At 37.0% G+C, this 144,179-nt stretch overlaps 1 protein-coding gene across 1 annotated transcript; it reads left to right on the top strand.

The window, feature by feature from the left end:
• The first annotated feature begins 25,478 nt into the window (after positions 1–25,478).
• Positions 25,479–133,039, top strand: ofcc1 (orofacial cleft 1 candidate 1). The gene is made up of 23 exons (XM_038286732.1): positions 25,479–25,513; positions 29,621–29,687; positions 30,075–30,254; positions 34,122–34,226; positions 34,863–34,946; positions 39,048–39,242; positions 39,580–39,677; positions 40,989–41,075; positions 43,217–43,287; positions 44,529–44,637; positions 55,679–55,918; positions 60,438–60,586; positions 60,814–60,928; positions 61,601–61,904; positions 68,459–68,550; positions 70,347–70,492; positions 86,109–86,360; positions 89,843–90,095; positions 90,510–90,673; positions 98,913–99,072; positions 124,310–124,510; positions 132,052–132,178; positions 132,347–133,039. Exons 1-23 carry the CDS (start codon positions 25,496–25,498, stop codon positions 132,418–132,420), a joined length of 3,291 nt encoding a protein of 1,096 aa, XP_038142660.1. The 5' UTR covers positions 25,479–25,495; the 3' UTR covers positions 132,421–133,039.
• Positions 133,040–144,179: the final 11,140 nt, after the last annotated feature.

Below are 144,179 nucleotides of genomic sequence, written 5' to 3'. Positions count from 1 at the left end.
CCTAAAAATTCTGCATCAGTTCTCTGTGCAGGCTGCTCTTCTCAAAAACTTGGCTATGTAACTTGAAAGGGTTGAAGCCTTTATTGAATGAGTCATGTGACCCAATACGCCACTTTATGGCAGGTTGAGCACCTCTTAAACATGAGAGCTAACTATGCTAAACGTTGTTGAGAAACTAAACAGATATGACCCTTACCTGATCAACATATTTTTGGTTATCTGATGTGGGGTTTATTCTAGAGGGGTGAATGTGGCCTTGACTTCACAAGTTTTCTGGTCCAGGTGGTTTACTAACCCATTCCAGAACACCTGTTTTATTTTGCATTAGTGCAATGCTGCTAATTGTTTAAGGGGTGCTACACTCACCTGCACAAAGCAATGATACCCATCAAGTGTTGCATATTGACCTGAGAAATCATACACATTTTCTTTAATTTTAGCTAATATTTGGGTCAAAAATTACACATTGTTGCATAAAAGCCATGAGGAGTTTACTGAGTATTTGTATTATTTTTCCTTAGTTCTGCAAATTTGGGTCAAAAATTATTTTATGAAAGAATCTAGTTGGTTTTTCACAGCGAGGGAGCTAGCTTGGACCCATGTTATTGCAGCTCTACAAACAACTAAAGGGTTCATATCTGATTTTTTCCCAATTGTATTCTATTATTTTTATGGACAACACTAGATATAGATAGTTGAACTTTACAATTCAACGATTTTTATTAAGGAAATAATATTTGCTTTTTCTGTTTAAAAGGATATGGCTGTCCGATGTATACTCTTCCTCTTAGAATCACTTCAGATGAAATAAACATATTTAGAATTTTTTGCCTATTCTCTTTTCTGGTTATTCATTTTTAGCCAAAATAAGTGCACATATGTCGCTGATGTGTGGTAGTGGGGATTGTGAAAATCACTTTCTATTTAAATCAATGTTTATTTAAAGTAGAGAATAAGAATCAGGATTACTTTATTAATCCCTTGTGAGAAATTCTTTTCTTGCATTTGCAATCTGTTACAAAAGTTCAACAGAGCAATCTAAAATATTATATAATAATACAGAATAAAATAAGTCAAATTACAACCCACACAGTAAAATTACACCCTTCCCATATAAACAGCGTAAAATAAGATATAGAAATAAAATAGCGATAAGAATAAATATGTATGAGTGTTGTTTAACTAGTTCACATTTCTGGACTTTATTGTGGCCTGCTAATCAAAGGGTTTCTTTTGTCCAAAAAAGTTTTTAATCAGTTGCTATTATAAAGTGAAACGGACTAAGTTGTTATGAGTTGGATCACATAAGAATGTATGACTTAATTTTTTATTTTATTTAAAAAATGTTAATGTATTTTTGTTATTTTAAACAATTTGTTCTTAAAATATATTAGACTAATCAGATTATATACTTCTGAAAACGAAGTGGACCTGTTGTCATGTGTAGTGCCTTGAAGTAGCACTTGCTGTGAATTTGTGCCAGTTTGAATTTGTATGGACTGATCTTCATGCAATCAAGGGGGAATCAACACATTAGTTAAGTCTCCCTCTTTCGTCAGCCTAACATGAAGCTAAGGCGGAAATTCAACTGAGGAAACTCTGATTACTTCCATTCAATCTGAAGCTGATCCGCCTCCGACGCAGCCAACCCGCTTCAAGCCACTTTCCTTGATGCCCAATCATCTTCCAGCACTCTACTTAAAGCCACTCCAAATCATCTCTAGGCCTGCTCTTCAACAAGCGCAAGATCCATCGCTCCTATGTCGGACTTTGATTCAGACAACCCACCTCCATCCCCTTCCCCACCATTGTAGCAAGCTCATCCGACTCCTCCTCGATGCTCCTTCAACCTCACCTCCAGTGTGTACTCCCTCCAGACTTTCATGGAGTTCCCTGTCACTTTAAACGGTCCGGCAGAAGACCGCCACGTTGAGCCTGGTTCTGCCAGAGATTTCTTCCCAAAGGGGAGTTTTTTCTCTCCACAGTCGCTTCATGCTTGCTCTTCATGGACAGTTTATGCAAACTTTGTTCATTCAGTGACATCTAACTCAAGCATCACCCTGTATACCAGCCTCTATGGATTAACCAAACTTCACCTATCTAAACTCCACCACCAGTTTCAGGCCCGGGGGGAATATCCTTATTCTCATACATCAGTTTATCTGCATTAAAGTATAAACCAGCGTTTACGTTTCCTGCCGAGGCCTGAGCGCCAAAGTTCAAACTATTGTATCAATAAACTCTTCTAATTGCATCTTTCTCTCTCTGTGAGTTTTTCAGATTGAAATGCTCTTCTGCCACAACAGCATAGTGACTCTGGTTGTGACTGTCATTTTTTTATTTTTTTTTTACAGCACTGGGAATAAGAAATGTCCCACAGCAGAAATACAAAACCCTTGTTTGATACTGTTGGAGGGGACTTCCAGGGAGGCCAGGCTCTGGGGGCAGACTTCCAACCTCTTCACAGGGAGGGTGACCTGCAAAGGAAAAGGGGAGCAATAAGACCTTCAAAGGAAGGTTAATGGGAAGGATAGACATGACCCCCACCAAAACTACACTAATTCCCAAGTCATGAATAGAACCCAAGTACAACCTTTGCTATACTAGAGCATTGAGGTGTTAATTTTGTACAGAGTTGAATGGAAATTAAGCAAGGAGACTTTATAAAGTTCTATGACAGAAAAAAAAAAAAAACATACCCCACTCTTCAATTTTTTTCAGGGCCTTCCACATCGAAAGTTTCTGCTTGCTTATCTGCAATGGTCTCTTGGCTACAGGGCTTATGGGATACCCCTACTTCTTGGCAGTCATTTCTAACAAGCTGAAAAAACAGGCTCTGAGTTTGTGCATGTGTGTGCATTCCTTTGCTTCTGAGTCACGCTGTGTGTTTTGTTTTTACATGAGTGGGTGCGTGTTTATCTGCAACTCATTCCTGCTCATTTTTTTATTGTTTTGTAATTGTGTGTCTTGAGTGTGTTAAATGTGTGTGCCCACATGTTCACGCCATTTGCATGCGTGAGACACAAATAGATATATAATTGAATGGAATAAAGAAGCTTAAACAAGTGCTATGTAAGGGCAAGTCAATCGATGGAAGCATAGGAAAAGAAAGATTAAAAACCTCTTGATATTCATGGTTACTCAAAAGAGAATCAACCCTCCCTTGACTTTTTATTCATGCAGCAAAAAGATTTCACAATGTCTTTTTTGTTGCTGCTTAATCTTTAATTACAATGAAATATAAATTCTACTTTTGTATGTGAGTCTGGTGACAGAATTGGAAAATATAAATTTAAGAAGTATTCATTTCTTTTATAATATTTGAGCTAAATCGCCTCAGGGGCAGGGAAGTATGTTAACATTTTATGCCAGGTTATTCAGATGTATTCTGTAAATTCTAGTACAATATATTTCTTATTGCAATAATTCAAATTCTTTTCTTTGTGTTAGGACTTTTTATTGGAGTTATTTTAATCTTGGCTAAAATATTAGGATATAACAGAATTTATTCCTAAACATTAATATGATTTAAGAAATAACTGATATTTTGAGCTAAGGTACAGCACTGACAGATTTGTATCTCACGTTTTATGAACACATGCTCTTCTAACTGCTGCTTTTACTGCCTCCTGTCTGGGCTCTCAGGTCACCTTTAACTACCTCCATTCTACTAGCGCTGGCTCTGTTTACCCATTTATTCATTTATCCCTCTTTTAGCTTTTCATAGGTAAACCTATGTGCTGCAACCAAAGAAAGAAAGCCTTTTATTTTGATAGCACTGATGCATTTTTTTGTTTGTTTCCTTCCATGGTTATCGATAAATAATGAAGCCGCTATAGTTGGTTTCTTTGTGTGGTTTGATCCTTACATTAAAAAACTAAAATCAGAGAAAAGGTTGGTTACAGAACATCAGCAAATTTGTGACAGATTATATTTGACAACTTTACTGTACACTTTATTTGACATTTTAATATATCATTAACATCTGAAGGTAGTAGATTTTACATATCTAACTTATTAATTTAATAAATACATATAAAACAAACTAGATTGATCTATTAGATGCAAAAATATATATATTTTTGTAAATCTCGATGATTATAGCTGACAGCTGGTGAAAACCCATGTAATCTAAAGTGTGAGAGAAAACTAAAATAAGGATTTTGAAAACAGAAATGTTGGTGCATTGAAAGTGTGTCAATGGTAAAGGGACAGTAGGTTTTAAAAGGTTCTAACGGAAACTGATGGGAAATATTGACTTTTTTTTTACTACACTTATATATAGACATAAGGCAAGCATGCTAGAAAACAGAATGAAAGAAGGAAGCAAGAAATATTCAAAAACAGGGGGGTTAAATACTGACTGTTTCTATTCTTTTCCTTTGAAATTTTTTCTTTTAGCTAACTTTTAAATAAAAAAAATAACCACACAATGCACGGCATAATGTCTTAAATTTCCTCAGGTTGAGTTTGGCTGTAAGGAAAAGGCAGTAGAGGAGCTAAGGTAGCACAGACCCCAGGTCAGTAATGGACCAAGGTTTAAACCGGGGGTTAGCAACCTTTTTTAAGGCTGAGCGTTACTTCATGCGTACTGAGTCATAGGAAGGGCCATCAATACTAACCTATAGAAGGGGTCAGCATTCACCTAAACTTCATACATAATAAACATATTTTAACATTTCTTTTATCATATCTATAAATGATAATAGAAAATAAGAGCAACAGAATAAAGTACAATTTCAAACTTAGCCCATTTGTGTATTGTTCTGTTTTCAGAAGACCCCTTACTAACGCATTGGTGGCACCTGGTTTAATGAATGTGTTGCTATTGGGCAAGTGGTACTGACTTCATCATGTCAGCTAGTGCAGTATTAGCAATGTTCTGTAACATTAAGAGATGACTCTAATGCTTGCATTCAATGTAGGATGCTTGCAGTAGAAACAGCTGATCAGTCATCTGGGCTGAATGTTTGCTATTTCAGAACGTATTTAACAAATGTGTTTCCATCCTCTTTAGGGAATTTACTCTTTTCAAAAAGCTAAAAACCCACCTTAAGAGTCTGTTTAAACTTTTTTTTTGCGAAAATTAGTAAGGTAATTTGTTGTTTTTATTCAAACTCTTCTCTTTAACTCTTCACAATTATGTTATTCTTATACATTTTTCTAAAGTCCATATTTGTGTGACCATTATCTTTTGCAGCTGTAAACACCAGAACTTCCCCATTGTTGGACAATAATGAATTTTCTATTCTATTTTATTCTATTCTATTCTAATGCAATACTTTAAAATCTAAAATAAAAACATTGATGGAAATATGTATACTGAGGAGAAGTGAAGAGTGGCATTGTAACCAGGTGATTTAATGCAGACAAAACACAGAAATAGGCAACATGAGGATTAGAGAAATGTCTCATTCCGATGCGTCTTACTGTTAGCTGTTGATTAAGTGGTGACTCACCCAGAGAGTATCCCAGCTTTCATCCAATGGCTGCCAGAGATCCTGTGGGGATAAGCAGGTACTGTACAGAGAATGGATGAAAGGTTACTGAAATAATGTAAGTACAATTTTTAATAATGCTGCATTTATCTATTTGCACCCTATATGTGGATGCATTTTCAACATGATGTGAAGCCATAGCAGGGAGTAATCATTTCCATCCATTTTTCATCATACTTATCCCAAGCGGGGTTGCGAGGGGTGTTGGTGCTCAATTTTTAAACATTTACTAATTTTCACAAGGAATTAAAACATCTCATCACTCTTTCATTACTGTTAATTTGCTCATTCCCACTACCTGGTCTACTCATCTTTATTATCCTGTTCAAGAATTATACTATCATTACATTATTCCAAAATTACCATTATAACTTTTAATCTAATTATATTATCAATAAGTACAACTAAAAATCCATTTCACCTACTGGTTTTCTTGGTTAATATCTCACAATGCACTGAATCGTAAATACATTTACGTAAAATTTCTTACATAACAACTATTTGGCTATGTGAATATTTTCTCTCTTTAAGTTTAATTTACACAAATAAATGTCTATTGCTGTACCTACCAAAATGTGTAGTTTTATTTCCAGTGTGATTAAATATCTTCACTGTACAGGCTGGTAGCTTTGAAAAGGGAAGAAAAGACTAAGGTAGTGTGTCAACCTTTCTGGTAGCCAGGCAGCCAGAGAGCTAACAATGCTTGGAGGCAAATACAAAAGATTCTTGACCTGCATGACATTCCTACTGCCTCAGCTGGTGCTCAGCAAGTGAATGTGTGTGCACTTGTATGTACATTACCTTAGACATGTTTAAGTGATTGGAGGAAAAGAAATCAGCACATGTAGAATAAAAAAATATATCTAAAAAATAAGTCAATCCTCAACCTTTAGACACAGCTTTACTGCAGCTACCAATGGAAATATTTAGCTTTTTATTTTTTTTTTCCTTTACCCATTTTGCTAGACTAGGCAGCATTCATAATCCATATCTTGCATGATAACCAATAATAACCATGTGGCCAGATGACCTATTGGAGTGCTTATCTGTGTGCTCAAAAAGCATGCCGAACTAAGCTGGGTGTATGAATCATAAAGAGAGGATACAATATGGATTTTAAAACATCATCCCAGACACCTGAGTCATTGTTAGCGCTTCAGTGTTGTCTGTTGGCAAGGATTAAAGTAGAAATGAATGTAAAATGTCTTTATCCCAAAAAGAAAAGGCAGCAAACAGAACATAGATGTCATATATTTACTTTCCTGTGTCTAAAGCTTAATGGGGTATTTTCTATTGCAAACATCTAATGTCAATGACTATTCCCAGGCTTAGTTTGATCTAAACTAAATACAGGGCCACGTGAAAGTATTCATATGGCACTTTTCAAAAATATTTAGTGTAATCTATTAGGATTTTATCAAACAGCAGAGAGATGGCGCGAAGTGATGTTAAAAATAACGGGCATGTCTAGTTCTCCAGTAACAGAAAACTGGTGAACCCCTGCCCCCCAAAGAATAAAAGAAAAAATGTAGTTTTCATTCCCTATCAAATGAATATATTAGAAAAACATTCAAGTGTTTATTTATTTCAGTAACTCAGTTCCAGATTGAAACACATAGATAAATTAAACACAGATCTTTATATATGCCTTGAATCCTGTCCTTACATCAATTTAAAAACCCTTTATCATTTAAATATTATCTCTGAAATTTTTAAAGTGTTAAATACAAAAATGTGGGATTAATGGTAATAAAAGTGTATTAAATACCTGATTAAAGGTTATTTTCAAATGCTCAATTGAATCTTAAAAATTAGCCTGAACACATTTTCTAATTTATTAAATATGATTGTATATTCAGCATAGCTTTTCCTGACTCTTTCATATAAAACACCATGCAAGCAGAATTAACTTGATTAGTAAATAGAGGCTCCCTGTGCAGAGACCAGGTGCACAAATCCGACAAGATGTTTGTAACGCAAATACAGACTTAATGGCAGAGTGACAAGAAGAATGTTACGGTATTGTTAAAAGAGCCAAAAATAAGTATATATTTTGGACATAAAAGTGTAGGTGGAACAGGAAATACAAGCCTGAGGGTATTCAGATGGGACCAAAGTTAAACTTCACATCATCCTTTACTTACCTTTATAAACTTTAATACATGGCGGTGATATCATCACACTATGGGGATGTTTTTCCAGAGGAGGATCATGGACGCTGCAAGTGATTGGAAGATGGGTGCAGCCAAATACAGAGCAGTCTGTAAAGCACACCAAACAATTATTTTGATTGAAAAAAAAAGGTTAATCTTCCACCAAGACAGAGACCCTAAGCATACAGCTAGAGCGACAATTGAATAGTTATGTCGAAGAATATTAACTTCCTTGAATGGCCCAGTCAAAGTCTTGACGAAATTACAAATGGGTATTTTTGGAAACACTTTAATGTTCACAGATGCTCTCTATTCAGTCTGAATGAACTGAAATTGTTTAGCAAAAAAAGAAGTGGGTACGAGCTTTAGTCTCTAAATGTGCATTCAGAGGCAAAGCCCATTCAACCGATTGGCAATTGTAGCTTCAGAAAAAGGTGGGTTCTACAAGATTTAATTCAGGAAAGCTGATTACAAACATTTTGGACCTTTCACAGTGTTTGTCCATTTAATCTCAGAACAATGTATGTTTTTTCTGGGGTTCATAACGATGTGCTACATGTTGTGGACCTATCACATGAAATCGTAATAAAATACTCTGGTTGTAACGTGAAAGTGGAAAAGTTCATTGGATGTGAACACTTTTGCAAAGCACTGTCTTGGTCATTATTCATATTCATATCCTAGAGCAATGAAGTGTGATTTTGGGGTAAAAAGTGGAATAATTATAGCGAACACTCCTCTGCTGTGTTGTCCTCCTTCCCTTTTAATAGAACAGGTTAGTCTGAAAATCTCCTTGACTCAAGTTGTTTAATGACCATAGCTAATGCCGCTGTGCTCACCCCTCTCTTTGTCTTGTCTGTGTAGCCTGCCTAATCACTGCTGACAGTCAGCTTTGCTCTTTTATTAGCTCTGCGTCGCTTACAATCAGTGACAGTGAAGTCAGGCAGCAGGAAGGGCTTGTGTGAACTCAACACCCACTCTGGCCCAATGATCAGACTTACAGACACACACGGAACCGTGCAAATAATATGTGCACTTTCACAAAAATCCCTTAGCGATCAACAACTGAACAACCAATAATGTGTTTATTTTTTAAATTTACATGCATACATGCACAACGAATACAGATGCATTTAATCTCATGTTTATGTCCATAGATTTACAAATGCATAGCAAATTTCCTCAAATAAAGACAGCAACTATTCAGGCTTCACTATGCGGGTAGTGGTGTTCCTGTATGTGGGTCAGGCTCATGCAAAGCTGTATTGATTTTTTGGCAGTGTGTCTGACTGTGTGCACCCATGTTCAAAACACTGACGGCTAATATGAGCAGTATCTCTTGCTTTTTCTTGTCAGAGTCCCACGAATTGGCAGACAATAGACTTGCTTGATAAGAAGGAGGGCTGACATTCGAATGGGCAATTTGTGAGCGACAGGGCGGGAGACGGGGATGGGGGTGGGGAGGGTGGGTTAGGAATTTGCTTCAGTCCCTTTAAAGAATGTAGCATCACCCATATGTCCGTCTGCCCTGGTGCAAACTCGATGGACTGGAAGGGCAGGGATGTGAGAGTGCTCTCTTTTTCTTCCTCTATTTCCAGTCTATTTTGCAGAGCTGACAAGCATTTCTGCACACTAGGGATGCGGAGCAAATGCCTAATGCTGTTTTGTCCGTTGCATTAAACCATGTAGTGGCCATTTAGGCCACTATGTAGGCCAGAGTAATGACTGAGATGGCATTTAAACCTGCAGTTGTGGTCAAAGCAGAATACAGTGAAATTATTTTTAACCTCTAAAATACAGAGAACTTTGTATTTCTGCATTGCTTTTGCTGTTTTCCTAAATTTGTGTGTGTGTTTGAAAGATATATTTTCAATCTGCCTTACTTTAGGCTGACAGAATATATTTACCAGAGCTGACCTTTTGACCTTAGCCACAGGCTAACATTTATTGTTGTAGATTAGTTAATTTGGAAAATGGCAGACTTTAAGAGTGAAGACCACTTAGGACTAATGGCGAACTCATCTACATGCTTACAAGAGGGCAAGAACAGGGCAGCAGTGGCACTAGTCCATGCAGAAATGCACTGTATTTGCAAAATTAAGCCATCTAAAATAAGCCAGACATCAGTCCCTCTCGCATCAATATGAATAGCTATGACTTTCCCTACTTTCATTAACTGGCCATTTGTTTTCCATGTATGCTGTAGGCATTCCTCAATTACAGACATTGATGGCTTTTGTAGTAATTACATTAAACTCGAGTTAGTTACCTGTGAGGTGTGTTTTACTGTAAATTAATTTGGAAGTTTCTGTCCTGCTTCAATTTCATTTGAAAGTAATGGGCTCCTCTTTTTCTTTTGCAAGACAACCAGAGGGCTGAATGAATTTGGAGGCAGGGAACTGACCTCATAAGAGGAGGTATAGACTTCCAGGAGTTCATGGCAATTTCACTTAAGGGTGACATAGAGTGGCATCTGGAAGAAAATATGTAATTCTAGACAACTTTACTTAGCAGAGCAGGTAGATACAGAAAAAAGGTAAGATCATTGAAAAATATTCTAAATAGTTCCTACAGTAAAAAAGAGGGTCAGACAGTAACAAAAGAAAAAGATTATGTGTCTGGTTTCAGATGTATATACGGAAAAACTGAGAATACAGATTTATTGCCATATTTACGTCCTCTGCTTTCACTAATTTGCGTGTTTAATGTTTTACTATCTCGGCTACCTTCAGCATATTTAGCCAGCCCTTCATTTGCACTCGTCGTTTAGGCTAACAGCTTATTCAGCCTGTTTATGGATGGCCCCTCAGAGCTAAATTAATAGAGGAGGCTTTGGGGACCAGAGAGGAAAGTCATAAGCAAGACTGTAATGCTCATTTGCAACGTAGAAGCTAATTACCAATTTGCCACTCTCCAATCTTGTTTCATAATATGTTCACGACTCAACTTCTTTTGTGTTTCGGTGCCTGCAAGCAATATATGACTTTTATACAACAGAGAATGCTTGCTCCTGTCTTCTTCACAGTTTTTTGTGTGCAGGGGATATTGACTACTTAGAATGTGCCCCATATAGTCTCACATTTAGCATTTGGCCATGTCGGAGGGAAGCTGGGATTTCCTTTATCTTAAGTGTTCTCTTTAGTCTCTTTCACTGCATGGATAAAAAAGAAAGGGTTCAGTTGAATCTAATGTTCCAATATGCCTTCTGTGCTTAAACCAATTACTTTTCCCTGAACACTGGAACTACCTAACCTGGCAAATAAAGTGATATTGTAGAAACAAAAACTATTCAAATTAAAAGTACCTTCAATTTGATCATGATTAATCTAAAATCTCTGTATTGAAAAATTAATTTTCATCTTTCTGATACATCAATCAAATTTATAGATATCTATATACACTATATTGCCAAAAGTATTTGCTCACCTGCCTTGACTCACATATGAGCTTAAGTGACATCCCGTTCCTAATCCATAGGGTTCAATATGACGCCGGTCCACCCTTTGCAGCTAGAACAGCTTCAACTCTTCTGGGAAGGCTGTCCACAAGGTTTAGGAGTGTGTTTATGGGAATTTTTGACCATTCTTCCAGAAGCGCATTTGTGAGGTCGCACACTGATGTTGGACGAGAAGGCCTGGCTCTCAGTCTCCGCTCTAATTCATCCCAAAGGTGTTCTATCGGGTTGAGGTCAGGACTCTGTGCAGGCCAGTCAAGTTCATCCACACCAGACTCTGTCATCCATGTCTTTATGGACCTTGCTTTGTGCACTGGTGCACAGTCATGTTGGAAGAGGAAGGGGCCAGCTCCAAACTGTTCCCACAAAGTTGGGAGCATGGAATTGTCCAAAATGTCTTGGTATGCTGAAGCATTCAGAGTTCCTTTCACTGGAACTAAGGGGCCAAGCCCAGCTCCTGAAAAACAACCCCACACCATAATCCCCCCTCCACCAAACTTTACACTTGGCACAATGCAGTCAGACAAGTACCGTTCTCCTGGCAACCGCCAAACCCAGACCCGTCCATCAGATTGCCAGATGGAGAAGCGCGATTCGTCACTCCAGAGAACGCGTCTCCACTGCTCTAGAGTCCAGTGGCGGCGTGCTTTACACCACCGCATCCGACGCTTTGCATTGCACTTGGTGATGTATGGCTTGGATGCAGCTGCTCGACCATGGAAACCCATTCCATGAAGCTCTCTGCGCACTGTTCTTGAGCTAATCTGAAGGCCACATGAAGTTTGGAGGTCTGTAGTGATTGACTCTGCAGAAAGTTGGCGACCTCTTCGCACTATGCGCGTCAGCATCCGCTGACCCCGCTCCGTCAGTTTACGTGGCCTACCACTTCGTGGCTGAGTTGCTGTCATTCCCAAACACTTCCATTTTCTTATAATACAGCTGACAGTTGACTGTGGAATATTTAGGAGCGAGGAAATTTCACGACTGGATTTGTTGCACAGGTGGCATCCTATCACAGTTCCACGCTGGAATTCACTGAGCTCCTGAGAGCGACCCATTCTTTCACAAATGTTTGTAAAAACAGTCTGCATGCCTAGGTGCTTGAATTTATACACCTGTGGCCATGGAAGTGATTGGAACACCTGATTCCAATAATTTGGATGGGTGAGCAAATACTTTTGGCAATATAGTGTATTTTGTTTGCTTTGTTTTTTTAGGCCGTAAGCAGTAAATTATTATAGTTACAGGGAAATAAAAGCATGGAAGCATCAGTCACTGTCTACCTCAATTGTATAGGGTGTTTAAATTTACTACATTGAGTTACTGAAAATGTCTTTAACAGATAAATTAAATGAATAAAATTATAAATATTGTTTTCTGTTTAATTCTATTTTATGGAATATAATTGTAGACTGGATAGAGTTTGTGTACAAGTTTGTACAGTTTTAAAAAGCAAAATATAGAATATGAATGATCCCATATATTTTCTACAGAATGCCTGTCTTCTGTACAGCTATAAACTTATAATATAATAATAAATGAATAGTAATACATAAATTATGTCAATATGAACAAGAGTAAAGTGTCTTTCCTTGACATTAAAAAGTGTGGCACCAGGAAGATTTTAACAGCAATGCAGAATAACTTTCCTTGGCCAAAACACCTGACAAAAGAAAAAAAAAATGTATATTTGAGCTACCTACAGACTGTATTTACCTTAGCTTTTAATGTGCTTTTAACCTTTGGTTAAACAACATTTGCACAGTAACTTTTAATGCTGACTATCTCAATGCAAACAAAACAAAGTATGGGGATTACCAGACTTTGAAAACACTGTCATTCAAAATCAGTGAGTTGAGGCACTGAACTTTTAAATAGTGCGTCAGAAATACAAATTATGAGTCAACAATTCTGTTAAGAGATAATTACTAAGAATTAGTTTTAGAAGAGTTGTCAACTATGGTTATAACTATTTACTATGGTAAATAGTATGCATGATGATAGATTACGGTAATTGTTTTTCTAAAAAAAATTAAAAATTAAAAATATATAAGAACACATAAAATCACAAATTATTTCATTTGAGAAAACTGTGATGAGGTAAAAAATATTTTGTACAAATTCATAATAAGTAAAAAATAATGCTCACTTTGCCTGGTATGAAATGTGTTTGTTTTGTTTGGGCTGCACAATGACAGTTGCTGGCAATGAGACCTTGTATGAATAAAGTTCTGGAGTCCACTGGCAGCTTGCATCTTCTTCCCTGTGCATGCTTGAGTTATCTTAACTTCCTTTTTTTTCAAAGCAAACTGAAAACACAATAGTCATCTTGTTTTATTTGCTTTGCATTAGAAGGACCTTTCCAAGTCTCTTAGAAAAAAAATGAGCAATGGCTAGATGTTTGATATACTGTATATATGGAATCTCTGCAGATAATAGGTGGTCAATTTGACAGGAATGAGAGCTGGTCAATAATTGTATGCAGGAACGTTGATAAAAGCTGTTCTTCCCAGTAAAAGATCAAATTTAATTTAAATACAAATAACCTAAAATAAAGAACAGTCCCCAGTGATAATCCTTTCTTTTAGTATAACAAAGAGGGATCTCTGGTATTTCTATACAATTTAGCCATAAGTGCAAAGACTGGCTAAAAAGAAATACAAAACATCTTTATGATGAAGTGCAGTCATTAATTAATATAGTGTTCAGTGTAGTGTAAAGAAGACATACATCTGTATTTTAAAACTGTAAACTTGTCTGGTTATATATTTTAATATGCTTAATCTATTAAGTTCAGTAATGACGAGAGTCAGGTTTTACCTCATTTAACTTCTAAGTTTAGAAGTGTCCTTGCTTCACTTATGTGTTAAACAGTGCATACACACAGTAGTAAACTGAGTGTTGAATCATTAACTGTAGGAAATAGATCATTAAAAGTTCAAACAGGATCTGGGTTAAACTCACAGAGTGAACATTATACCCCTTAAAAACTTAAAAGGTAAGAAGCAGAGGACACTAAGTCTATGAATACTCTAATGAGTTGCTACTGCCTTTAGGGTCAGTGTAGCATGTCGACTAAAAGAAAGTTGAATGCTGGCCATTGGACATTTACACTTCAAAGATTTGCTTACATGTTTAGACAGCAATCTCAGTTAGCTACCAACTTCTGATATTATAAGTTAACTCATTCCAGCAATCAGCTGTGGTTTTACCAGGAGCTTCCTTTTGACTAATTCCTGGTACAGTTGTAAATTCAGGAAATAAGCTACAGGCTTGAAGATGCTGCTGAACTACCGAGGTGCCAGTCTGTTCATTAAACAATGTTTTAGTCAGAAAGGATTCAAAAAGAAGGCTATTTTTAAAATATTTTTCATTAAAAACTTATGTCTCTAAGAATTAGTAAATATGAATTATATTACAAGACTGTGATGTTATTTTTATGTTTCCCACAGTAATTTAGTTCATGATAAGTATGTAATTGTTGACATTGATAACCATTTGTCATTGGCTGATATTTTACAATCTATTAATATCTTTTGTTTTTAAAGAAATTCACAACTGAAAGTTCTGTATTTTAAATATTTATCCTGGAACTTGGCAGAGAGCAGAGAGTATTCCTGTATGGTTTTAAAAGTGTAGTTTTGGTTCAGTTAGATGTCTGAAACCCTAATAGTTGACTTGGAAAAAGAGTATTTGACATTTTATCTGAAAGATTTATTACTCTGCAATGATGTGACATAATTTCATACTCTTAGCTTAAAAGAAAATGAAAGCTAGCTTTACTCTCCCACTCATTTCAGAATAATGAACTTTATATTGTCATTACATCACCACTATAAGATATCAAAATGCCAATTGATACAATAGCTTGATCTTTAACCTAATTGATAAAATTCCATCCATCCATCCATCCATCCATCCATCCATCCATCCATCCATCCATCCATCCATCCATCCATCCATCCATCCATCCATCCATCCATCCATCAGATTCAGTTTATTTATATAGGGCCAATTCACAACACATGTTATCTCAAGCCACTTTACAGTTCACCAGATCATACAGTCAAATTGATTCAAAGTTTTCTAGCTAAGGAAAACCAGTTGATTGCATCAACTAGAAGGCAATCCCTCACACTAAGCATGCTTGTAGCGATGGTGGAGAGGAAAAACTCCCTTTTAACAGGAAAAAACCTCCAGTAGAACCAGGCTCAGTGTGAGCGGCCATCTGCCAAGTAGACTTAAGCAAACATGCATCCATACATTATCATAACCACTTATTCCCTAATATGGTCGCTAGTTGGACTGAAGCCTATCCCAGTAGTCAATGGGCGAGAGGCGGGGTACACCATGGATGGTCTGCCAGGCCATCGCAGAGAGTCACAAAAACAAACAACCATGCAAACCCACAAATACTCCTAAGGGCAATTTGGAATGTCCAATCAACCTAATGCAGGTTTTTGGACTGTGGCAGGAAGCCAGATAACCTGGAGAGAATCCCCGCAGACAGGGAGAATATGCAAACTCCACACAGAAAGGTCCTGGTTCCCCCAGGGATAAAATTTCATGGAGTTTTAAATGCTTTTTTTGTTTACACAAGAATATTGCTAGGGTGCAGTTTCTCCAAAAAGAGTAAATATTAATGCCATTAAATATGTCTGCATTGAATCTATGTTGCATCTTGTTCATAACCTTGGAGCCACTGATAAAGCACTGCCTCTGGTCTTTAAAAGTTCATAAGACCTTTATCACACAATGACATCACGCCATCTTGGACTGAATGACAAAGAAACAAGTGTATTTATAGCGTAAAATTTAAATACAATTGTCTAATATCCCCAAGCCTTTTATGGCTGAACTTTCAGTTAGCGTGCTCATCAACACAGAAGACTCACTGTCTGTCAAAGGCCCATGAAAAGTCCTTGTCATCAAGAGTCAGTGGCATGCAAAACAGCTCAAGTTGGTCAGGGAGATGTTTCTCAAACACTTCCCCGTACTCTCAGTTTCTCTGAAATCATGTCCTAATGATGACCCAAGGCCCACTTTTAATCACTCTTTGCATTGCCCTTTTTAACAATCATTCCACTTTGCTGCACAATTTTAACAGGGGAGTCATGAGATCCGGTGAAATTCTTTGTAAACACAATAATTTGCATTGGTGTTCATTTTTTTTTTCTTTTGAATAGTTTTGGATGAAATCATGCATAATTTTAACTGTCCCTTAAATGACTTTCCCCTACTTTTCTGTATAATACAAAAGAAGTTTATTTCTACAACATCTGTTACCAAGTATGATGAAAGAAAAGTTCAGGCTTCACACATAAACCCTTGGAAGAAAAAAGAAAGGGCACTCATTCCCGCTGTTACAAGGCCTTACCAGATCTGTAGTCGAGGAGAAAGCAAAGCAAAATTAGTCCAGAAATAACAATGAATGACAAGTAGATACATACATTTCTTGACAAAAGTAAACTTACATTTCATCCATCATCTTTTTTCTGCGCTCAGATTTGCCAGTTCAGGGCCACTGATAAAGGCTAGATAGAGGTGGTGTACACTCTAGTTAAATGACCTTGTACACATTTTATTGCCATTCTAAAATATACTTTCTAAAGTGATGTCCTGGGTCACTTAGTTCCATAGAATACTTAACTAGTCTGTTATTGTGAATTGATTAGTTTTGATAATAATAAACACAAATTTGCATAATATTAGCTGTTTTTAAAATGATTTCTGTTCATAGTAATGTCTATATAAAAAGAGAAATTGGTGTTAGCATATGAAGTAAGAGGGAGATTTTTCATTAGTCAGATATAAAGATAAGTGCCTCAGCCTTGTTTTGTCATCTTTACTATTTAGGTTTACATTTTTAACCAAGAAAGTAAGTAGACTTTTTCAAAACTGAAATGATCAGCATTGGACAGGATAATTATTGCAAACAAATAAATAACCAAGACAACGAGATTCTCCCTAAATAATTCAATTCAGATTGGGCTAATTATCTCCATGGACAAACAGATCTCCAAAGATCTCCAAAGACCAGCAGATCTAAATGATATAAAGTAATAAATAAAATCAAGTAAATCCAATCATAGATAGGTTCACATTTAGTTACCTGCAGTTATCCTTGTTTAATTTACAATCCAGTCAATTTCAATTTATTGAAAATGATTACTTTTGCAGATGACTACCATTTATATTACCAGTCTGTTAGTGGCTAGGCATTTTAATTTATAACTTGACATGATAATGTATCTGGTCTTTAGCTCGCAGATATAAATATTACTTTGATTAAAAGTAACCATTCCTTCCTCATTCTAATTGGTCAGACACACAGAAACCATAAAAATGTGACTTAGAATGACTTAGAATAGAATTTAACTTTATGTCATTACACTGTCACAAGTACAAAGCAATGAAATTAATTCTCTGCATTTAACCCATCCCCTTGGGGAGCAGTGGGCTGCCATTGTGCGGCGCCTGGGGAGCAGTGTGGGGTTAAGGGTCTTGCACAGGGACCCAGAGTGGCAGTCTGTGGGAGTGGGGCTTGAACTCAGAACCCCTGGGATCCAAGCAGAATGCCCTAACCACTAGGCCACCACTCTTCTCATCCCCCTCAGAGACTTCATCTCTCTGTCATCTTTACATTGCTATTTTATCACGTCAAACAATGATTAGCATATTTAAAGTGAGGGAAAATTATTTTGTTATTATATTTAGTGTTATAATGAAACTTACTTTGTTTTTACTGGATAATACTGAAATAAAAACAAATATTTGCAAAAATGATGCTAATCGGCATATCTAACTATCACTTTGGCAACAAGTCACTGACTTTGCAGTAAACGCTCCTCCTAAACACAATTTTAGAGACAGAAAAAAAATTGTTTTAAACAGAAGAATTATTCTAACAAATATAAAGCATTGTAATGCTTTGATGGTCTTAGGTGTGGACCAAACACAATAAGTAGACACTGTGGTAACAGCCCCTCATTGCTAATGCTACTCTTTATTATCTTGTGTTGCATATTGAATTTTATATTAGATCCATATATGCTTATGAAAAAAATCATTATTTAGCATAATGCATTTTCTTAAAGGGACACTGTGGAACTTTTGGCCACTAGGAGCGCTATCTTTTAACTCAACGCTCTTAGCGTTGATAGTTTCAAGCATATATTGAGCTGAGGAATCATTTAAAATAACTAATATGTGTCAACTCTTTAGGTTACAAATTCCAAGGTGTGCTTTTATTAAATGTGATTAAGACTTTTATACTGAGGTCCAAAAGTAGGCTTCTACTGAATGCAATGATGTTTGATTAATCTAAATGTGAATAATAAAGTAGTAGTTTTAAATACAGGATAAAATATCTTGAGTCCACATAGGAGGAGAACGAGGGGCAGCCACATAGAAATTTGTCATTTGACAGTCTAATAAGTTAGCTTCAAACATTTCTTAGTGGCTCTAATATTACCATGAGTGAGTCCATCTGTATGTGTTTAGAGATAATGTTAAGAGGATCAATTATCTTTTTTTTTAAACCATCAAGAATAATTCTTATTTTTACTGACCTTGTGAGAGAAGACTAAAACTGAAGCAATCGATCGTTATCCTCTGGAGATATTGTAATTTGGAGGGAAAAACAAATGGAAACAAAGCCAGATGAACAGCTGTATTGAGATAAACTGTCACCCCATATGCTGAGGAAAAACAATCTCTGCACATTATGGAGGCTGAAGATGTAAAAAAAATGCTTAATCAACTAACATTGATATTACTTCTGGCAATTAGGAGCATGCTGGTAATGATATGAGTTTTCAGCTGTAAATAATTATGCTGCCTGCGGGCCATGCTTTAATTCTCGCTGTATCTATAAACAATAATCATACCAACAGCGGCAGGGCTAAAAGTTGCAGATTTGTGATTTGCAGAGAAGAGGTTGAGGAACAGCTTATTAGAGCCCTGTGGTGATGCCAGTAGTCGGGGTCACCTTTGGGTGCTCTCTCATCTGAACACCTCCAAGCTAATGCAGAGTTCAATTGATCAACCTGGATTTGTCAATGTAAAACACACATATGCATACACAGGTGCTCACAAAACCCTCGACATAATACATGTTTGAAACACATATTGTTGTGCATGTCAAGATTCATTTATATTTAATGATTTATTAATTATGAAGTTTAAATGTAAGTATAATAGTGTAAATATAGAGACTTTTAACAAAACACAAAACAGTCATTTTATAATTTGTTTTTTTTTTAAATAGTGGAATGTTTAATAAAAGTCTTTACAATGTTGATGTACCAGTGATTGTGTATATATATATATATATATATATATATATATATATATATATATATATATATATATATATATATATATATATATATATATATATATGGACTTAGATGAAGTGCATAATTAAAGAAACAGATGAAAGCCAACAGGGCCTGAGATTAATTACCTAGATGTCAATATCCTCATCAATATCCGATTTAGCAATGACACATGGCCCAATGAAGGCTATTGATCTTCTCCAAGTTTACAGCGTTAATAGGTTGAGGCCAAGAGTTAGTCACAGAACCGATGGCATAAAACTTTGAGGATTGTAGAATGTCGTCCCCATAGTCACACCACAATAATCAGGTGGTGCAGAAACATGGGAATCCATTTATTGCTGTGGCCACCACTGCTGAACTTACTCAGCTTTGCTAGAATTCCCATCCTGAAACTGATAATTAAAAATGACCCCAAAGGATCGTTCTCTCCAAAAAAGACTCAATCTAGATTAATGGTGGTGGAATGGCCAACATAGGTTAGTCCCTTTATGATAATGATTATAATGATGATAATGAACGCTTGGATGAAGGATGAACAATCCCCTGTCCTGGAGTTGAATCCCTATACAGGTTAATTAGGTAAGATAACATCATTAGCCACCCTCATGCCTTCACTGGAAATTAATTGGATAAGATAGAGATTTAGGTTTCTGTCTGAATCACATAAGTGATCAACGACAGCTTTGGCACAAATTGCAAGGTCCAAATCAGTTAAAATCTTATTTAGATTACATTAAACTAGCTTATTGAAAAAAAAAAAAAGTATCCCAATGATTTGTTAATAAATGTGCTGCGAGGGCCCTTCAGGATGCAACGATGAGATTAAAATGTGCATTAATGATGTATTGTTGTGGCTTGTTCAGTCCTGATTGCTTTCAGTTTAGTTTGATAATCAGAAGAGATTGTGACATGGGTCACTAATCAAAAGCTAAGCAGTCTGATATATAAAAGGAAAAAAAATCCATAGTTCTTTGTCAATACAGCACCTTTCAATAGCGTCTACCCACTAATTGTTTGTTTCTCTAGAGCCCATAGAAATAATTCATGATTTTAATAATTTCTTACTAAGAAACAAAACATTTTCAACTCTGACACCCAAAATAATTCCCTTGCCCTTGATTGCCTTTAAATTTCCAGTTAGATGGCCTCAGAGGTTTGTTAGACAACATTTAAACACCAAGAAACACACAAGGAAGGTCAACGATGAAATAGTTAAGAAGTATAAAGTAATGTTAAACACTGTGACAATTTCCAAAATGTTAAATACATTAAAGAGCACCAATTGATGTACTATCTTTAGTGAGTCTGGTTTCACTATACAAACATATAGATATATACATCATACAAAAAAAGAAAAAAAAAAAAAAAAAAAAAAAAAAAAAACAGAGAGAGTCGTACAGATGAGAGAGGAGATACAGAAACTCAAGCTTAGGTGAGAGAATCTGCTGACAGAATAACTAGTCAGTCCTTCCACAAATTTTGCTTATATGGCAGGAAGCAACGGAATCACAGAAAGAAAACCATAAAAAATCTCACTCCTAGTTTGCCATAAACATTGTTGCTAAGACACGTGTAGAATTAAATTATTTTGGCTAATATGGAAAATGCTTTATGACACAATTTATTTCCTGAAAGTTGGAGCTTGTAACAAAAGCTTTCTTACATTATTTAGTTGTGGTCCATCTAATGAAATAATTTAAAATACATAAAGGTTTGTAGATTTCACATAATATAATATAGAAGAGTTCAAGATATATGTGAATACATTTGCAATGCACTGTCATAAGAACAATCTCTCTTCCTTGGTTGAAAAGGCCACCAATGGCCTGATGGCTTTGAAGTCATAAATAAGGCAGTGAAATGTTTGTTTTAAGGGAACAGGTAGCTACTTTTTTAAATTATTATTATTTAATTTTTTTGAGGGGACATTGGTATTATTAGTGCAGGGCCAATCCACTGGGTATTCTTTAACTATTCCTCACAGCAGCCACAGAGCTTGGCTGCCTATGGCCTGGAAATATGTTTGCGTGTATTTCCCCATAAATAATGCATGGTACTACTTCTGTGTAAACTGTCATATGCTACATAATAGATGTTAAAAAGGCAGTTTATGCAGTTAACTTTAGTTTTGGGAAGTTCATTATAATGGAGATGACAAAACAATCAGTTATACCTCCAGTGTCTGTGTTCCAGTGAAACACTAAATAAACATCTGGTTAAAGAAGAAGCATCCTGCCACAGTTCCTATGAATAATTCACTATTACAAAGAACAGAAATATTGTTTCAGTAATGCCATCTGGTAGGGTAAAGTTGATCTTAACAACTAAAATGTTGCTGCTAAAGCTTTTTTGTTGTTGTTGTTTTGTTTATCGTCAAATGGTTATTCTCAAAATAAGAAATCAAATGAAACTAATTTCCAGTCCTTCCCATTCAAATTTACTACCATATATATCTGTGCACAATAAATTCAAGACTTTTTTGTGCACTCGTATTTCTGTCAGTGAGAGTGAATGGGAGGAGGTCATCTGACACCATGTGTGTTGTGTGTCGTTAAGGAAACACCCCACTGTTGGCCTGACACTGAAGAGAAGCGTGAAAGTGGACTTATGACTTCATAAGGTAATGTTCTGATTAATCCAAAAAGATATTTGTATACAGTAAGCAATATAATTTACTGTTCTTTTTTCTTTCACTCTAAGCTGTTTTTTTTTTTATTAAGTGTGATCAAAGTTCATACTTTGGAAAGAAGCAGTTTAAGAAAAGCATCATGCAAGTTTCAGCTTAAAATACTTAAATGAATCATCTTAATGATACATAAATCAAACACAACATAGATTTTTAATGGTTAACGTGAGTGCTGTTCATTTCTATTTATTTTAAAATTTAGAGTTGAATCTGTTTTAGAACAAAACTTTAATCCTTAAAATGTGTAATTGGGTTGTTAATGTATGTAAACTGTTACTGTATGTAATGTATGGAAACTGCTGTGGAAGTAGGAAATGCAACCCTTCATGTCTGAACCCTGATGCAAGGTGGATTAGCTGCTGTTGTGCCTAAAGAATAGGCCTGTGTCCACTGGCCAATATTGCAACTATTGAATTACATCCCTAAACAATGTGTGCAAAAAAGAAAAAAATGAATGTCAAGTAAGGATTTCAGATCACACTATGTGATTAAAAAACAGGAAGTCTTTCGTCTGTAGCTGGAAAGATCCTTTTTTGGATTAGGGTGGATTAAGTTAATCTCAAAACCTGACAGCAGATACTCTTGTACACATATAGATTTTGCAATCAAAAAATGGTGTGTTATAAACAAAGGTCTGCTGAAAGTCATTGAGTGGAAATTCTAGAAGGAAATACATTTTAAGATGTAAAATTCAAAACAGCAATTAACTGAATAAAGGGTCAGATTGTTAAACTCTTAGCAGAGCTCTTTTGTTTCAGATCTGTGGAAACCTGCAGAAAAAACAAAAAAACATGTACAGGTCAAAAAGAAATGCACTGGCAGAAAACTCTGTATGTATAATTTAGTTAGACACACATTTAATAATTCAGCACTTCACTGAACTCATACATGTTAATCTGCCTATCTGATCCTAACTCAGCTTTAGCGAGTGCTTAATTCTCAGGTTTTTTCAACATCGTTGTTGTGTTCGCATATGGCTTTTGACAGAAAACATGAACCTTTAACACAAAAGCGGATCAGTCATTTATATGGTTAAGAACAGTGTTGGCAAACTCTCTGTTTAAAGCGTCAGGGTTTGGCAGGAGGCATGCAGTTTTTACAATTAAAAGACCACTCACAGCATCACAATTTTACAACCTGTGTAAAACATTTACACATGCAAAGGCACACTCGACTCTTTAAACAGCCAAGAAAAAACAGTTAGGCAAATCAAAAGCAGGAATGTAAAGGTGTCCAATTTAATATAATACATATGTATAGGAAATGTTACAAAGCACCTCTGTATTTTAATGTATTATCTCTCTTCTGGTGATAAGTGCCATTGGATACAAATAGAGACAGCTGGAAGTATGGCTAAGGAGTTTTATACTCCACATTTGTTTACATAATCAGCTTTTTTTCAGGCCATGATAAGGCTGCATGGATATCCTGTGGTCTTTGCCTGGTTAATGTGAACGGACCGCACACTGGCTCTGCTTTCACTGAGTTATTACGTCGAGTGTAATTTGAAACAATTACAAAAACACTAGCCCACTTGTTACAACACTCATTTTCCCCTCACATATACAAACCACGGATTCAATAGCTTTACATGTTTTTCAATCACACCCAGTGGAGCAGTGTTCAGTGTGAAAAAGTGTAGCATTTCATCCTAGCTCGCATGGTATGGGATAATCTTTCACATTTTGCCCGGGGTTTGTTTTGCTATTTCAGCAGAAACTTGCACGAGCCATGTGAATTACCACAGGAAAAGATGATAAAAACACCAATGATATTGTATCAGATGTAAATGAACAAACAATTTGAATAATCAGGGCAAATAATTTGTTATCTCCGAAAATAAAGGCAGTTTATTATCCTTTCTTCTCAAAGATGTATTGAGGAGATAATAGTTTTAAACATGCAAGCAGGATAGAGATAATGTAAGACTGCTTGGAAGGAGCTACTTTGCTCTGCACATGAAGTTTCTGATAATACAGAAGGGAAAATAAGTATTGAAACATAATTTTTCAATAAATAAAATTATATAAGGCTGACGGAATTATGGAATGTTAGTAAAACCTGAAAATGGTGAAATCTGTAAAAAGAAATATTCATGCGGTAATCATAAGATTTATATGTTGCGGAAAAACCACTCACATACATTGATCCTATATATTAGCCACATGCTCTAGATCAAATCTTGGATGTTCCGTAAGCCTGATGTATTTCTAAAAGGCTTAGTATTGCACTGATTTCAGATGACTTACTTGGCTTTCTAGCAGCTTTATTTTCCTTTTTTCTGAAGCCAACCAGTCTGTCATTGACTGTGTTTCTTTTTATAAACCTCAGTAATTCAACAAAGAACCCCAAACTTTGTGGGGTGATGTGCAATGTTGTTTCTCTTCTTGTCATGACATTTCTATTGACATCTAAAAGAGTTTTGGTGTCATCTGAGCAATTTTATTCCTCAGCATTTCTTTATATTCTGCTACTAGTTTCAAAGACAGATATTTATGCCTTTTCTTTATCAGTAAAGATTTGTGCACCATGTGGCCATTGGTCTTAAAGAATTGTGAATGATTTTATTAGGAAAACTTTACATGCGAGCTGTAGCTATCCCAACGGCTACCAAAAGGCCAACTGTGCAACTTGAACTTTAGAAAACTCCATTGCTTCCTCTCTGTGCCAGGAGCACCTGATAGGGCCGGTTTATGGTGAAATAATGTGCTCTCCCCCTTTCAGAATATGGCTTCAATTATGCTCATTGTAACCAAATCTATAAGCCTTTATAGGAAGAAATAAAAATCAGAAGTGATCTTTGAGTGAGCATTTTGCTACAACTCGTTATGAAATGCTTCTTCTGCTATACGCCAGTAATAAAAAACTTTCCTGAGGCCTGTTGCAACCTATACTAAATATTTTTATTAAGATGTTTTCTAAATACCTAAAGCCAACAACTGTTTTGTCATCTCCTTTCTTCATATGTTAAAGAAATACTGTCTGTAACACTCCACTTAAGATAATTTTTGGACATGTCTGTTCTGATCTTTTGTATCTGTTTATAATTTTGCTTTAGCTTTGGCAAAGTTCATCAAAACATGTTTTCATTGACATATATATGGAAAATATAAAATATAAATATAGTATAAAGAAAAAAATAAATTGTTAATACTTTTCACTTTTTGTAACACCTTTGCAATTTCATTGACAATACAAACACAAACTTTAGAAGAACAAGTCGTATTTAATTTAAGTATTTTACTCAGGTTCATAGTTTATATACAATTGTTTCTTTGGTTTATCTTATTTTAATGAAATTATTACTCTCATTTTGCTGTTGCAGAGATATCCAAGCCAGTCAGTATTGGTCATTTGTGGAGATGGACACCTTTGGCAATGTGAGTGCATTTTCAGCTCTTTTCCTTATAATAATATAGCTGAACTTGAGGAGGCCATACCTCATACCTCAGACTCTCCCTCTCTCTAAAGGTGCTGGTGCAGCCTGACCATTGACATTTAACATTCCTTTGCGCTGCCTCTGCATTCTCAATGGGAAATTGAGGAGTGCAGAGGCCAGTGCCCAGTTCTCAGGGGCAAAAACAAAAAGGCCCTTGAAAATCCCAAAGAGTTCCCATGATCCAAAGAAAGACCTTCATCCGACCTGTGTTAGATTTCTATTCCATGGATTAGGGCACACAAAAAAGAACATATTTAGCTGATTTAGTTTGTTCCTAGACCTCGATTCTAGACAAGGCAATGTGTTTTACTGGCTGGCATTAAATTATATGGCATGGTAATTTGGCTAAAATAAAGAATCATTGAAGCTCTCTCTGCCAACAAAGCTTTCATAGCCTTTACTGAAATAAAGTCACTGCAAAGGCTTGTAGTGACATTTAATGGTGGAAAGTTTTCAAAGTCATTTTTCAAGGTTTTCCCACTAACATACATAATCTGTTAGCATCAAAGGAGCACACATGCATAAATAATTGACTAATTCACTTAAAGGGGGCCAGCGTAGATTAATTAAGCTTGAATACTAATTATGTTTTTCTGTCTACACCAACTGACGCAGTTGTTGTTTAGAAGAAACCGTTTGGTGGGTCACAATTACCGTGCTCATATAAGTCTGCTCTATAAATTAAGAAGCTTTCACATTTTAATGGCAGAGCTGGCTTTGTCTTTGAAAGGAAATGCTAACCTTATCTTTAGTAACATTAATCAGGAGGGCTTTGTAGGGGTTTTAACTGTTCTTATGACATTTTATTGATACTTCTTTTTGTTATTGTGACAGCAAAAAAAGACTTATCCCAAATATTAAACATAACCATCCTTTAGGCCTTCCTAGTTTGTTTCAAGCTTTTTTTCAAGTTGTGTCTGTTCCTTGTATGCTTTTTAGTATGTTTAAAAAGTTTAATTTATGTGGGGAAAAAGCAACACATCTGTCATGTATTTCACTTCAGTGCAAGAAGATGTTTGAAATTCTTTCATATACCATATAGGCCTACATTATGACAGCCTTAAAAAAATATCTCAAATTAAAGACAGAGACAAAACATATGCATGGACAGAAATGTCAAGGTTTTGAAAACTTCTATCACTCCCAGGACCCTCACGCCCCTCAACTCCTATACGGCTAGTATTCGGAGCTTTTTTTCTGGAAATGGTAGCTCTAAGTGTCCTAGGGAGGACGAGCTCCTGCTGTCGACTCTCCCCTGGCAAGCAGCATGTGCAGGCACAGAGGAAGACAGCTCAAAGCTGGAGCCTTGTTTACAGCTGTGCGCGGAAGAAAACAGGCAGACGTAAATGAGGGTTGACGGTTTCATGAAGCACAATTGGTTGATGGCAGATTCAATGTGACTGGGCTGAACTGGGCGATGATCCGTACAGTATGCAAAATTCACTTTCTAGCTGGTCTGTGCCCACCAGCCCCTAGCAGCAAGCGGTCTTCCCCAAGCCCTTCTAGCTATGCCTTTGAATACAACAAGAACTGAACAAGGCATTGTTGTGCTCTATTCCTTTTGACAACTATCACATTTAAAAAGGAAAGAAAGGGAAATAAGTTAGGAATTCCTTTTGACACCACGATTAATGATTTTTCTTTTTGTTGAATACAAAACATCAATTATTGGTGAGAAATAAGGAGGTGATTAAAGATGTAAATATACCCCATATACGCATAACTCTCTTAATCAAACATAAATTGTAATAGAGCAAGAACTCTTGACTTGCATTGGGAACATGTAGAACTGAGCGAAACAGGTGCTTTGGACCCACCGTTTCATTCCTGGAAATGCAGCATATGTTTTACACCCATCCATCCATACATCCATTTTCCGTAACGCTTATCCCTGCTGTGGTCGTGAGGGGTGCTGGTCCGTATCTTCAGATGTCTACGAACGAGAGGCGGGGTCCACCCTGGACAGGTCACCAGTCTATCTCAAGGCAACACAGAGACAAACAGGACAAACAACCATTTAAACAGACACTCAGAGCTAAGGAGAATTTAGAAAAGCCAGTTAACCTAACATTCATGTTTTTGGACTGTGGGAGGAAGCTGGAGTACCTGGAGAGAACCCATGCATGCTCAGGGAGAACATGCAAACTCCATGCAAAAAGACCCTGTGCTGGGAATCAAACCCGGAACCTTCCTGTGGGAAGGCAGCAGTACTACCCACTGTGACACTGAGCAGCTCCGTTTTACACCCAGGTAGAACATATAAAGCAACACTTCCTGCATGATCAGAGGATTTTTAGAGTCCCAAGTAGTTCCTCTTGCAATAGTTTTAAAGACAGTAAGGCTAAGGCGTACATGTGTTGTTTTAGCTTTGCAATAATCACCGCTTTAAGTTTCTTAGTTTTGAAGAATACCAAGAATACTTTTTAAGTAGATAAGTAAATTCCAAACAGTTATCTGTGTAGGCTTTTACAGGATCTTAATTTTCCATAAGGTTCCAAAATATCCAAATCCAGCAATCTTCAATGACAGTTCTAATATTATAAAGAAAACAATCATCTTAACGTGAAAATAATAAAGGCTTCCCATTATTTGAAGAAGATTTCTCTCTCTCTCTCTTTAAGCGGCAGCCTGAGCAACTAGTCACTATGTCAATGTTGACAAAACACTTTTCAAACACTGACTGACACTGGAAATAGCAAACCTTCTATTTGGCCATCCACGTCAAAGTGTGTTAGTTGCATTTAGGTGTCTTGCTTTTTCTGATCATGAAAGATAAGATTTATTGGGTTTTGACTGGCTGATCACAAGTCTAATTAAGTCAAAATACACATTTGTTTATTCTGGCAACTGGAAAATGTCTTTGTAAAATTCTGATAAAAATTAATAAAAAAAACTGAGCTAAGGAAAGAGTAAAGTAAAGAATAGAACATAGGGAGAAAGTCATAACTAATGCCAAATTTGTCGCTCATCTTTGGTACGACACAGTATGTACAAGTCACAGAAGATGATTGGTACCCAGTCGAAAAGAAAATGGTTTTTAAATAAGTTACAATTAGATAAGCATTAATCTCAGTGGTATAAATGAATGTCTTGCTGTAGGGCTTGTCGAATGTAAAAACAGATTTACAAAACCCCTCTTTCCAGATTGGTCTGGAAGTCATCCTCTGCTATTTTAATTGCTCTGTCATTTAAAACTAAAAAAAAGCCCCCACCCCCAACAACAGTCTGCCCCTTGATTTTGCCTTTGAAATTAAATATTGTATACAAATACATGCTGTTCATGGGTATGAGCACCGTTCATCACTGGAATCTGCATAAAATAATGCTTAAAGAGCTCCATACGCTTTAAGCAACAGAACTCTTTCATATGGTGCATTCACATGTAAACATATCAGTAACACAAAAACACAGCTACTTAGGTCCTCTCCTTTTGCTTTTGCATTGTTCTTCTGCTCCACGGAAATGAGAGAAATGTTCCAATGTGCCTTGTTTCACATGTTCGTGATTTCAAAGAAACCCTGTGCTTCCTTTTGGATATTCTTTTTGTCTATTTTAGACAAATGAAGACCACCTACAATGTTACATTAAAGTTAGCATGGATGCACAGATATTTGAAGATAATTCGTGCAAATGCAGCTTGCTTGTCTTACGTTTTTTTTTTCTTGCTGGAATCCAAGTTTAAGAGCCTTGAGGTTGATATAAGGTGTAGAAAAGAAAAGTGCAAACTGTGTCTGTGCACCAAGCTTGTGTACTCTGAAAAAATGCACAATTTTCCAGCTGATAGTGGTGTTGCCTGTTCATTTTAGAAATGTGAAGGAAGTATTTTAATGTGACCTTCATTACACATTCATGTCAACTTTTCTTATCTATTTATGATTAAATTCTTTTCCACTCCTGTTGTTCAATTAGTGCTTGACCCCTTTAGCGGCGATGTAAATTAAATGACATTTCAGTGTCGTCCCATATTTAAAATACTGCATTAGTTGCGGATCATAAATGATGATCTTCATTCTGCAGCTAATTTATTCATTTAACAATTTCCCTCCAGAAGTTACAGCAGAAGGCTCTGCAGCAACCTAAGCAGAAGAAATCCAAGTCGGCTGAATTTCTGATGGGTAAGTCCTGCTTGATGAGTTATTGCTCATAATTTGTGTAAGGATTAATTAACTAATTACAGACAAATGGCTTTGGGCTAAATTTTGCTCTTGCTTGTCAGGGCGCAATTTGTAATTATTTTAATCATTTCTTCTTCTCCTCTTTTTTTATCCTCCTCCTGCAAGATTCTGATTTAATTTTAACCTAATTGTGTTTTAGAACCATTTGAGAAGGATGCGCTTGAAAATTTTAGGGGTATTGAAATAACCATTAGAATTTCCCTTTAAAATGAATATTTCTAATATTTAAGAAAATATTGTTTTCTGTGGTGAGTCATTGACCTACACCTGATGTTTTTGGCCTATGTGTCAGTGCCTTTCAATTTAGCCTTCTGCTTATTTTATCAGGGAGCGAGGAGAGAGCTGCTGTTGTGGGCATAGAAAATCTTTCCTTCAATGGAGAAGGAACCAACGCGCTTTCCAATTCTACGAGTTGGCTCGGGAGAAAAATGCGAGGTGACAGGCCAGATAGCACCCTTGCAGCTCACCAAAAGAAATTGGAGCTGCAAGCCCCTGCCAGAGAAAGAGGTGAAGCTTCATTCTTCATTAGCCTCAAATCTGTTGACAGTAGATGTGTTCCTGATCTAACCTTTCTCTCGCTTCCTCCTTCTTTCTCTCCTGCTTTCTCTCAATTCGAGGGGCCCTTGGTCCTGGCATTCCAAAGCAAGCATGTCCAAACAAGCGCGGTCTTATAAGTTCTTCTTCCGCTGGAGATCGCTCTACAGTAGTGGGTGTTCTATCTCTATCTAGAAGTACCCTCGACACAATCAGCCTTGACTCCCACTCTCGGCTACATGCCTTGTGGTGGGCTGGAGTCATAGGAGAGTGCATTTACATATGCTACTATGTTACCAAGCCGATCCGCTGTCTGTGTGGTGTACTCACAACACCCCCGAAACACGGCTTTAGGCCAATCAGGCATACGAATATGCCCCCTTATAATTCAGTATGTCAGGGAGAACTCTTGAGGAATGGGATGGTAAATTAGAATGCGTTCAAGGTTGCAAGCGTGCCAGTTTTCTCAGGGATGAGTCACATTTTTGATTTTTGATTTAATGTGGCTTATTTTGCTCTGGCACAGAATGGTTACTAATTATTTTACACTTATCGTCATCATTATTAATGCAGTGAAAATAGAATCACATTTCAACCATAAGAGTCTCACACAGAGAAAAGGTGCGATTAGAAGTTTCGTTCAATTAAGTTCCATTTATTTGTATAGCACCAATCCACAACACATGCCACCCCAAGGCACTCCACAGAGACCTCCCAACCAACTAACACAGTCAGATTGGACAGCATTTTTCTATCTAAATGAAACCTTGATTGCATGGACTGATTGACTCTCTGCAATCACTCACATAGAGCATGCATGTTGTGAAAGTAGAGAGAAAAAACTTGCTTTCAACAGGAAGAAACCTCCAGCTGAATCAGGCTCAGTGTGAGCGGCCATCTGTTGAGGCCGACAGGGGTTCCAGGAGACAGAAGCAGATATGCAGATATTCAGATAAATGAAATAAGTTCCTTTTACGCTCGAGTCCCAGCAGAAGACTTTGATGCTGAGAATCGACATTCACTTGGATGAGTAACCTAGAAAAGGATTAGAGTAGACTTCCCCCTGGGGCCCGGACACTGGTGGTGGATAAGCCAGAGGGTGAGCGGGACTGAGAATAATCTGAGAGTGAGGGAGGAGATGGTATAGAGGTGGGTGAATGTTTGCCCACTTGAGAGATGGAGATGCTAGGAAGGAGCTAAATAAAGGGGGTCTTTGGGAAGAAATATTTATTTCTAAGCTACTTTTTAAAAACATAAAAACTGAGACTAATCTTTGGAATTGTAGAACAATAGAAAATATGTTTTGCAAAGATTGGTTTAATTGTTAATTCAGTAATCACATAAAAAAACTACAAATGACACCTTAATAAGTACTCCGGTGGTAAAACTGTATTAAATAGAAATGTTACTTCTGCAATTTTTTATTTTTTTTATATAACTATAACTCAGTTTGTTTGTTGAACAAGCGATGAAGACTTGTAGAGTATCTTGAAACTACTGCCGGCAACATTTTGAATTTACCTAAATTTACATTGCATCTTGCCATTTTCCACTTAGAAACGACTATGGTCCCCCCAATCAAAACAGAGTGATTAAAGAAATGGATGCATTGGAAGATGTAGTCACATGGTCATTTTATATATATATACATATATCAGAAGATTCAGTTATATGTAGCTATGTTGAAAAAATTGGAATTACAAAAAAGGAATATATATATATATATATATATATATATATATATATATATATATATATATATATATATATATATATATATATATATATATATATATATATATATATATATGGTATTTTAAAAGCAATGTAAAACTCTGCTGAATAACAAATTATATTCAATTAAAAGTTTCTAATAGTGTACTACATTTCAAACAACATCCAACCAGCAATATGAAACCATTATAAATGGAAAATTTGCATCTATAATAAACTAGAAAAAACAACGATTTAAAATAATTATAAAGCAAGAAGTTTCTTATGTTATCAGTTCACAATGACATCAAAGGAAAATGAACGTAACATACCAATTAAAAACTACATGAAAGTAAATTTTTGTACATAATCAACAATAACAAACTACTTTTCTTTATATATATATAATTCATTTTATATTATATTATTTATATATTTGTATTTTAAAGATCAATTTCAAATGACAAAGTATGTAAAAGGAAAAATATTAAACTACGGTAATTAGGAGGAAGGATTTTGTTTTGACCATGCTAACAAATTACAAAGTATTTTAATGGAAGAAAAAAAAACAGAACAGATTTAAAAAAGAGAAAATTTATACTTTAGAATCAACACTTTTTAATACTAATTTTTAACATAACTCTTTGTCTACTTTTTACTACTACAACTTCTAATGTTAAAAAATATATCTCTTAGTTACACAATAGGAGATAATAAGAAGTAATAGTTTTAAAATCACCATACCAGCATTGTATTTTGACCAAAATAAATGTCACTTTTTAAACTAAATATAGATTTGCCTATCAGCTTGACAAATTCTGAAAGATCTGAAATTTTGTGTTGTACTTTTGTGATAAAAGAAAATACCTATCTCCTCTCATTTAACAGTGTCTACTGCTTACACGAAGTGCTGGTTTCAGATTATGTGCATATAGGAACAGATAATTGAAATTTTCATTAGAGGGATGAATTGGAGGGCAGCCAGACTATTTAGGTAAATCACAGCTATGACTCAAAAAGCGATTCATGAAGCTACTGCCATTATGCAAATTTGTATTTGAAAAAAGGGTTTCATAACCTTAGAGCTATTTGCAGAGAAATTGTTCAAACTTGTTGCTAACAGTGTAGAGGGATTTAACATTTCACAGTCAATTTATGGTGCCATTGAAAAGTCATACTGCGGCTCCTCGGTTAATAAGTATTTTGGTCTGAATGTTTAACTTAGAGTACGGACAGGGTGTGAAAAACCTCACACAGATATTTTAGATGAGCTTGAAAGGATCTCTGTGAATTATTTTTGGATGGAGGCCCTAGCCAGTTACTAAAACGCTTAAGTAACCAAGCCTCGATACATTTAGGTTTTCATAAAGAAAGACCTTGTCTTGAATACATAACATTACTCAATGCATCAGGCGTCTTTTTGCCCCAAAACCTAAAAAATGCAAGTGAAGCAATTTTAAATTGGAGTGCAACATTCAAGTCTTGTAAATGGGAATAATTTGAGGTTAAGAAAGCTGCTCAGCAGTGTGTACTCTTAATGGAACGACCCTGGAGACATTTGATTCCCATAAACTATAGGGCACAGACTTGATACCAATAGTTCCGTAATTGCTAATACGATGTCACTGAGACAAGGGCTTGGGTTACTTTCCTTGGGATCAGCTCCTCCAAACTTGGTTGGTCCTCTAGGCCGCTGACCTTTCCGTATTTAGAAGGTATTGTCTTTGAAATTCCAGGTACTTTAAGGCTTGCAGACTTTCTCAGTTTCTTTTGAACATGGCAAACATATGGGAGTTGTATTTAAGAGATTGCCTACTTTGACCTTTCACGGCATGCTAATTAGGCCCCAGAGCACTGCAGGCCATAGAGAGGTGCTCTGAGAAGCCCAGCGGTCTTTTTCCCACTTCACTCTCTCTCTCCCTCTGAACTTGTCTCATCTTGGAGCGGCCTTATCTGCTACCCACCACTGCCACTGCCCTTCGACAGGGTTTCAAAATTAAAATTTTGCTTCATGTGCTTCTAATAACCACTAACCTGAACCTGTACTACTCCCTCCTTCCCTTATCATATCCCCCTTCTCCAAACCCTTCCCTTTGCTCATTCATTCTCCTTCCTTTCTTTCCAAAGGAAATGAACGTGTTCGAAATTACTTTGACCCGCCGTCGCCAGAACAGACAGACCCAAGGCAATACGGGATGGCTAGGGTCAGCGCCGAAGATGAGCTGGAATTAAGTATGCCATTCTCTGTCATAATGGTTCTCCTCGGTTCATTAAAGAGGGGTGAGAGAGATCACTGGTAGCAGGCTGCCATTTGTGGCAGCGGGACATTTTATGTAAATACACCAAACGATGGCATTACTAGATTGGCTACCCAACTCGTTGTCATTGATGAAGGTCACAAATCATTGGTCAGTTTTCATTTCAGCGAAGAGTTTTTTTCTCCCTAGTCAAAAAGACACATGCAGAGTCATATCAATAGTTTGCAGCCTCCTGCTAAAGTGGGCCTATTAAAAAGAAGCTCTTGGGAGCCAACCAATATGCATGTTATAATGAAACCTGGCTATTAATGGAGCAGCTATTTCACCTGTATCTTTTGGATATCACAGCCTTGTAATATCAAAGGATTCACCGAATCAAATCTCATCACATGATGACAGGCCAGCTAACAGGCATGTTAATGCTCCTATTTCATTATCCCCATCTGCATGGACTTCATTTTCATCCTTCCCCGCTGCAGCTAATGCCTCCAGTTTGCAGGTTAAGATGTGGTTTAGATTAACTTGTCTGATAAGTAGAAGGTAATTTTGAAGCTAATAAATGTGTTTTTCACTGAAGGTAAAGTCATTTTCTCAATGCTTTGGTTTCTAGAAATACCAAATTCAGATGAAAACAGACTGTATGAAAAAATGACTGCACTACTGGATGAAAACGAAACATTTCTTGACCTACCTGGTATGTATCTCTGTAATCTTGTAATAGTTATCTTTTATGTTACCTGCATAGTTTTATGATACGTTGTAAATTTCTTTGGATGAAAGTATCTGCCAATGCAAAACAATAAACAAGAGCTTTAGTCATCTGGAGGTTAACAGCTGTGGAAACATTCACATTTTAGAACTCAGGTTTACAATGGCTTGGAAAAGTATTGAGACGATTGTATACCCTTCTGATTTTGTCAGAATGTGACCATGAACCGCAGTGTATTTTATCACACACCTTGGTTATAGACCCAGAGACATGAGTGCGTACTTGTAGAGTTATTTTTTTTTTTACTAAATTGTGAAAATCTCAAAAGCATGGCAAGTAATTTTAACCAGTGTTTTATTCTGATAAGCTAAAATGAAATCATATTTACACAATAGCCGTCTGAAGTCACAAACTTCGTTGGCAAAGTGTTTTGTTTGTTTTTGCACTATTGTAAACCTAAAATACATTGCCTTTCTCCTAATCTGAGGAGCCAGATAACAAGAACATTAATAACAAGAGTAGACACGAGCACCATGGTAGTTCTGGAGGAGCTAAAGCACTACAGGTATCCACAATTCTATCGAAAGTACAACTATTTCTTATTGTCTCTACAAACCCACTGTGTATAGCAGGTTGGCAATGCAGGGCAAGGAAAACCCAGGCAAGTTCATTTGTTTACAATCCAGTAAAATGACAACTCAACGTGTTTTACATGAATGAAACACTATTTGAAGTTTGGCAAAAGTATTTACAGCAGTGGTTTTCAAACTCTGTCCTGGGGACTCTATGGCTACGTTCACACTGCAGCCTGAAGTGACCCAATTCCGATTTTTTTGCCCATATGTGACCTGTATCAGATCTTTTTATGACAGTCTGAACGACACAGATCGGATTTTTTCAAATGCGACCCATGCCACTTGGATATGTGGTCCTGAATCCGATACGGATCTGATCTTTTCAAATGCGACCTGTGTCTGTACGGCCAGGTCGCATTCATCCGACCTACACGTCATTGATACTTGACAAATGTTACTAAACGTTACTAATCTGCGTCCTACTAAGCGGAGGCGGGAAAAACTAACAACCATTGCGGAAGATAACACAGAGAGCAGTCAATGGAGAGAAAGTGAGGTTGCTGACTTAATTCATATTTGGAAAGATAGCTCGATTCAGATCAAACTCGAAGGGTCTTACCGGAACCTGGCTCTCTTTCTTTTTGATCTTCTTAAAAAGATTTCGTTCGTAATGTGCCTGCTCCTGTTGGAGAAGAACTTAAAGAACGCAATATACGCTGCGGTATTACGAGTCATGTTTACTTCCGCAAACACTGAGGACGCTTGCTACATGTGACGTCATCGCGTCCTCGAGTGCGCATGCGGGACACTTCGGTTGAACGCTTTCAGTTCACACAGTAGATAACATACAAGTCGCATATACTTGGAAGTGTGAACGGACATGCAAAAAAATCCGATTTCACAAAAAAATCGGAATTGAGCATTAAGGCCTGCAGTGTGAACGTAGCCTAAGTCCTGCATGTTTTAGGTATTTCCCAGCCTCTGCACACCTGACTTAAATAAATGGGTGATTAGCAGGCCGCTCGAGCCTGTGGTCGCTGCTGAGTGGGGAGTGCACTTATTTGATGCAGGTGTGCTGGAGCAGAGACACATCTAAAAAATAGAGGACAGGGAGTCCAGACAGAGTCTGAAAACCACTAATAGAGAGCTATTAGTGGAGGGCACTAGAGGGCACAGCACTCTGGACAAATAAAGCACTCTGGTCAACATTTCACACCTGCATTGAAATCCAGTACTGTGTGAAGCAGAAACTCATATTTTGTGGTGGTGGTGACATCATGCTAGATGACTGGATACGAATGTACTCCATGCTTTAAGATTTGTATCTTTTCAGAAGTCTAAAACCTTAATATTCATTATCATCCAGTTCTCACATCACATCAAGTACCAATAAAAATTATAGCAAAAACATCAGAATGCTTAAAGGTCCTGATCACTTTAACAGGATGCTGTACATTTATAAATCATAGTGAATGCAAAAATGTTTGATACTGAAAATAAAATAATCAAGGTAAGGGTGTACATCAAAAGCGGGACTATAACGAGAAATAAACTAAAACTTGTGCTTTCCATGTACAGTATAGCATTGTTTCATCCAGGCGTGCCTTTCCCCAATAGCTGACTTTTATTTCTACGCTGTGCCCACCAAGGCAACACTGAGATGGTTAAATCTTGGCATTGTTCAGTGAAGACAGTTATACTAGATCTTTCTGCCATGTCGTGCTCCACCCTTGTAATTCCTGCACACGAGTGATGGGTTTAGGCCCGATTCAGCATGGGAGAATTTAGAAGACTTGCATTATTTGCCACTGTTTTGGATTTAGCTGTACCACCAAGATTAGTGGCCTAATTCATTGTCTTGGGATGTTCGTAAAAATCCCACCAGAGAATGTAAAGAGGATCTTGGATTAACAGTTCCACTCAATAGGCTGAGGCAGAGAGGAAGAGCTTGTCCTCCTGTGCTAAACTGAAACTGTAGTGACTGCCAGTTAGCACTTTACTAGCAAACAAAAGACTTCAAAACAATTAACTTATGTAGTTGTACGGTTTCATCCCTCTGGTACAGGCTGGAAGTGTTCAATGTGGCAATAGGGCAGCATTTTATAGTTGATCTCAGTATTAAATGACTGGCACAGGCTTTGGTATATGATTTTCCTGTCTGCCACAAAGAACTATGGAATTTAGAAGCAACAGTATGAATAAGACAAAGCTTTAATAAAATGGAGGAAGGCCAGTTTTGCAGATGTTTTCATCAAAGATCCTTGAGATAAAAACTCTGTTTTTATCTTGATAAATTCTGTTGTTTTTGCTTAGAGAGCTAAAACAGTAAAACTGGCTGACTGTTGATTCCTGTTTTTGCAAGGCACAAGGCATTGATATCAACCTCTGTACAAAAAGCATGAGGCAAAAACAAGAGCTTTGGCTCCTACACATGTTGGATGGCACACGTTGAATACATTTTATTCGCTAAAAGAATCAACATGATTTATTTTAGGGAGTACAACAGATATGAAAAGATAAACATTTAAAATAACTTGATACACTTAATATTTGATGCTATTTATCTAAATTTTGAAAGAGTTTTCTTCCAAGGTATAGAGCTTACATTTGAGCATTAAGCCTCGCAAAAGTATTTAAATGTATTAACATGGTGACACCAGAAATGTTTTTTATTCTGGGTTTGTTTTGATTTTTAGTGACATACCAACAGAAAATATTTACAAGTCAAAAGTAAAACCAGTGATATATTTAACATTTTCTTACAAATAAAAATTGGTGAGGCAGCTTTTACAGATCAGCAATTTTATTTTGAGTTACACATATGGATTCTACATGTAAATAGGTTAACTTCCTAACGCAATGATTTGTTCTGAATTTGAGGGTGTCATAGTAAGTTGGGCTACTCACAAATAAATGCAATAACTTTCAGGTTATTATTTAATAAAAATTTTCCAATCAGTATATTTTAGAGTATGCACTACTTTATATTGATCATTAACAGAGGTGTTAAAACACTTTGCCTACCAAACAAAAGTTGAAAAGTTCAAAGTAATAGTAGGTTAAAAAATATACAAATCGATGAATGATAAATTTAAAACTGAGGCTCACCACATCTGAAAGTGGGAATTGAATTTTTTTTTGTTTATATCTGAAAAGTCCCTTGCATAATGTCAAATATTGGTAAAACAATTTCAAAATTGTTATCTCTATCAGAGACTGTCTTTGTAGTCTAAACATATGCCTTTATTAAATTGGGATTTTGAGCCAATCAGATCAGCACCCGTGTGATTTTGTGTTTTATCTTAAATAGATAACAGTCCATTTCAATGCTTTCTGTGCAGAAATGTACATCTGTTTGTGTGTGTGAGTATGTGTTTCTGCTAAGTATGCTCATCCATCAGCATGTGAATGCATGTGCTGATGTTTATGAATGCCCATTCGGCTGTGTGTCTGTGAGTGTCTGTTTGTGGGTGTGTGTCTGTGCGTATTCACCGATGCGTTATCTCTCCAGGTACGACGCAAGCCTCAAGGGATGAGGAGGTGTTTGAGGTGAAGGCGGGTGATCTGGTGCTTCAGCGGCGACTGCTGCTCCAGAGTGGTGGTGGCGGTGATGCCTCGGGCTCTGAGCCCTCCCAGGCCCATACCATTGCCAAAGCACTGGCAGAGAGTAGTGCTTGGATGGGAGGAGAGGCTGGACTCCAATCAGGTAGGATGATAGCAGCCAAAGAAAAAGCTGTAAAAAAAATAATGCTATACTTTTATTTGTTTCAGTAGTTTATTGATTGTGTAATGATATAGGTCTTTTTTTAGTATAAAAAAATCAAGCATTCATTTACAAAATTCTATGTAGAGCACATTTTAGGGTGATAAAAGTTACAGACCATTTAAACAAAGATCCATATTGTGCAGATTAAGTTAGTAAATAAACTTAATTCACATTGCTTGCATAATAACCCAGTCTGGGAAAAAAATAAAAGTAAAATATATCTATATGTCTGTATTTTTCATTTTTTTTTTTAAATGCCATGAGCTATTTCTTGCAGCTAGTGCAGCTGAGGAAGTGATCCCCTGCTACGCCCAGCAGCTGAGGGAGCGCGTGCGGCCTGACATGATCACGCTTGGCAGCCTTTCACTGCAGCAGGTCAGTGCTACAAAGAGGAATATCTGTGTCATCATCCCAAATTCACCAGCACATCAGCCGTGTCCATTATGCTGTGTATCAGAGGTTTGGTTAATGGACACAGAGTGTGTGCGTGTGTCTGCTTTTGTCTGTCTGTTTGTATACTGTATGTCTAACTTGCTTTAGTGAATTCATGTTTCCCATTCCACCCTGGTGTCTGTGCTTTCTGCTTTCTCGTTCTATAATCTTAATTTTTTCTTTTTACATTTGTTTTCACAGATTTTACAAAATCTCAGCTGTGAAATTTCTTTTCTCAAACAGACATTCAAGGTTTTTGAGAGGTTATATTGCTCATTCATCTTAAGCTCAAAATTGGTGCATGGATTTCAGCTCTATCCTCTATAGCACATGAAATATTCTCACCTAATTAATTTATTCTGTCTTTCAACTTGTTTGTGTGCTATGATGCCTATTTGTCTCCAAGAGAAGCTGCATTTGCTTGCTTCTTTACCAGCCTTATGATCTTTTCACCAAAAAATGGAGCATGACAACATATTATTTTACAACAGGGGATTTTGCAAACTACCATCAGAAGCCTCTTTGAGTAAAAAAAAAAAAAAAAGTGTTTGCATGTTTATACTCCCCCAGTCAAAAGAGGAATGGGAGCAGATAGAAGAATGCCGGGGTTATATTGTCTTGGGAAATCCAGATTGCCAGGCGTTACAGACATTGATGCATATGTAAACTGGTAGCAGAACTTCTATTCACTGTATTTTTAGTTTTAATCTCATTGGAAAAGACAGAGGGAATATTGCGTGAATAGAGAGCAAATGTAATATGGAAACAAATGCACAACAGTGTTTCAGTGTCATTTGGAAGTCATTGCAACAGTTGACTCATCTTCATATAAGTGGATAATCAGTGCCATCCACTTTATCAGGGCTGGGATAAGTGTTATCTTATTCTGGTATAATATGTACATTCTCTGTCACTGTTTCCACACCCACCTTCAATGAAAGTACATTATCCACCCAAGATTTCACATCTATTTGAAAATTATAGCCTTTTTCTTCTCTTTCTTCCTCTGCAAGATGCCGTCACTTAGCAATGTCAATGTGTCTGAATGGGGAGTGTGAATATGCTGACTGAATGTAAAACTGGCTGAAACACTCATCAAATGCTCCATGTCTTTAGGGTCTGGCTCAGTATTGATTGCCTGCAGATTGCATTACAGTTACTTCTTGGGCTTAATTCTGCTATTATGGTGCACAGTATTGCTTTATAAGGCGGTATCCATAGAAAGTGTGTCTCTGTATTTACATATATTTTTAGCAACCAGATCAGAAGGGAACCCAGGAATGGAGTGAGTGGGCAAAGAGGAAAAAAAGACTAATAGCCTTCTTCACTGGCAATGTCGAGGTAAATCAGCATGTATTGTATACAGACTGAGTAACATGTATTTATTTTTTCAGCCAAGGGAAAAAAAACAGCCATTTATTATATTTTTTACCCTACATTGCATTTCAATTATTTATTTCGGTATTATACAAAATGTAAATTTTTAAAACTTTTCACCATAGCTTTGCCTTTGGCAATCTCCTATTTAGTGCCTTACAAAAACATCAAGACTCCCTGTTCTGTTGCATAACAACCAAAAATATTATATGTCACTTACAGTATATAGATTTATTGTCAATAATAAACTGAAACTTTCATATTCTTGAAAAATAAGAATCCCAAATGAATGACTTACTTTTAGCTCCCTTTACACCCTAGTCCCTAAACAAATCGTGCAATTACCTTCAGAAGTCATGTAATTAGTACATACAGTCCAGTAGTAGATGCAGCTGCTTTGTAAAGACTTTCAGGGTTCGTCAGAAAACTCTAGAAAATAAACACTGTGAAGAACAGCTACGAAGTTGGAAAGAATTTTGAAGCACATTCAAAGGTATAGTGGAGGATTTCCGCAAATTTTCTCTCCTTAAAAAAAAATAATGCACATGGACAACCCTGGACCCGCTCCCGAGAAGGAACGCTTATAAAACATGTGCAAGAGCATGCAAAGTCCATTTCTCCTCGGGTAGGCGCATTGATGTAACGATAAGAGATCTCATGTCACCAATATTTATATATTAAACACTTCCCCACAAATAAGACTACACTTACATTAAAAAAATCATTACATGCTTGTATATGTGTGTGTGTTGCAGTGGAAATTTGGACATGTTTGCGGGGTAAATAAGGATCTGTGACCACCGTATAACTACTAACGATGCAAATTACAAAATAAATAAACTTATCTTCCCTGGCAAGTTACAAGATAGTTGTAGATAACTTTTACTAGCAGTGATATGAAATATATTTCTCCATAAAGCATGCCAAAATTTATGTGTCAAGTAGAAACTTTTCAACCAAGGCATCAGTGGGAAGCCCTACCTGTACATTGTACGCCATCACGTGAAAGAAGCTCCCAAAAAACACTCTGGTTTTGTTTCTCTCTTCTGAGGCTTTTCTTTTCTTCACATACACTTTGTCCCTCACAACCCTTGGCCATTTTCAAAGAACCATGGTGAGAAAGACGAGCTTCAATTACTGGCTGAAGTTTCATGGTTTACCATAGCTAACCATACCTGAAAGTGCGCATGCACGGAAAAAGATAGCTGCCTGGCGACAAGTACTGTACGTAGAACGGCCTTACTTAAACATGTCACCGGAATGATTAGGAGAAGCACTTATTTTGATGATCTACCCGAAAAAAAAAAATCTTCCACTACACTTTTAAGATCTTGAATATTTAAGCTTTAAATGTATCAGCAAGAACATATCCCCATAAAAAGGAAAGACAATGGCATACCTGCAACCCCACCAACAAAAATCAAAGAAAGGGCAGCAATGCCCCAGTGCTGCAATATTAGTATGACATCTTGTTTCAGACACTCAAACATGTAAACAATAGCTTCTGCAGTTTAAATCATGCATAGGATATAATCTCTGTCTTAAGCTTGAACAGAGATTTTTCAGAACTGACCTCAAGATAGAGCTAATTATTTGGCAATTGTGGAGTAAAACCTTAGCCTAGTAAACTAGCCCAACCCGCCAGCGGCCAAAATCATTTTTGCCTGCGAGTTTAAAATGAGATAAATTACACATTTAATCTCACATTTAGTCTGATTTATCAGGCTAGTAAAACCTAGATTTCGGACAAAATGTTTATTTATAACTTGAGCTGAGGTTCACAGGTCCATGACTTTGGACACTCAGCCAAAGCATCAGCAGACTCATTTAGCACAAAGCATATCCATGTGTTAGAATGACCCAGTTAAAGTCCAGACAGAAAATCCTACATAAAATCCACTTTGATAGTTAGAAATTAATATGATATGCAATCCATCTAAATACATTTACTTTATGCCTGTTGTTTGGCAAAAATGTACCATGGATGAAAATACTTGTGAAAAAGCATTATTAAATACATTTATAAATAAAGACAGGCAACACATTATTTTGATAATCCTTGAGGAGAAAATCATTTAATTTATCCGAATACATATTTTTTGAAGGAACCCAGATCACACAGAGTCTGTGATGAAGAATTAAGACCCCAGCCCAGGCTGAACACATTGTTTGAATGGTAAGTACCGCTCCTTTTATATTCCTCCCCATATGTAAAACTGATGTCACATGACTGTAACCATTAATTGTGTAAAAAAGCATTTGTATTCCCACTGACATTCCAGATTCATATGTCCTCTGCAAGCCTTCTGCTGTCAGCCAGCATTGCATTGTGGGTAATATTGCTCAGGGGCACAGAAATCTGTCCATGTCATTGGGCTCGGAGGTGCATCAATTTTTGCTCCATCCACTTTGGTCAGACTTCACATCTTGTGGTGAGAGCCCTGCAGGCAATCAGCTTAGCATGTTTAAGTTTCCAGTAATTACGGTATACCATGCTGGCTGAGATGATAAAAATCAAGAAACTAGTATATGCGTCAGAGTCACGGCTTGTGCTGGCCTGTGTTATGGGTGGGTGGGAAGTCGGACACCAGCCCTGTCAGATGAATGTGATTTGGAGTTTAGTGAGATGACCTCCTCCAGACAGCCTTGAACCCTGTAAATTCTTGCTGATATCAATAGTGGGTGGCTATTAGACATGGGAGACTTTCTACGCATCACCCAGGGCTACATCTTCCTGAAATGGAAAGAGAAATTATTTCACTTTTCTCTCCCTACATCTTTTAGAGAAAAAGAAAAGAGAAAAAATTAGAACAGACACAAAGCTGACTTGTATTTTTCTATCAAATGTGTAATTCATTTGTTTCCACCATTTCTGATTTAATGGAGGTTGAGTAATTGCATTAGGAAGCACATTGTACCATGTTGTGAACTGATGAAAGCATGTGTAATACTTTTGATAGGCAAACAGAGGGGAGCGAGAGAAAGAGAGAAAAGAAAGAAAGATCCAGTGCCTCTCTTTGATGCAGAGCGTTTATTTGCTGAATTATCCTTCCTTTAACAAGCATCTTATCCCCAGTCACAGGCAGGCCGGGGCCCCTGTGATATTGCTTTATTTTGAGGAATTAAGAGAGGTGGCGAGGAGACGAGCGAAGCAAGCGCTTATTACATTACAACTGATAAGATTGAAAGGCAGAGAAAGGCAGGGAGAGAGAGAGCCACAGAGAGAAGAGAAAAAACACAGAGATGGAGAGAAAGCGAGAGGGACCCAATGGAAAGTGTTTTGTTGTGCTGTTATTAGATTGAGCTGCTGTTGGCTGCAGAGTAGAACAACAGAGGGTCCAAAATGCAGGTGGCTGTTAACAGAGTTAGCACCTCGTGTTGGTGTGTGTTACATATGTATGTTTGTGCGCACTGCAGCAAAAACCTTGACAGCCTGTCAATCAGAGCGCTTGGGGAAGGCCGAGAAGAAGCAGCAGCCAAAGGGCCTCCACAGTCCACCTCTTCAGCATCACAGCCCTTGTGGCAGGTAAGGTGATGGTTGATACATTTCATGGAACAAAAAAAGGCATAAAAACAGGAAGCAACACAATTCTTGATTTCTTTTTTTTTTTGTGAGAATTTTTTTTTTAACCAGTGAGATAATGCTTGCAGTGGTTGCAATGATGGTGTCAAGCTACATTGTAGCCATAGCTGCCCTGGGGCACACTGATAGTAGCAAAGCTGCTGTACACAGGCACCACTAGGCTCTCTGACCACCATCAGTAGGCAATGCAGGTGAAGTGTCTCCCCCAAGGGAACTCCTTCTATTACAGGTCAACCTACTGCATCTGATGCCACTGTTGCCCCCTGTCTTATGTATTTTATGGTACGCAGGTTTCTTAAAGGTCCTAAACATTTTAAGTTTCAGCAGCTCAAACTTAGAACATCAAATATTCATTCTATTCTAATTTTTCAAAAAAGTTTGATCACAAACTAGATTTTAGTTGAAGCTGAAATTTCTGTTAGTTTAAATGTTGTGTCTTCCTCTACCTACTTGTAAATGATTGAACTTCAATTTCAAAGTCAGTCAGTTAATCAAACTTTCTTTAAACTGGAAAAAAGAGAAACAAAAATTAAAAATTATCAAACTAATTAAAGCAATATAATAATAGAAAAAAATGTGAATTCTCAAACTAATGAAAATACATCTTGCCAGAAGCCATCAGGTGCAATAGCCCCAATACAGAAATGTTTCTGACCAATGCAATGTAGTAATATCTATGATGTCAACCAGAGGCGGAACACTGAGGCAAAACAAACACACCTCTTCCGGTTTTAGCTGGAATACTCTCATTTTGAAAAAGGAAGTAATTTTTGCTTTTATGGACTGGAAAGATGTTTGTTTCTTCCTCCGACCTGATTTGGTAAGAGTTTGATCTATCAGTTAAGAAATAAAGAATGTGGTATGTTGCAGCTGCTACTGCTGCTGTTACTGGCTAAAGACTCGACATGGTAGGCGGGAAGCCATTCAACTTGAAGAATTGTACTCGATGTGTCAGGCTCAGAACAATGGGACCCAGTATTCGAGATGGACAAACAGTAAGATTTCTCAAAACATTTATTAGAAACCAAACTGCTTTGGCATCCAAGGCAGGAACCTCTGCATAAGGAGAAAATAGGTTAGTGACCGTGTCTATCCGGAGGTGAGGTGGACAATAACAAATGTGTGAGTAACTAGCCTGGTCTTAAAGTTCTGGTCGAGCCAAGGGGATGAGGCTGCCAACCAAAAACAGTGGGCTCATCCCAAAGACTCCCAGAAGCTGATGTCTCGGAGGTCAGAGGACAGGCAGGAGATCAGAACCGAGCAGACAAAGGAAGGCAGGATAATTGAGAGGGCGGAGACAAAGCTGGTGTCGAAGATGTGCTTGGTAGTCAGAGCCAGGAGATCAGAGGTCCAAAGAGGTGCCAAAGGGAAATCCAGAGCAGAGTTGGAGAACAGTTCCAGGTGCGGTTCAAAGACAGAAATCTGGCAGGAGTCCGAGGACAGGTCAGGCAAACGGATCAGAACGGGAACATGCAGGCTCGGAGGTCCAGACTCACCTGCAGAACTCACCTGCAGGCAGACAGAAAGTGTTGCTACCTGTGTAACTCTTTAGCTATTGTATTATAGATACGGAAACAATGCTATATGAACCATGGTAGGCTGCTAATGTTGAAAACACTACATCCACATGAACAGATACTTACAGAGTCAAATTCTCTAGCATTCTTATTGTGAATATAAAAAATTGTGCTCTGATAAGCTAAATTTTCTACTTAAGATGATAAAATATGTAATTAAGGATGATTTCAGACCTTTCCAAAATACTAAATTTTAATGAATTTAAAATAATTCAATCACCATACTTGAGACTATCAAATTTATTTATCTTTTTATAGGCCCAATTTAGACCAAAGAGCTGCACCATATAGCTGTATTAAAAGTGGAATGAAAATCACGAATGTAAAAGTGCATCGCATCAATCTATGTGTCCAACACATGCTTCCACTGTGAATAATCTTAGTGAAAGTTTTAAAAAGTTTGCCTGTCCTGTACCTTTGATAATTGGCTACCTATACTGTAACTATTTTAAAATTGTGTTGTAGCTGTTGCTCATATTAGCTGCCGACAGATGCCATTTTTAACCCAGTTCTCCAATTTAGGCATTTTATTATCATCAGGTATATTTAAACTGTTAGTGTTTTTTTTTTTATACATATTTTAATATTTTATTAATTTTTCCATTTTAATAAAGACAAACACACATTAACATAACAATACACCGGCTCAAAAAGAAAAAAAAAAAAAAGTAAATATATATATAAATTACCCTTATTATTTATATATATTTAAATATATATAAATTTTTATATATAAACTGTTAGTGTTAAAATTACCATCAAGTATATTTTTATGACAGCATCAATATTTTAAGGAACTGGGGCAAAGGAAAATAGTGGGACATAGGTAAGCCAATGAGCCTTTAAAGTACTGTTGCACTAAACTGGTTCTTTAGATGTGGAAAACAAAGCCTGTGTCTTTAAGAACAGAAAAATGGTATACTGGAAAAAAAAAATGTAAAATCACGGTAAAGAAATTGATCCTGACATGTTTACAAATATTATTAAGAAAATAGCACTGTTTATCAAAAGTTTGCATAAAATGTTTTTAATTTTGTGTATTTTAATAGGATAGGACCTTTGAAAGAACGACACAATTAAAACTGTTTCATATGAGCATAACCCTAGACAGACACAAACTGTCATGTTGAATAAATGAAAATATGATTGAAAATATAATTTATTTAACTGACTTTAATCACTTAGTGAAACAGTGTGGATACATTATTTATAAACAGATTAATGTTTTATTTCCTTTATTAATGTTAATTTTAAGGATTTATGCTTACAGCTATTAAAAACATGAACTTTATAGTTCCATAATTACATCAGAACTAAAAACATAGAAAAAAAACTATATCAGAGAAGGATTGGGGTTAATTCAAATTAGTGTTTAATTCCTGCTTAATGTTTGTTCATTTCATGACAAACAAGTCTCATCAGAATATATATTTACATTTTTTATATATGGCTGTTTCCAGGCTCTATATACAACATTGAGCTAAGGAGAAATACCCTATACACTAAACTTACTATTCAGGACTATTTTCCTATTTAAACGCCTAAAGATTTGTTTTCTATTTTTATGTCAGTAGTGTCTTTATTTTAAGGAAAAATTAGCCGGTGGAAGATCTATCTTTAAAGATGAAATGCAAGCAGTGAAGAGAGAGACAAAAAAAGAGGGAACCAATCAAGAAAAAGCGAGAAAGAGACTGCAGCTTTAGCATAGCATTGCCAGCTGTGGGAGTGAGTGTACTGTTGTGTTGCAGCTGGGGATGAGCCTGCCATGCCACCTTGCTGGCTTAAAGATGTAATGAATCTTCAGTCGGGGGCTTTCCTTCCAGGGTGACAACTGGCTTTGAGGAAGGTTGTAAATGCAGGGGAGATTGTGGTATAATTCCTCAGACTGGCGTTTGTGCCCCCCAGTCACCATTCGATTATCTCCCAAATTGCTGTGTTTCACTGAGATAAAGATTTTTTATGGCTTGCTGACTTGAAACAACTAGTGCAGGCAGAATAAGGGGGGAACGCAGAGAGAGGCAAAAAGAAAAAAAGATGGAAAGAAAGAAGCAATGGCCAAACCTGCCACGCATAGTAATTTCTTTTGGTAAATGACAAAATCTTTGTTTATATGACATTTCTTGAAAATTACTGCAGTGAGATGAATCTGAAATCTAAAATGTCACATTTGGCATGTAAAACTATGAAAATATATTTCTGTGCAAAATTCATGCAGGCATTTAATTTAGAACGTGTTTAATAACTATGGCAGCCTGCATCAGTAATCCTGCCCGGAGGTCCAAAAAAGATTGTCATATTTATTCTCTCTTTTCTTCACCCCCTTCTTCATTCCAAAGCCAAAATATTTTAAGGGTAAATGTTCATTGTTAATTAAGATTTACTAATTAAAATGAAAATAATTAAGAAGAAAGCTTAATCTCTGAATATTAGCCCATACTTAGAAAGAAAGGAAGTTTTTGTATGTGGCATTTCCTGTCTCCATTAAGGGTGCATTTTGTATGATCAGTCAATGTGTGGAAATCCCTGAAAAGATCTTTCAGTGATGGGACGGCTGCTTGCCAGAAAAACCACGGAGGATCCCGCACTAGAGCCTTTGATCTCATCTGTAGGAGTGCTGTAATGTTATGGCACTTTAGGCACAACTCAGGCTTGGGGCAAACAAACCACCTCTGATATGGAAAATTGGCTCACTTCACCTTTTACCTCCACCTTTCTGTCTTAGCTATTTCCTCTTATGCCTATGCAATCATTTAAGCCAGACAATAACAATACTTCTGCATCACTCTCTGAAAATTAGACACAGGTGTGATATTATTTCCTTGCTTCTTTATTCTCTTCCCACCTTCCTCCTCCTTCTCCATCTATTCAGTTTCAGTCAACATGCATACATCTTTGTTAATGTAGAGCTTGGAGGCCTTCCCCACCTCCTCCTAAATGTAGGACGTATGGTATGAACCGCTTTTCCACCATTTATACTAATTTTACTTCTCCCTATAATTTCTTTAGTTGTTTTGGTATCCAAAGAAACTCACAATGGTAAGATTGAGAAGATATTGCTTCAAGGAACGGCAGACGCCTTACCCCTTAACTGATTGGCATGGTCATGGGTATTATCACCATTTAATAGCTACAATGGTTTGTAATGTTTTTAAAAAAACACACATTAGGTTTAGGTATGTGTTGGATCGGGGTTAGACAATAAAAATTACTACAATCTAAATGAAAGTCAGTAGAAAGTCCCTACAAAGATAGTTTGACATGGTGTGTGTGTAGCCATCTGATTTTATCATTGAATAAAATAGAGGGCATACTTGCTGGACACCCAAAATATGCCCTCAGAACATTGTTAACATACTGTTTGTATAAACTCAAACAATAAATGGGAATTATGTGGTGTAAATAACAGTGGAGGTTATGACTGTCCTGGATAGGATAGGATATATTACAGTACAATATGATGCAATATGCCATACAGTATAGGACATAATTAAGCTGTGAGTTACAATACATTATAGTACAATGGAATGGGAGAGGATTAGAAACAGAAGAGTAGTGTAGGATAGGATTTGCTTGAATGTGATATGAATACTAAATTAATTTTAAGATATATTCTTCACAATAGTGAATATGAACCACTTGCTGTTGTAAGAGGATTAAATCATAATAAAAAAATATAGAGACCCCCTTAAAATAAAAATAACTTTAGTTGAAGACTATAATTATTATTAGTATCAGCTGACATGCATTGAAAAACAATCTAGAATTAAGTAAAAATGATCTAAATTAAGTATATTTATCCTTAATGTAAGTAGGTAAATAAGGTTATTTGCCAATGCAATGAGTATTTTTACTTTTAAAATAAGGTAATTAGATAATATACGCTTGAAATAAGACAATGCAATTAATTTTTTTCTTATTTTAAATGGAAATTGTCTTGTTCCATTAGCAAAGTGTCTCACTTACCTCCTCAATTCAAGAAATATTGCACTTGTTTTAAGAAAAAAAATGACTTATTTTTTGCAGTGTGGTGGGTCTTTGGACCTGTACAGAAAAAAAAGCAAAAATAGCAAAAAATGAAACAATTCATTAAAAAAAGGTCCAAACTTTGCTTTGGATATTATTCAGTCAAGTTCTGTGTAGATTTTACATACGTAAGATAAGATATACTCATTATCTGTCTTTTTAATATTTTATTATATAGGATTTTTTCTATTACCTATCCATAAAACAAGGCACATACAAGCAATGAAAAAAGGTCCTTGAAAAATCATTACATCACCACAAGGCTTGCATTTTGAAGACTTAATCTGGATGGGCAATCTAAGTTTGACAGCAGTTAATGCTTAAGTGCCTTGAAAGAGATTTACAGGCCATAACTCCTGAACATAACAATGAAGCTCAAAATATGAAGGATATTAGTTGTAGAGTAATTTTTATAAATATACATCTTTTTAGTATCAAGACCTCCTGTTACATTTCACGAGTAAGTTTAAGTTTAAACAGATCAATCATTTCTGACTGGTTCAAACTTTATAATTATAGTGTCAAAGTTATTACATATTTTTCAAAAATTAATGAAAGATCAAAATGAAGTCATTACTTTCCTGAAACCCCTTTGGCAGCAATTAATGCATCTCGAGTAAGTCTTTAAAACCCATTTACACCTGGATTTGGGCCGTTTATCCAAATCTTCCTGGCAGATCCTCTCAAGCTTAGATGTGCTTGATGCTTTTCAGGATATCTCAGCAGATATTGGGGTTCAACCGTGGCCACGATTTGGTCCACTTAAAAGAACCTGATCTTTATTTTCTTTGTGAGCTGTATTTTAAGCTTCTAGTTGAGAATCTCTGGAGGAATAACTGATTTTTGTGAAAACTCTGCTTTTGGCAGGGTAGGATCATTACCAATTTTTAAACCCTTAAGTGTTTTCTTCCACCTTTCTCGAGACTGGGTCGTGGGGGCAGCAATTTCAGCAGCAAATCCCAAATATCCCTCTCCTTAGACACCTCCTCCAGCTCTGTAGGAGGTTAGTCTCAGGAACTCCCAGGCCATCCAAGAGGCAAAAGCCCCATTTACACTACCCTCTGAAAACCGTTCCGTACCAAGCTTGGATCAGTTAGCAGAGCCGAGCTCGATTCCTTACAACCATTTACACACCACGCTAATATTGGTTCCTTGCCTCCTTGTGACGTACTAGGGCTCTGTAGAGGTAAACAAGCAAATCAACATGGCAGTGCCTGTAAGATTCAGGAAGTTTGCAGAGAGTCAGATAAGAAAGCAGCCTTTGGTGAATTTACTTCACAGAGTCCGCTTTTAGGATGTGGATAAGGCAAACGATAGTCTAATCAGGGCTTAAAGACACAGGAAACAATGACAGTGTGATGAATCTGCTATGCAGGTTCATCACACTGCTATGCAGAATCATCACTGGAAATCGTGAGGCAAGGTAGGGAAGCTTGTATTTTTATGAATGTCTGAAATTTCATGATTAATGCAGCTGACTGTAAGGAGATGATGTGGTCTGCTCATGCGCTCTTTGTTATCTGAGAACCGAGCCAGAACTGAACTGCGCCAAGCCCTACTGATGAACTAGTGCCATGTTAGCGTGGTTCGGTTGTATCTGCTGCTGTCCGGTTCAGTTGTGCGTGCCATTTACACTCAAATGTTATCTTGGTTACTGATCTCGGCACGTTTTCAAAAGGGTAGAGTAAATGGGGATATAGTCCATTCATCATGTTCTGGGTTGCCCCATAGGCCTCCTCCAACTGAGGCGTGCCTGGAACACCTTCTGAGGGAGGCATCCAGGGGACATCGGAAAAAGATGTCCGAGCCAACTCAGCTGACTCCTCCTGATGCGTTGGAGAAGTCTCTACTACTCTCTGCTCTACTAAGCCTCCCCTGGGTGACTGAGCTTCTAACCCTATCTCTAAAGGCTGGTTGATACTCAGAAACCAGGCCATCTGCATGTGCGTTGCAGTGAACGCAAATGTTCCCCTGCCCCTTCCGCAGACGCTCTGGTGCACCTCTCCAAAATTGTACATCCACTCTACACTATGGGCCGGATTTATCAAGATCCAATTTTGCGTGCAGTAAGTTGCGCTCGCAAACTGGAATTTTGCGCAAGGGGCTGAACCATGGTTTGCGGGTGATTTAACAAGAGTGATTGCGTAACTGGTGGCAGGTGCAAAACTGATGGAGACGCCCTATTTAAATTATGGTTTTGCGCCTTTTGTGGTTTGCGGCAAAGTAGTTTGTAGTTTGTACAAACTAGTGCATTAAGAAATTTAAATCTTACAGTGACCCCCAACAAATATATATATATATATATATATATATATATATAAAAAGAAAAAACTTTGGCAACCTTTATTCCCTAAGGTGGTGGCTGAATTTCTACTTCACTGCAGTAAAAAAAAACAAAAAACTGGTGTTTTGTATTGGCCTGTAGAAAAATGGACATACCAAATGGCTCACAAGAAGTGACTGTGGATGAGATTACTGCGCGCACGCATCCCCGCAGCATTGGCATGTTGCTCCACAGGCGCAGGGGGGAGGTCTGGTTTCTCCGTCAGGGCGACATGGCATTTAGAACGTCAGACAGCACTTCTGAAAAACTAGATTGGGAGATCAAATGTTGCAAGGAGTTTTGTGATATCTGGTATTGCGTGGGTCCTCCTTGTGGCTGGCTCCAAATCCATTCGGAGTTCCCCCAACAGCTCCAAAATGGCAATGCTGGATAAACGATATGTTTTGATGATCGTTTCCTCGTTCATTCCAAAAATATTCACATGGAGTGAAAAAATGCGTTCTCTGCGTCTCCTTGCTTCATTTCGATGTCTCCTTCTTGCAACAATAACCGCTGCCATGTGTGCGCAATTACGCATACAGACCATTTGCACCTTCTTTTGAAACGTGTTAAATATAGAGTCAGATACCGTTAGCAAAATTGCTTTCAGTTTTAATAAATCACTTTGCGAGTGCTAAATTAATATATTTACATGTTCTCCTCCCACAAGACGCACTTTTGCGTGTAAACGCCCCATAATGCATATTCATTGCAGAAAAAGTACTAAATGGATAAGAGGCGCTATTTAGCACGTTTTAAAGACCAAATCCTTTTAGCACGCTGTTGATAGATCAGTTTGTACATTTTTTAGCGTGCGCAGTGAAATAGCTCACGTTTTTATACACGCAAACCATTGATTGATCCGGCCCTATGCGTATTTCCTGTTTGGTACCTTACCGGCTTGTTTTGTTTGTATGACCCCCATTGCGGAAAACCACACGTGAAGTTGGACCAGCTAGAAGAGCGAGGTGTACGAGAACGCTGGGACCCTTTTTTCACCTGGATCCACTCTCTTATTCACCATCATTTCTCTCCATTGTCGCAAAACCTTGCCCCCACTTGCGCACCGCCTCCGTCGCATCTAGACCCACAGCTATTTCGTGATTGTCCCTCTTGTGTTGTGGTGTGGAATAACAGCGCAGACCACGCTTCAATATTGGGCATAAATCAAAAATATTTGCAGCAAGCTCTCTGCAGCACACTGCTGCAGCAGTATAATCAGCTCTTAAGGGCGCACCAAGCCACAATGAAGAGAAAGATCATTGTTGCAGTCATGATCCAGATTTTATGTCCATAGGTAAGGGTAGGTATGTAGATCAACTGCTAAATCGAGAACATTGCCATTTTTCCCTGTGCTCTCTTCACCACAACAGACAGTGCAGTGCCCCCATTATAGCCAGCTGCACCAATCCTACTATTGATCTCCTGCTCCATTCTTCCCTCACTCGTCAACAGGACCCCAAGATACTTGAAGTGGGAACTTTCCTCCAATCTGAAGGGGATAAGCCACCATCAAGAACCATGACCTAAGACTTAGAAGAGCTGGTTCTAATCCCAGCCGCTTCCCACTTCCCACAACTGCCCCAATACTTGCTGTAGATCTCAGCAGGAGGGGGGCGGCAGAACCACATTAGCTCCAAAAAGCAGGGACAAGATCCGCTGGTTCCTCAAACCAGACCAGGCCATTGACTGTCCCTTAAAATCCTTTCCATAAAGTTTATGATCAGGACCAGTGACAGAGGGGAGCCCTGTTGGAGTCCAATATACACTAGGAACAGGTCTAACTTAATGCCGGCAATGCAAATCAAACTCCTAGTACCCTTGTGCAAAGAACGGGTGGCCCCCAGTAAAGGGCGTCTGACTCCATACTCCTGGAGTGCCCACAACAGGGCACTAAATGGGATGCGGTCAAATGCCTTCTCCAGGTCCACAATACACATGTAAACTCCAAAGCAACCCTCAAGCACCATGCAGATAGTGTTATAGTGGGTCCACTATTCCACAACCAGGATGAAAACCACAGTGCTCCTCATGAAGCTGAGGTTTGGATAATCAACCAGACATTCTTCTCAAGAAGGTTACTACAATGTCCATATGAGTTTTTGATTATTTATCTTATAGCTTATTGTTATAGTTATAGTTTATCAAGTGCAGAACACTTCAGGAAAGACGTTTATTTCTCAATAAGAGCTTTTATTTATTTTTTTATTCTTTTCTTTGAGAGTTGTGAAAGGGTAATCTTACCTCTTGTCTAAGATGTTAAGCTAAACATTGTATGGCACTCTCCTCTTTAAGGAGTTTGTACATCCCACTAGGGACACCTGTGTGAACACAGTCTGCACTATAGATTAAAGGGTAATGAACAATATTGTGAAGAGTGTAAAGAAAGACTAAATAAAAAGAATGCTATGTTTATTAGGATGAAATGATCCTGACTGAGGTAAAAAAGACCAGCTTACCTCCCGAGTGAAACAAGCTTTGAGTGGCTATATGCTATGAGAATCAAAAGAGCATGTTTATATGAGTAATGTTTTATCCGATCTGCCTTTTTATTCCAATTACTTATCTCCATGTAATGGTAAAACTCCAATATATCTTTATATGGTCGTCAAATTTTGTGCATAGCTATTTTTGTTAAAAACTGCTGACAAAAACACATCCTTATGGCATGCTGCAGATGTAGATGGCTTAGGGCCATAGACCGCTCATTAAAAATACCTTAAACAGGACACAATACATGATAAAAAATGAATAGTGTTTAGAAATTTGAATTATAAACCATATTGAGTCTTTCATCTTGTTCATACCAATTTACACCATGTCCATTAGAGATTTTACTAGGCCAATAAATACTTTAACTGTGGTTGTAATCCAATGGTTAGATATTAGTGCTTAAGCCTTTAACCTGTTTTATTGATGTTGTTAACTGTAGAGGAAAATATGATGTCCAGTAAAATATTGGGAAAGAACACAAAATCTGTAGCCTATTTTGAAATAAAAGAATAAAGCTCATTTAACATGAAATTAAAATCTAAACATTATGTTCTATAATCTCTCATAGGACGACCAGGCAGCTCTTGCCCAACATATAGAAGTGTATGTGTGCTGTCTCAGAGCCACAAGAGACAAGCTCCCAAAAGGTCTCTACTCTGTCAGCGTGGGACTTCAGAGTCATCTAGGGGGTGCTCCTCTGCCCTTGTACACTTTGAAAAAGCCAACTTTGGTAGCTTCTACTGAGCCAATGGAGCACCAGGGCCGCTTCTATGAAAATGACCTGCACATAAACCAGAGCATCTTCATGGTACATGAAATTTATCTATTTTAAAACTATTTAATAATGAAAGTGTATTGTGATATGTGGTAAAGGTTATTAGCATCTAAATGTACGTAATGCAATAAACTAAAGTAGATCTATTTTTCATTGGCAAAGACCCTCACTATTTAAAAATGAAAGCTGAGGATTTGTGACGTTCTCAGTTTCATTGTCAAATAAAAACATGTTTCATGCCATTGAAAGTTGGTGTGTTTTTCGATTAGAACTGTTGCAGTAATCCAGCGGTTAATCTTTGCCTTTCGACAAGAGCTTTCTTTTTATCGCTCTTCTTTAAAGGCCAGATTTGAGGGTGCATAACTACTAGTCCTGATATGTCTGGTCTGTTCCATGGTCTTCAAAATGCTATTGTTTACTATAGTTCTCTTAAAAACCTTTGAGGTCTTCATAAAACAACTAGATTTTTTTAGATAAGGGTATATTTTACTCACTTGTTGTATGGTGCCTGTGAGCAAATTGTTGCACTGAAACAGTATTTTATTTGAGTCAAAAAGGCTGAACACAAATGTACACCTCATCTTTTGAATTTGTAATTTTTGTCACATTCCCTTTACCTCTTCCACAAGAATGCAAATATGGTTGTTTGGTATTTATTGTGTTAGAAAATCTCAACATCATTCACTTTTTTATAGTAGAAGAATCAGACTTTTTTTATTTTGGGTCTTTTAAACAAGAATCGCAGCAGATTATATTACATCCGATATGAACAGATTGCAAGCACTTGCTCAGCCATCCTCAGTATCTAAGTAACACTAATCTTAAAAATCCAGGCTTATTCCAGATGGTTGATAATGACCAGTGGATAAGGATGGTTCTGCTCATTCATTGATTTTATGTGTACAGGACAAAAGATTCATATGCAAAACAGCCCTTAAAACCAATGCCTCTAAATTCAGTGTCCCTCCTGATCCCATATAGTAGTATTTATATACTTTAGGCTCTGTTTACTGATGGCATCTGTTGAAGGCCTATGTGGTGTATTCAACACATGCGGACACTTTCAATGTGTTTGTGGGTGTATTCACTGTGCTCAAGCGTCATGATAATATTGTCTCTAGCTTCCACCAAACATAAAGCATTGGGTAAAAGCTGGCATGAACTGAATGCAGACCTGAGATCTGATTCAGAGGTAAGAGAAGCAAACAAAAGATTTAAGTACAGCATAGTAAATGCCTTGTGTCACTCTCCTTCCACTCCTTTCCTTTCCAAACTGTGAGCTGTGCTTTATAGACACACCAGCTGTTGTTATTCCCATTGACAGCAGTGGAAATGCTGATCAGATTTGCATGAGACCACTAGCTTAACTGTTTTTTTTCTTCCTTTCCTCTGCTTGCCCACACTATAGCGTGTGATTTCAGAAGAACATACAGTTCTCTCTAAGAGGAAATGAGGAATTAGTGATGGTAGAGGGAGGCCAGGAGCTTATTTTTCCTCTCCCCCACTCTATCTTTCTTTCTCTCCCCCACTTTTTTTTTTAATTCACCACTTGTTTTGGCTGTCTGGGCCGGATTAAGCCAGAAACGGTGGAGGAAACTGGAGTGTCAAGCAATTGCAGGTGAGTGGGAATGTATTGGTAGAGTTGATAGTCTGTTTGAACTCAATAAAGCTACATTAGAAGGCTGTGTATCCGGTTTTAGTATTGGAATAAATTAGTAGCAAATAAACAGGAGATCTATTTTTTTTTTTCTTTTTTAGGGCATATCAAAGACATACTTTAGCAAGTGAATGATATACCTACTCGTTGGGGAATTGGTTATTCTGATTATTTTTTCCATATTATATAACAAACAGCATTATGAAGACCAAGGAACACAATGGATAGATTGGGGTTATAGTTAAAAAGAATTTTAGACTATTAAACTAGCAGCCATTCAAAATGGCCCTTCCCAGTCAAAAGCCAGCTGAATGGCATCCCACTTCCCTGTCACTCCCAGCAGAATCCCCTCCAACTTCCAGCCACTGGAGTGATCCCCCTACCTCTAAGGAGCGTGCATATTTTTTTTTCCCTCTCATTCCACCCTTTCACTGAATTACAGTGTCTGACCAGGAGATGACATTTCTCTTTAGATCTTAATGTCCACAAATCATGACAGAAAAAATATTTGACTACAAAGATTGATGTTTGAAAAGGAATTGTAGGGGACCAGCAAAGTACCAACCAAGGGCCCATCAAACAAAGTGGGGAAATTTTTATTTGGCTGCTACTATATATAAGTCGATATACAAAGCTTTAAACATCTTACAGGGGCACTGTTTAATCAATAATCTGGAAAATCAAATGAGTATGTTGCCCTGAATTACAGGTCATTTACCAAGGGCAGACGTGAGGAGTAATAATCAGAAGTATAGCCAAGAGTCCAAAGTAAATTACGAAGTCCACAGCTGAACCATGAGAAAATTTAAAAAGAAAATAAAGTGATCAAATTATGTGATCAACAAATGTGACTTTAGAACAGAGTGCCAAGAAGAAACCATTGTTGAACAAAAGCCTTGCTAAGTCTTATTTACAGATTGTTCATAAATTCGGAGGGAGACACAATTGTGGAAGAAGCTGCTCCCCTCAAATGTGGCCAAAATGTGTTTACATATAAAACACTTCAACCCTGACCATCCCACCACTAATGTATTTCACCAGAATAGGGAAACACATTAATGACATCATGCAACTGTAAGGTTGACCACAAAACAGGCTTATATTTGAAGTCAACCAGATCTTTGCCTTGTTTGTTTAAGATTTTTTAAAACTTATTCAAGAGATTTTGTAAATGTAAGTCTATGGAGTTGACGAAGACTCCTGGATAGGTGTCGAAATGTCTTCAAAGAACTGTACGAAAGTCAGGTTACCTTCCAATTTAAGCTCGTTTTGTGGTTGGCCTCAATTAATATGAATTTACACTGGCACACTGTCAGGTTGCTATCCTTGGCAAGGACGGGAAGTTTGGTCAGATTTTATGATAAAACAGGTAGAGATAGTATACAGGACATACTTAGAAAACAGATTTGCAAATGCTAAATATTTAAGTAGGTCAATAACACTAAGCATTTAGCCAAACATAATATTTGAATGCATTCACAGCATTTTAAATGTGTTTACTGGTCCAGTCACACTCTAGACTAAAATCCAATTAAGAATCTGGGGCAAAGTTTGGAAAGTGCTGTTAGATTTGCAGCAAGTCATGAAAATTGCACTATTTTGCAGATATGAAATGTTAAAACATATTGATATAAACATTACAAAAGCTGGAATCCTGAAGGCTCTTGGAAAGGTGATTTAAGCAAAACGTAGAATTGATCTCATGAAACACCTTAACACCCTTCACAGTAAATCCTAACAAACAAATCTGGCTGCGCCAAGCTCACAAAAACCTTAAGGAAGCACAGAATATCACACACATTTAAATAACTCTTCTTGTCTAAAAGCAGGTACTTCAAAAACATACACACCCACAGACAGACAGAGCACTTCTAGTGGAGGTCATATTCCCAACAGTAAATGAATTATATAAATATCCTCAATATCTATAATCCGTGATATTGTTCCATAAATTTATGTCTTGATTCCCACACACTACCCATCATTTCACCAGTGTGTCCCAGATTTGGTAGAGGATACACATGATTTATGTGTTAAAACAAGTCCCCTGCATTTTCCATTACAACTAATAAAGGGATAAAATATTTCCTTCTCAGTGATGGATGAAGTGGGGCACACCTCACTGTCAGTTCATTTTTTAAGCAAACCCCTACCGTTCTCTGGGTAAATAAGCATGCATGTATTTGCCGTTGACTGCTAACCACCAACACTTTTTGCTTCACGCAAGAAACTGGTAATATTATCAATTTGATTTATGATGGCCTTTCTGAATCTCTAATTCAGTGGCTGTCAGTTTATAGTATCACGGTAATCTGAAGCTCCCCTTCGCGTGCAGAAAATACGTGTGCAACATATGTGTTTTGGCAATTTGTAGAAATAGATGGGTAAAGATTCCATCTAAGGAGGTCCTTATAAAGTTAGTCCATGTAAATGTCTGTCATCCTTTCAGTATATATTTGCTGGCTCTTGAGGGTCTATGCATTTAGCACACCACAGAGCTGTATGTAAGCCCATCCCTTTGATTGCATTCACCCAGTGCCCAGCAAAGAGTTTCAAACCTGTTAAGACTCATTTAAAAAAATATATATAACCAGAAAAATCTATATAATTTTAAGGTATTTGAAATAAACAAGGGTTTTTGAAGGAAGTTTGTGGCATTGGATTTTATTTGGATGCCCAACAGTAATTTAGGGTTGAGGTGGGCAAACATTTTCATTTTAATTTGTGAAAAATTAAAAATTATGTTAATGTTTTCAATGATATTTTCTTTTCACATCAGAGTCATTATCTGTTTTGTGCAATTATCAGTTATTTATAAATGTGATATAATGCACTAAAAACTGTTGATGCAACCTGACAAAACTGAACTGACTGAAAGTTTTTCTGTTTCTGTAGAGCTTACCTTCTACCTCTGACATCACCCCCTCCATGGTTTTGGTATTCCAACTGAACAGCCTATCTGGGCATGGAGGCCATTTTAGTTCTGTGCTGGCCTGGGGAGTGTTTCCTGTATGTGGCCTGAGCCTAAGTCTGGTCCATGGCAGGTGAGTTTATAGATCATTTGATATTTTCACTTTATTTGACTTAATATGTTTGTATGGAATCAGTAAAATCACCTCTAAAGAGAGACTGTATCAGTTTACCTTAAAAACAGCACCAACACTTTTTTTTAAAAAGAAAGACGTCATCTTTTTTTTTTCTATCTGCTTGCTTCCATCTGCTTGAATCCTCAAAGCTTTTGGTTGCCAGTAATGATGTGTCATTCCCTCAGATTTAAAACTCCTCTGATCAGGGGGGAGCCCAGCCCACAACTGGACCAGTTTAAGAAAATTGAGACTATCATCTCCTCCGATCTAGACCACTGGCTGTGCAACCTGTATTTTCAGGTTAGTGTTAAGATCCCAGTTTTTTTTTTTTCTTTTTTCATTGCATTTATTTTACTGCACGTCAGGCATTCGGGGGCTACAGGAAAGCATATGCATGAGGCTTAACAATACGATCCCCGTTTCATTATTTAAGATGTGGAAAGTCCAGCAGTGTCGGACGTCTGGATGTTTTCTATGAGAAAAGGGAGTTAAGGAGAAATTGGAAATTGTCCCCAGAGAGAAAACAAAATCCACATCTTTACCCAATAATTCCGGATGCATTTGAGCTGATGCATTGATTAGATTAGTAAACATCTTAATCAAATTATAAAACAAAAAAAAACAAAAAAACAGAACAATGGTCTCCCTCTTCTGTATTTGCTTCTTTATCCCTTTGACTCTGACATGCTGTTTGTATTACTCTATCATTACTGTGGTCTACTGTTGCTTTAATTCCTGGAGGATATTTTTGCTTTTCTTTGCTAATGCAGGGAACAAAAAGAAAAAAAAAATGTCAGCTTAAAGACTTAATAGTTACGTGACACACAGTCAAAAACAATAACAATACAACATACAGTGATTATGAAGTACAGAAAAATACGGACTGATGATGTGATATTCAGGTTCATTAAAATGATATTGTTCTAACAGTCTGATCATGCTGTGATTTAATAATTCTTGTGTTTGTGTTAGGTAAAGAAACTTCCACCTGCAACATCTGAAGAGACAGAGCTAAATACTGCCCCATCTATACCCCCCTCTAACCCTAAAATCTTAAAACCTGAGGATCATCATGACCTAACCCTTTGCCAGCCCCTCCAGCCTAGATGCTTATCCCATTCTCAGCTTTGTCCTCGACCTCCTCTTCTCCAATCTCAGCAGCATTTACATGTTGGCCCCAGCAGCAGAGTAGGAGAGTCCACTATGGTACACTCTTACCAGTGTTCGCCTTTGCACCTATATGCTGATTCGGCTTGCTCTTCTTCATCTCTGCCAGGTAGGAGTCCAAGGCTAAAAGCCCCCAAGTATGTCACAGTGGGGAGAAAATGTCAGTCTAATGTTTTGAGCTGGGGGAAAAGAACAGCAGTTCTCACCAACATCAACTCTCTACTGAGGTAAAGTGCTTCAGGGCAAAGTTAAATAAAGCTTGGCAGCAGTGCTTGCATAAACAAAAGTTAATGTTTTCTTTATTTGATTTTATATATAAAAAAAAAAAAACTGTAGAGGTCTAATTAGTAGTTACTGAAAACCTACAGGAGATAACCCTAGTCAGGCAGGTAAAATTTAAAAATAAATAAGAACAAACAAAACGCAAAAGTAATGTACAGTGAAACAAAAATTACAGATTTAATTAAACACATAAAATGGTTTAACAATTTGCACATCTTATTTTGTTACACAAAAATTTTAAAATAAAAAAATAATTGGACAAAATCTATACAATTCCTTTAAATATTTTGGCACAAAACACAGAATGAAATTGTAAATGCATTTTTAAAAGATGGCTTTTGAGCATTCTTTGTGTATAATACAGCTAAAATGTGCTACATGTTGTTACAGAAGCACAGCTCTATAAAACGAATGTGGTCTTTATCGAATGATAAGCAGATTGCTGTGTCCTAAATGCACAAAGGTGCGTTATCTCAGGTCCTTCCTCCCAACAGGTGTTAGCCTTCCTATCCTCCCCCACTATTCCCAAATAACTTAATGAGTGTTTGTTTCCTATACTGTGTGTTTGCATCCCTACTGTTACTCGGTAGTTAAGTTTTTTTTTTTATCTACATTTATTTTTATTTATTTTTTATAGCTGTACGTTAATTTTTGGTATGTTGTGAATTTTCCCTTACATTATTTTAATCTTTTTTTTGTTTGTTTTTATATATTTTGCCATGGTGTATATCTACATGCCTTCATTTGCATTTCAGTTTTCTGCTGGGACACCTTAATTTCACCACTGTGGGACAATAAAGATATTTTCATTCGATACTGTTCAACTTTAGCATTTGTGCTCTGCCAGGCTAGGTTGATCTGAATATAGCTGAAAACATCACACACATTTTATATATATATATATATATATATATATATATATATATATATATATATATATATATATATAACAATAAAATCTAAAGTACAGGTATTTGCATTGCTCTACTCAGCAAGATGCCAAAAACTGCAAGTGATAGTAAGATTATACAAAAAAAAATTATTGGATTTAAATTGGATGAAATTAAACCTGAAAATGTTAATTCTTTTTGTATTTTCTTGATTTTATTGATATGTACTCTTTCTTTCTTTCTTTCTTTCTTTCTTTCTTTCTTTCTTTCTTTCTTTCTTTCTTTCTTTCTTTCTTTCTTTCTTTCTTTCTTTCTTTCTTTCTTTCTTTCTTTCTTTCTTTCTTTCTTTCTTTCTTTCTTTCTTTCTTTCTTTCTTTCTTTCTTTCTTTCGGTCCTCTTGCACATGCAGCTCATCTTTATTTAACAGTTCTCAAAAGTTTCTGGGGTGCTCTGCTTTAAACATCACACAGGCTTTTTAATTACAAATGAGTTGTGACAGGTCTGCTGGGTAGCACCCTGGCCCATTTTAAACGTGATGCCGGCTGACAGCTTGGCAGTGTTCTCCCAGCGCTGAAACATGTGGAAGAAATTGGTCTTTTACATTTCACAGCTTGTCGCTTCCTCCGCTAGCTGACCTGTGACCCCCCACAGAGATCCTAACGCCCACAAGGGAAGTGTCCCCAACGAACTGACTGCCTTTCCAAAGAGAGAGACGGAGAGCGAGACATTCACTTACTATGTAAAGAGTTATGTTCTACTACATAAGGCAAGATTCAGCAGATCTGTTCGCTTCAGAAGACTGTAAGTTCTTGCATGCACAGGCATGCATGAAGAGACACACTCTCCCAAACACACACAAAACTTTTTGCAGGTGAGAAGGTTGCTGGAGACGTGAACTTGATCCGGCGAGTGAAATAATGGATCAAAAGGTGTCCCACACTACACCTCATATGTGCCGCTCCCTAAACCAATCCGACATTTGGGCCTCATTTGCATACAGATCAGTTCAGGTTGCATTACCTCTGGAGTGAATTACGGTGCTCAGATGGGACGATATGTCAAGGCTAAGAAGGCCGATTGGATGGACAACTTTAACCTAGCAAAAAATGGAAATCCAATTCTGTCAGGAAAAAGAAAAACGAATTATCCCCCAGCTCTCTCAGTTTCAGTCAAATCAGAGGGGTTTCAGATGTTTCCTTTCTAGTTCATGCTTACCTGTTTCTGATGCTGATTTGTGCTGTGGTTGGATCACCTTTTCTGTGCATGCAATGCCTCAATTTTTCTTAATACCCATTGCTTACAGAGTAGTGACAAGAACATAGAGACCTCTTGTCGTTTACAATATACAAAAGACTTGACAGTGAAACATTAGGGTTTGCAATCCTCAGGCTTTAAGTTAATTAATCTCTCTATTAAAAAGAGAACCGCTATACTTGTCATGTGTCAACAAAACCAAACTTGACATGCCCATCTGAAGTAATACCTCTGACAAGTGGTGATTGGAGTATCAAAGGATTGCAGCAGACGCTGTTGTATCAGAATTCATCATTCGATAATTTAGTCAAATTTGGAGTTCCATGACAATATTCTGATTTACCTTAGAGGACTTCCTTAAGGTTAATTAAGTGTAGTTAGTATTTTAGTGACTAGCTAGAGGCACACTGGGTGAAGTGACCTTTCACATTAACAGACTGATCTAGTTGCAACAGATTGTTTGAACCCAAATGACAAATTAGGTCAGTGTCTCATTTCATAATGCATGCAGAGAGCAAAGTATTGTTAGCTGTTTCATTTTTCTTTGTTGCTTTTTACAATTGAAATTTCTTTAAATCCAAACCTAAACCTAGTAATCTCTCTCCAGTACTCCCAGTTCTCATTTTTTTCAACCCACACTGTTGTGCTAAAACTCGTATCAATCAATTGTTTTATATGAACTGTGCAAATATGGTTTGGCATTGTACAAATTAAATAAAAAAAGGTTTGAAAGACTATTTCTGAGTACCAAAGGCAGACAAAGAGGATGTGATATTAGAAAAACACAATTGAGAGGTAAAAAAAAAGTAGAAACAAAATAAGGGGTTAGGAATGAAGAAAGTCTTTGAAAATTTCTCATGGGGCAAGTAATGACCATTTGAACTCCAAAGTAGCATTAGAAACCCCATGAGATGGACTTTCTTGTTCATACTTTGTTTCTTCTCAATTGGCTCAATACTGGAGCAACACTGCCCCCGAAACAATCAATTGCAACTACAAGACATTGTTTGGTCAGGACGGTGAATTTCTGTCGGACCTAAAATTTCTGTTCCGACTCAAGGTGGGAATTTTCTCTCTTTCATTATACGCCTGGACTGAGATTTGGACCAGATATCAGACCACCAGTGGGAATTCATCATATTTTCTGCATTTGTTTTTTTTATATATATATTTTTTCATTTTATAACCACAAGCTCAGTGTATATTATATGGGTTTAATGAAATATACAATTACAAATTAACTCAAATCTACGTCATTCTGTCAATTGGAAAGAATATGATACATATATTTTTTTCCATTCTTTTGTTTTACAAATAACCATATAAACAGTGTGCTATTCATTTCTTTTCACCCTTATTTTGGATGACATTAACATAAAAAGCTAGTGCAGTTACTGGTCACAATCTTATTAGTAAAATTAAATCTATTGATTAAATTAATTGGTCATTAAGTTGTCCCTGGTAGTTTTATATATACTGTAAAGAGTGCAAATACAGCAGGAAACACCACGTAGGTCAGTGGACATGTTTTAAGCACACTTATGTTATGAAACAATGGATGATTGACAATAAAATCCATCAAAGAAAGAAATCCGCAACTATTTTAGTTCAAAGCTTGTAAATGCTAATAAACATGTGAGAAAAGGTCACTTGACAAGGTAAGGCAAAAACGTAACACTATCCACATAAAATGTTGAATAGGAAATTGCATCCAGTCTGACCAAGTTTATGCTTTTTTTTATTGTCTAGGTGATGTGGGCAAAATATTTTGCCCTAGAGATGTGCAAAGTTGATCAAATCATACCTTATTAAACTTAAATCTTTAACTGCAGGAATATTTTACAAAATGTTGACTTAGTGGAGCCAAATATAGTCACACACAATTTTAAAGTTTTACTTGCAAAAAGAAGAATTTTAGTTGTATCATTATTGAAATGTACTATCTAAACTACTGTGTGTTTGCCAAAAGGAAACATGTCTACATAAGATAAGGGAATCTAAAGATAATTGTTTTTATTTTAAAGTATTTCAAAATGAAACAAATATATTCCTCTGCTTCACAATTACTTACTATTTTGTGTGTGTCCACCAGTTTGTGGTTGATACACGTAAAATTGTTAAAATGGAATAAATACTTTTTCAAGGCAGTGGATAAACACCAGTATTTATTTTGTGTTTGTTACTTTAATTAAAATGAGGTAGATTAAAGTAAAAGCACTGTTGCTTAAAGCAACACTAAGCCCTTTTAGCTTGAGATTCTTCTCTGGACTCAGGGGTAATTTGCAAGTTGATAACCTTTGATTCTTTAGCAAATCTTGGCCAGTCATCATGCAATTGTGGGCCTAGATGAGCAACAACTTGCATCTCATCTCTGGTTCAATCTCACAGTTAACACAGTAATAGGGCCTCCACAGTGGTGCAGCCTTCAGGCTTTATCTTTACTCAACCTGACTTTGTTTGTAAGTCCTACACTCTTATGTTTTCTACCCTCGAAAATGTTTGTGCATATATGCAAGTGTCTACATTGATGTCTCTGCCTTTTGGTGTGTGGGTGCGTCGTAGTTTGTGTGTGTTATGGATGAGCATGTGTACAGGTCTTAACATAGCTCAGAGCACTGGGGGAGAACAAGGAGTTTTTTTTTGGCCTTGGGTGCCCAGAGAGGCTGGAGTTGTGGCAGCTCAAGCGCTCCAAGTTCATGGACATAGCCCTTAGCTGTCAGAGTAGTCGATGCTGCCTCCGCACCGGTTTCGGTTCCACAGCATCTGACCATTAGCAAGCGAGGCCCCGGTGTAATGAGTGTATATGTTCAGTTGCATGGCTTTAGACAGCATTCAAATCCACGGGGGTCCAAGTCTATGAGTATACATGATTGTTGATGCTGCTCATGGTGGCTAAGTTTTGTGTGTGTGTAAGAGTGTGTGTGTTTGTATGGGTTTATGCAAAGGAAAGGTGGCGTTGGGTTGCATCACTCTTTCTCAGGTTGGCTACACTCACACTGAGACATTGCTGAATCTGATGAAGCATGAACTCTAAAATAAGCAAACAAAATTCACCACATTTTACTTAACACAAAATCTTCTGGTCTTCTAGCATAAGGATTCATAACACAACGTATCTTATTAAATTAACAGTTTTTTTCTAAATGTGTTTCCCTTTTATAGTTTATTTCACCACATTGCTGGATCTTTAAAGATGTGTTAATAAATATTACATAACATAAAGGCATGCCAACTGAGACTACGGCAATGATATGGAAAATGTTAACATAAAGTTTAGATATTCAAATTTAGATAAGCAATGCAAAAAAAAAAAAGAAATGGTAACCTTGCAAATTAAATAACAAAATTATATATATATTTCTCTGATATGTGATTTAAGATTCCCTTTGAAGTAACATTTAGGCTTTATTACCATTTGCATGTACAACGTTTTAGCTGTCAGAAAGATATATTTTATGTTGAAGTTATTATTACTGATATTTTTAATCCTGTGGCAAGAGAAGAAATTATATCTTGCCCAAGTTTTTCATATGCATTATATAGATGTGATTGGTTCCATGATGGGGGCAAAAGTTTCACAGAGTGAGATTTTTACACATATCAAGCTAAGGTTTACTTAATTACAACCTCCAGGCAAAACAGGAACCCCTTTTGAAATTCTGTGAATGTTAATATGCTAAATAATGCAGATCCTCGACTCTTCAAGCATGAGACACACATCTGGTGGCTTACCATTTAAATTACAGCTAGAAAAGGGGAGACAGATATAGAGAAAGGGGAAAAAATGGTCGATGAAATATACTGCAGATGTAATTTTGCAAAAAAACGGGGAAGGATAAAGGTTTGACAACACTGTTAATTTTTTTTAAGATCTTTCATTACTTCTTTCTGCATTTTTTTAGCTTGTACTTTGAAACTTTTCTTTCATTTGAAATTTCTTGCAGTAAAAGAAAATACAAGACAGATGTTTGTTTAGAAAAGCTGAGATTGTTTGTACATTTTTCTTTATTAAATATTTTAGTTTTACACACTTTTTTAACTGAGACATTTTAATTACAAGTATTTCATTTAAAAATAATATTTTTATTCTGATATTATTTTTGTTCCCCTTGTATGTCTGTCAGCAGTTAACAAGATCTCTATGAATAATTTAGCATAAACTGTGTTATTTCAGCTCTTTCATCTTAGTTTAATCTTTGTAAAAATAACATAAAGTTCTTTTCTTTTTGGGATGCAGGGAAGAATGATTCTGCAGAAGTAATTTCAGGAAGTGCAATGGAGAAGACTTATCCAAGTCGGGAGAAAGTAGAAGGTGGCTTCCAGTACAAGGTAACCCTATGAGAATTTCGACCCTTTAAAATAAGCTGCTTCCCCCTTTATTTATTATCCATATTCCTTCCTCCTCTTGTTCCACTCTCCACTCTTACTTGCACCTCCCCAGCTTATTAACTGAGATTTGTCAAAATACATTTCACACTAACAGGTATTTTTCAGCCTTCAAAGCCAGTTTTGATCTGCTTGACAAGCCAGAGCAGCCCAAATTCTGTGAAATCAGCAATGGCAGCCAGTCCTCCTTCTTTTCTTTTTTCCTTTTCTCCAAAACCTTTCTTAACCCGCCTCTTCCTGTTCAACAGAAGACTTAAGCTAAATTAATCAAAGTCTGCATGTTACCTGGCCTACTTTGAAGTGATAATTGCAAAATTACCTCGTGTGCTGATCCGGCGTTGCAGCCTCTCAGTCCGCCCCTACCATTGTGCCTCGGCACCAGGCCTTTTGTTGTTGCCATGTTATTTTCGGGGCAGTTAGAAGTCTGTGACCAACCTCAAGCCTGCCTTTCTCTCTTTCTCTCTCTGGATCCTCATGCAGGTTTTCCTGTCCTTGCTCCCTCCTCCGTCGCCTACAAGTCTTTATTGTTTCTAACCTATTTTGGCCGATCTACCAGAGGCCCCTAAGAAGACCATTAATCAGCAGTGTCCAGATAAATAAATGAGTTTGTTTATATGAGGTTTTTATTTCTTTGCGACCTCTGTCCACCATTGTTTTTCTACCATATTGTGGCCCATCTTTAAAACCTTGCTAAGTCTGTCAGACGATGTGGTGGGGAACCCAGTTGTGTAATGATTAAGTGGAATGATCTCCAACCTGCCCAAGCCTGGGAGCACTAGGGATCAGATTTCAGCCCTTCAACCTGCAGTGCAGGCCTAATTAAAATGAATTTTCTCCAGGCAAACCCTTTGCCCATGGGGCAGGAATCCAGCTCTATACTGAATCTACTCTTAAGGTATTGCATTAAATTTATTGTGGGGAGACACTGGAGAACATTGTGGTTTATATATCTCCTGCCTTTTTTTTGTCTCTTCTCTCTACTGTATATTGTGATCATCACTCTGGAATTCAAGCTTGCCTTGGCAAAGATTGCCCTATGAAAACGGATCGAGCTTTTATGGGATTCTGCCCATTTACTACTTCCTGGGCCTAGTGTACAGAATGAGGGAAAGAAAAAAGGAGGGCAGAAAAAATATGAAATAGGGAAAGGTGGAATGAGGGAGGGGTGTTAGCAAATAAAAGAGGTTGCTTCTTCCAACTGTGGATCTCATTAACATACATCGGTGTGTATGTCACAACTTCAAGCAGAAAGGCACTAAGCCCACCCAAGGGCAACACAGTCAAGGCTGACAGGACCAGGGAAAGCAAGCCGCTAACATGTTGGCGGCTTAACAAATAATATCTGCTCCCAAGTACCTTGGTGAAAAATTTTAAGTCCCACTTCCAGACTTCGTTTTACTGTGTTTATGATGATGACAGTAAACGACTTGTGTGCAGGAAAAAAAAAAAAAAACAGTGCCAGCTGCTCCAACATCACATATTTAACGCTAGCGTCACTGTGCACACACTTCCCGAATGAACCCGAATTGAAGGATGGCGTGCCATATGCGATTTCGCCGTCACTTTTGTCTCGCATCAGTTGAAGTGCGGGAAGAGATATAGAAGAAGCCCCCCGAAATGCCACACACACACTGTCACAGTCGCCGTGTGCATCCTCCAAGATAAATTCAAAGGCCTGTTTCCTGCTTTGATTACAAATGACATCCGTATGTGTTCTCCCTGATTTCTGCTCCTCACAGAAGAAGCCAATCAAGAAGACAAATAGCTGCGGCCCCAGCATGAGCGGCAGAAGTGCGCCGCCTCAGCAGACAGGCAAACCGAAAATGCAGCCTACAGTGGAGAACCTCTCCATGGAGGAGATGGAGGGATATAGTTTCTTTTTACAGTGAGTATCATGTGTTATCCATCCTCATGCTTGCAAAATTTAGATAACATCAATCAGACTTGAGAGAAAGAGAACCCCCCTTAACGTGAATTAGATCACTACTTACAAAAAAAGGTTTTAACAAAACCAGAGGTTTCAACAGTTTTCCACCTTCCAAGACTACTTTAAAAGTACGATAACTGATCAGAGGGTGTAAAAAATTATATTACATCATATTAACCCTTGATGGCCTGTTTCTGTTGGGTGTTAATGCAATGCGGCACATTTTAGCCGGGCAACTCTATATTACAGGAACGACATGAGAACTTTTTATTTTAGTAAGGTTGAAATAAAAGAGTGAAAACTAAGAACATGAAATGAGCAAGAAGCTGAGGTAGACTAAAAAAATATGTATTATCTCATTATTAGGAAAACTGTATCACAGAGGTTCACTGATCGTTATTCGATGATAATTGTATAAGCTACCAAAAATTAGAATCAGAAGTGATGCAAGAGAAAGGCTTTCTCCTCCAGTCACAGGTGTAAGTATCTTCACATTGTTGATATTTTTGTAATTGAAAAAAATGAACCTGAATTGACCAGTTGGCAGCAGAATGATTGTTATCAACTTTGTTGAAATTCAAACCTGTCCGGGTGATGTATTATACCTGTTTTGACAATCTAAAATATCCAGTGCATCTCTTTAAGGATTTTTGTATGACTCCGAGAAATGCTTTTCACCAATAGTAGGGATTTTAGAATTAGCCTAATCGTCATATTAAATCAGAACTAGATAATCCAAAATAGAAATACAACCATCCTAAATGAAAATATATGACATAGGTGTAAATTAGATATAGATTACAATTAGATAAAGAATACCTGAGATGTATGCATTGTTATGACCATTTATTAGTGTAATTCATAAATGCTAGTAACTTGGTATTGTTTGTTTATTGCTACATAATGGGAACGGGAAGGGAGGAAATGGTAAATTAGGCAGAGAGGGAAAAAATGATTTGGTGTTATTTGGTAAAAACAAATGTGACTTTAACTGGAACTGCATACTTTGGTCAGAAAGAAGAAGCAAACACCAAATGCTTCAGGTACATTCAAATCAGACCCATTATATAAATATGTGCAGAGTTATTCCATAGCTAAGTTTGAGGGATTATCCAGGATTCTCTGGTTTAGAGTTTGTTTAAAAGAAAATTGAACATTTTTTAGACTGCATGTATCATTAATCTGAACTTACTTTGTGTAGTGATGATATTTAGGAGCTTCACCATTTGACAACTACAGCATCGTCTTTGGAAATTATTTCAGGCTTTTGACACCTCTTAACTAGTGATCCAATAGATGAGCAGACACTGCGAATCTGCAGTTTTTAGGCAATTCTGGATTAACAAAAGTGGAAGGAAAGCAAATCATGGTCCATATCTAGTTTGAAGGTTTGTGGGAATTTTGATCAATCATTTATATATCTTATTTTTTGTGGATTAGAATTTGTTTAAAGAGAAAGTGTCAATGTTTACTTTTTGTTTATTTTAGTATAGGGCCAAACAAAGAAAACACCCTGTTAAAACTCCATTAAAATATTTTTTTATGTTATTTTTTTTTTTTACCATTTTCAAATCCTCATGAAATATAAAGTACAAGAAAGTAGGTTTGAAAATAAAGTGGTTTGTCCTCAGTTTGGCTTTTAGCATTTAGTCTTAATTTAGAAAACCCAATTTATAAAAAAAAATAAATAGACCTTAGAATTTCAAGTAACTTTGGTCGTATTCATTTGAAGAAACAAGGTGGGACATCAAAACAGCCTAAAAGTGAAATAACCTATTTCAACTCAAAAGTCACAGGTATTTGTTTTCTATTTGAACTGCTACTAAATTAAGGGGAGGAGAGGGGAGACTCTGTATGTGCAAGTGGAACGTAAAACAAATTCTCCCTGGAGATTTGAAAGTACCCTTGTTTCCTCATTTCTGGGAGTTTGTAATTTATAGCTGCTGGTCACATATTAAACAAGATCAGAGAATACTCCCTGACATCTTTTGAACACACTTAGGGAATTCAAATGATTACCAGCGTATCCTGCCAACAAATGACGACACAGGGACTGTCTTGGGGGGCGGCGGAGAGTGAATACAAAACGAGCACTGAAGCCGGGCAGCCTGCACACAAAGGGACACAATTAAATGGTTTTCGAGATTATTCATAGTGCTTCTTTTTACCTCTGAGCAGTCGTCTGCTGGGTGAGATGAGACATTTCTGTCAGTTACACACACACACACACACACACAGACGAGTTGTATTGAGTAAGAACTTCAGCATTTCCCTTGATGCCCTGTGAAGGTGCTACAGCTATTGATTTCATCTTTGCACGCACTTACTTTACAGTATCTCTGAGCTAAAGGCTCCTTATTGCTCTTCACCCAATCAGACTATTAGGAAAGTATAGTGTAAGTGTTAAATTTGACAACCAAGCCAAAGGTAGTTCGAAACTAGAACCTTCAACTGAATTTTCTTGTGTTGCGTGAAATGCTCTGGGCTTCTACGGTATGCTACTGTAAGTCTCACAGATATCGGTATAAAGGGATTTTTTTTTATATGTATTTATTTGCAATCATCTCATCACCATTTGATCTGGTTGTATCAATGTAGCTATACCTTTTTTCTAAATGCATACAAGAGTGTTTGCTTTTGTTTATATGCTGAGTGTATATCCACTGCAAAGGATGTGCACATACACGTCTGCAGATTCATGTGGTTTAAGTGCAAAGAGGATTCATATCTCAGTGATTGAGGGATATTACTGCCATCTATTGAGCCACACGAGGCTTAGCGTATTGGGATTTTTATAGGGCATCCTGACACAAATGTGCAAATCAAGGGCTAATGCATAATTAAGCACACACATGGAAATACAAAGATTCACATCGTTTAGCTTACAAATGATAAAAATGCTGTATGGTACTACATTGCTTGAAAAGTCGGAGTGAAGACTTTATTCTGCTTTTAAAATTAATTTTTAAGGTTTACAGGAGGAGAGATAAATATGTACAGTAGAAACCCATGAATTATGCATGTAAGGGGATCATTTTATTAAAGCAAGCCAGAGAAATACTTCTAGTTTTGATAAGGAAGCAATAAAGGCTGATGAAACTAACACAATTCAATGGGACTTTCAAGTCTTTAAATCCTTCTAACTCTATTTCAGAGTTTGTCATGTAATACTGCTAAACCTCAACATACTGTGTTGTCGTTTTTTGTGAAAATGGAACATAGAGTATCATAAATGGAAGGGAAATTTTGGTTCTCAACATTGTTTTGCAAATCAAGATCTGAAAAGTGAGGCAGACATTTGTTTTTAGCCACTTTTGCTGTTTTCCGTGAAAACATTCTGTGAACCCATTACCTTTTAAACACACCTGATTAGTCACACAAGAGGTTCATGGTAACCGAAGCTGCAGACAATCCCTGTTTAGGTGGGATGATCTGTTGACTTACAGAAATTGGCTTTCTGCAGAGTTGTTTCAATTTTGAAAGGTAATAGGTTATGTCTGTAAGCCTTTTAGGGCACACTGAAAACACATTAGAAACTAAAATTAAACGTATTGGTTTATTTACAAATGCTGTGTGGTGGAGACCAGGATCCAGACCCACCTGATTTACAACATTTATAAATTACCGCAAATTGTCTGATGACAGTGACTAAACATCAATTGCGTCGCTTCCCCTGTTACCCCGAAATCCCATATCCTCCATCTCCGCTCCGCCCTGCAGCGCTTCAGACCGCCTGCACAGAGCAAAGCCTACAGCCTTCGCTGTTTCTCCCGTCTTGCTGCACTCCGAGTTCCTTGGAGCTCGGGGAGAGCATGCGTGATATTATCATTAAATTCGTAGGAGCAAAAACATGCGGAAATGAACGCTTAATTTAATATGACATATAAAAAATAAATCCCCATCAGAATCCAGCATAGGTGCGGTTTCTGATGGAAATGAGAAATCTGAAATAGTTTGCATTCAATCTTTTAAATAAACTGTGTTTTTTGAAATATATAAGAATTATGATCTAATTTATTGTTACCGATCTGTCTTGCTAAGTTTTATTTTGACAAACCGGATCTTCTCACCGTTTTTGTTTCCAGTTTGGCGCGATTGCAATAGCGGATCTTGACCTGGCTGGACCGATGTAGGTACCAGATCTGCTCGGGTGGTCAGGTCTGCTCGGGTCCTGCGCATGCCATTGACGTTGCGCTACATGATTGGCTGAACGTTGCCACATGATGTAAAACATTATGGTTGCCCAGACAACAATAATAACATTGCACAGCGTCATTGTGTCAAGTCGGGAGCATCTTTAGTGTAATCGTGTCAAAATGACCAATAAAGTTTTACCTGATCGATAAAAAAAAACAAAAGAAAAACTGTTTATGGTGAAAAAAGTAAATGCAAGACCATGATATAAAGGGGAAGAGCTGGGTAGCACTGTAGCTAGCTGTGCTCAGTAGTTAACAGGTTAGCCCCGTTCGTTTTCTACAAGTAAAAAAACTGTTTCATTTGTCTAAAATCTCTACGAAAGTCATTTTTGAGATGTTGCATTTGTCCTTCCTGTCCTCAGATCTCAATAAAAAGAATAAATATAACCTGAGAGTTTTTCTTGTCATCTTGTTAAATGGCAGAGCTCAATCTTAGAATGCAGTACTTTCTTCAAAGACCTAGAATGATTGTTTCGGTTACTTTAGATTGTCAATGAAATGTAAAATAATAGTAAATATAGTTAACAATATGTTGAGACTCCAAAAGAGATTTGATTCTTAAGAAACTGTTACAATACAGTTTGTCCGAGTGGAGTTGTCATATGTTTGCATCATAAGAAGGGGCAGGGCCCCAAGCAGATCTGACCACGTGAGCAGATCTGGTACAGTACCTACACCGCAGCGGAGCCAGCACATTTTGAGTATGTTTGGCTCAACCTACGGCTGTGAAGTAGGATTCTCCACCATGAACATAATGTAAACTAAATATCGATCCAAATGAGCACTTTGATATGGATTTGTCGCCATTCAAACCCAGGTTTAAAAGCCTTGCAGGGCAGCCTTAAGCCCACTTCTGTTATTAAGCCACAAAATAAGTAAATAAATAAATAAATGTTCAGTTCAGGTGTTTTATGAAATATGTGAATCACGAAATTGTCTATATACCAAACTGAAAGAGTGTTTTTCCCTACTTCAAAAAACTTTAGGTATTAACATGGAAAAATGTTAAATCTTTTTGGTATATTTTTTCATTTACATTACATAACATGGATGCATAAAAACCTAATTTTTGTGTTAAATTCTGTTTAAAGTAACAGATTATAATTTACTGGTTGATGATTTTCTTTATTCGGACCCCGCTGATTTTTAATCGTAATTAAACAAACTTCATGGGTCAGAAGGGCCTAGAATTATATATCAATAAGAATTTTTGTTGATGTTCACAGCTGTTCTCCCAGCGTGATTTGCAGTTGTTTTAGATGCAGCAAGCTTGTAGTGACCTCCATCAAACTCCTAAAGTTAAAGGTATACTGGAGGATTTTTGCGATATTTATAAAAAAAAAAAATGCACATGCACAACCCTCTACCCACTCCCATGAGGGAACGCCTACTGTATTAAACGCGTGTGAGAGCATACACAAGCCCATTTCTCATCGAGGAGTTGCGGGGACAAAATAACAACGACGGTTGTCGGATGGATCTCATCTCGCCAATATTTATATATAAAAAGTTTCCCTGCAAAAAAGACTACTTTACAAAAATACTTTCCATCCAGGAAGCTATTTTTTAATTGAGAAAGCTTCCTGGATGGGAAGTGAAATGTCTTTACACTTGGAAACAATGGATTGTTTTTTAACTTTTTTGAAAGGTTCTGTGGCCGCCATATAACTACTAATGATGCAAATGACAAAATATATAAACTTATCTTCCCTGGACATTTACAATACAGAGGTAGATAACTTTTACTAGCAGTGATGTGAAATGGATTTCTCCAAATAGCATGCCAAAGTTTACCTTTCGAGTAGAATATTCTCAACCAAGGCATCAGTGGGAAGCCCTACCTGTGCTTTCAGTGTATGCCATCATGTGAAAGAATCTCCCAAAAACAATCTTGTCTTGTTTCTCTCTTCTGAGACCTTTCTTTTGTTCTCATACACTTTGTAGACTCTGTTTCTCTTATGATCCTTGGCCATTTTCAAAGAACTGCGGTGAGACAGGTGAGCTTCACAGACAGGCTGAAACCATAGCTCACCACAGTTACATGCCTGAAAGTGCGCATGTGCAGAATGATATAGCTAAAGGGACAATAACGTAGGACGGCCTTACGTACAGAAAATCATATCACCAGAATGACTGATTATTAGGAGGATCATTTATTTTGATGATCCATCAAGTAAAAGAACATCCTCTACTATACCTTTAAGTTGGTTCTAAAAAGTAAAAGCATATGTCCCATAATGCAAATGTATGGGGCACCATTCACATAATCATTTGTAGGAAAGAAAATATCTTAAACCACCTATAAATATTCTTACACAATATGCTGAACATTTTATAGTTATATATTAGTATATCAAAATGTTCAAGGGACATTAAAGATTTTGCAGAGCTCTTTATCTATTGTTGTCTATTGTGTTACTAAGTGATTTACCTGCTGAAAACCCTAACCATGAAATGAATATGTTAGTTTGAACTGCTCTTTAACATGCATTATGTTTATAAAGCTTACCACATGTTCAGGGTGAGCTTATATCAGCTTTTTATGTTTATTTTCTTATATAAAGGTTTACAGTTGTTAACTCAGGGTCACAACAGTTAGCTTAAAGAAGTTTAATAGGGGCGCTGAAAGCCAAAATAACATGTCTAATCCAATAATTCGAACTGCCAGGAAAACACATTGTACCTTTTTCTGCAAGTACTAACATACATCACATCAATTCTGGTAAAATAAAAAAGAAAGAAGCATAAAAATCAGTCAAGAATGAACCATTATTTTTGGTTAAACAATGCTGTCTTGCTAATATGCAATTGAAGATACCTGAAAGTTTTTTTTACAGACTTTCTACCCTATTTGATGTAGGAATAAGAACTTAAATGCCTTTTTCCCCCCCAGAATAATCAAATACTTAGCTCAATACACTTGCTGTTATTGATTGCAGCATTCTGGTGTTCTTAGAAGAATCTAAACATACTTGCACACTAGTTTTGCCAATGGAGCAGGAGTTTTGGCAGAATCTTTTATTTTGAGTTTCTTTGAAAGTAATTATCTTAAATTCTCAGCTGTTGACTGTTCCTTGTGAAACCAAATATTAATTCATCAGTGATTATAGTCAATTAGCTTTGCATTGTATCCCACCAATGTCACCATACTATTTTTTCCTTCTTACGTTTGAGGAGAGAAACCTGTTTTAATCAAAGTCATTCTCACATAGCAATTAGATCTAATTAGTCCAATTACTAAGATTCTAATTACATTAAAATATACCCCCTAAATCTCATATCAATTATAGTATGTGTGACGTGTCCTGGTCTGGAGACAGGAAAAGACAATGAGTGGAGACGAAGCTCCGTGTAAGCCACAAAAAGAGGAGCATCCTCGTCCTCCAGAGGACATATGACAGCAGACTCCATTAGTCCCAAAAGCGAGAATTAGAAGACTGTGTGGCCAAATGGGGATAAAAGTCACGTAACCTTTATTCAACTCTTCCATATTCTGAACAATTTTGTCACAGATTATGATGCTATGATTAGTTACATCCTTGTTTTCCGTCTCAGTTGGATTGGTTTTGAACGGCATTGACAAGTTTTGGAATTCAATCTCACAGTTTCCATCTAACAATTTAACACTAAACCGGTGCTGCAGAAGTATGTGTATTAAAGGTTCCTTACAGTATGCACTGATAGACATATAAAGACAAACAGATTGACACAATATGTGTCGGTTCTGGCGCAGCGTGACTCTTAAGGTGTACAGGAACACACACAAATATATATACACGTCTGTTCTTGCTGTGGAGTCAGAAGGAACATGCTGACCTAATTTCCCCCACTTAGCTCGCCTCGTTGGGGACCAGCGTTCCTCTCCACCCGTTTCCCCCGACCGAGCCTATCAGAGCACTCCCCTCAGTCTGTGTCTCTGGCTCCATCAGTCTGTGCCCTCCATCTGTTTTAGTCTGTATCCATGCATACATACAAGATAAGCAATAAAGTGAGCAGTCATTATTCTCAGAGGTGCTTCATTTCTAATTTAACAGCATCATGTGTGATATATTAAAGTAGCATACGTTTTTTCTAAATAGAAATCCTAAATAGTTGGAGAGAAAGTGAGAAATGAACCACCAGATCCATTCTGTCATTCATATGAAGCTGCTGCTCTTGATCACAACTTAATGGCAAAGGTCAATTATTTCTACTGTAAAACTGAAGGAAAAGGCTGATAATGATGGCTGTGCTGGTCACCTTTGGGGCTCCGCGTCTTCTTAGTGCTCTTTCCTCTGCTGAGGGGGCAGAAACGCATGCGTATGTGTGAAACTAAAGCCTGCGGCTAACTCGGCCTGGGCGCACATGTCAGGGTTTTTTTGTGGCCAGATTTGCCCTTGGTCAACTAAGGTCTCGCAGACATACACACACATACAAAATCAACATGCTGTTTCCTCTATGGAAAGCAGATCTGTCAGTTCCCTGACAGTCAGATGCAAAATGATTGGCTATTCTGCTGCGAGGTGGGTGTTATCCAACCGCTGGCTCCAGTTCCATTGGTGGTCTGGGTCAAATGAAATATGTTCTCCACAGACACGTACAAAAAAGTAAAAGGCATAGAATACAGAAGAAAAAAAAAGACAAGATCTGTTTACATTAAGGTTTGATTAAAAAAAAATTCAAAAATTATGAGACAGCACAACTAAATATTCACAAACACTTGTTCTGCCAAAAAATATAAACTTTTAGGAGCATATGTGGAAAAATCATATCTGACAGGAAGCTTTGATGACATAACTGACTGAATATGGATGCCCATGTGGTTAGTATGTATTGTCCTCATTTTAACTCTTACAGCAAATGTTTATGTTGGTGATATTTGCTTCAACACCAAAGCTTCTTTGCTTTTTTAATTATGAAATTCACCAACAAAAATTCTCTAAATAGTGCCTTGTTTTTTTTTATCTTACCACATTTACTCTGATGTGCTGAATAAAAGTCAATGCAAAAAATACGTAGGGATGCCACTTAATTAAGAAAGACTTAAACATTTAATTGATTTTTGGGAATATACTGTTCTTTTTGTTGTTAAGAAACAGAAAAGCTTCACAAAGAGCAAGCAACACATCATACATGTAAAGGATAGATCTGTAAGGAAGCAGGGTTAAGTTGTAAAATGGCATGCCAAGTGTTGGAGAGCTTTGTAGCAAACAAAAGAGCTTAACACAACTACAAACCTACCTGGACCTTGTAATCCATCCAAACAGACCGAGGAAGAGCATACTGACCAGGTGAGCAGCCAAGAGTCCAAGGTTAACTCAAAATGTGCTGCAGAGATCCCAACTTAAGATGGCTACTGAAAAAAATAGCCATTTCTTAGGCATGTGTAACAGAGTGTTGTGTCCAGATAGACTAAAAGGGAGGTATTTGGTATATGTGCCCTTGGTGGACGTAACAGGCAGATACATACTTTCAACATCCACTAAAAAACATAACAATGACGGCATTGTATTATGGTGATGCTTCATGTGAGATGTCTTTCTGTATGCCCTGTTCATACCAGGGGCTTTCTCAGACACTTCAACGATATAAATGGTGGCTTAACTGAATTATTCCGCTAAAAACATAAAAAAAAAACATGTATGTGTTCATGCTTTGTGTGTGTCCATGTTGCCCTGCAGTGAACTTGTGAATTTGGTGTGTTTAGCAAAAACATTCATAAACCACTCTGTCATTGTCATGCAATCTTTACAGTGTTATATTAAATATAAAATATATTTTCATGGAAGTTAGTTATGTACACTGGCTTCTAATTATTTCCTTCCCCCTATCTCAGTCCCTCTTGTTAATCCCAACTTTATCTCCCACTAATTTTCTCAAATTTTCTCTCTCAATTTTCTTTCTATTTCTCTGGTGACAGAGTCCTGCAGTTATGAGGCAAGGTCAGAGCAGGGAAATCCATTTAAATACTGATGCAAATCTCAGGAGGACAATACTCGGCCTCTACTTCATCCATCCCTGAACAACTCACCCAATTGGATGAATGAAAAGATTTATATAACACTGTTTTTTGTCGCTTTGTTTGTGTTTTTACCTTCCACCAATCATTTGATTTTTTTAACATATCCGCTGACATCATGATTTTTCTATTTTCTTTAAAGGTTTATATAGAGAGGTTTACTGTTAGATTTAGTAGCCGACCATGTGAGCAGTGCTTCGGATGTCCCTGTGTGTTTGTTGATCCCAGGTGCATCTGCTCCAGAAATGTTTCCTCCCTCATTTATAGCACACCAAGGGACCTGGCATTTCCACGGTTTAATTCCCTCTCATGCTAGGTCGGGGGCTCAATAAAAACACCACATGTTGCTCTGCAATGAAACAGCTACTTCATGAACAGGTCTAAACGCTTCCAAGGTGTCTGAGGAGTCCAAAAACATGTTTTGGTGGGAGTTTATTACGGAAAAGTCACAGCTTTTAACATTTAATCATCACAAAGACGATTTTATATAAAGATATATCACATGAATGAAAAAAAAGGGAAAAAAAGAGATGGCTGAACTTGTGGCTTTGCTTCTCCTTACGAACCTTATCTGATGCCAGAGTTGTAGAAATTAATGTGGAAACATGTCTCTAAAAGCCTTGTTAGTAATTAGGTCAATAGGAAGGTGTAGACAAGATGTTCTGCACACAAAAAACGATTTGAATGCAAGATTAAAATGACTGATGTGCTCTTTAGGACACTAGTTACAGGCGTGTCTCTTATTACCTGCAGAGGTTGGAGATGCAAAGATAACTTAGAGAAATAAAGAATTCAAAAATTCTTTTGAAATTATAAAAACTGGTATTTTCATTCTTTTTACTTATGGTGATAATATTCTAATTCTAAATTCTAATGTTTGAAAGCCTCCTAACCCTCACTAGTCTTTTGCTCAAGCCCAGACTTCATTTAGACCGTTCCATAATATCGTTTCCAGTCAGATGTACCATGTAAGTCAAATAATTAAGATTTCATACCAAAACAGATAACAATAACATCTGTCTCTACTGCAAACCAAAAAGAGAAAACCCCTAGATTGAGGCTCATTGAAAGCATCAACACTGTGAGTGTTCACACATTATTCTGAAAGGAACTGACTGTAACCACCAGAGGACAGATGACAGATAGGCTCCCCAGTTTTCAAACAAACACATATCAGCATTTTTGTTAAATAGAATAAAAAAAATAAGATTGTATCTTTAGTCCTATCCATTGAGGACTAAGATAGTCACACTTCTCTTAATCATCACAACACTTACGCATCTGGACTACTTTGAAAGCAATTTCATTATCTATGAATCTTTTAACTCTTTAATCACTTAAATTTTTTGGGATTTCTCAGTTTCCCCAACAGCAAGCCATTATTCAGCTGTGTGCAAAAGGTCGGCTCAGTCTTGATAAATTTATTACCGTCACTGGCTGAAACAGGAAAATGACAGAGCAATCCTAGTCCTCAAAATAAAGGAATGAGTTTAATACGTTAAGTGGTCCTACACTAAAAGGTTTAGTTCTGATGAGATCTGCAAGGTACATTCATGTATCCTCAGGCTTAAGAGTACAATTAAAATGTTACTCTACTGTATTTTAAAGTTCTTATCCAGTATCCAATGTCATGGAAAGATTTAATACCTGTCCGTGCTTGCCATTCTCTTTTTGCTATTTTTAAAAGCACCGCTCTGGTTTGTTCTCATGCCATCGAACATTTAGGATAGAAACTTCGAGAACCAGTTTTGGAGCATTATCCTAGTCCAGAAGTTGACAAAAACTGACTGACATGCCTTGACAAATTTAAGAAATGATAACTCCCTCTGCAATGTGCTTTGATGAGATGGGAAGTAACAACATGCATAAGAAATATGATGGAAAAGCTTTTAGACTCAATTTCACAGGAGTACCAAGAGTAAAATACTGCAATATATGCCAGTCCATGCAAGTTTAGATCTTTTGTTTCATGAGTTGGGCAATATGTAGTGCAGAGCACAAGATATTAGGCTAGAGTGACAAATCCATTTTTTTCAAACAACATAAAATTCCTCCACCCTCAGCGTTCATTTCTATGTTTCTGTATATTTCAGTTACTGATGCCACTATAATAAACAACATTTAGAGGACATAACTGATTCCCACCATGCCACCAGTGTCCTTGAGAGGAGACTACCACACAAAAATGTCTAAAAATACGACTCTTTCACGCACCATCAATGTCTTATTATGTGAGAGATGGACGTCAGGTTGCATTTGGTGGATTTGTTTAATGACAGTTGACAGGATAGCATCTTGCCTGTGTCTGAGGCACCCAGCTTTTTTTTTTTTTCTGTCTACATCGTAATTCTGCTTTTTCTATCATTCTGAAAGCAGTTGCACATCATGCTTGTGGTGAAACAAGCCGTGAAAATGCTCTAAATGGAAATCCTACTGTGGAAATCCATACCGGGCAGAACTGCTCCACACCTTTATCTGTTCTCCAACCTTGTCTTGGTAAGAATATGTATCACAACCTAAGAAAAAAGATGCAAAGCATTTGGTCAGCAGAATTGTAAACGTTGTATTAATAAAGAAAAACTTCAAGTTGTATCCGATGTTTGAAAACTGAAAGAAAAAGATGCAAATAAATTTGCCTTTTCTTGGGCAATGCCCCTTGGTCCCTTGGCACGATAAGGCATTGAAGACAATAAATGATTGTAGTTTTCTTTTTTTATATATATATACAGACAATTGTCTTTTTCTTAAATATACATTTTGAATGACAGCCAACCAAGAGGAAACTGGCATTTTCCAACCCCCTCCCATTTGATTGGTGCATTTATACTTATTAACAGAATGCAAAAAATTTATTTTTCATAAAACTTTTTTTTTTGTAACATTTGGCCCTATAAAGAATTATCAAATTTATAGTATAAACCGGAAATCCTGTTAAATGAAATGTGAAGATCCTTGCTATGATCTATGACTGTTCTGAGAGATGTGCATTATCTCTGTGCGAGTTTGTTTCGCCCAACTTGTGAATATTTATTAGCCCAAACTGTTGACTAAGCATTTTGTGAACAAACCTCTTCATCTCCCACATGGGCTGTACGTTATGCTGCTGCTATTGTAAGTATGCTTGAAGAAACTTCAAGTAATTTTTACACTTCAGAAAGTGCACACATCAAGCAGAAGAGCATCTCTTTAGAAACAAAAAATTTATATAAATAACTGCATAAGAGTGGGCATTTATTGCAGTTGGCATTTCTTGCAGCGATGCAAGCAGGAAATAAAATCTAGTGCCTCATTTTGATGTAAGTCTAGCCTAATTATTTGGTAAAGGGGGTGTGGGAGCAACACAATTGATTCTGTTTTTCGTCTTTAGGCGGTGTGTGATTTTCCCAAGACGAACACTACAAAGTGAATTCCAACTATGCTCTGGGACTGTAGCGAGACACAGGGATGTCCACAGGCACAGGCCTGAAGACACATTCAGCAGTGCTAACCATTGCTGCACTGTAAACAATATGAGGGTGCTCTATTGTTAGTCGGATTGTAGAAGTCACAAAAAATCCTCTTTTATTGGACATTAATCAAAACAATGACAATTATCTGACTTCACATTTTAATTATTATTACATACTCATTCTATTATGGATCAGAGAGCTGAATTAATTCCCGTTTTTCATCTTTTTTTTATACCTTTTTGATTAATTGTTGTATTAGGTTTTCCTTTCCTTGTCTTGTCTGTCCTTTTCTATCTCTCATCATGGATGCCCTCCTCCTCTTGCTTCACAGTGTTCCATCTGTGCCCTGTGTATGAAAGGGAATAGTTGAGCAGGCCTGACAAAGGGCGGCACAGAGGTGCTGAGGGAAGCTGAACATAGCTGGGAGGGATTCCTATCTGTTTGTGAATGTGTGTTGTATGTATGTATGTGTGCATGAGAGAGAAATACTGAAATGCTGTGTACATGTCTGAACGTGTGTCAATGTGAATATTAGACTACACTACCTTCATTAAAAACTAAGAAATCAAACAAACATACGGTAACACATTTGAATCTAATGAATGAAAAAAGTATGGTTTGTTATTCATAATTGTCATTTGATCCACATCTAGTGTAACAGATAGAACAGCTCGATTATCCTTGGTGCTTACCTTGCAAGCAAGTGTTAGGATTCCAGTTTGTGTGGGTTGTTTTTTGTGAGATAAAAGATGAATTGTTGCGTGATTTGTGAACTCACAAACTCCCAAAAATACATCGTACGTGGAGCAAGCAGATAAAGTTTGCCTCAAAAAAAAAAAATTTTTTGGACCAATGAAACGCAGGGAGGCCTATGACATCATCTCATCAACTAGAGGTGGGAGGTGTCACAGCATTCCTCTCGTCCAGATTTGGTAAGAGTTGCTAACTTGATATGGGAAGTAGGTACCCAATCAGCAAGAAGAATTGTACTGAATGTCCCTCCCTTGTGCAACAATTTAGCATAAGGCTTTACAGATCAATATGTGTAGTTTAATTTGAATTCTATACAATATCAATCTGGCTTATTCCAGGTTACCATTAACTTTAAAAAAAGATATCAGGAAGAGAGCAGTGAAGTCTTAATGATCATCTCTTCGCAACAAAGGCACTTTGAAAGGAATAATTATATGTTCCTTCTTTTTAAGTAAGGCCTTAGATGTTAAAGAATATGTTGCGTATGCTAATGATATATAAGTGGAATAAAAATACATTAATTTAACTTTTCTGCAGTTGTTTGCAATAAAAACAAGGGAAGAAGTTTTCGAAAGATTCCTTCAACCCATTGTTAAGTTTGGTGTAGGGTCTGTTATGCTGTGGGTCTTTCTTTAAATTAGCTTTAATCTTATATTTGGTTATTCTCGATCAATCACTTGCATATCAGACCAGAGAAATTAACCTAAATATATATCCAAATCAACAAAGACATGTTAAACCAAAAGCAAAAGAAGGGATCCGCCATGGTCATCTAAGCATTACATGTAAATCTTGTAGAAAAAGTGTGGGATTACCTGAAGATTAGAGGATAAGACAAATCCCAGGATTTAAACAAACAGAGGTAGTTAAAACCTCTCACTTCATATGTTGTAACCTTGCAACCTCATATAAAAGGAAAAGATAAAATGCTTTCAAACCGGCAAAAATATTAAAAGCAGGGGTCCCTATAATTGTTATATTGTTAAGAATAACACTAATAAACCTTGGAGTTTTTTTCCCATGTCACAAAAAGAAAATAAATATACCTGTATGCCTACTGTAAAACTTACAAGTTTTCATTGGGTGCAAAAAGTGGGGTGATCACGGAATTGTAATGGATAGAATAACAACCAACAATAATGATCATGAAAGGATATGTATTTTTCTTTTTTTATTAGATCATCAGCAGTACCAAGATCTTGTTCTCCAGGACTATCTGATCGAGTCCGACTGGCCCTTCGCATGCTACCGTCCGAGTTGGGCCTGCCGTTGTCGTGGCAACAGCAGAAACTGCACAGACGCTGGCATGACTCCGTTCTGCAGCTCGGCCTCATTATTCTGCTGCTGGCTTTGATGTGGTTTGTGAGGCTTTACCTGCATTACTGCAGCCAGTGGCTTTACCTCCAGGCCATTGCGGTTCCTGTCAACAAGTGAGTTTGCCTCCTTTGATATGATCCTGCACACACACATAACAGACACTCACACAGCGTTCAGATACACAGAGAAATGCATAGCTCCACCAAGATAGAGAGGGCTCTGAAATAAATGAGCAAAATGAGATACAGTGCATACAGTAGATTACTGTAGCCAATAACAAATTTGCCCATCTACACATGCACAGCATGTCAGCTTAGTAAAAGAAATCTTGCTAAAGAGGACTGACAATAAACAGGATGTGGAGTTGATGACAAACAGAAGAAACTTAAAATGTACCATGTCTAAATTCAGGCATATGTGTGAGTGTGGATTTGTTGGCAAGCTGGAAAGCTGGATACACCCAAATCATCTGTTTGGAATCCCCCCATTAACATTTTAACAACACTCTCTGAATATTAACAAACCATTGCTGGGGGAGTTAGCTTACCGCACAGCTTCGAGTCCCAAAAGACATTATTTGGAAGGAATTTATTGTTATTATTTGGTATACAGCATTGATAATAAACAGCAATAAGACACCACAGAACTGTTAAATCCAACAGCAATAACATATGGCCCTGATTTAATTCATCACTATAAAAAAGCTGGCAGCAAAAAGGAGGTTTTTATTACAATAACATGTTAGTGAAGGCATCATGAGTTAAATCATGGAAAATGACTGGAGATGCATGGGGAGGGAAAAAACATGACAGAGTGGGAAAAAAATAGACTGAGGGGGCAGATAAGAGAACAGAAAAAAGAAAAACATGTGAAAACAGAGGGGGTCAATGCTGGATGACAACTTCCACATGTCCAAATCAGCCGCTCTACCTCCGAGCATTTCTCTCCATGCAATGTCCAGAGCTTGTAGTGGCCACTAAGAGGGAGAAGGGCCATGTGACAGTCAGCATGATGACAGGGAACCCTCCCTTCACCAATCTGTCTCATGAGTTTTTATCTATTTTTGTGTATTTTTCTTCTACTTTCTTTAAAATCCACTCATGAGAATCAGCACATAGCTCATACTCAGTGAAAATAATGAGGTACTGAATTGTATCTCATGCTTGGAAATTATAATTCATGTCAGGGAGGTGCATATCATGACCCCATCTCTTGTGGTTGCTAGGTAGGACTGTATTATACTTCCAGCAATGTGGTTTAATGTAAGACATAGCAAGGTGTAACAAGCCAATCCCACCACAGTCACATCCAAACACACAAACATTTTTTTGGGTTGTTCACCATTAGCAGCAAGTAGTAGCAGATGGGATTACATTATTATTTCCATATTTTTGCATAAAACCTTGGTATTTTTCGGTGTTTAAAGTATAACAGATAGTCCTCAAATTTTGGAATCCTCATTGAGGATAACACACACCTTGGCAGCTATCTGGCCTGTTTTGGGGTCAAGGCTTTGGCCATTGCCACACCAGAAAGTTTGGCAAGACTTGACTTTGCTTTAAAAGGCTGCAGCCACATCCTTTGTGGATAAATGTTGTTACTTCAGTCTATTACTTTTCAATAGACACACTATAAATCTTGAATGTTTAATGGTCTAAATTAGTAAAAAGAGCTGAACGATTTTGCCCAAAATTAATATTGAGATTATTTTCAACCAATATTGCGATTGCAATTTTTTTGCGATAATCCTTTGCAACAAGCCCAAGCATGTCGATTTACTCCAGAGTTTTAGTTTTTTCATGACCTTGAAAGTCCGCTTGTCCAGTGTTGCAGAAGTTTATTGAGAAACATGCCCAGACAAGTTCTTACACTATAATGCATTCATCTATGTAGGTGTTAGCTACAGTACAACTGTCTTTCTTCTGTGCAACGTCATACCCACTATAATTGTCTTACTGCCACCTAATGGGCTGGAGGGAGTTAAATGCAGAGAGTTTTTTGTTGCTCTGTAGTTGTGACAATAAAAAGCTAGGAGAAAAAAAAGGCAACTGTCTACTAGCTCCTCAGCCGACCCCGTCCAGGAAACATGCAACCAGGCAGAAGAGCTCCGAGCCAGCTCCCATATCAGAGGATGAAAGAGAGCACATCCAGTTAGTCACAGTGAGAGAAACAGGACTACACTGAGAAACAGGCCAAGCTCCAAAATCTATAAACAAAGGTGTTAATGGCAGCCCAGCTCATATTTCTCTCCAGGATGGTGTCACAGCCAAACAGGAACAGACCAAATGAAGCTGCAATGAGATAAAGCAGAGAGAACATAAAGTTATGAATGGAGCAGAATGATTAATGAGTCTTTGTGTCTTCCAGCAGTCTAATCCTGAAGCAGCATTACTATAGAGATAGCTCAGGATAACCTGAGCCACTCTAACCTTCATCAAAATGGAAAGTTTTAAGCCTACCCTTAAAATTAGACGGGGTGTCTGCCTCTTGGACTAAAACTGGTAGTTGATTCTGCAGGAGAGGAGCCTGATAACTAAAAGATCTGCCTCCCATTCTACTTTTAGAAATCCTAGGAACAGCTAGTAAACCTCCAGATTGAGAGCAAGGTGCCCTTTTAGGAACATGAGGAGCAATCAGATCTGTAATATATAATTGTGTTGGTTATTAAGGGCTTTAAATGTGAGAAGGATGATTTTAAATCCTATTCTAGATTTAACAGGAAGCCAATGAAGAGAGAAGCTAGGAAAGGAGAAATACGGTTTCTGTTTTTGATTTCCATAAGAATTCTGGCTGCAGTGTTTTGGATCAACTGAAGGCTTTTAACTACAGTTTGCAGACTTCCTAATACTACATTTTACTACAAAAAATAATTTAAGTTAAAACATTCATCAAGCTCAATATTTAAATAGGAAATTATTGCAATATTATAGCTTTTTTTTCACTATAACACCTACATTTATCTTTATTTTTTTTTAAATGTTTGCTATTCCATAAAGTGTTTTTTTTTTTTTTTTTTTTTGTTCATTCTCTGGTTAAATATGCATTGGCTTTCCTATTAAATTTTGAGATTAGACTCTAAAAGGATTTCTTTCAAAAAAATCAATGGAGCTCCTCAGTCAGATTAATGGACGGAATCTGAGAGATACTTGACTCTTGGAGCAAATCGGGTGAAAATTAATGAGGAAAACTGGACCTGTCCTCGGCCACCACTGCTTTACCTCCTCCTGACTGAGGGGATGATTAAGAAGCTCATGAGGCTTGCTGTAAATGTGGAGTCCAACTTATGAAAGGGAACTTTTGAAAGCTCTGTCTTTTATCAGTGTTATAAATATATTGTCTTACTTTGAAATATATTTGAGAAATGTAGATATAACTGTATAGGAAAAACATTGATAAATGTCTGATACACTCAGTAACCAGAAAGAGTAATGGCTAATAATAATTGTTATTGTCATAAGACTAATTAAGAATGATTGAATCAACCATAAACATTATAACATGGTGTGTGACTTGCAAGAACCAGCTGCCCTTCGGCTGCAAAGCCTCACAAAAACAATTATGGTGTATGCATATTGACACTTTTCTCTCTCATCAGATTTCACTTCTATGCACACACAGTGGAGCTCATCTACCAGAGTTCTTTGCTCCACACCCGAGAGGAGCTGGCGATGGTGGTGGTGGGTCCCCTGACCTTGAACGCTATAACGTTCCTGCTGGTTCTGATCAGATGGGGCTGTCAGCTGATATTTGGCTCACTCCCTTCCTTCACGTCAAATTTTATCATGGCTCAGGGAGTGTGGACAGTCCTCGACCCCCTGGCAGTCTTTGCTGTGGATGCCCTCCTCGGGGTAAGTCACTTAAAAATAACTTAGACACTTGTGCACTTTAAATAGGAGTTCACTTTATCCTGGCAAAGTGACTTTAAATGATAAAAAAAAATGTGTGGAGGAATAAAACTGTGCAAGGTTAGATGAATGTCTTTTTTGGAAGTCGTTTGAGGTTTACAGTATAAAATTCTAAAATGCCTGTTAATATAATTTGTTATTTGACTATATGTAGTATTTAAATCACATCCTACATAAGAAAATAGTTTTTATATAATATTGTGCCAATGAACAAATCCAAAATGCATTTCATTTTAAAGTTTATCGTCTTTAAAATCCAAAAGCATTCTGAACAAAAGCTCATTAATCCGAACAGGATCAATCTGATTATCCTAAATCCTTCATTTTGCTGCTTTTTTTTTTATGTTGTTTCCCTAGCACCTGGCCTACAGCCCTGACACACCAGTGGGGGATGCAGCCAAGCTTTACTGGCACTTCTATCGAGCTGATGGATCAGGTGCAGCAGGAGTGGTCATCACACTCTTCCTCTATGCAGTCCACTTCCTTCTCTCCATTACTATTCTCACTATTTACCTGCTCAGGTAAGACACTAGAAAAAATAAAGCCTTCCACCGAACCTTGTGCAATTCTCAATAGGACTGATATGTTTAGTACCCTCTTTCCATCCACATAATTTAAAAAAAGACATAACTTTTTCATTTTGGTTAAATGCAAACAAAAAAATATGCTTATTTCCTAAATGCTGGCTTTGTTCAGTACCTTTCTAAAGAAATCACCACAGCCAAAGTTTATAAAAGATAAGAGTGTTCATTTTGGTTAGGTGGGAAGTAATTTATCTCTGGCTATAGGCTAAGAAGCAAAATCTGTTTAAAATACTTTAAATTGGAGGTATCAAACCAAATTCCCTGAGTGCCAGGGTCCTGCAACTATTAGAGGTGTCAGTTCAATGGTTAATCTCTGCAGCATATAGCAAAGTTCAACAGAGTCATTCTAACCTCTTTATCGTTTAATTCAGAAGTTTTGAGGTGGAGACAAATGTAAAAGTTGTATGTCGCAGGCCGGTGAGGACTTGAATTTAACACATTTTAACCTTACTCTGCTCTTAACAGGAGAAGTGGTACCAAACTATATGTAACCCTTTATCCAAAAGTAATTTTCTAGGTTTATTAAAAGCTTACTTATCCTCATTTTTGTTTGACTGAACAAATGTGCAATAGGAAAGCAACATAAGCTAATGCAAGTGGTGACAGGGTGCATTTAATTCGATAAATCAAAACACAACATAATTCTGATTACCCCAGTTTTTGGGGAAGGCTGAAACTGCTGCCAAATATGACCTGATTCTGGATAAAGGGAAAAAAGATGGGTACAAGCACCAGTTGAATATAGATACTGACCAATGGCAGCAACAACTTCACAAAAAAAAAAAAAAAAAATGTTTGAATTCAAAAAACACAAATTTGCTCAAATATGAACCAACCCACCCAAGTCAATTTGCTTTAACAAAACATGGTTGCACTTTGGATTAGACCCAGCATAGTGCTTTTCAACCTACCCAATGGATTAAAATCATAAAGGATTTGTGTTGCTATTGATTTTTAATTGGGTCACTCATGGCATTGAAAAAAAGATGTGGAGAAGAAAATGTTTAACACATTTTTGTGCAGTAAACTTTAGTAATGAAAAGTTACAGGTGCACAGCTACATATGAACATGGAAGAAGCAACTTCTTCCTCGCACCTTTTTTTCCTCTATGTCAGTGCAATTATTTTCCAGTTTTGGATATGTATGTAAAATCAAATAGCTCCAACTGAAGGTTTGAGTGTTTTCACTTTGACCCTCCTCTGGACCGATCCTTGGATGAGACCAGCAGTGTGAAGGTGACCTTAGAACCAAAACAAACAGATATTGTCTGTTTTATTCATGTTAAGCCTTGGAATAAGAGTAGAGACTTTCTTTGAGTAGATTTTACACCTCAGAGCCACAGTAAATAAATAAGAAAAATCATGTACTACACTTTCCTGTTGCAATATATATATTATTTGATTTCCTGTATACAGAGGTGCTGAAACAACACTTTCATATCTAGTTATCATTAACTGGTTCGTGGTTGAATGTTTGTCCTCTTATATAATCAATGAAACCCATCTTATTGGTTTTAAAAAATGCATCAAATGCAGCTAAAACAATTCTTCGTAACATGTCTTTGTATTCACCTTTCTTTCCACTCATATAAGAACGCTAAGACCTAAAAATGTGAGAGAATCATTTTCCGAGTAAGTCAGCCTGAGCTCAGTGGCTGGGGTGCCATCTATTTCAGTAGGCAGGAGGCTTATCAGGGATTCCACTAAATGGACAACATTAAAAAAGGAGCTGAGAATAAAGATCTCTACCACTCAACTGCTTTTGCTTTGAATTTAGGCCATGAGGTTGAAGCAAGCCTGATAATTTTATGGGATATAGTTTTTCTGTTGGCCGTAATGAAGGGGCTCTGACACAGACTGTGACCTATTTCTAAAGAAAACCCTCAGGCTGTATGTATAGATGGAGTGGATTGTTATCCTCTATTAATTACATTTTAGGTTGACTTAGTCACTTTTTGCAAAAATGAATCTACTACCTATGTTTTAAATTAAACAATATGTAAACACTGATAAGAAAAAAGGATATCAATCTCCAAGTCTTTAAGTGATAAAGTCTGTCAGTATTAGACAATTCTCTGAGATTTTGTTAACACTTGCACGCATTTCACTACTCCGACCAACACTGTTGAACATCATTTAAGCTTTTGCATTAGATGGGGCTAAACAATCTTTTTCTATGCTGTATACAATCTTTTAGACGATCAAAACCGGTATTGCTTATAATCAGAAATGTTCACAAAGATTCATGTGGATACATCTCAAAGTCCCTCTTTCTTAGAATTAACTCATTTTACTGCTCGAGAACTCAGAAATTTAATTTGAACCGCAATCAATACATCAATACTACTTACTATTTAAAGGTGTAATTTTCTTTGAGAGTATTCTTGCTTTGTACAGCATATTGCAGTGTGTGATGTAGGTGATGAAGCCACCCAGCCAATAGGGTATTAGTATTAAGTGTGTCAGAATAACTGATATGCATAAATAACTTTTTATTTATTTATTTATATTTACGTTTTGGTCTCCACACAAAAAAAAAAGAAAAGAAAAAAACCCAGCAACAAATATTTTGTTGGTGTCTGTAAAATGAGTCATTATAAAAACCTTCCCATTCTGATAAAGCTGACACTTCCTCTATACCTAGCAACCACAACAACAGGAGCTCAGCTTTTCACATGGCAACGTCTGCAAAGAAAAACTGTGGCTACATCTACTCAAAATCGAGTCAGGTAGCCATACAGGAAAAAGTTAAGTGCAAAGATGAAACCACATTGAGTGGTTGTCATAATAAATATTATCCAAATAGTGTTCATATCAAGGAAAGAGCTAGGAAGAGAAATATAGATGCTTCTTAGCTCCTATTCATTTAGCATAGGGAACTTCTGACTTTCCTAGTCATTGCTAGGGAATATTCGGCCATTTGCTGCATTTGTGTAACTTTGTTTTTGTTGTAGCTCTTTTCCAAAAGTTTCCAGCTCCTTTCATGTGGGTGTCTGTTGCGTAATAAGGTCTGTAAGGTTGAAGGATGTATAGTGTATAACACTATAGAGGGTATAGAGGTTAATGTGTTTTAAGCTAAATGTGGTTGGTCCATCATAGGCTTGATTTAGTCCAAAAATCATTGTTTAAAATTGGGCTGTGCTTGGTGAGTGTGACTTTGTCCCACTTTAGTCCAATAACACACCCCACTTACACTACCCTTTTGAAACTTTGCCTAAAACAGTCAGAGCAAGGTAACCGAGAAAACTGTTGAGTGCAAATGTCACGTAAACTGAACTGGACTGTGACAGACACAATCGAACTGCGTCAAACTAGTACTAGTTCAGTAGTAGGGCTCCACAGTTCAGTTGTGGCTCGGTTCTCTGTTAACTAAGAGCACATGAGTAGACTGCGTCATCTCTTTGCAGTCAGCTTCCAGTAGTTAGCGATAATGCACATCAGTAAGTAGGGTTGGGAATTGATAAGTTTCATGATTCCCTTACCAATTCTGTGAAACAAGTCGATTCCTTATCGATTCTGTGAAATTAATGAACTTGGTAAGTGCACGGTAACATTCGTCTACCTTCACCTGAGACATTCTATTTCTGCTTGCCTCTGCGAAAACAGAAGGCAGTGAACGGAAGCTGCCAGCCTCTGAGCCAGCTAGGCTACCCGTCTGGTCAAAGTCATCTAGATCTAATGGAGAAGGCATCAGTTTAATGTTAAAACATTACTGTACAATTTCGGGAAATAACTCATCTCCCCCTGATTTTAATAAACGAGCGTCACTTTTCTCTCGCTCCCTTTGTAGCAACTTCGTAGCATGTTTAATAACCCCAAAGAGAGGTATGAAATAGGTTTATTTCCAGAGATGGCATATGATTTATTAGGAACCACATTAAGCAAAGCCAGTGATATAAAACTAGCACTTACCACCAGAGTTGCCTTCCATGCTGGTCATACATAACTTTACCTTCTGTCCGGAAGCATCAAAAACACAGCATTCGTTAAAATGTATGCCCTGTTGTGTGTGCAGGTGTTTCTGCATGTTGGATATAACTCCTCCCGTGGATGCAATTGCTACTTTGCAATGATTGCAAGGAGCCTTGTTGCCATCTTTCTCTTCCTTTAAATGAAGCCAAACTTTCGATCACTTTACCTGATGAGACGCCATTTTTTTGGTTTTGATTTTCTAGACTTAGGCCTGGTCACATCGTACTTGCTTACTAAATGCAGTATGCATAACAGTGCTAGGCTCCAGTGCTGCCTGGAACTGTTAAGAGAACCATTAAGCGAGCTGCCAAATGGTGCCATGGAATTGGAATACACAGAAACGGTTCTGAACAGGAACTGGTTTTCGATTCCCATCCCTACCATAAAGTTGCTTGCCAACCACCATAAAACAGAGGAAGAAGAACTGTAAAAAACAGTCGAAACCTTCTCAACACTACATTTTATAAAATGGCTTCAAAAGAGCATGGTGTGACCAAAGGCTGTCTTCTTCGCCTGACTCTCCCCAAACAACGAAATATCAAATTATACCAAACAGGACTTCCTGAATGTTACAGCCGCTGCCATTTTGATTTGCTTTATTCCCTCTTTTAATCCAAGCAATAGAACCATAGGTCATTACTAGGAGGTGAGGAACCATGCTAGTGTGATGTGTAAATGGTCTTAAGGAACCAAGCTTGGCACGGTTAACTGATCCAAGCTCTGTTTCAGAGAGGGTAGAGTACAGTAAGTGGGGCAATAGTAGTTAAAAAGACGTTGCAAACAAGGTTTTCATTATCTTTGCAACTATCTGAAAATTACAGCTTTTCACCTTTCATTTTTTAACCACGTGTAGACATTGTTTGGACTTTGGAAGGACATGTCGTCCTTTCAGCGTCTTTTCAATCAATTATTGCTCTGTGGGCTTACTGTTAACACAACAAGCTACAAAGGAGCTATGAACTTAAAGTAGAAGCTACAATTTCAGGTATTTCAAATGATTCAATGAATGGAGAAGAAGGAAAACAAAGGAAAAATTTGTATGGAGTGACAATTAATTAGCAGCATTCTCTGTTTAAGAGTATTGACCTTTAAAAATACCCTTAAACAGAGACCAGTGCATCCTAAAGACAAAACCCTCTGACCAAATATGAGTGGAGTGGTGTGTGCATTTCAATGCAGTGAGGAGTGCTCTGATCTTTGTATTGGAGAAACCATACAACCTCTCCACAGACGCATGGCCCAACACAGAAGCACAACCTCCTTGGGACAAGACTCTGCGGTACATCTACATCGTATGGACAAAGGACATTCCTTTGAGGACCAAAATGTTCACATTTTGGACGATTGATAGGGACTTGAAGGAAGCCAACTTATGGAAGAAAGAAAAACCAACCTTAAACAAAGGTGTCGGACTCAGGTTTCAGCTTTCAAAATCCTACAATTCAGCGATTGAGTTTTTTGAGGGAACAGAGCACCTCTCCTCTTCAGCCAAGCCAACAATTCCTTGTAACGACCCCCCCTTTAGAGACATAGACAGGTTTAGGGTACTACAGGCTAACAAAGAAACCAAACAACCAAACGAAGCGAAATGCCCTCAAACTTCGAAATTGTTGGATTGTTTTTTTTATTTTTTTGAAAGAATAAATCACATAACTAAGCGCTGGCATTAATACATGTTGATAAATGTGTGTACAATTCACTTACACTGAACAGCTGAAAAACATATACTAGTGGTTAGCATGTTAATTTGCATTGAAAATCAGATAGTGTTGCTAGTGCAGTTACCATCCTTTTTTGTTCTTAGAATCTTCTGACATCAAGCAACCAAAATACCTCTAGAGGTAACTTACACAAACCAATATGTTTTTATAAGAATATAAAACTAACAGACAGATGTTTCCAGGTAGTGAAGAGGCTATAACAGGATATTTTACCACTGTGGAAATGTGGCTTTCAAGGAGACTCTGGAAATGTCTAAGGTAGCCCTGCAGGCATAGGACTTACTAGGATTTAGCTTATAAATACCACCACTATCAACAGATTGTGGACAAACTTTAGGAGTTACTTACCATTCACGAACTGCTTGCTGCTTCCTTGCTGGTTGTGCATTAGGCTCCACTTCTTTAGCTTCAAGGTCAGACTTAGGTTTAAAGATATATGGCTTTACGAATTTGCTTATATATGCAGCCAATTCACATGTATAAAGTCTGAGTCTAATCATTAATTTGGAGTTGTGTTAACTCTAAAAGAGCCTATTCATCTTTAATGTTTAGAATAAAGTACAACAGGTCCCCTTTAAGACCATAGTTGTAGTAATTTTATTATTTTTAACTAATGTGAATGATGTAATGTGTTAAATTTGTTCTATCCCAATCCTGGATCTATTACAATGTGTTTTTTGGTCCATCTTTCATATAAAGTTACAGAATGTTCTCCTTTTTTTAATTAAACAGTGATAAATGAATGCAAAATATTCAACATATTTATGTTATGTATTGTTACCAATTTGGTTTAGAAACCAGAGAGAGGCAAATTTCAGGCATGCAATATATTTTACAGAATTTCTACTTATTTTTTATAGAAATCTTTCATAGCAGATGGTACTTTTGTTGAGCAGAAGCACACTGGCCCTTTAAGATCCTTATTATCAGTTTGATCTCCTAGCAATTCTGTGCAGGAAACTGATGGTTCAAAGGTGGCTCAGTCAGTTCATTCCACCTAATTCCTCCCTTAAAGATAGGTCAGTTGTTAACAACTCTAAATCATGCATGGAATATTGCATTTCAGCACTGATAAACCTTTTGATAAAAATCAAAGCTTTTAATTAAAAGTGTGTTTCCTTTAGATTCCCCCTTTAGGTAGTTTCTAGTTTCATTATTTGTTTATGCTTTGTCATGTTTCTTAAACCTATTTATTATAAATTACATTAACAATAGGTTCATTTATATTCTAATCATAGAAAAGATTAAATATAATACATTTATAACAAATATATATCTTCACAAATAATTTATCATTATTTCTAACGTTTGCATTAAAATGGTTTCCCACCTAAGATAATACTGAAGAGACTGATAGGAATTTTAATACTTAAATACTAGTTGAAGTAGCTTTTATAAAATGCTTCAATAATTAAAATAACAATTTGAACCCATAATATAATATAAGATATATATGTTGAATACTGACTTTTACACTTAAACCTCATCCCCTCGGTCACAACCCTTCATTTGAGAAGGATACAGGAAAGTTCAGGGCTTCTGGACCACAGTAAAATTAGCCTGTTTTGAGGAGCACAGATGAGAAGACTGTGAATTCCTTGAAGAAAGCGACCGCATAAATGAATGAGAAGCAAAAATCAAGTGTAGGATAAAAATGATTGTATGCTATTCCTGTGTCTGAGGTCAAGCTTCTACAAACATTCCTCTCCCAAGAGCGATGGGGAATAATGCTGAGTTCAAAGCTCCATAGCAGCTCCTTGTGTAAAGCCTTGTCTCCTTGATGTTGTTTTTATTTGAGAGCTGATTACCCTTTGACAGACTAGAATCTCTGTGGAAGGGCAGAAGGTCTTCCAGTTTTGATGGTCGGCCAAAGCATTTGTTTACAGACATGGTGTTTCTTTTTAGGGGTTGGCTGCATGCAACCCATGTGTGTGGCGAAACAAAAATAATACTTCGGCTGAGTGCATTCATCTGGAGGTATCAATCAATATGCCTTCTGCTCTGTAGAACATTTTCTTGTGACTCAAGCCAGCCTCTCCAGACGCATGTACAATCGTTGAAACTGGAATCTTTAAAGCTCGGCATTAACACTGAAGAACATCCCAGGATCTGACTCCCACACATTAAAAGATGTAAAACCACGCAGACACCCAGTCAAACCTGGACACAGCTACAGTCGGCTTGTGTTAACAAAGCACTTCCCACTCAGAGGCCAATTTGTTTGATTCCTTTTGCTGCTTCACTTGATGTATTAGACTTTAAAGAGCATCACCCGTATCTGCTCCGCAATCAATAAAGGTTTCATGTGCCTGTTTTTTTAGTTTTTTTTTTTTCAGCAAGAATCCTGGTCAGTTAGTCTGTTTAGTGAAGTGAAGGCCACAGCTACTGTATTTTTTGTTTGTTTGTTTGTTTTCTCTTTGGCCATTATTTCTACAGTATGTTTCTCCTGTTGCTTCACTCTAATTTCTATACACACCTTTCAGATTCCACAATGATGGTCGCATGTTGGATATCTACCAGCGACTCACTGCCAAAGAGGGTGCATATTTTGTGCCTGAAGACCTGGAGCTGTCAAATCAGGAACTCAGCTACATTGTCAAAAAGGCCGAGCAGTGGAGAGGCTTCAATGGAGAGAGACGTAAGGTAACTCATCACCATAATGTCCTTTCTCTTTTTGTCTTATTTTTGATAACTTGTTGATAAATTGTGCTTAACAGTGTTTTCCTATGGACATAATCATCTATTAAATCATTAGAGCATTTATGGAAAAAAAAGCCATTTTATACGCAGCGGTGGTAGACGATCTGTGATCAAGGAGTTTTTCCTAAATATCATGTTTAGTGCTTGTCATGAAGAAGGCTGGCAGCAGCAGTTACTGTAGTTCAAAAGGACAAAATCCATCTACCACAATATATAGCATGGACTGATTTTATTTTATTCCTTTAGTTAGATCTGAGAGGTATTTTGCTTCATGCTAATTAGTGCAATATAATTACCAAGTTTGCTGAAGAAATTCCATTATAGAGAGACCGCTTAATCATCAGTAAACATGAAATTTGAATGTGTCATACTGGGCATACCGGTAATCTTCAGGTGAACATCTTCATGTCAGATACTGAATGTTTATTTGCTTGGATTGACGCCCTCATTTATGTGACAACAAAGTAGGGGTCAGCTATAATGTTAAAGTATTGGTTGTGTCGTGCCTATAGATGAGGTACGCTCTTCGCATAAAATGTGACTTACAAAGATAAGGGAAATGGATTGCAAGGATCAAACTTGAGGAATTTTTGATATAATCTATGGCTTTTACGTTGCACTTCACAGGCTAAAGCTCATTTCATCAGCGCTTTGCACATTTAGGTTTGTGTGCTTTTAGACTGTTGTTTGATCTCTCTGGTCATAAAATACACTTACACTTTTACTTATTTTTTTTATTTTGGCTGGCCATTTTGAGAATTGTCAATTTGTGTGACAACAAATCATATTTACTAATTGAAAATCTCTAGTTTAAAATACTTGAAACATTCAGAGATGATCTCTATCTGGACTGACAGTGCTTGGGTGTCCTGACAAATGTGCAAGCTGGTAGCAAGATAATCACTAAAATTTACAGATATGTTTTCCACTGATAGGTGGTTCAAGCTCCATAAAAATCCATAAAATAAAATATGTGTGTTTTTGTTCACAGAATCTGCCATAGTTTGATGTTGAAGAACTATTAGAGAATCTCTTAGACATTATATAATAAACAACCTGGGAGCAAACATATATGCTCTTGAAACTTTTTGTGCAAAGTCTTAATATTTGAAGGTAATGTCAGAGCAACTATTTTTGAAATGATTCTTAATGTATTCCCTTCTTCAAACTTTAAACATTACCATAAGGTATACAGCCTGCAAGTTGCATGCATTTCATGAGACGAGCTTCCGGCATAGTCTAGTGTTATTCCACATGGAGTTACTAACATGTACATAATATAGGAATATATATATATATATATATATATATATATATATATATATATATAGGCCTATATATATATATATATATATATATATATATATATATATATATATATATATATATATATATATATATATATATATATATATATATATATATATATATATATATATATATATATATATATATACTGTCATGGTTCGGGTAGGCCGGTTCCTATCTGTGGTAGACTGTGGGCGAGAGCCAGGGTATTATTATTATAAAAAAAAAAACATCACGTAAACTGTAAACTTTTTAGGTGATTATTTAGGCAGTGTGACCGATATTGGTTCCAAGTGGTAGCCTTTTTTTCAACCCTAGTATTATTGCAGATATCACCTGTAAACAAACTATTAACCATCCATCCATCCATCCATCCATCCATCCATCCATCCATCCATCCATCCATCCATCCATCCATCCATCCATCCATCCATCCATCCATCCATCCATTCATCCATCCATCCATCCATCCATCCATCCATCCATCCATCCATCCATCCATCCATCTTTTCCTGCTTACAGTATGCCTTTGGGGTCGCAATGGGGCCGGTGCCTATCTCCTGCAGTAAATGATAGGAGGGGTACACCCTGGACAGGTCGCTAATCTGTAGCAGGGCAAAAAAGAGACACACAAAGACATACAACCATGCACACACACACTAACACCTGAGGACAATTTAGAGAAGCTAATTAACATAACAGTCATGTTTTTGGACTGTGGGAGGAAGCCGAACTACCCAGAGAGAACCCATGCATGTAGGGGGAGAATATGCAAACTCCATGCAGAAAGACCCCGGGTTGGGAATCTAAATTTCTTGGTGCAAGGTATGCTACTCACTGCATCAACGCGCAGCCCACAGAGCAACCATAGAAGATGAAATTTCCAAGGAATACATGGAACACCATAACCAAGTGGCTAATAATAATAATAACTATAATGTTCAAACTTTATTTATTTCACACTGGAGAAATTCACCTCTGCATTTTACCCATCCCTTAGGGAGCAGTGTAGTGTACATTAACATCTGTGCAAAATACAAACTGGAAACTCCCAGGTCAAAATGTAAGCCACCTCCAAAAGGGGTGGAGAATGACAGAGCTAAGATCCTTTGGATTCCCGGATAAAAACTAAATGGTTTTGCCAACCAAACGGATATTGTGATCAATGATAAGTAGCAGAGGACAGCCATAGTGATCGATGTGGCCATCCTGAATGAAAAAAGAACATGAGAAATTGGAAAAATACCAAGGGCTCGAGGAACGCAACTTTATTGCTTGTGGTCATCAGAGAGCTCAGGATAGTAACCCCCACACTGGAGAAATGACTCCAACAGATACCTGGAGAAACACCAGAGATCTCAGTCAAGAAGAGAGATCAGAGTCCAGTTCTAGAAAAACCTATGACATTGTGAAGGCATGTGATAGAGGACCCGAGCATGAGATTAATTGCCACCCACCCAGCCTACGTAAGAGTACAAAGGGTGAGTAAAGGTGAGTCAGATAGCAGGGGGAGGGGAGTTATTATGATTTTATATATATAGGTGATTTGAATAAAATACGTTGAATACTGAACTTAAAAGATTTTTCTATTTAACTCTTTATATGCTACAATTGTATTGAAATATCTGTGTTGAAAATGGAACAGGTACAGTATGTTTCTTGTGAACAAATTAACTTATATTATTTCATGTCATCTTATAGACCTGATTTTATTTCCCACTAAGCAAATACCCTATTAAACATCAGGAAAACTCTCACTGTGGTGCACTTCCTTATTATCCTTCCATTACTGGATTCTTCCTTCCAAAGCAACAATTCTCGCTTCTGTCATATTGCTCCTAATTTGGTGTTATCACTGTGATAAAATGCTAAAACATTCTGTGATGAAAATTGGGGTTTATTACAGTTTAACATTTTCACATTATACAACCAGACAATATTTCATCAAAGTAAGATAGGCCTTAGCATTATCTTATAATTATTGTCACTATTTCTTCTGTGCAAAAGGGTCACTTTCCTAACTCAGCAAAGACATATCCCTATTAAACTAATTTCCCTACATGCAAATTTCTGTCATTTTTCCCTCATTAACTATTTATCATAGACAGGGGAAAAAAATATTCATGAAGGAAAGGAAAGGAGAAGCCCGACAGAGCCGAAACTAATATTTTGCAACTCTAATGATTTTTTGCATCCTTAATTAGATAGAATAAGGTTGATATGATTAGGTCAGGATGTAGTGTTTTTCATTAAAAATACATTTCAGAAACTGTATTCTAAGTGTGCCCTTGCAATTAAATAATGAATCTGGCGCATTCCTTATTACGGACCCAATTAATATCAGAGGCAAGGGCGTAATTTTAATAACAGTGGGCTACGAGGCCTTCATTAGCTCACTGAGAGAAAGAGAGATAGGGAGGAGGAAAACAAGGTGCTTAGAAGAACAGCTGCAGTCTGCAGGAGCTTTTTTTTTTAAATGTTATAGACAATGCATCCTTAAAAAGGATAGCATGTGTCATTTTCAACAAATGTAATCATAGGCAAACAAGGTCAAATGATGATTGTCTGTTTTTTGGTTAGTTTGCTGTCTGCTGATGTACCAGAGAAAACTAAAGACCGGATTTTATTTTAAAAAGGAGTAGAACTTTGTTGAGATATGAAGCTTAAGCATGAATTCAATATGAAAGACTCTTATCAGCTTCACCTGAACCACCTGAAATGTCCCTCCTTCAGCTCCAGCCAATCAACTCGGGGGCCACACCTTCTCCGAAGCCAATTATCTCTTAAGATCCCTTTCATTTAGCTCCTGTCTCAGCTTCCCTCTCCAGGACCACATGCAATTTCATCCACCTACACCCCATCTCCTCACTCACCCTCTGGCTTATACCACAACCACTATCCGGGCCCTGGGAAGACTACTCTTGTCCTTTTCTAGGTTACTCATCCAAGTGTACATTAATTCCCAGCATCAACGTCTTCTGCCAGGACCTGAGCGACAAAGAACTTATATTAATTTCTTTATCTGCTTCTGTCTCCTTGAACCCCAGTCGACCTTTTCAGATGGCCATTCACACTAAAGGGCTGGTTAAACTCCCTCAGCAGTGTGTAGCAGTGAGCTTGTCATAGATATTTTTTAATTGATGCCCAATATTGAAGCATGGTCTGTGCTATGCTATTTCATGTCACAACGCAAGAGGGACAATCATGAACTAGCTGTGGGTCTAGATACGGCCAAGGCGGTGAGCAGGTGGGGGCAAGTTTGTGCAACAACGCAGGGACAAGACAGCAAAAAAGATGGAAAAAGGGTACCAGCATTCTTGTGCACCTTATTCTTCTAGCTGGTCCATTTGCACAAGTCGTTTTCTATAATGGCGGTCATACAAACAAATCAAGCTGGTAAGGTACCAAACAGGAAATACGCATAGCGTAGAGCAGATGTAGATTTGACCAAGCAGATGCCTTCTGTCTGCGGCACTGTCTCCGGTCAACTACAATTTTTGAGAGGTGTCTGCCGAAGGGACGGGGGCACATTTGCTTTCACTGTGACACACACACAGAGGACCTGCTTTCTGAGTATAAATCAGCCTTTAGAATAGTTCTGCTGGAAGTTTGTTCCTGTTAAAACTGAGTTTTTCTCTCCACTGTCACTACATGTATGCTCAGTGCAAGGGGTTGCAGAGAGTCAAAGAGTCCTCGCAATCAGCTGGTTGTCCTTAGATAGAAACATTTTGAAGACTATGATTGTGTTACCTGAATATTTTCAAACTGCTGCTTTTATATGTATGATGACTCACATCCTCTCCATGACACACTGGTCCAGCAGACGAGCTCCTTCAGCAGAAGACTCCTCTTACCCAGATGCACCACAGAGCTCCACAGGAAATCATTCCTACCTGTGGTCATCAATCTCTATAACGCCTCCCTCAACTGATTCAGCACTATTTTTGCACGCCACGTATCACTTTACTTTGATTTATCACTTTACTTGGATTTTCACTTTACTTGGATTTTGTTTTTACATATGCATATATATATATATATATATATATATATATATATATATATATATATATATATATATATATATATATATATATATATATATATATATATATATATATATATATATATATATACAGAAGAGCTATATGTGTATATATTTTATCTCTATGTAAAACTGTAACTGGAGCGTGTAACAAAAGTAATTTCCCTCTGGGATTATTAAAGTATTTCTGATTCTGATGAGTGGTTCCAGGTTTAAGTAATATAACTCCAAATTCACCAGTGTGACATAAAGGTTAAAATAACCTTTAATAACATTTCTTTTCAAAGGTGTTCAGTTTTTTTATATTTTGTATCTATTTATATATCTGAAATCCATTTTAAATATAAAATATTACCAACATGTTCAAATATAAAAACAAGCATAGGACAGACTATAACAGTACTTAAAGATTTTTACATTATACAATGATTTTTTGTAGAGGATTCCAACGTCGTTTGTGGAAATCGGCAGTGGTTATACTGACAGAGAGCAATAGGAAAAAAAAAACGGTCGAAAGAAAGTATTTTCTTTGTGTTTAACAAAAATATGTGAGACAGATCCACTATGATTTCATAAAGTTTGTCATCGATACTTGAACAACAGATTGTAAATGTTATATTTACTGGATGGATGTATGGATGTAAAGATACCCATATGAGATGTTATATGAACTATGTTTGATCTTCTCCTTCAGCTTTGTCTCTTTTAATATTGTTAAAATTCTGGTGCAAACCCAGTTCCTATGGAGAGATGTGTTTTTTTTCTGTTTGTTCGACAGATGATTAGGAATCCATCCTCTTGACCTAGTAATTTTAAAGGACCAGTGGACTTGAGATCATCTTTGTAGCAAAAGTACCAACACAATCTTTTTTTCTGTGTTGCCCATTAGCAACAACACATTCATTTTCATAAACTCTGATGAAGATGTATATATTCTTCTAAAGAAAATCTGTTTTCAGACAGAGAAAGACTTCATGATGGTACAATTAACAGATGCTACCTCATCATTTATATATCGAAGTGCGCATCTGGTTTTGGGAGCATGAATTAAAAGGCTGTTATTGCATGTAAGGAAATAGATTTATTAAATGGCTGTCTTTACTCACTGATAAACTAAGGACTTCCAAGGTCAGCCAAGGTTTTATGGATAAAAAGTGTTTAATATTTATAATTTAAAAATAAATTAAATGGATAAAAGCACACACTAATTTCTCTGAAAAACTGTCGACACTATAATTTCCATGCCAAGCATTTCTTAATACTGGGACAGCATTTATACTTTCATAAAATTAGATTTAATTAGATTAGATTAACATACATACTTTTTTGAGAAAAACCTTGTTTTATTCTTAAAACTTTATTGCTGTTTCTATATTGTCTACTTATAATTAAATTCAGCTAAAAAAATACAACAAAACATGTAATTATAATTAGGTAAACCGTGCTTCCTTAGTTCCTTTTCCCCTGAGCTTTGAGAAAATATTACAAAATGTTTTCATTTACCAACATTAAGGCATTTTGATATTATCAAACTTGTAAATTTTATGTTGCATCTGTTAAACTTTTTTTTTAATTTCGGTATTTCTACTGATCTCCTCAATGTCAGAGATTATTCCACACATTTGATCATTACAAATTGTTTTAAGTTTTTATTGTTAAGCTTATAACTTATCTGCTTGTTTTTGAGTTAATATTATGAAGCTAAATTATCTGCAAAAAGAGTTTTATGGAACATCAGCTTAGACTGAGGTTCCATGAAACTCAATAAATTGCGAAAGTGTAACTCTGAAAAACAAAAGTTATAATTGTCCAATAAAAAAAAAAACACCTTTCGTTTTTAACTGAGTCTTAAACAAAAGTGACTACCGTACATTTCTGTGTTTATTAATAATTCAACATTTTAAATCAACCCTTTAAATCTAAATTTTAAGAGGATACAACAATTTATAGATTTATATATATATAGGAAACCTAAAAAATTTAAATACCTATGACAAAAAATGTGTTACCTTTTCTTTTCTATCCTAACTCTGTGCTTGTAAGTGGTTCACTTCAGCTCGGTAATGAGCCCCATTAATTATGTAAAGGCAGTGATGCAGATGGACCTAATTAATTGTCTCCTGTCACCCCGTTGATTACTGTACCTGGAAGGGAGGTGTTAATTTCTGTAATACTTAAGCAGGTATGCAAACTGTTTTGTTGGAGACAGTACTTTGACAGTGACAGAGTAGAGCCCCATCAGCTCACCTGCTGAAAATATCTTGGTGCTATTAATCCACCTAAAGAAATAAGTTTCCTTTTGGTGGTGGTGATATTTTTATAATTTAAGGAGAAAGGGAGAGGGGGGGGGCTGCATAGAAGGCCCTGGAGATGTTTTCTCAACTTGATTGCATCAACATTTTGAGTACGTTTGCACCGTTTGTCACTCTGTGTCTTGGTAATGGGGTACCAGCGGGCAAGTTTGGGAACACCCAAGGTGCTTTACAATTGCAGCATAGTTGGAGGCGAGTAAACCTGTTGAGAGTCAAACAACACATGTTGGCGTAGCAGTGATGAATTTACAGCCCCCTCCACACTTTTCGGGCACCCCAGGTAAAGATGTGCAAACTAGCTAAAACTGAAATACATGTTTTCTAATGGGTTTGGACAATATTGTAGAAACAGATACATAAAAATATGAATAGCTTAGTTTGATCACTCTAAATTTAGTACAAATAAAAACATGGAATTCAATATTTGTTGGGATCAAATTTGCTAGTGTGGCACCTTATTGATTTAGCTTTGCTCCTGATTTTTTACAAACCTCTATGTCGTCTAACTTATTTTACAAGGCTACAGAATAAAGGGGGGTTGCTTATTTTTGTTTTGTTTTGTTTTGTTTTGTTTGTCCAATATTATGTTTGTTCAGGTAAATGGTTATATGGTCAAATCTTTAGTGAAACACACAAAGATTTTCCGTTTTATTTTTTAGATGGTACTAGCATGTTACTAATGTTAGTGTTGGGCTCTGAGATGTAAGGCTCTCTAACAATGTTACCAGGTTTTTTAGAAGATACCATACTTGATATTGAACATAGAGTGCTTTTCAGCATAGTTATTCTTTGTGAAAGGAAAATCTAAATTTTATTCCCATCTAAACATTTTGTTTTATTTTATTGAGATTGAATTTAATTAAATATATATTAAATATATATATTTGTTAGAGATGGGTTCATTTAGTGATCAATAAATGTGTAGCAGTATAAAAACATACTTCAAACATCTTCAGAATTAGTAAATGTAATGTTTTTTTACCCGTTTTAATATTTACAAATATTCTGCATAGAAGGATGCTCAATAACCCCCAAATCAAGATTATTCTAAAAGCACATTATTTAGTGCACACGCCTTGTTCTTTGCATATGTAGTACTACACATGCCTGAGCAAAGACCACCTGAGCTGAAAAATCTGAAACTTAAGTAATGGATGAAGTACTGTCAAGGAAGAAGGTGGAGAGACAAAATAGTGGACTGTGAATGGATACACAGGAACCCCTGTCACAGAACAATACAACCCTCAGCTTCTTAGCAGGAACCCATAACAACAACACAGGAACACCATTAGAGAAAAAGTTAAGTGCTTCATTTCAATGTGGAGGATAACAGAGTCAAATGGTAGTAGGTTATGTGCTTGGTATGCATGGATGTGTGATACTTGAATAAGGTTTGTACATAAACATCTGGGTAAACAGGGTCCTCCCAACCTGTGTAACCCTACCAAAGAGCAATGTGGCCAGTGTTAATTTATGAGTATGATGCTTTTCTGTGCATAGCTGCATGTGTGGCGAAGCAAACCTGTTTATGCACTCAGTTTGTCTGTAGTCTATATGCATAACCATATGAGTGGACATCTACATACCATTCTTTCTTTTCCTGCAAGTGAATATATAACATTTGGGTTGCATCTTCAATTACAATGCAGTGGAGATTTTTTTTTTCTTTTTTTTGTGTGGCGGACACTGCTGAGGGCCCAAAGGGCCTGGGGCGATTGCAGACAGACGGCAGGCAGCGACAGGAGCGACACAGCAGAGAGCACAGCAGCCACACTCAGAGCATTAGGGAGCTCAATATGAGATATGACTGCAAAGACTACATGTCAGTGTTCCTGAAAAGGTCACAGACTTTGCCAGGCACTAATGTGTGAAAGGGGTGCACAGTGGTTAAAAGATAAGAGGGAAAATACACAGATGAAGTTTGAATGGATTTACCTCCATTGGAATCCAAATGAAACTTTTTGTGGAAAAAAATATGTATGGTACTGTAAGTACTGTATGCATCTGATTCTATGGATTACATTTGTCTGCATTGGGAGCCAAACTGACATGACCTGAAAAAGCATCAAATAATGAAATTCATTATGGTTAGAATCTTGATTTATCATCATACCTGGTTGATTAAGATTTTAAAACAATTTAAGTTTCAAAATTTGTTTCTGATAGGAAATGAAACAGAGATCTCTGGAAAAAAAAATATATATATATCAACTGTAAACATGATTGTTTTATACAGTTGATTTTTTGTTTAGATTTGTATCAAATGTTTTGGTCATTATTGTATTTTTTTACTTTAAACACAATGTTGATAAGAATTTATCATTAAAGCAACATCTTGTGATTTCTGGCCCACAACTTGGCCTGTTTGAAGGATGAGTAGTTAGTTTTCAGGGGTGTGCAATCCTGCAAATTCAGCTAAAATAAGTTAAAAAAGGCCATTGTAACAAACCTTACCTAAGTGATTGGAAAATTACCCATCCAAAATAAAAGAGTGAAAGGTATGTGAGAGCAACATTGATTAAAAAAATAAAATAAAATCTAAATCACCTGGTCAAAGCTTTCTATTACTAAACTAAATCCAGGTATCCTGCTATGATCTTGCACAACTGCTGCCTTATCACCTTTACCACCATCTAAAAATGTGTTTTTACAACTGATCCATACAGGTCTATAACGTACGGTGAGTAAATCCTTTTTAATCGGTAATCAGCTTACCAAAAATATTTTAGTTTATAATATTTAGTGAAAAAACATATTTGAAATTGCATATTCTGCATATTTACACTTATAAACTGATATTTTTGGACTGCTGCATACCATTATTACACCTTTTTAGGGTAAACATTGCAAAAATAAAATGTTAAAGGATTCTCTCAGAAGGGTACATTTGCGTTTTTTACCTATTTTCCTTAAGAAAATAACAGAACAAACAAGATGTACGTTTGGTTACTTTTGCCTCTTCATAACAGAATATGTGAATCACATCTGTTTTTGTTATATGATTCAGTGAGAAAAGATTCTTCATTTTGGAATTTTTCCACCATGACCTAAAATAAGAGTTAATGAATAAATCAAGGTCAAACTGCTTGTTCTTGCACACAAAGTTGGTCATTAAAGTTGAATCTGATTCTGATAAGGAGTGGGAGGGTTATAAAAAGGCTGGGGAAATATTTTGAATCTCAATTTTTTAAACATGTGCTCCTTTTCCTTGCAAAAAAAAACATTTCCCTGTATTTGTAGATCAGTATATAAGGAAGAAATTGACTAAATTAAAACCACATAGTTAGTTAAATGTTTTATTAGTTGGAGTCAAACTCTAAACTCACAAGTTGTTCTTTAACATTAATCTTTGATTCTTATCTTGTTATCTACCTGCGTCTGGACTTTGTGTGGCTTCTGTCAGAGGCAGGGGAGTAGAAATTAGAAAAGACAATCTGTCCAAACAAGGAAATGCCTTTGTTTGGCAGCCGGCAATGTATTTCATCTCTGTCACACAAAAGGATTGAATTAGGGTTCTTGAATATTGTTTGGAAACACTACATTACACTATTTTGAGCACTTATAGATCCATTAGTGCGGAAAAGCTTTTTCCTTCAATTTCTTTATTATAGGAAGCTTTGCCCATCAGCTGTCAAAACACATCCAGCCAGAGGACGTAAATTGACACCAGGTTTTGACCACTTTTAGGCACTTTTCCCCCTCTCACTCTTCTTCCTTCTTTCTGCGTTTGGGCCCCAGTCCGGAGGAATTCTTAGTTGTTCTCTTGCCATTCCATAATATGACACAGACGGTTACAAATAGAGCCGTCCAAGGGAAAAATCTTGGAGAAAAAAACACAACTAAATAAGTCAACCGTCCTTACAACACTTCCAGAGTTATAACAACTAAACCACCTGGGTCAGATTAGTGCAGTCAGTGTAGAATGCTGTTAAACCAAAAATTTAGAAGGATTATTGACTTGGGGAGATAGCTTTATTGGAGGAAAAAGAGTTGATTTTATCACTTAAGTGATGTTACAGAGCATGCAGCCCACATGCTTAGATAAATAATTTGTACATACACATTGAAATACGTGTATAGAACACATTCACCGACATACAAGAAGTTGTACAAACAGCCTCTGGGTCTGAAGAGGTTTTATTTTGATTTGACAGATCTGATTCTTTGTGACTGTCTGTCGTTAGTCAGTTCTTCTCCACTCATTCTCTTTCTTTAAAGAGCTTGACCTTGGCTGCTTCCTGTGGCCCTGAGGGGCTGAAGAAGTCCTGGTGATCATGACAGGTGTCGTGCCTTAACAGTCCCACATGACATCTCGAGGACAGATAGATATTTGGAGATTTATTTAGTTTTTTCTGTAAGGGGTTTTTACTCATAACCTTAAAGGGAAGGCCTTGGGTGAGTGCGTACGCACATGTAACTCATATGTGTGAGTGAGAGAGAGGGAGAGAGAACAACCGTGTGAAACCATACCCTTAACTCCCAGCCCTCATTCAGGTTATTGGCTTGGATACTTATCACCTCAAGCCTCCGGGGCTTGATTAGGTTGAAGCTACTCCAAACTCAAATTCTGGATATCAAAGGCAACACTCAACTTTGGCATCTGTCTCCAGCATCTTAATATGAATTCTGATCCTCTCAAATTTTAAGAATTGAACATGACATCCTGAGATATGTGCTCAACAAACTTTGAGCAAGGGGAAACATGTTTCTGCGCCACAATAGGATTACCTGAAGGAGGCATGCCACTAATGTGGAATTAGTTCAGTGGAAAGCACTAGGGATGTGATTGGTTTGGTTTGGCAAACTAAATATTAACACCCGGAATTCATAGTGGCTTAATGCATGAGTGCACATGCCTCCGTGAACCAGTATAAATTTGGCTAGAGCCTGCTGTAGCAGGTCTGAAGTTACATATTTGCACATGGATTGCATTCAAACTTCTAATATCTTTGGATCATTATAATTTGAAGAAACCTAACAATATATCTTTGTATCATTCATATTTCATCTAATTAAAAAGGCTTAAATTAGAACACCTCCTGCTTTTTTTAATAATGTTGCCAGTAAACTTCTGTATGCCCCAAAACAAACCTGGAAAAGGGATCTCCTTAGGGCTTGAGGCAAGCCAGAAACGACTTGGGAGGAAAAGCTGAGCTGCTATCTGAGTTGTTTACTGTTAGTTGGGAGTTAGCTTTTTCCAAAGGAGATTAGTAACAGCAATTTATGCATATCTTATTTTCAGGATTATCTTGGGCACTGAGAGATGCTATCTCAATGTATAATCTCTTTAAAGTCGTCTAAAGTCCTCTGGTCCATTCTGACTGTAAATACTGTTTTTTTTTTCCTTCCTTGTTTTTTTCTTTTTTCCAGAGTCCAGTTTATCATGCTACTTTTGTTAATTTTTATTGCATCTAGATTAAGACAATTCAGGTCAAAACATTTATAGGCTAGCCAGTGTTTTAGAGGGAGCGTAATAAGTGGAGGGTGGTTGAAAGCTACTGTCACGTACAGTAGCATTATTTGTCACGGTGTGCATGCATGCATATGTATGTTTCCTTCCATGCAAATATGATTGGGTGGCCTGTCTTGTCCAGTGGTGCATTTAACCAGACACAGACCTTTGCTTGAGCCAAATCAGGCCTCACACAGACCGTGTGCATCCATGCCATTTTCAAGCTGCTCCAATTATATTTTTCAACTGGCCACATATTGGTCAATTTTACGATAATAGCATATCTATTTCCATTCTAATGGCTGACATTGCTTGGCCTATCCATGCATATATGTCAGTGGCCCTTCATGCTTTATGGTTTGGGTCTGTTCCCAGCCATGTGCAATATTCTGTGCCCTGTCCTCACTTTGCATTGGTATGTGGAGCATGAACTCCATGTGCAACAGCACTTTATTTCGCCTTATACAGTCACTTTTTAACTTCCCTCTGTAACAGGTAGAGGAAAGCATATGTTGCAATGAAAAATTATACAGTTGCTTATGTAGGTGAGAAATGCCCGAGTAATTTTTTTAATAACTCAACTGCACAGGACTATCCTACCTATTTTTACTGCCACTGTGGGAAAGAATCTCCAACATACACTTTGGTGTTATTTTAATTCTGGCGTCGTATTCGTTTTAGAAACTTGTGAGTCCACATCTTGAGATACTCTGTCACATTGCTTTCAACGTACACAGTAATGGCAGAAGAGCTACAAAAAATGGTTAAAACCAACGTTCTGCACACCAGCAGCAAAAGGAGACTAGCAAGGAATGAGCATACACAAAGGGGCTAAGCAGGCATGTCAAGAAGATTGGCCAATTGGGGTTCCAGTTCCCCCCTGGAACTTGAAGCTGAAAGAAGATCGTTCACTATGCCTCAAGCTTCTGATGAAAAGCAGTATTGACCTACTGTATACATTTTTTTCCGGCTCAACATGTTTCTGAAATGGATACCCAAGTGACTTTTTTTCTAATCTGCTAACGTCTATTATTTGTTAGCCTCTTTGAGATATGACCTTGATTTCCTGTTGTTATCTGACTATTAGTGGCATTTGGTGTGGTCTTCTGCCGATGAATTTTGAACATGCTGCATCTACATTAATTGTCGCTATTCATATCTTGTTTTTTCCTATCATTCTTTTTCTGTCACTTCTAACCAGTCTACAATTGCAACTCTCACCTCTAATGTCATCTAGCAAATTTTGTTCGAGTTTTGCTTACTGCATTTTTTATATTTTTGTTTTTTTCATGGTACATCCAAGAAAAATATCTGTTTATCGTACAAGAAGAGGAGTTTCTAAAATAATGAGACTCACTGACAAAACTGCTTTCAGTTACCTTTTCTGTCATTTTAATTGGTTGAATGCCTAATTTCCCCTCAGATATCTTAACACATTGAACAGACCTATAAATAGCCAATTTATTATTTGTGTCAACAAAGGAGTTTAACAAGTGTCCACCAATGAGTCTGCGGCTGGGGTCTTACTCAGGGTCCCATATTGATCAAGGATAGTGTTTGTTTTTCCCCTGTGTCATTAAGTTTATATTAGATTTTTTTGCTCATTGTTGTATCTAAATCCATCAGGCCATGCAACATTGTGTGTCTGTATGTGTACAGACTGTCTAGATGTCTGTGGAATATAACCAGAGCTCAGTAACCAGGCCTTGAACCCAGACAAAATCTTACTGAAACGATGATTTGGTCTGGGAGTCAAGGGGCTGACCCTCTATGGCTTTGACAGCCTCAGTGCACAGCATCCACCCCATAGCCCCCCACTACTATGACCATGCTACCTCCCACACCCTACACCCCCCTCACCCCCTTACACACACATACACAAACATCCTTTCTATCAGCACACAGCCCTCTACACTACCCCCTTCCCCCAATCCCTGGGCTGCATCCTCAGCGCCCGCAGGCACTGAGGATGCACGCATGCGTTGCCACACTGTGTGGGGCATTGTCTTTTTGTGGGCTTATATATATGTGTGTTAATATGTGTTACGCCTCTGCTTTATGTGTGTGTACATACATTCGTGGACAAAGGAAGCAACTCAGTCCACCTTTTCACCCACTTGACAATAATCACTGATGCTCATTTTCTTTCTTTTTGTGCTTTACGTCTGCAGAAATATCCTGTTTGGAGTACTTTAGGTTTTAAGATGTGAACAAACATCAGCATATCATTGTTTTTTTTTTTTACTATTGCAGTGAACTGGCAGGGAGACGATAATCCGCAATATGTATTCATTAACATTAGTGTATTATTCTGGAAGAAAACCTGTTAGAAGATGAAAAAGACTTAGACAAAGGTTCATCTTCCAACAGGATAACAACCACAATCACACAGCTATGGCTGAAGTAATATAGTTCATATCACTATAGTATTTAAAAGGTGTTCATGTCCTTATAAAGTTGGTAATGCTTGAAATTATGTATTTTAAAAATAACCACAAGGCTCTTCACCATTTATACGAATGAAGCAGCTTTTGCACCTAAATTAGTGACTATTATTTATATTAAGAATTTCAAAATATTTTGCTTTCTGCAAGTGAGTTTAATCAACATATGCCTTCCTAGAGCAACAGTAAATCAGAGTCAAAACTTCACATTTAATTGCATTCCCTAATCTGCCTGGTGTCCTTAATTGCATGGGAAATTTGCCTTGCTGTAATCTTCCCTGTTCAAAATCTAGCAACATCCCCAATATTTTCCCATATCCGAACCCACTGAACAGAGTTTCAACCCCTTCCACACTGTCAGTCCCAACTTCAGCCACAGCCGGGGCTTTCATGTGCGACTGACACATAAATAACCAAGCCTGTCCGCCACCCAGGCAAATTCAAATGCACCTGTCAAAGTGATGAAGCACCCGCCCGCAGGGAAGCATTGTTTACATTTTCACTCCACTCTTTGCAAAAGTGAGATTCTAATTATTTTCCCACTGTAAATTAAAGCCAAGTGGGACAGAACTACTAACCAAAAGGATCATGTCAGTGGAGAAAAGTCCTGCCTTCTCAGAGAATGAATTTGAGAGGGCTTTGAAACAACTGGAAAATATGTGGGTGGCGGTGAGCAGGATAGGTCAGTAACTTTGATTTTCAACTGGTTGATCGCAAAACAGACAAAGGTGGATGAGAAAAGATAAAAGGATAAAAGTCCAATTGGTCATTGGTTCAGACAAGCTCTGCTGGGCTCATTTCTCAGCTAGATGAATCATAACACAATGACTTTTTACAACCAAACCACAATGAAAACTACTTTTACCAAAAAAAAAAAAAATTTTAAATGGCTGCCTTGCTTGTGCTCTTACAGTCGTGTCCCTTAGCAAGGCTGTATAGGAGCATAGAGCAAGTTCCAGTATTTTTCAGATGTTTGTCCCCTTTGGTGACAAGTCGAAACGACACCAGTGTCTTGGCTTTTGTTTAGAGCTAATGTCATCTGAGATAAAAAGATTGAAAATAATTTAAATAAGTCATTTTCAATGGTTCATCTTTTTAGCAAAAAAGAGGACCAACTATTTTCATTCTGAACTCCCTGGAAAAGTACCTTTATATTTACTTTTGTCCTGTTTTGTCACAGATCAGTCTAATTTGGCCCCTTTTGTCACACAAGATAATTTGTATAGTAGTGTGGGGTCTGTGATGGAATTTAAGGTACACTTGTGGCTTGTCTTTTGCATCCATGTTCTCTTGCTAATTTGTCAATTGCAAGAGTGGCTCAAAAAAGCTCCTAGGTGAACGAGACCGTGCAGTGTCTCAATCCGTTACTCATATCTACTGTACAGAACCAGGCCCAAATCACTCTCTCATGAACTGTCTAATGGAGCCTACAGAGGCTGCTGTAATTGCTGCTGTAAATAGAGTAGAGCTCATTTTTCACTTGAGGAAATTGTAAGGACATGTATGGGAAAGAAAAAAAAAATCTGACTTTTAAACTTCTGCAATGCACCTTGAAAATTCTAAGATGAAATATAATGCCGCTGGTGTAGGAATCAAAATCGGAAATGTCAATTTATTGGAACATGCAAATAGGAAGTAAAATTAAACAGAAGGTAGTTGTTAAGACATTTCCTATGTATTGGTCAATCACCAAACAATCAGAAGGGTTGACAGCCTGTAGGTCTCCATGCGTTAGGCTCCTGTTCTAGACAGTAGCTAGCTTGTTTGCTAGTAAAGAGTTTTTCTTGCCCCCTGTCAGTATCAGGCAGGCAAACGTAAAAACTCACTTGTTTAACAAACGTAAACAAGGGATTTTAAACATAAACACTGGCTGACAAGTGCAAAGACCTTTTAAAAAAAATGTAATATTTATTTCCAAACATTAGCTCTACCAATGGTGTGTTTATGTGTGTTTATTAATCACTGATTGCCCCATAAGGTGGATTAACAGTTGCACTCTTGACAGTGAATGTTTACTAATTTGCCTTCGGGTTCTTTGCCCTTTTTTGACACACTGTTTTTAGCCCTGAAGAATAGCAAAACTTAGAACGTGGTATTTAATTTGAGGTTTAGCTGGTTTTCAGCAGGGCAGGCCATATGGATTCACTGTCTTGAAAAAGAACATTGTTCCATAACCATCTATAGCAGATATACATTTAGAACGGTTTTGACAAAAAGTACCAGATACTTGACCCCAACTAACCCCCTACCTTTTTCACCTGTCACATTAAAGACAAAAACATAAAATTGAATTATACAGTTAGCAGTTCATCTGATGGAAAACAGAATGTTTGATGTACAAAAAACAAGTGTCCAGAATTTTTTTTAGAGAACAGCTTAATCAGGGTTGAAAAAATCCAACCAACTGGTCAGGGATGTTGCTGTGGAGAAGACCTAGATAAACCACTGAGGCACTGGATATGTTATAGGGACTGTTCTGTCTGTATAGTGGGAGAGGGGTACAAATGCACTACAAATAAATAAATGCACTGCAAATACAAAAAATGCTGCAAACACAAAAAATAGGATTGCAAGCACAAACGTGAGTTTAGAAAGCACAAAAATAAACTTGTATAAAAAGTACACAACACAGGTTTAAAGGACAACGAGGCAAATGAGAAATTTTGCAAATACAAAAAACACACAGCAGCAAAGTGCTAATGCATTGCAAACTCAAAACCCGCTTCAAATGCAGACATTATGTTAACACAAAGGCACGCAAAGACCTGCAGAAAAAAAAGAAAAACTGCAAGAAGCAAAAGCAATTGCAGTTTTAAAAAAAGCTGCAAACAAGCTCTACATAACAAAAGTACTCAAGTTATAACTTGTCTACCAATGGTTGACTATTGTTAACTCATATGGGGACTGACCATAAAAAAATACCACAAACAAAAATATTTATGGCACAGATCCTTAGCAAAAATATAGATATATGTCCTCCACCTCTGTTGCATGTTGTCCAACCTGCAGTTTTTCTTGTTTGTTCAAAATTAACGAATTTGTGGTTTTGCCTTTACCAAGCGCTAAAAAAAAGGTTTAAAGAAAAAAAAAAACTTGGCAAGGTGCTACAATTTTTTTTTAATCTAAAAACATCAATACATTATTTATAGAATATGCATAATTAATCTTTTTTTTTTTCAGAGCCAGTGCCACAAGTCATTTGGTCAGATATTTACACAGTAAGGTGTTGTATTTTTGTACTCACTAAAATGTTTGACAAGTCAAACAAATTGAATTACAAGTCACGCTTTACTATTAAAAAGGGTGCTCCTCTTTACTGACTGGTTGCTTTTGTTAGTTATTCATTTAGCCTACTATATAAAAAATGGTGGGTGTGAAATTGCATCTTCTCCCAGAAACACAGACCATACGATCAACCATGGAGCCTATTAGCAGATGCACCATCCCTACTTCCTGATTCAATGTCTCTCCTTCTCTTCCAATGTTGATTTGTGGTAATGTCTACAAATTTTGAGATTTATGTCCCTGTTGGAAAACATGGCTTGCCGTTTATAGTCTTCTACTATAAGAAACATGACCCATCTTTCCTGATACAAGTCAAATGACTGATGTAGAGTCTATCAGATTTCTAAATACAGACCTCAACAATAAATCCTGGCTTGATTGGGTTTGAATTGGGTTAACTCACTTGAATGCTATCTGCTTAACCCACAGCTGGCCCGTCTGCTCCATGCAGGCATTGAACCTAAATCAGTCACTTAGTGCTATCAAATGGAACAATGGTGGAGTGGAGAGAGCACTCAAGCTCAGGCTAGAAGCCAGACTAGCACCATAACGCAACACAACAGACCAGAACAGAGTAGTGCTGAGCAGACAGGCCTCTGCTAATGCTCTTTTCTTTTTGTGTCTCAGCATTGATGCTTCCTGAGAGCCATGATGCATTGCATGAAATGGCATCATCCAAACGGAACACACAAACACCTTTTCAAGCTTTTGTTTGTTCTTGTCAACTTGATTTCACAAGCTAATTAGTGTAGGATGGTTGCATGGCTAACATAAAACAAACCTATTTTCATGCTAGCCAAAATACATACTCTTACATCCACAACAGAATTTTTAGCAGGTGTGTTTAAACAAAGTGAGGTATGGTATAGACCTGGAATACATAGTGTCTCTATCATCGCTGTACAGCTTGGGTTACAGAACTCTGGTGAGGGTCCATAATTGGTTCATAACTACACTGGCCAGTAGAAGAAAAACAAAATGTTTTATTTTCAAATAGTTTTTTTTTATTGTGTTGTTTTTATCATTATTACTACCTTATCCAGAAGACTAATATGTGATATCCATACAACCTGTAAATTCAGATTAAAACAATGCATTTCACAATAAACCCAGCGTAAATGGTAAAAAACACACAATCTTTAGTTCAAGATATTAGTCCAAACAACATTTTCTTTATTTAGGTTAAAGTTGACCATTACTGCTGGAATAAAAGAAAATGTTGTTGAGTACAATCTCTAAAGCGAGCATTGCAACATATGCATATGATATAGATTCATTATTAATTAAAAATCCAGTAATCGAAATACTATTTTGAAGAGAAATGGAATAAAGGAATTTTAGCACTATTAATGAACATAGCAACAATTATACGTATTGTACTTAGTCCACATTTTCTTGCATGGTGCTTAGTTGGCTCAGCTTAATACAAAATATACTATACTAATATCATATATAATATACTTTATTGACTAAACCAGTTGGGTCACTCTGATGTTATGGCTAGGTTTCAGATTAATGTTAAGAAGATCAGTTTAAACAGACTAAAACATCTAGGATCCATATTGTCAATTTTGCTCAAACTTGATTGTTTTCTTTTGCAATTGAGAGATTTCATCTTGCCCCATAAGCAAATTCACTTTACTGTGCAACCGTGTCTCTCTTCCTGTTAGATAATGAATTGTCTTTTTGTGGAAATCCATGCCCTAGTCTAAACGTTTTAGACAACTCAAAAAAACACCTATGCTCTTGATAGCAATACATTGGTACACATCTTTGTGTCAATACAGATAACACCAGAAAACCATTGATCTTTATCCTTTGCCAGACGAGAGCACTTTCTTGGTGTGACTGATTTGGCTGAACTGTACGAAGAGATTTTGTTTGCCATTCGTTAATAATTAGCATTCAGTCCTTGCTGTAAAGTAATAAAACCTTATTTATCTTATTATTTATAGGTATAGTGGAGGATTTTCGAAATTTTGAAAAGACCTCTTCACTTATAAAAAAAAAATGTGCATGCCCGTTCCTGAGTGGGAACGCGGCTGGGGTCTACTCAGGTATTTTTCCTCATGCATGCTCTGTTTAAAAGTTGCTGCTTTCCTCGTTCTCACAAGCTCACTTTCCAAAAGAAGACTTGCAATTTTTCCACTATGTCAGACTCGCCACTGGTAATTGAAAATGGGGATGAGCCTTGCGTAAACATATCACCAGAATGATTCCAAAAATTAGGAGGACCACTTATTGTCATGATCACAGCCCTGGTAGCTTATCTAATTACTCACTTAATTCACCTGCCGTTGTCTCCTTATTCACCGGCACCCTCTGTTATATATACAGTTCAGCTTAGCTATCTGGGCCAGATCATTATTCTCTGTTTATTTGTGTATTCTTAGTTTGTTCATGTTACATTGTTGTGTCAGTTATTCATGCTTGTTATATAAGTTAAAGTTTAGTCCCTGGTTGGTCCCATGAGGCCAGTGGATTTAGAGGGTTTATTGTTTGTCTCTTGATTGTGTCAGGTCAGTTTTAGTCCCGTAAGCCTGGCTCCTGGGAGAAGACCAGTTTAAAGTTCGGCATTTATCTTGCTACCATGTCTTGTCTATGTTCCTCTCTACCACTAAGCTTGCCTGCCTTCATCTGCGCATGTCTTTCTGAGTAAGCTGCTGGACTCTTAGAACTCTGAACCTGCCTTTACACTCTGAGGATTCCTGGAACCCTTGATCTGCCTTTTCCTGTTGGGATCAGAATCCCTGGTCACGGTACGGATTCCTGGATCTCGGAACTGTCGAGTTCTGGACTGTTTCTCTGACTTGGATTGGTCTCCTGACTGCTCACTGGGGTTGCTGGATCGGGGACACTTTGGACGTCTCTGAGCCGCTTTTTGTTTGGCAGTCCATTGACTGAATCTTCCCTTCCTGGGAGAGGATGGACGGAACTGTTGAACCAGGTAAGTGACTCAGTCAGATAATCATCCCCTGTCAGATGGTCGTGGTCACTTACCTGTCCCGTTTTCTGACACTTATTTAGATTATCCACCCGGAAAAAGAACACCTTCCACTTTACCTTTAACTCTTCACCTCATCTTTATAGGAAACATCCGGATACCTATGCACATCCATACAATACCTTACACAGCTAAGAGTGTGTGCATCTATGTACAATGACTGTATTGGAAGAAGCCCAACCTTCTCACATTCTTAGTTAGGTTTTCTCATAAAGAAAAAAAGAGAGAAAATCAACGAACAGAAGCTATCCAAACAGACTGATTGCTGCCTTGCAGAGGTGCTGATTACTTAAGAAATTCAGGTAATCAGTTACCTCTAGTGTGGGCTGAGGCCAAGCTTGAGGCAATGCACAGTTGAGGTGATTTCTCTAATGAGCCTAAATTAGCACTGAAGACATGCAAACCAGTATCCCCTCCCAAGCATGCTTTCTCTTTTTCTCTCTCTACACACTCAAATACACACTTTTCTTTAGACGTTTTCTTATTTGCTTTTGTGCTTCTTTGACACTTTGACAATGAGGGCCTTTTTACTTACAGTGAAGTCTACTTTGCACTTTATGTGACTTCTCTAATTACAAGTTTGGTAATGGCCTCCAATGTTTTCTCAGTGAGGTGCCTAGAGTTCTGTTTGCGTTTGTAAGTATGAGGGTGACATTGATACGCCATCCCTCCTGCAGTTTGACCCTGTCATTCACTCAATGAGTTTACCTTTTTTTCCCTCTATATTTTTAAAGGAATCATAATTACACAGCCAATTAGAGGTCACCTTGAAAAACTTTCTTCTCTTTATGACTCGGACTGTGTGTTACTGTGTGTGTGTCAGTATTTGTGGGTGTATTGTTCACTTGTGAGAGTCTGCTGCTTGGTTAAAATGTAATAGATGCTCTCTACAGTGGTTTGCATATCGATACCTCATAAGCATTATTATGTTATGACCATGCAAATGCATATTGTTTGCTTTTTATGTGATAAATCAGCAAAAGCTACACTTTAAAGTCCGACACCAATCCAAAGCGTGTTCAGTAAATGGAACTGCAATGGTTTTGCTCAAAGAATATTAATGAATGTCCAGTTTAGAGTCCATTCTTCATCCAGATCATGGTATGATATATAGATACATGTTAGCATCAGTAGTTTTTTCTTATTGAAAACTAGTGAGGCTAAACCTCATCTGTAAATTTTGTATAATACATTTTCAAATTTGCAGTGTTAAGCTTCAAAAATCTAGTTATTAGGCTGTATTAAATTTTTGCCAAAATGCAATATATTTCATGAGTATGTTAAATATTAATCAGCTGTTTATTCCGCTCTCGGAAATGATCTCCCCTCTGCTCTAGAGCAGCCGGTTACTCGCTTGTCAGTCTCTATTAGGAATCCCCATTAACACTTTAGGCTCCGTGCAAAACAAAGTAGCAAGAAAGTGGGCCCCTGATTGGATTTCAGGCAAAAATACATCAATTCCAGTTGGACTCAATGCATTGGCCGTTTCTCTTTATGTGTACTTCAGCGTTCTCATGCGTTTGTCTACTTGTGAAACGTCATCATCCTCAGCCCTAGTACTGTAAGAGCAGCTGACCGAGATTGGAAAAAGTCCCCAGATGTTGTTCTTGCCCCTCCCTCTTTACCAAGTATGCATCAGAGCAGACTTGTCCGTTCTTGAGATTGACAGCTGTCCCAGCATGCACTGCAGCAGCAGCAGCTTTCAATGGACCACCCACAGAGCTCAGAGTATTAATTAAAAGTTCTCTTTTCTGTTGCTGTTGTTCAATAAAAGTATTTTAAGATCATGTGAGGCAAAAACATTATACTTTTAAGCATTACTATATGGCCCATTTACCGATTCAATGTGTAATAAAAAGATTTTTTCCAAATTTGAAAGGACCGCGGCAACCAACGGAGCTCAGAGGGTAACGGCAGCCAGGGCTAACCGCAGGCCGTCTGCAGCAGCCCAGTCTATGATGGCGATATTTTTGTTTAATTTGGCAAAATGTTAATTATTATTTCCCCACTAGACGAAAAAAGGTAGGATTTATTATTTTCTAGAGACTATTAATAACAGGAGGAGAAATCTAGCTTCCAACGAACCGAGCGTGTGGTGACTTTACGAGTACGCTTCTGTTCCAATTGACCCATATTTATGCTGCATGCTCCCGTTCTTCCCAACTCAACACTTTCCTGTGTTCTTCTCAAGAGCAGACTTGGCGATGACACAAGTCCCTACTCACGTTCTATTGAATAGTGAAACAGCCAAGGAATCTATGGAGCAGGGGTGGGACATGAAACTGGCTACTCGATGCTGATTGGCAGAATATTCTTAATTATTTTTGACTGACAGTGGCCAGACAGTGAGGAGGTTTTCCTCATGAGTCTGGAGGGAAAACTCATCATTCAGTCAGAACAATCATCTTGTGCTGAACTCTTTCCATGGTTTTTGGGCTTTATTATTTCAGAGCACTACACAATAGCTATTTTCACCCATTGTAGTGATATGTTTTATGTATTCAACATTTGTTAATGCAATACATGATGTTTGGATTCAATTAACACCATTTAGTTTTAGAGAAAGGGGATAGATTTTTTTTTGAAAGAAATATGGTTAAACCGTCGTTCTTCAGGTATTCAGCCTGTTATAGGCATGTCTTAAAATTCCTGCCAGTGTAATCGCAATAAAATATGGATATATATATATATATATATATATATATATATATATATATATATATATATATATATATATATATATATATATATATATATATATATATATATATATATATATATATATATATATATATATATATATATATATATATGTTTTAAGTTTGTGGTTGTAATGTGATAAAAAATAAGGTATAAATACAAGCCTTTGTATGTCATGTTATACATGTTGTTGTGTGTTTATGATTTAACGTAGAGATATATGCTAAAACAACATTCGAGCCTTCACCCATAAACACTTTCATGGAGGGAAGAGGCTTCCATACTTTTCACACATGAATGACTTCAAGTTACATGACCTATATAACACGTTTCATGCCCCACTAGCTCCCATGTCACCCTGATATGGGAGGGTAGCACATTACAGGTGTGTAAGCCCAACAGTACATGCACATTAACACACAGAGAAGAAGAATAAACATGAGCAGCCATATGGATTATATGATCACAAACACAGCCTGCCCCTATACCTGCTGCACTTCAGTCCCTTTGGGACTATAGTTGTGTGCTCTGTTTAATAAGTATTTCCTTTTTCTTCAGTAATAGAAACTCATCAGGATCTGACTTAGAAATGTCCCCCATATTTATCTTATTTTGTCTTTGGTTGAACAGGTGGAAGTTTATGACTATGTATGGGCAGCAGAAGACTCTCCATCAAGTTCAGCAGCTCTCAGTCATGACCCTCATATGGAGGGTGCATTGCCACCAGAGAGTGAGACCAGCACTCATATTGTAATCCATACGCTTTACCTGAGCGGGCTAAAACAAAGATACAGACACTTCATTCGACAGCATGATGGGGCTATCATTGAGGTAAGTTAAATTAAGAAGTTCTTTCAGTTTTCTTACCACAGTTTATTGACTTCTGTTGCACAGTTTTCCTCCATTCAGCCATTTGTTTTCAGTGTTGAACCAGAGAAAGGTCTACATGACTATAATGGAGGGACTGTGTTGTAACATATTTTGCTTCTCCGATTGTATGAAAGAAAAGCCTACTCTGTTACTCGCCATCCTCTTAATATTAGCAAAATTAATATGTGTAATGCAGGAGGCTGGGGATGGAATCTGGTGTCAGGAAGGACAGTCTGCATAAAAACTTAGTTTTAAGCCTGTGAGCAAGTCGTTATGATGCACTTCTTATGATCCCTGAATATGGGATCCACTGAAAGCATACAAACATATGCATGGAGGCAGCAGTAAAAGCAAATAAAAAACCTACAATAAATTAAAATATATATACTTAGTACACACACACATTATGTTTTGCTATCCTTATGGGTGTTTTTACTTTGGCTTCCATTCCTTTCCCATTATTTCTATGACCTAACCTTACCCATTACTTACACATACTTAACTCTAAATCTGACTTAAACTTAGTTCACACATTAGTGAAAAACTTCACTCAAACCCAAGAATAGAACCTTTTTGGAAATTCACGGACCCTTGGTCTTCTTTAGTCTGCGATATTTTAAGTCAGGCAGATGTTTTGAGGGGCAGAAGTCTTGCTTTCCAGCTGCGAGTTGAGGATGGTCAGAGGGATCTTTTTATGGTGGTTGTGAAGGTTTATGAATTATTTTTAATCTTTTTTTAGTCCTTTTGTAAAATATTTTTACTTTTGTTTGTTCACTTATGTAGTTTGCACAAAATAACATTCATCATTCTTATCACTGTCAATACTGAAAAAAAACAAAAGTGAGTATTGACCTAGTGGTTAGAGAAGTGCACTTGTTGACTGATATGGTTGCAAGTAACCAGTTTGATTCCCACAGCCTACACTCTGGGTTCCTAAGCAAAACCCCTTAACCCCACACTGCTCCTCGAACACTACACAATGGCAGCCCACTGCTCCCCAAGGAGATGGGTCAAAATGGGGATTAAGGGATTTATATTTTTCACATATTTATCATTATTAGATTCAACTGAGAGCTTCATCTTTCTTTTACGACCCCTCTCATACAGCCATTTACACATTCAATAGGTTTATTTAAATAGGTTGGAGCAAACCAGTTGCACATCTTAAATTTGCACCCGTAGTCTTTGTAAATCAACTGCAACATGACTACTTATTTTACTTGTGTGTTCTTTTTTTTCAACACTCAAATGAATGCCTCTTATTTGACTTTTTTTCTTCTTTAAAAATGAAGTGTGCACATAACATGATCTTGAAGGGATGACAAAGACAGAGAAAAGGCTTGGAAGGCCGCATCCCATACATGTGACGTCATTTTAAGGCTACAGATATCCTCTCTTTGAAGCGCTCAGACTTACATGACTGGTATGCGTGGTTTGAAAGAGGCATAATTTGTTTTTCTTTGGGATTCCAACACTTTTTTTTTTTTCGTGTTTAAAATGTCTAAAAAATGTCCCAGATTGTCCTGTAAGGCAGATGCATTTCAAACATTTGGTTTGGAACCAATGTCCTTGAAGACATCATTGGCGCTGTGTTTATAGTCTATCAAGCTGTTAAAAATGGGCCAAGTGAAGGTTAAGTTCTCACCATTTACTTGCTTTCATGGTTGAGTAAAGTAAAATATTTAACACTTTTTTAATCAAGTGAAATTAGAAAGTAGCCATTTATAAAATTAAACTGGTTTTTATCAACTTTTTTTCAAAATAACATAAAACTAGCCCTAACAGTAGGCTAGGTATAGATAACACTATAACACACCTCCCACATCTTATGTTTACTATATTTTCACGTTACTCGTACTGTATGGAATAACAAAAATATTTACTGATTCAGAATAGTAATACTCTCATACGACTATGACTTAAGTAAACTTAAAAAGTATGTTGAATTATAACAAAAATTTGTGCATGCCCCACTTTTTGATGTGCGTTTATATACTTTGTTTTCAGTTTGAAGGATTTACAATTTTTGACTGACAGATGAATTGCAGGTGACCCAACCATGGGGAATGATCGTTGTGAGAGTGATATTTTTGCAAAAGTGTGGTCGCATGTGGCCTAGACTCAAGGACTGTTAACACCTTAAGGTCAAGCCTATTTTCAAGGTAGTTTCTCCTGTGTGTTTCTCCATTGCTGTTGGATAGGGTCGCAGTTCAAGCTGTTTTTTCCCTTCTCCAGCCAACTGCGGCTAAAGACACAAACCCCCTGTGGCCTTGTAATAATGGATGGGCATAGAGCAAGATTATCAATTATTTGTGAATAACTTCAAAACATGAGCATTAAGGCTAAATCAATAGAGTTCACCCTGTTTTGTTTTTGTTTTGTTTTATTAGGCTTTTAATGAAATAGATTAGTCCAGCCCTCTAATAACTCCCCCTTATTCTAACATTTTGGCATATATATACTGTACATAATACTGTGAACCTCTCTATGATATTTATATGTTAAAAAAGGGCTACACAAATAAAATGAATCTGCTTACATACTAAAATGTACACATACGTAACACTATATTGTCAAGTGCTGCTGCAGCGGGGAAAAATGTATTATTCGGTCTTTAATCATTCTTTCCAACCCCAAGCAACCTGGATCATCTCAATAAAATTAATATTTCAAAGTTGAAATGTCAAAGAAGTAGGGAGAGAAGATACTTGATGCCCCAACAATCAGCTCAAAGGCTCTGTTATGTCCTAATAGTACTCAATCATAAACCAACAGATAAATGAGCTTATCTAACCTAACATAATGCCGTATATCTGGGTCTCTTGTTTCAATGTTGCAGTTTATGTGTGTGTAGCCTATAGACTTCTGCGGAGTAAATGAGTGATTAGCACAGGATTATTTATTACTAAAAATAGGCAGATTGCAATGGAAGAGGTAATGGCAGTCACATTAAACATTCTGTAGGCAGAAATTTTGAATCATCGCACTAATATTAAACAATAAAAACATTAATTTCAACATTTTGGTTTCCAAGAAGAAGAATATATATGCCTGTCAATGTCTGCATTCCAAAAACAATGAAAGGTTCTCTAAAGCCACAAATTAAAGATAGTTGTCGCTGTCCATGAACATTTACTTCACTCTCTTTATAATGGTTCTCTTTCTCTCCTTTGTTGTGCAATTAATGACTCTTGGGAGTTTCCTTTTTATGGCCTTACATGCAAAGGCTTTAGGTAGAAAGTGATGCTGATTTTATCTTCCTGTCGGTAGAAAGAAGTGATACAGTCGCCTTGCAGCAGATAACGTAATGTTGATCCCTTTTGCCTGGAAGCACAGATCTTCACTTTACATATTCATAAGTAATCCAGCTCTAAATATAAAGACCCGGTTTATGTATAGATCCAGGAATCACCAAAGGCAATCATTTCCAACTGAAAAAAAATTTCAGCTCCTCAGCTAGTATATGGTTAATTCTGGCAGTAGTGCACCCCTTGAACTGGGAGCACTGGCATGCGCTCATGTGATGCACAAAAAGTATGAGAAACTCTCTGGACATTTTGGCCATCCTCCTACCTGAATGGCATGGACTCATATTACCACTAAAATCTTTGGAGAATGGCCATATTTGCACTGAGAGAAAACTTGAACAAAAATGTGGAAAAGCGCAAAAGGTATGAATACTTTCACTGCATGTAATCTAAACTTTTTAGATGTATTTGCTCAAATAAAGACATCAATAAAAATGCTGATAAGTTGACTCAGCTTCTCCTTTTTAAAATTATCATTATGACATTTAAAAGGTTTCCAGGGTATGTAGAAATATAAGCAAATGACGGATTTCCGTTGTTTATCTGGATGGTTCAGTATTCTTTACTGACTTGTCCTGAAAAGCTTGTTTTACTCTTTGTCTCATATGACCACAGCTTTGGGGGCAAACAGAATTACAATATACCCATCAATGGTGTTAAAGATTGTTTTTCTGTGTGCACCCTAAAGCTCTATCTCTCTATGTTTTTTTTTCCTGAAAGGAGATCACCCGAGACAAACTCTTTGAATAACACTTCATAACTTATATATATTAAATAACCAGGAGAAACAACAGATTTTCTATATAAATTGTAATCTTAATCATATCAGAGAAGTTGCTTAGAGTTTACAGAAGGCAGCTGCTCCCCTCCAGCCTCACCTCTCAGGAAGTGGCCCCGATTAACAGTTAGAAAGGCACTTTATACATCTCCAGTCTGCCACATCATCACATTTTACATCATACGTACACATTAGCAGATGAGTAGACATCATGGCTCCAGCCTTATCAAAATATTACACTTTTTTCTTAGCTGACGGACCCCGATCTCATTCCATTTCCAAATCTTTGCCACGCACAAAATAAAGATTATAACTGTATATCTGGACAGAGGAAATGTCCTAATTAGATAAATGATTGTTTAAAACATCAGTTCTGTCACGCAACAAGCAGCTAACATTAAGGTGTAACAAACTCACACATCATCAACGATAATTATCCTAAAAATGGCAAGCTTAAATCTATCTGAATAAAAACAACTTATAACAGAACTTGCCTTGGGATACTGAAATAAGGATACAGAAAAACTGTTCATTTGAGAGTGAAAGTCAGAAGTAAATAAAAAGTTTTGTTTATTCAGCAGTTCGAAACATTTTATGTTGATTGTTTGAGTTGCATCCTTTGCAGTTAGAGTAAATAACTGAGTGAAGTAGCAGTCAGGAATGTTTAGTCAAACAATAATAAGCTCTTTATTGACCTGCATGTTGAATTCTTTTTTGGAAAGTTAATATTATTAATCTATCATGTGCCTTCACTGAGTCTGTAGCCAGAGGCAGGTGTGTGTTTGTATGCGTATGTTTGTTACTGACCCTACTGAGAGAATCTTCTTGCTGAATCCCAACAAAACAAGACGTTAAAGCTCCTTTCCCATCAGTGTGCTCCAATAAAAACCATTAAAGGTAAAGTGAGGTGTAGCTTTCCAAATACTCATTACCTATAAACAGATGTTCCACAGCTGCCGACTCTCAAAATGCACCGTTGACAACAATCATAAGGGCCAAAATTATGCAGGGAAGCATCCATATAAGCTAGGACCTTCAGAGAAGGACTCATAACCACTCTGTCTGTAGAAACAAGATGGCTGATGAAGAAATTAATGCAGGCAAAGTCATTATCTTCCCCACTAAAACCACAGTGGGTTTATGTCCCCCTGTGCCGCTTTTTCTCTGAGGCTAGCATTTAAGTGTCGGCGGACTTATAAAAAGATAGGACAAGCCAACTGTGCTCCTTTTGTCTCCTTTTCCTCCATATGGGTGACAGCAGCATATGCAAGAACTGGCTCAGCTTCTGTAAAACTTCCATTAAAGATGCACAACTAAGGCTCTGCCAGCTTGAATATTACCTCTCTCTGCAAATTATTTATGGCTTGGAAAAAACGCTGATGATGAGCATCTCCAGCGACTTGAATAAATAAAAGAACTTTTCTCTGCAATTTTTCAGAGTTTTTTTCTCCATGTTTCTTTCTTCAGGATGCGCTCGGCTGCAGAAACAAAAGGTGTGCAGTTTGTTTAACAGTAAAGGTTTTATTGGCTGACATGTAATTATCTTACCTTCAGCAGGGGTAAAGGTATTCTAGGGCAATTAAGAGGGGTTATCGAGCATAGGTTGTAGATTTTCACGACTACAAAGCAAGCATATTTATTGATGATCATTATGCAGCAGCAGCAATTTGAAGGAATGGAAAATCTATGGCAGAACAGTATAAAGGTAATCATGGTATTTCATAAAATTTGTCATAACTGTTTTTTCGTTTTCTTAATGCCTTGACAGCCTGCTCCTCATTGTGAGCAGTAGTGTAATTACACTATTGGATGTTTCTTTGCCACTTTGGAGTTGTGGGCCGACGCCTTAGTGCTGTGAGGTTGTCAGTTCCGAATTCCGAAATGGGAATTTTATTTGTACCGGAAGCTTTTTTGTTATGCATGGTTGTGTGTGTGCATATTGTAAAAAAGAGACTCAGGAAAGATTAGAGATAAAGGGATGTCCTTGGCTCATCTCAGTATGTTGGATGAGGAGATTGATGTCTTCCTGGCAGCCATATCGGCTAAGCAGGAGGATTTCTCAAAAGCACACAATGTTTTATAATCTGACAAGTTTATACTAAAGAAGAATCCTAGAAAAATTAAATACACCTTTAACGCTTTCCTTAATTTTTTACCTTATTGCTCCCTTTAATAACAAACTGGCTGTTTGTATTCTAGGTTTGATTTTATGGCTCACCCATGTTCTGATTGAGTAATGGAAAAAATCCATTTCAGTCCCTGAGATGCTTCAAGTGGATATCCTATAACTACTCTTAGGTAGACCCTGTAGAACAGTGACTCCCATCAGGCGGTACTCGTACCCCTAGTGGACCACAAGTGCATCGCAAGGGGTACATGAAAATATTTTATTTCTCTGGTAATAAAATAAAATAGGGCTGGGAACAGTTATACTTTAAGAGGACCCAACTAAAAAAATAAAACAAGCTTTTCTTATATGTTTGAGTTCACCTTCAACGTTGACACACATCAAAACCAAGTAGAGGAACAGACTGGATGTACAGAACAGCCTGGTATCAGCTGTTTTCCCACACCTGATTATAGCAATCTAAGGTGTCATGAATGATGAAAACAATGTAAAAAACTAAACAAAGTAAAACAAATGAAGTCAGTCTAACTATATATTTTTTTCAGTATTTTATTCCCAATTCCTCAAGTTTAAATGTGATTACAGGGGAGTTACTTAGAGGAGCTCCAGTGTTATAAAGGCAGATTTTTAGCACAATTTTATTGTGTATTTATTTTAATTTGTTACTAGCTTCCAGGCAACATAATCATGTTGTTTTTCTATTTGATTTTGAAATAATAACATGCTAAATAAAAAAATGCCCAAGTAAAAAAGATTAAATGAAATACTTTTTTTTACCGTGTATTATTAGTTATTGTACATTCCAATTCTGTGCAGTCTTCAATACTTTTCACTGAGGGTGGTGGGATGGTGGGGGTTTACACAAGTCAAAAAGGGTTGGGAACCACTGCTGTAGAGGGCTGTCAGTAAAATGTGGGCTATTGAGACAACAATCCAAATGAAGGAAATCTAGTTTTTCATTCAAGCCTTAGCATGTGCAGTGCAAGAAGTCAGATGCATTGGTTTGGAGCACACTGACAGTAGAGTATTGAGCAGAGGAGGGTAGTCCTCTGGAGGTAGAGGTCACACTTCTTTTCACCAGCTGTCTGATTAATGTGTTAGGGTTTGACAGTGACAGTCTATGTGAAAGGTAGTGAGGTGGACTGAGGGGGTTTTAAAGCTTGGCTGATCAATTTCATTTATATGTATTCTTAATGCTGCATCTGAAGACATTTTAGAATCTGCTACAGTTTTCTATCAAGCTGTCTGGCTGATATTTGATTTAGAGTTGTTTCTTTCTTCATTGAAGGTAATTGGAGGATTGGACAATTCAACCAAGGAGGTGCCTTGCCTGGATCAAAGCCCTTCCCGTCAACAGGACAAGGGAGTTGCAAGTGTTTCTCTTCAGCTACAGAAACGAAAGAAAATGTTTTTTCGTAAGTATTATTTTTATGCTTTTTCTTGCACTTTTAAAGTCATCGATATCAAAGAACATTTAATGGATACAAGTATCAGCCACATTTTTGGCAAATCCAGCTTTCTGATTTAGTAAAACGTATTGCTTTACATTTATACAGTTTCTGTAAATGTTCACCATCCCCTAGGGTCAAATCGTGTGGAGCCCATGGCAGGAAGTGGATGTGGGTCGAGTTTTGCACTGCAGGACCTCAGTCAGTAACAACAAATAACTGCTGAAGATGTGAATTGCTGATTACTTCTTGGGCACTGTTTTTGTTGACAGTAATGGCTAATTTGTCTCAACGACTATACACTAGGCATCTGTTACTAATAAGTAAGTAAAGATTCATTTGCAAAACATTTCAGTGGCGAGGCAATGTGCTTTACATCATAAATACATTTTAAGAAATGTGCAGTACAATAATCAGTGTCATTCAAAACATCTATCAATCAAGTAAAGAGCAAAATATTGTAATTATCGCACAGAAGCATCATACTAATCCTAACATTGTTCTTTGTTTATTTGACCTGCTGATACTTCTGTTTGCAGCATATTTAAAATTGGATTAGAGCTTTAACAGTTGGTGATTTTTGTCAACTACTTGGCAGGAAAATTCAAAGAGGAGTTGATGCATTTTTTATGACAAAATCACATTAAGTGGTGGGGCAAAATTATTTACAATACATCTTGCTGCAGTGACGGATTTGGTCGTATCAGGTACAGTAGGTCTATTCCAGCTTTCATTGCTAACTGTAGCATATGCTTTACTAAACCCATAGGATAAGCTAATATAGTAATAAGAGAACAGTTTTGCTAGACGCATGCACACCACCATAAAGGGTGCTTGCTCACAATCAGGTTGGGTGGGTGGGTGTGTATGAAGATTCCTTAAGTCACTAATCAGGGGGGGGGGGGAATGAATGGGCGGGGATGAGTTGACTCTACTTAATTATGTTGATTTATCGATAAAAGCCCTTGCTGGATACTATTTTTACTGCATCCTAACAAAAAGAAAAGTGTTATCTTCATAGGAGTTTGATAAATAAATGATCAATTTCATTTTTCTTTTTTTATTTACTAAATGACAAGTCTTGTTGCAGCTTACAATACAAAAGTTAGACAAAAAGCTAAATAATGCAATTAGAAAGCTCTGTTTTACTGTGACTGTTACAATGTAGGCTTGAAAACACTTTAAAGGAAAAAACGATGTTTGTTAGATCAAGAAAATTATATGTATAACCTACTGTAGAGGTTGTATCAGTGAAAAGCTGGTTGGACAAATTAAATAAGAATATTAAATTCTAGAGCTGACAAAATAGCTGATAATATACCAAGGTAAAACAAGTTAGAAATCCCAACTGCACATTTGTGATCAAATGGAGAAATTCCCTTTGAAAGCATAAAAGTGAGCAAACATTGTGGGGCTGTAGAGAACAACATTTCCTCCCTGAGATTCTATGCAGGCAAAGATAAAAACTGACAATTCATCTGTGACCTAACAACATCAATAAACACTTCAACAACTCCCTAACAAATGCAGGTTGTCAGATGTCCCACACTACCTCAACAGAATGAAATATGAAGATTCCTTAAGTCACTAATCAGAAGACAAGTGATAAAATATCAATTTTGGCCTCACATTAAACAGGATAATTTTCAGGCCAGCTTGATTTGTATTGAATATGTGTCTGCTGGCCGGTGCTTAGTGTAATGAACTGGCTCACAAATCAGGCTGTAATGGCCGCCTACTTACACATATTGCTTAATTAAAGGTTGTGAGCTTATTAGCATGTGTCTCTGGTGCAGGGCGCAGGATGATAGGGAGCACGACTGATGTCGTTCAGAGGTTTTTATGGATGGCTAACCTTTCATACTAAAGCCATCGCCTCTGTAGAATCTAATCTTAATAACCTGTCATTTTCATTGATGATGATTTCCCCTTTATGGGCGACCATTACGGATCAAGTTCTGGGTCCTGCCGAATGGTCATGGAGGCCATTTATGGTTATCATTATCAAGAATATGCCTCACTTTGGCCTTGAAGTTGCTGCTCACCTCCACGTTGAAACCATCATAGTCTGGCCCTTGGGTGCCAGGTACAGTACATATGGGCACACACAAAGTACACTTACATTCAGTATCCATTCTGCTCCGAAAGAAAGGACTTTTAGGCATTGAATATGCGAGAAGGGGGAGAGAAGTCTTGATTTAAAGCGTTACAAGAGTTTGTCTTCACATGTTTTCGAGTTACAACATAGGGATGTAGGTTAGTAATTCAAGAAAGCAATTCTACCATATCACCATGCCCGGAAATAAAATATATTGAAATATTTAGCTCTGGTATAAGACTCATAGTGTTTTTTTTATTCATTATGCTCCTGGCTAAAAAAAAAAAAACATACCAACATCACATCACTGCAAACAAACACAACATTGGGATGATGTGTTTAGATTTGTATGAACTATAATTTTTAGCCACACACAGTATTTGCTGCCCTTAAATATAAAATCCAATTAGAATGTATTGTATTTTTTGGTTGTACTATGACATTATATGTAGTTAAAATGGAACGCATACTTGCGCGAAGTGTTTCACAAAAAAAATTAATATATGGCTTCATCTCTAATCAACATTAAAATGTTTGTGAAATAGACATTTTAGATGATTTTATGTAAAAATTCATCACCAGCCAAAGTGAGTTTTTTTTTCTCTTTTTTTTCTGCTCTCTTGTCAGTTTGACATTTACCAGAGCCGAAACGGCTAAATAGTGATCACTGTATTAACAATGACAGTGTTACACCCCCAATTCAATAAGTCCTTTAATTAACATTAAACAGAAATGTTGTCCGTCAGAAAACACATAAAGCCACCTCTTGCTGAATACTCTACCTCTACCTTTTGATTATATTCACTCAACTTCTCAGCTTGTTTTTTTTTACTTTTATTATCCTTTTTTAAAAGACAAACACCACAGTCTTTAATTAAGTGACATCAAAACTTAAACCCAGAAATACTGATATTTTATCCGCCCTGCTTTCTTTCTCACTTCATGTTTTCTCACTGAATCCTCACCTTTCTTTATTCTTGATGATCAAAACAATGCCCTGTGCAATTTTTCAAACCAAGAGAGGTGCAGGTACAAAGGGGGACAAAGGTATTTCACGGGTTCAAATATTTGATTGTTAATGACAAACACTACTACGCTGCAATTGAAATTTCAAATTGATCCCCGGGAGAAATTATTTCTGAGGGAGAAAAAACATGCCGCGAGGTCTCTGCTCCACACATTTGCTGATTTAAGTTAAAAGAAAACCTTTTTGCAGAGCTATCATAAGGGAGTTGCAACTTTTTGAAGTAGGTGCCCACATCTGCTCGGAGCCTGCCCAAACCTGGGGATCTAGCTGGAGAGCTGAGAAAAGAGAGGAAAAATAAAACATAAAAAGGAGAAAAAATAACACTTTGACTAATTCTATATTTATGTAGCCCTCAGCTCGAGGTGTTCACATAAAACAGTTTGTATTCAGAAGTGCTACATTGATCATTATGCTTCTCATTGAGATGGGCGACTCTTCGGGCAAGGTTGGCGGCTTCCGCTCAGACTGATTCAGTTGAATTAAAGTTGCACAACTAAATAGATGAGACTCAAATTTACACTTTTTATTCTTTTCATGTTTTTTTCCCCTCTTATTATCCACTTCAAACTTCTGTTATTGTTTTTTAGCGGCAAACACTTTCTTCTGTATTTCTTTTGATTATAAATGCTATTTAAGTTTTTGCTAACCTGTCAGTATTCCAGTTCAGGTGTTGGGCTTTCTTATTTGATGTCAAAGTATAACTAGGCCATTCTGTTTGATAAAGGAACCATATATATATATATATATATATATATATATATATATATATATATATATATATATATATATATATATATATATATATATATATTTATATATATATTATTGTATAGTAGAATAATAGAATTGTATATAATGTTAATAATTTTGACTGTAGCCTATTTAATGCAAATTAGTCTATATCTATATATTTCTGTGTAGCAGCACAATATTATTTGTTTAGTGATATAGCATTGCAATGATAATCCATTCGATTTTTATACCTCATCGAGTTTTTTTTTTTACAAACTACTTTCTTGACCCTTGACCCTTTAACTGATTTCCTGGTGCTTAAGTTGAAAAGATAATGCTCGACTGTGGTGAGCGACATTGTTGACATCATACCACATTTGTGTGGCATCTGGAGAGATGATGTCTTTACACAAATATTTATTTATTTTTTCCTCTTCCAGAGTTCTGTCAGGGAGGCAGATGTCCTGATCACAGAAAAAAATAAAAATTCAGTGAAAAGGGGAGTGGGGGGTGAAGGGGAAAAAAATATGAATATGCAAATCTTGTCACAGTGTGGAACCTTGTAATGAGTGGAAAATGTTGTCGCCATCTTTCATTATGCAGAGGTCATTGCTTAATGCCAGGCAGCTGGGCCAAGCTTCGTCTCTCCGAGGGGGCTCTCAGCCTCCCCCGAAAACTCTCCCGTTGTCTTAAAAAACACTTGAACCAGATACTTTAAGAAAAGCTGATTGCATGTGGAAAACTGATGGTTATGAATGACCTTTGAAAAAACACTTTTTAAAAGAAATAAAACATTTAAAAATACGTAAATCTGCCACACTCAAAATTCTAAAAACTTCCAGTGCTGTTTTTCTTTTTAGAGTCAGTTTGAGGTTTGGTTAAGAAATGCACGGTAAATTACATATTGTATTTTCCAGTTACCATGCTTGGAGCTGTTGAATGATTTCCTTTTCACAAAGAAAAAAAATGCAGAAAAAAAGAAAAGCAAGGATATAAATACAGAACTTTCATGATTAACTTTTTTTAAAAATCTTCATTAGGTAAATTTTCACCAAAATATTCATATAAAGAATTCCACTTGGTTATCTTCATTAGCAACACTGTAAATAGCTTTAGCTGATACCCTCCTTACGATGAAGCATAATAGAAGTAACATCATGATGCTTGTGATGGAATAGTAAGACAAATGCCTTAGAAACCTAGCACTAGGATAACCAGTTTATTAGGATGTTAAATGACTTTTAATATCACATTTGATAAAACCTACTAGAGTTATGACGAAAATCTATTTAATTCAGTGCACATAAATTAGCAAGAAATGGCAAATTTATTTGTTTAACACCTTTTTACTGTAAGTCAGCAGACTCCAGATCGCTTTACACTACTTTCAGTCATTCGCCTTTTCACACATTGATGGTGGCAAGCTACACTGTACAGCTGCCTTGGGGTACGCTGACAGAAGCAAGGCTGCAGAACGGAGCTCCACTATCAAACCTGCGACCGTTCAACTGAATTTCTAAATTTAAAAATTTTGAAATTATCTATGAAAGATTATTTTTTAATCCATCCATCCATATTCTGTCATGCTTATCCCCCGGGGGCTCACAAGGGATGCTGGTACCTATCTCCAGCTGTCCATGGGCGAGAAGCTGGGTACACCCTGGACACGTTGCCAGTCCATCACAGATCCTTATTTTTATATCTTATATAATTACAGATTAAACTTGGACCACTAAATGTGAACAGATCATTTCTAATAAACTGGAATTTTGTGAACACCATAGAAAAAACAACAAAGGAGCATTTTCTGCTCCGTTTGTATTAAATGATTAATTTAAATCAACAACAGAAAATGTTCTTCTGAAAAACTAAAAATGAAACTCATTGCTACACCAATATTTCTCGCACGGATTGCACGTAGCTCTTCTAAGGGGAAAATTAAAAGAGAAAAAGGCTTGTTGTTGTAGTTCTATGCTTACCGTTTGATCAAATTTTCTCTGTGTTGCAGCTTGCTGAGACAGCCCTTTATTCTGCTGTCTATTCTTGCCCGAGCTCTCCTTACATTTCCGCTGGCATCTCCCAGACTTTTTCAGTTATAGTTCTGATCATTAGGTAAACCCATCTTTTTATCCCTCATGCAGTTTTCAAATAATCCAGGGTCTGAATGCTAAAAAAGTAATGAACTTCACGGTTCATTGTGTCTGACATTGCTTAATTAATGGGTGCATTTAAAGTACATAGGGCCTTGGTAATTGATTTATATGCATGATTTGCACATACAGCTGTTGTTTCCTGTAGGATACTCATCAGTCAGAAAGTGGCGGGGCTGATGATTGACTTGATAGGTGACATCAGGTCTTTGTGTAAGCCTAACCAGCCAGTTTATGTACAACCTTTACTACTTTTAGATTAAAAACAACTAAATAAAAAAAATCTACTGACCAAACAATCTAGATGCAGTTTTCTTTATTTATATGGTTACATTTTCTTCAAGTAAGTTAGATATATCCTCTTCATAGTGTTAAGCTTCTGTTTAGATATTTCTTTCAGAAACTATAGCGATCTTTAAATAAGGGGATTAGGGCAAACATGACACCAGCAAAACCAACAATAGTTTAGTTTTGGAGACAGAGTGAGAGCAGTGAAGATTAAAAACAAAAATAAACAATAAAAAACTATAGCATAAAAGGAAGAGTAACCATGAAAAATCAACTTGTCGAGTTGAGGGAAATGTTTTTTTTTTTTTTTTTATGGACAAATATAATTTGAAACACAGTGTGAACATAAATGTTAAAAGCTTCCCTCTCTCTCTCCCATTATACTGAAATGCAACCTTTGCAATGTTAGCATTTAGCCTTCATTGACTCCGGCCTTAATATGCTTAGTGTGGGCTCACACAGTGTAGTTCTAATTATTGTTTTCTGTGGAGATCTGGAGGTCGCTGGCCCTTAACCATTATTTGGTTTTGGACAAATTCTCTGTAGAGCTCAGATCAATCTCTCACCTAGAGAACATTCAAGCATATTTCTATCACCATCATATTGATTTTTCCATGAGTGGGCCCTTGTTGTGTGTGCGTGAAGTGTTTTCATGCTGGGGTTGCCGCCTGCAGCAGCCACACACACACATATTCTCAGGCATGCACAGCTTGTGCGCTGACACAGACACACATAGTGTACTTGCTCTTTTATTCATTTCCGTAGACACCCTTTGGCATTTCAGTGAGTAAAATGCAGGCTTTGGCATATTTAATAGCGTTAGATCTCTCTCACACACACACACACACATATTCACTTGTGTATACACATACAAATGCATTCCTTGTTAAAGCTGATGCCAAGAGAGCCATGTCCTCTCAGGGGCCAGGTGTCTCACTTTCTTTATTACACACAGTAATCAATATTAACTGGCCTGGTGTTGAGGTGTGCTATCTTTCTAGCTCACCTCTGTTTCCCATCCGCTCTCACGCCACTTCCCATATCGTCCATCGTTCATCCGTCCTTTGCCTCCTTTCTTTACCTGAAAACCATCCATCTCTCCATGCTTCTACAGTATTATTCTTTATCCTGTCGTCATATGATCCAGTCATCGGATTGTCCACGCTATTTTCATGGCCCCATCAATCCTTGGAATCAAAGTGCTGTAGCTACAGTGAGAAAGTGCGCATAAAGAGAAGAAATGGAAGTTCAAATCAAAGGTGGGTGTGAGACGTGGGGGGCTGAATACCATGGTAGCAATATTGTCATCTATAACATAGTTGGACAGGGCAGGGTGATTTGGATTTAAATAATGTATTAGATTTTCAAGGGAGCTATTCGCAATGTCTCACAACATGAGGAAGCATTAACTCAAAGGTGGGCGTGTGTGTGAAAATTGATGAAATAAAGCAAAAATGATATCAGATATTTTTAGTATACAAATACTTTGATGTAGGCTCATTGGATCAAATCGTATTCCTTTAGATGATTAGCAGACAAGATGAAAAATCTTTGCTATCGTCCATGTGTGTTGCAAACACGTATTAGTCTGGCTGTAGAGGGGAAGTGGAGCTGTGGGCTTTTTGCAACAGCGCTCTGAGACAAAAGAGGCAGCTGGCCCGAGAGGGAGGGTGAAATAAAATATTGCTATGGAATTTGTCAAAAGCCAATAATCATTCTGGTGTGCAAGAGGAGTACTATATCAGAGCACGAATCAATATCACATTACGTTGAGTATGGGAGTATATACAAGACTCATCAAATTGATTATTTTTGATGCTACAATGGCAGTTTCATTTGCTGGGGCCCTCAACAACTACTGTTCAATTACTGGGGCTCAGAGTGAATTCGGGGGAGGGAGAAAAAGAAGAAGTAGAGCAAGAAAAATGGATATTTATTTGACTAAAATAAAACCCTTCCCTGGAATGGAAATGAGGAATAGTATGTCACAGTCAAGCTCTGTTTAAAAGATGACTTGTTTCTTCGGACATTGAAATTTCATGAATATATTTTGCAGTGACCCGGGAAAAACAGAATTCATCATTAAGTTTATACACAGGCCCTAATGTCACAACAAAGATTAGTCAATTCTAATGTTGTTGCATTGTTAAGCATATGCCTAGTCTGTCTTTGTTACATGGTGTGATGGTTGCAGGCAGTATATATATGGCCTTGTGTAGGTGTTTTTTTTTTCCAAAAAGTGTACTTACATACATGCATGTTTCTATATTAAGATTTGTATGATTCCAAAATATAAAAAGTAAAAAAAAAAAATCATTAAATAGTTTCAGAGTGGGCTTGAATTTTTACAATTGTTACTTAGGTAAACTGTTAGAAAAATAGCCAGAGGAGAAGTAGAATAGAAACACAGCAACGCCATAAATGATGCACTTTAATTGTTATTCATAATGAGAAGCTGCCGATAGTTTTAAACACTGCAAACATGTTGAAAAGTTAATCACTGAATAGAATATTCTTTAAAATTACTGGATAGTAATAAACTTGCATACAGGGATGCTCATTATAATTGACAATCCTGGTTTACACAGTGAAATGTGTTTCGTATGCATCATATCCATGTTTGTGTTTTTCACTGTCACTAAGTAGTAGCAAAATATATTTGAATTAACAGCACATCAGAACACTGAAAACGAGCATTTTAAATGAAATTAAATAAGTACAAAATGGAATCAAAGATAAATGCTTTCATTAAGGATATTACCATGTATATCTTTTATACCAGTGATATTTTTGTCTTTTGTAAAACATGGATGAGACACTTACATTTTTTTTTAAGTGGGCTTAATTTTTCCATAGTTATTAGTTTTTCCGAATAACGAAAGCTTAAATATTGTCATGTTGTAATATTGTACTCTTTCTATCAGCTGTACAAACCTTTTTGGCTTTGAATAAAATGGTTTGGATCATCAAGAATTCATTTTTATCAGTATTTGTTTTGTTTTAAACTTAAATGTTGCAAATGACGTCAAGGCTTTTAAAGATGATCTTTTATTTCCGGGTTGATCATCTAAATACTAAAAATTCATGGATCAAACACCAATAAACCAGTATAAATGGAAAAAGAGAAAAACATAATTAATTGTATTTAGTGTGCAATAGTTAAACATAAAATGGTTTCCTGAAGAAATTTCTCCTATAATATTTTAGATTGACATTCAGAAAAAAACGTTTTGTTGTAAGGCCATGTTTTAGGCAGCTTACTAATATTTTACAACATAATATAAAGATAAATTGGGAAAACAGACTGTGGCATTTTCTTTATAGATGGTAATCTATATAATATGTGAGTTTGATTAATATTTAAACAAAGTCTGGCATGTAAGTTTAAGTTTTCACACTGTTGCTCTAAGTGGTGTCCATTAATAAAGGCCTACTCCTGATGTCTCTAAGTCTTCAATATGGTGCCACCAGGAAAGACAAGACACTGAGGCTCCTTGGATGATTAAAAAGTCATTTCCTTAACTGTCCTCCCAGGATTTGAGGGCTTTTTCTTTTTTTTTGTGAGAAAACATTAAATTGCTCCAATCAAGCATAAACGTCTCCTGCTTGTGGTGTAATTTGTACTGCTGTTCGCATGGTGGGTGCTTATTTGTCATCCTTTTCCTTTGGCGCTTTTCCCAACCGTCTTGATCAACAATTAATGGTTGAAATTGCCTCCCTGTTACTTATGGCTGTGCAGACAGATGCAGCAGTAGAAGAAAAAAAATTAAAAAATAAAAGAGAGTTTTCAGAACAACAAAAACTAGATTTATTAAACTTACTGAACAGGACTAAAATCAGTCACTTTTTATTATTTCTGAAATCCTGCATACATCTTACTGCACATACAAGTTCCATTAAAAGTACAAAACTAGAATGGTGAACTCTCTCTTTACTCCCCATATTCTCCTTACTTTACCTCTCTGCTCTTCTGCCTCTCTCCCTCATTCTATCCTTTTACACAATGACCTTTAGTGCTCTTTCCTTCATTGCAGGGACAGACCAGGGCCTGGCATCTGATAGAATCAATATTCTATTATGATAGTGCGTGGAGCGTGTGGGGCTTTACAACTCTGCTGTAATAGTCTCTCTATTTCATCCCGTGGCAGCCATGGCCTGAGGGATCATCCAGGCTTCTCCAGGCTCTATGCTCCCAGCATAGCCCCATTTCCATTAACGTCACCGGCCTCTGCCTACCATGGGACAATCTGTGTGACCGATGGATAACGTTGAAAAAGAGTCCAGCCTGGGTGCAATGCGTGTCAATAGCCTATGTAATAGCCAAGCCTGGGTGAAATGTTTGTTGAATGGCTTTCTGTTTTTTAAAGAAACTGGAAGGAAATATCCGTATTTGTTGCTTTTTCAAAATGTGGCTTCTGTTTTTACAATTAAAATCAGTCCGACATCTTTTACATGGCAGATGTTTTACATTATTGGGATACAAAACAAATAAAACATTTAAAAAATGTTTATATCCACTGATACAATGCTATATTAAAACAAATGAAACATCAACATCTTAACAAAGCACTCTTAAGTTTGTCTCTGCTTCTCAGTAGAACAATACCATCCTTATTAAGCTAAAGTTGATGCTGAGCTTTGCATTTTGTGTTCTTTGAGTTGTTGAAAATATAAAACTATATCTTCCTAGATTCTCAATCAGCTGATTGGACAGACAGATGCGGCCAGTAGCCATGGCAAACCTAATTTCATGTGGTAGTATAGATGTCTTCTGAAAAGGAAATTAGGGTCATATTTAACAATGATCTCCCTAAATGTGTAGAGGTTTATTATCCTCCAATATAGCACTGAATCTCATGGATATAAAAATTATTTGAGTTGCTTTAAATTTGTCTGTCCAGTTGTCTGTCTTAAAAGCTTTCAGCATTCCTCCTAATCTAAAAACCTACTCTCCTCTTTGTGGCATCTTTCCACTACAGGTAAATCATCTAGTATGTACAATAACCTTGCACAATCTCACTTCTAAATTCCAAACTATCCCTTTAATTGAGGTAGCACTAAAGTGAAATGGTAAGCTATTAGAGTTTGCGACGCGAGGCAGACCCCAGTAAAAGATTTATGTCATCCATAGCTGCCCTCTCGAATAATTAACTCTGTATCGTCCTCTGCAAAATGTCTGAATAGTTTGAAAAAAAAAATGCTTGAATGTAAATGTCATTTGGCTGAGAGTTCTGATGTATTTTTTTTTTATCTTAAGCAGTAATGTTTACAAGGTCAAAAGGCCATTTAGTGTTACAAAGCAAGAGTTTTAACAATTATATATAGCCAACTATGTTATCAGAAGTGCTAGGATTTAAAGCAAAATAAATTAACTGTTAGCCATTTGCAAAGTTTTTGGTAAGTATAACTGCCACTGAAATCAAATGATGACCCTTTGCATGTTTGAATTTAGAGGATCAGAGGATTCTTTTGCATCTTTTCTGCATTGTTTAAGTTGCAACATCTGAGGAGATCCAGTAGGTTTGTATCCTCATCCCTCCTTCATTCCCATTAACTTCTAATGTATGCTTTTCTTAAGTGGGAGACATTCCTGACAGCATACGTGTTCCAAATTTCCCCCCAAACTCTGCCCCCGCCTCTCTCTTTGATTGAGTTGGGTGACTAGAGGTACAG

This window comes from Cyprinodon tularosa, unplaced genomic scaffold (assembly GCF_016077235.1).
Source record: "Cyprinodon tularosa strain WSP-4 unplaced genomic scaffold, ASM1607723v1 ctg23, whole genome shotgun sequence".
Classification (NCBI taxonomy): domain Eukaryota; kingdom Metazoa; phylum Chordata; class Actinopteri; order Cyprinodontiformes; family Cyprinodontidae; genus Cyprinodon; species Cyprinodon tularosa.
The sequence above is the reverse complement of the archived record's forward strand: the minus strand, read 5'-3'. Positions and strand labels throughout refer to the sequence as shown.

Coding starts and splice junctions, on each gene's coding strand:
- ofcc1 (XM_038286732.1), top strand. Junction 39,243..39,579: donor AGAGGCTGGACTCCAATCAG/GTAGGATGATAG, acceptor TATTTCTTGCAG/CTAGTGCAGCTGAGGAAGTG. Junction 68,551..70,346: donor AAGGTGGCTTCCAGTACAAG/GTAACCCTATGA, acceptor TGCTCCTCACAG/AAGAAGCCAATCAAGAAGAC.